The 143,383-nt window shown below is 40.4% G+C and overlaps 9 protein-coding genes across 16 annotated transcripts; 3 read left to right on the forward strand and 6 right to left on the reverse strand.

The window, feature by feature from the left end:
• Nucleotides 1–4,782: 4,782 nt before the first annotated feature.
• Nucleotides 4,783–73,237, reverse strand: LOC126382551 (guanine nucleotide exchange factor VAV3-like). Of its 3 annotated transcripts, none has more exons than XM_050032479.1 (27): nt 72,912–73,237; nt 67,793–67,909; nt 57,353–57,411; nt 56,548–56,613; nt 55,879–55,996; nt 54,067–54,156; nt 53,533–53,601; nt 53,349–53,452; nt 52,634–52,733; nt 52,049–52,144; nt 48,477–48,545; nt 47,478–47,564; nt 45,176–45,261; nt 44,929–45,061; nt 40,360–40,469; nt 35,226–35,327; nt 34,599–34,690; nt 33,754–33,776; nt 32,001–32,025; nt 28,832–28,962; nt 24,330–24,395; nt 24,048–24,082; nt 23,781–23,897; nt 17,472–17,559; nt 16,808–16,937; nt 6,009–6,157; nt 4,783–5,693 (listed from the first exon to the last, which is right to left on the reverse strand). In XM_050032479.1, the coding sequence occupies exons 1-27, from the start codon at nt 73,113–73,115 to the stop codon at nt 5,652–5,654; spliced, it is 2,508 nt and encodes an 835-aa protein (XP_049888436.1). In that variant the 5' UTR covers nt 73,116–73,237; the 3' UTR covers nt 4,783–5,651. The 3 variants fall into 3 exon arrangements, 2 of the variants coding, with proteins under 2 accessions (XP_049888436.1, XP_049888435.1); XM_050032478.1 differs by having other exon boundaries at nt 54,067–54,159; XR_007569070.1 differs by lacking the exons at nt 16,808–16,937; nt 17,472–17,559 and having other exon boundaries at nt 54,067–54,159.
• A 5,861-nt stretch (nt 73,238–79,098) lies between these two features.
• dcaf8 (DDB1 and CUL4 associated factor 8) lies at nt 79,099–88,267 on the forward strand. 2 transcript variants are annotated; one of them, XM_050032592.1, is made up of 13 exons: nt 79,099–79,364; nt 79,882–79,955; nt 80,068–80,163; nt 80,492–81,129; nt 81,260–81,400; nt 81,539–81,633; nt 81,967–82,077; nt 83,002–83,132; nt 83,702–83,809; nt 84,086–84,216; nt 84,533–84,652; nt 84,990–85,106; nt 86,087–88,267. In XM_050032592.1, the coding sequence occupies exons 2-13, from the start codon at nt 79,919–79,921 to the stop codon at nt 86,192–86,194; spliced, it is 1,833 nt and encodes a 610-aa protein (XP_049888549.1). In that variant the 5' UTR covers nt 79,099–79,364; nt 79,882–79,918; the 3' UTR covers nt 86,195–88,267. The 2 variants fall into 2 exon arrangements, with proteins under 2 accessions (XP_049888549.1, XP_049888551.1); XM_050032594.1 differs by lacking the exon at nt 79,099–79,364 and adding an exon at nt 79,405–79,715.
• A 2,009-nt stretch (nt 88,268–90,276) lies between these two features.
• On the reverse strand, nt 90,277–100,387 carry ndc1 (NDC1 transmembrane nucleoporin). Of its 2 annotated transcripts, XM_050074526.1 has the most exons (18): nt 100,227–100,387; nt 98,949–99,069; nt 98,762–98,863; nt 97,870–98,044; nt 97,650–97,785; nt 97,336–97,444; nt 96,653–96,704; nt 96,420–96,552; nt 95,822–95,914; nt 95,654–95,735; nt 95,350–95,511; nt 95,005–95,268; nt 93,949–94,061; nt 93,306–93,356; nt 92,688–92,751; nt 92,494–92,594; nt 91,317–91,477; nt 90,277–91,221 (listed from the first exon to the last, which is right to left on the reverse strand). In XM_050074526.1, the coding sequence occupies exons 1-18, from the start codon at nt 100,263–100,265 to the stop codon at nt 91,158–91,160; spliced, it is 2,022 nt and encodes a 673-aa protein (XP_049930483.1). In that variant the 5' UTR covers nt 100,266–100,387; the 3' UTR covers nt 90,277–91,157. The 2 variants fall into 2 exon arrangements, with proteins under 2 accessions (XP_049930483.1, XP_049930485.1); XM_050074528.1 differs by lacking the exon at nt 93,306–93,356.
• A 131-nt stretch (nt 100,388–100,518) lies between these two features.
• On the reverse strand, nt 100,519–102,721 carry zgc:113691 (uncharacterized protein LOC503529 homolog). The gene has a single exon (XM_050074535.1). It carries the CDS (start codon nt 101,538–101,540, stop codon nt 100,782–100,784), a length of 759 nt encoding a protein of 252 aa, XP_049930492.1. The 5' UTR covers nt 101,541–102,721; the 3' UTR covers nt 100,519–100,781.
• Nucleotides 102,722–102,859: 138 nt separating this feature from the next.
• Nucleotides 102,860–109,349, reverse strand: yipf1 (Yip1 domain family, member 1). 3 transcript variants are annotated; one of them, XM_050074534.1, is made up of 10 exons: nt 109,325–109,349; nt 108,289–108,413; nt 107,923–108,080; nt 107,725–107,805; nt 107,507–107,594; nt 107,214–107,330; nt 106,944–107,110; nt 105,680–105,862; nt 104,876–104,982; nt 102,860–103,577 (listed from the first exon to the last, which is right to left on the reverse strand). In XM_050074534.1, the coding sequence occupies exons 2-9, from the start codon at nt 108,320–108,322 to the stop codon at nt 104,896–104,898; spliced, it is 915 nt and encodes a 304-aa protein (XP_049930491.1). In that variant the 5' UTR covers nt 108,323–108,413; nt 109,325–109,349; the 3' UTR covers nt 102,860–103,577; nt 104,876–104,895. The 3 variants fall into 3 exon arrangements, with proteins under 3 accessions (XP_049930491.1, XP_049930489.1, XP_049930490.1); XM_050074532.1 differs by lacking the exon at nt 109,325–109,349 and adding an exon at nt 108,762–108,811; XM_050074533.1 differs by lacking the exon at nt 109,325–109,349 and adding an exon at nt 108,719–108,805.
• Nucleotides 108,970–114,411, forward strand: lrrc42 (leucine rich repeat containing 42). 2 transcript variants are annotated; one of them, XM_050074530.1, is made up of 7 exons: nt 108,970–109,714; nt 109,797–109,928; nt 110,016–110,134; nt 110,235–110,320; nt 110,401–110,514; nt 110,650–110,734; nt 110,838–114,411. In XM_050074530.1, the coding sequence occupies exons 1-7, from the start codon at nt 109,326–109,328 to the stop codon at nt 111,134–111,136; spliced, it is 1,224 nt and encodes a 407-aa protein (XP_049930487.1). In that variant the 5' UTR covers nt 108,970–109,325; the 3' UTR covers nt 111,137–114,411. The 2 variants fall into 2 exon arrangements, with proteins under 2 accessions (XP_049930487.1, XP_049930486.1); XM_050074529.1 differs by having other exon boundaries at nt 108,973–109,714; nt 110,013–110,134.
• On the reverse strand, nt 114,135–118,665 carry tmem59 (transmembrane protein 59). Its single transcript, XM_050074531.1, has 8 exons — nt 118,432–118,665; nt 118,089–118,194; nt 117,752–117,846; nt 117,516–117,668; nt 117,325–117,397; nt 115,988–116,108; nt 115,740–115,857; nt 114,135–114,872 (listed from the first exon to the last, which is right to left on the reverse strand). Exons 1-8 carry the CDS (start codon nt 118,585–118,587, stop codon nt 114,720–114,722), a joined length of 975 nt encoding a protein of 324 aa, XP_049930488.1. The 5' UTR covers nt 118,588–118,665; the 3' UTR covers nt 114,135–114,719.
• Nucleotides 118,666–119,693: 1,028 nt separating this feature from the next.
• tceanc2 (transcription elongation factor A (SII) N-terminal and central domain containing 2) lies at nt 119,694–123,233 on the forward strand. The gene is made up of 4 exons (XM_050032461.1): nt 119,694–120,117; nt 120,202–120,343; nt 122,280–122,473; nt 122,725–123,233. Exons 1-4 carry the CDS (start codon nt 120,019–120,021, stop codon nt 122,911–122,913), a joined length of 624 nt encoding a protein of 207 aa, XP_049888418.1. The 5' UTR covers nt 119,694–120,018; the 3' UTR covers nt 122,914–123,233.
• Nucleotides 123,234–123,291: 58 nt separating this feature from the next.
• cdcp2 (CUB domain containing protein 2) lies at nt 123,292–129,744 on the reverse strand. Its single transcript, XM_050032460.1, has 6 exons — nt 129,649–129,744; nt 129,034–129,381; nt 127,634–127,975; nt 124,016–124,369; nt 123,740–123,918; nt 123,292–123,597 (listed from the first exon to the last, which is right to left on the reverse strand). Exons 1-6 carry the CDS (start codon nt 129,713–129,715, stop codon nt 123,292–123,294), a joined length of 1,596 nt encoding a protein of 531 aa, XP_049888417.1. The 5' UTR covers nt 129,716–129,744.
• Between the last annotated feature and the right edge of the window lie 13,639 nt (nt 129,745–143,383).

Here is a 143,383-nt window from a genome sequence, read left to right on the forward strand (position 1 = left end):
CTAGTCAGTTTGGCTGAAATAAAATACCTATGTAATTATGGAAATATTCTTATTTGCTTCCTTGACAATTTGATAAGACAAGTGACACCACTCAAATGTCTGTCCGTTAAGTATGGCGCTAAAGCCAGCAGCCGTTTAGTTTAGCTCAGAGATGGAAAAAATACTATCATATATTACTCAAGTACAAATACAATCACTAATGTAAAATTGTAAAGTTAATAGTTGGGCACTTGGACTCTTGAGTAAAAATTGGTGAGGAAAGGGAAAAGGGAGAAAACGAATATAATGATGAAGCACAGACCCATAAAATCAAAGTACATATTTGGTGGGGCTGGGGGTCACCAGAGGTCCCACGATACAATATTATCATGATACTTAAGTCATGATACCCTATTTCTGTCATTTTAAATGTTTTGCAACATACTGAGTATTGCAATAACATCTATTGCAACTTATAACCACTTATTATTTTTTTAACAGCAACTTAAATCCTAAAAGAAAACTTTGTCAACATCTGTTTTATCTAATACGATCATCTCACTTAATTTACTAATTTTTATTGCAGTAAGATGCATCCAATGAACTGAAGGAACAATTATTTTATTATCATAATGGGCTACCAAAAGTTTAATTTGTGTTCGCATATGATTTCAAAAAAAAAAAAAAAAAAAAAGATTGATACTTGGCTTCCCTGTATGGATAAAATATTGCCGCACAAAATATCGCGATACTATGCCATATCAAATTTGTCCCCCACCCCTTATATTTAGGCTATAAAGTGCATTTTTAACAGGTCAACAGTAGAGCCTAAACATTACACCACAGACTTTAGAGCCAAACCAACAATATAGGCCTATTCCTTTCCCATTGACAGCACTCTGCAGCCTGTGCATACAGCTGATTATCAGTTAACAGTAAGAGAGAACAAAAGTCAGACATTTCAACAACAATGAGACAATATGATGACAATAGTAAAAAGCCAAGAACACCGCAGCGGGTTTCACAAACATCATTAAGCCATAGTATAGCCCAAATTAAATAACCTGCCACTGCTTATAGAAACACCAGCAGAATAAAACATCACCCGGGCAGGAACAACAGACAGATACAAACAAACTCCACAGCGGCTGCATTCGCATTCACACACACACACACACACACACACACACACACACACACACAGGCCTACAGCAAAAAGAGAGCTGCAAAGTTTTTTGCACACAGTGTAGTTTGCACACGCGGACGCACGCGCACACGGCGCTTCGTTGCTTGGCAATATTGACCTCTGGAGAGTTACAACATTCACAGCGAGTTTGTTGTTGTACTCGCCTGTTTGAACGGCTTTGCGTGAGTCTTGTGCACCGTCAAGTCCTCCACAATGTGCTCCAGGTTCACCTTCTGTATTCATTCATTCTCATAGCACAGTAGCTATAACCAGTCCACTCAGCCTCTCTGTCCCACGAGCTCCTCAAAGTTTTTACACAGTTTGAGCTAAGTGGGCTAAGGCTCACAGAGAACCTGAAACTGCTGCTGGAGGATCCATTAGCACTTAGCCTGTTAGCTTGGAGGCACCTGTCCTACAGACAACAACTTGGGTGTGTTTGATTTCAGTCACTTAGCGTGCTGGCGGGGTGGAGCATTAAAGCAGTGATTAATTAAAGGAATAGTTCACTACAAAACAAAAACAATTGTATAGTACTCATCTCCTGGTCCCAGAAAAAGTCCTCTAATGAAAGGCATTTAGAAGAGTGGAGCACCCAAAAAATGAAAGCACATGGGCTCATTTATACTCAGTTTATGTACGAAAATAGATATGTCCGATTCAAACATTTTAAACATCACCGCCCTCATACTTCCATGCATGCTTTTTGATGGCATTGACATCCACAAGAGGGCACTATTAGGCAGAGTCAAATGTTTCTGACAACAATCAGGCGATGGTGGAGGAGGTTGTAAATGTACCTTTAAGCCCAGGTCAGATCATAGATTCGCAACGAGATGAGGTAACTACTTGCAATGTGCCATTCCACAACCTGCCAGTTCACACCTATGAAACTAATCAGATGAGACGGTGCATCATCTCTATGCAACAGCTGTCTGTACCTCAGCTGTCTGTACCTCTGTATGTAGGGGGCAGCATAAGCACAGCAAGCAGCAGCAGCAACCCACGACCCACCGTTCAACATTTTGACTTGACCAGCAGACTTCACTACAAGCGGATTGGCTGTAGAAACAGGTGATGTGCTTTACGTGTTAAAACCAGCTGCTGGCAATTGGACCAGCTGAGTCCAGCTCAGGCCGGCCAGTTCTGAAACGTTCTGCAACGTTTTGAAGCGCTTTCGTCTCATTGCAAATATTTGGTCTGAACTGGGCTTTAAAGGAGACGGCATTGTAGACTGTGTGGCCTGAGAGGACATTAAACATCTATTGCATTTGGAAGAATTCTTTTCACTATGTTGCAGATTTGTTCTTCTGTTCCTTGATTAATCATAATTAATGGTCTTATCTCGATTGAATTATACTACACTGCCCCCACGATTTCTGGTAGTACTGCCCCATTTCTTCCATAACCGTAAGCTTTAAGGCAAAGTGCACAAATATGGACAAAATGAATACAGAGTACGGAGACAAGGCTCCGTCCGTCTCCATTTATGTATCTAACATTGAGCATGAATGAGCCATAAGAGTGCAAACAGATTTCACTGGAGGTCAAACAAAAGACAGCAAAAAATCTTATAATATGTTTTAAAAAACCTTGAAAATTCCTGTGCATCATTATCATAGTCCCTTTTTTTCTTTTCGTAGGCTCATGGAAATCCAGCTACGGTTGTATTTCCACTACTGTATTGCTAATCAAAGCATTTCCTGTGAAGGAAGTTGTGCATACAGGATGATAATCCAGAGATGATCAGTAGTTTAGCAAAAATTGTTGCATTTGACAAAATACTTCTGGTACCATAAAGAGCCTAAGGAGGTAAGTCCAATATAAAATCTATTTTGTTTTTGGGTGAACTAGTCCTTTTGACAATGTGCCCAAATGAATTACATGTTAAGTCAATGTAAAGACGTAGTTAGACGCAAAGTCCCACTGGGCAGCTCAATGGATGCGATGGACGTGCCACAAATTACGCAGGTAGCGCAATGTTGCATCATACGCTCTTTCGTGAGGGTTAAAAAATCTGAACGTCAGAGACCAATTCGCGCTGCGAAAGTCAATCAGCACTGAGATCCTCGGGGACGTATGACGTTGAGAACATAGTGGTGGAAGTTCATGTGTATGACTCGAGTTATTTGCGTGTATGATGCAAGTCAACACAAATTATTGTAGCATTCAAACTTGTGCAAGTAACAATGCAAAAATTCACATCAGGTTTGGTGTGAACACAACATTAAGGTAGATGCTACTTCTTTTTTAATCCATGCCGAGGTACAGTAATGATAACCTTGACCCATAATGACCTGATACTTCATTGTTGTAGGCGATTGTTCACAAACTGCTACGCCAAGCCCAGTTACTACTGCATCCCCCACACCCTCTGACAGTCACGTTAACATTCAACATGTATCTGTCACAGAGTGTCAGCAGAGTGCAGAGTGTCACCTCTCTGGAGCTGCACTCCTGAGCTCTGTCCTCACACCAACAGCTCCAGACAGACACCAGCCGCTTCTTCTCTGCTGCAGCTGCTGATTTATATCCTTTATTTTGTTCCATCCTCACACAGTTTATCAGGACTTTTTACGTGACTTTTGTTTTTCAAGTACAATATTTGAGATGAAGAATACTTAAAGTGGCTTTTTTGCTTTAACAATATCATTATGAAGTTAATGTTGATTGCACAAAGTAATGACTATAGCATAATGGCACCATCTGCGTTTAAACTGATTCCCATCAGCTTCGCTTTCATTATACAATTCTGTCTGCTGTTGGGTAGGCTACAATCTCCTGGGAAAATGAAGGCTCAATTTACAACACAAAGGAAGTGCGTCAGCCAATGCACAACCAAAACAGGAAGAGGATAACACGTTTATTTCCCCTAGTAGCTATTGGTACCTATCCCAAGTTACTAAAGAGTGTCAATGTAAAGCCCAGTGCAGACCAAAGATTTACGATGAGACAAAACCGTTTTAGAACCGCTTATATTATTGTGGCGTATTTATTATTATGAATACAGTCCATCTGATGCTCATTTTGTTCATGGTTTTCACCATGTCATCACTACTACAAATGCAGCTGTAGCCAGTATCTCACTATCACTATCCTCATTCATATTTTAAGAAGCTACACATAATATTCAGCCACAAAATAATCCTAAAGAAGTAGTAAATCAGAACGGAAGTACAGAGAGTTGTTGCATAGGGATGATACACCGTCTCATCTAGTTGCACTGGTGTGAACCGGAAACTCATCTGAACTGGGCTGAAGTTCTCAGTTGCTATCTCTAGTAGCGGAAATTGTAGACAGTGGAACAATAGGTTTGTGTGTGTGGATGCTTTTTCCTTCATTTTAATAAGCTTAGCTAACAAGCTGCCGCCCTCAGCTTCATATTGAACAGACAGATATGAGCATGGAATCAATCTTATCATCTAACTTTTGGCAAGAGAACAAATGAGTGTATTATAAATCTCCAACTATTGCTTTACATTTTGGTGGGAATGATGAACCGATGAACTAGTTAATACATTTTGACACCAATCCAATGTCTCATGAAGATCCTACTTGAAGTTGAAATAATAAGTGAATAAGAATCAAAGCTTGGAGACATAACTTTATCAGCGGTGGATTTCAATATTTTCCACAACAACATATTATTTATTATGTTGTGCAACAAAATAATCAACTATTTGGTCTCCAGACCTGTCCTGTAATGATATGACCAAATCACTTCTGGGTCCACAAGACTAATAGTCATCAAGATACCGAACACACTATATGTGAATGTCCTTGACGCTTTACTGAAATCTTTACATCCTTTTACTACAATGCGTCACATCACAATTGAGCGAGTGCATTTCATCATGTACAGTATATCACATTGTTCATTTCAGTCAGGTGATTTAAACTGTTAAATACTAAAGTCTTTGACAGAAAGTTGAGCACAAAAGTCTCAACAGCCAAGAGGGCTACAGTGTTCCAACAACAGTCAAAGCTCCTCAGCTCCTGCATTTCAATTTGGTGCGGTACCTGGGCGGTGCGCTGTCAGCAGGATCTGTGTTCCAGTTGGGTGACTGAGCCTTCCTGGTATCGAAACATGATGACAGTGAAGGCAAGTCTCACACCAGCCAATGGAGTCATCAATAATAAGACAAGGTGAGCAGGAAGGGAGGCGGGGGTGGGGTGGGGGGGGTGGGGGTTATCTGGGTACAGCACATGCACTCCCCGGTGGGCCGCAGGGGCAGACAGGGCCGCAGAGAGGCAAGATATGGCGTGACGCTCCTGGAATCTGTGATTTGACATCTGCACCGTGTGAGAGTCTGTCAGAGGGCAGGAGAAGGTTTTTGAGGGCACCGCCGCTTCCTCTTTAGTCCGAGTCTCTGGGTTTTATCAAAGAGATCTGACTTGCGGGGCAAAGAGAGTGGCTGAGCAGCATGGTGCTCACTGGAGGTGGTCGGCTTTGAATGGACGCTGCTAAGACGTTAGTCCTCCCGCAAAGTCAGTCCTCCTCTTCTACATAGGTGGAGGGGAACCAGCCCATCTGAGAACCAAGAAAGGAGGATATAATTCAGGCAGCAGCACATGTATTTGACAGGATATGTTTTATGCATCAGTATCTTAAATAAACCCTCAAAAAGACTTCTTAAATTTTTTTTACTCCCTTAAAGCTCTGAGTGGGCAGAACGGACATCAGAACATTATGCCACAATACCATATTCAAGACAGAACCACCCAGTCAGTCAGATAGTGTACAGTGTATTAATACTGTAGGGATATGTAAGACAGATGTATAAAGACATTGTACATTAGCTACCACTGTATAGGATAAGAGCACAGATGGCACAAAAACACCTACCCTGCCGTCAACCTCTCCCCTCCACCATCCATTGGACATCTTGGTATAGATCTTGATAATGTCTCCCTGCAGCAGGGAGAGCTCCCGTGTGTCTCTCGAGCAGAAGTCATAGCGTGCCACTGCAATACCCACCACCCTGGGAGAAAACACTGAGACAGAGAGATCTTGCCTTAGTATTGAGAGAAATCTCGTATTTAAGTTCTTAGAGCAGCTATTGGACCACAAATGGACAAGAGCTATATTATGTCTGACGCCGCTCTCTCCCCTCTTTGGTCCACCAATAACAAACGCACTCACTAAATCAGAGAGTCATGCTCCATACAACAATTTAATCAGAATCCAATCTAAAAGTATGGCTTCTAGATGCTCCTCTGGGTAGTTCAACCTAACTATTTTTTTTTTTAACTTTAATTCTCCCTTACTTTGAAGTGCACATTCTTATCTGTAGCACACTGCCATTCAGTGTTTGGAGAACTTCTCACCTGTGTCAGGCTCTTGAAGCTACTTTCTCCAATCCATTCTGAAATCCTAGGCTTTTGAAAAGGTGCTCTCTTAACCTTTACTCTTGTCACCTTGGAAGAATTCTAATAGCCAGGATGCTTGGTGACTAACTTTTATACCTCAAACTGATCTTATTGTTAAATCCTCATAAAACTTTGATGAGAAAATGTTAAATCAAATAACTACTTTCACTGCAAGGACAATCACAACTCAGCTCAACAAATTCAGTCTTTACCTTTAGTAATAGTGGTATGTTGTGATTATATTCCATTTACAATGGTATGAAACAGATTTTCTGACAGGTATTATCCACAGTGAAATTACTATGACTGTCTTGCCATGATGATAAGGCAGCAAAGAGCCCTCATTCTTGTGCCTGAGTCATACTAAGTGTCACAGCACCACAGAGTCACAGAAGAGGGAGTAAACCATGTTTGTTGGTGAGCAAGGGGAAATACATAGCGCTGCCCAGCTCTGCGGTGCCGAACGCACAGTAGAGATGACAGGTCATGGGTTATCATGGTCATGTGTTGATCTCATTAAAAGTTAATGTTCAACGTGGAAACTTATCAGGTTATACAAGGTTATTCCTACATATGCAGCTGCCTGGGTTTGTTTACCTTATCTGTGGAAATACAGGTGACACACATACAGGTGAGGGATGAAAGGAATACATCTATTCCTTCAGGCACACATGAGAACATCATACCAACACAGAAGCCAGAAGCCCAAGCCCACACCTACATGCATGCATGCATGTCGCATATATAAGCAGCGTATACCATAATGCATGTAGCATATATATGCTTATGTACAAAAAAGACAGACACAAATAAAGAAATCTTAATAGACTATTATGCTGTATATATTAATGCCGTGATGGCAGGAGGGGAAAAAATTGAAATACATCCTGCTATTCTGACTTGGGAGCATTTACTCATTATTCCAAGATGGTTACCACAAGTAGTCACACCTAAAAATGAATATTATGTGAATTACCTTATTTTATTGTGTTTCTTATTTGTTGCAGCTCATTAACAAGTGAAAATATACAGACAAAAGTGTATTTTATTGTCGTCTGTTTATTCATTTGAAATTACTGTCTACCAAAAATCTATATTACTTATACTTTTTTATTTCATATATATGTCTGTTAAATTCTATCCCTATATTTTAACTTGCACTTACATCTTAAGTCTTATCTTCTCATTTTGCTTTTATTTGTGTGATTTCATTTTTATTAGGGCTGTCGAAATAACGCATTAATTTCGATTAATTAATCAAAGAATAAATAATGCATTAAAAAAAATTAATGTTGATTAATCACATTAATTGGTGCCCTTAGACACGGTGGGTCATCACATGGTGGAGGCAGACGAAATGACATTGTTTGGCCCCAAAAATGGAGCATTTACATTTAAGAAACACCCAGATGGAGCTGTTGATAGGAGCACCATCCTCTGCAGCTTCTGCAGTAAGGAATTTTCGTACCATTGGAGTACTAAAGGCCTGAAATATCACCTCAACGCAAAGCATTAAGCAGCGAACCCAGAGGTCTGAGCTAGCACAGCCTCTGATGCTAGCGCTAGTAGTTAGACTCATCAAGTCACACTCAACCAGGCGTTCAGACGCAAACTGAGTAAGTCTACATGTGACTGACGAACTCCCCTGCAAAATGGATTGCAATACACTGCAGACCAGTTTCAGTGGGAGAGGACAGGGGGACAATTGTGTCCAAAATCCAGCAGCTTTACTACACACACACATCTGCCAAAATTCAATTGAACTGGATTTTTAAAAAAAAACTTTCACAGCAAAAGTTGATGAATGTGATTAATTAAGATTAATTAATCACAGAGTCATTAATTCAATTTTTTTAATCACTTGACAGCCCTATTGTTTATACATATTTAATTAGTGAAGAGCCTCAGACCAAAGATTGTCAATGCTAACAACTGCGCTTGTAATTGTTGTGCATTAGATAAATAAATACCTTGAGCTTGAACTTGTATGTCTCCTTTTAATTAGCTGAACTGATAATGTTAGTAAAATGTAAATGCCAGAAATGATGGCTTTGCAGCTCTTTGCCACTGGTTTGTTGACAATTCTGCAGTTATTTTCACCTAGTGGGAGATATCAGAGCTGTCAGAAATGGAATTACAGGAGACTGACGTGAATGTTTTTTCCCCACATGACAACTCGGTGCGATCTGTGCAATATGACGTAAAAGCGGCATCATTACATTATTTAACAGAGACAGGGAAAACAAGACAGTTTTGTCTTTGGAAACCTGGAAATGTGGGCATACAGCAAGGGAGAGACAAAGAGAGTAAAAAAGCTGTACCTGTACCTGACCAGAAAGGCGAGGAGGAGGGAGGAACAAAGCTGCAGCCGCCGAGAGGAACTACAGAGAAACGGAGCGAGTGATGGGAAGGGGGGGTTCAGGCCGTAGAGGGAGCAAAGACAGAAGATAAGCAAAGTAAACACAAGTTTGACAGAAAGAGAGTATGAGAGAGGGTAAAGGAGAGAGAGAGAGTGAGGGAAAAGTTGGCAAAGTCACAGAACAAGCAGAAAGCAAGGACGGGTGGGAGAGAAGAGTGAGAGGAGGGCAAAACAGTGAAAGCATCAGAAAATCTGTCATTTCACCTGGCACATGATTTTTGTATAATACTGACCAATAGAAAGTGGGTATTGAGTTTTTAACATATTAACTTACTTATGAACGTGTCCAAAAGTATATGGACATGCCCACTTTGGTAAGGTGAGTCTTAATGCTACATCATGCAATGATATCTCGGACAACAGTGCTTCCAACTTTCTGGTGACAGTTTACAGTTTTCCCAAGTTCAGGTGTGGAAAAACTTACTGCACAGAGCCCTGACCTCAGGCCAATCCAACACCTTTTAGATGATTTGAAACACAGTGACGTATATACTCCCAACCTTGCATTCAAGAAAACACCTTTAAATGAGGCCAGTCCAGCAGTGGGGTTACAAACGCAGAGTGCTTTGGTAAAAAAAAAGACAGGGTCCACCAACAAAAAAAAGCTTAACTAGGCTCAACTTTTGTCGCAGTGAATCAGGATGTTACCCGGCAGGGCTCTGCGGTGGCCAATCAAATGTGAATAGTGTATTTCTGCTGTTTGCCTCGCCATTATTGCCACCGTGATAACTTCTCAGAGTTGTAAAATCCTGTCCCAGAGTACCATAAACATCTGTGCAGTGTTACAGCTTCTGATGAGCCTTCAAACTCATCGATCTGTTACGATCTGTTACTGTCCTGGATCATATTCTTTGAAATCATCCCACTGGTACCAGAGGCAACATGCCCCAACCAAGGCAGCCTCTTTGTGTTAATTGACACATGGCTGTTTTTCGGTCTTAACACCCACTTATCGCCTGACAGCAGCAACTGACCTCACTGATGCTTTTGTGGCTGAATGGTAGAAAATCCCTGCAGCCAGGTTTCAAAATCTTGTGCAGAGCCTTCCTGGATGAGTTGAGGATGCTGTAGCAGCGTAAAGACGCCCATGGTTTTTGAAGATCAGTTGTTCAGCTCTCTACATACCTTTGGCTATGTAGTGTAGCATCTATAATCTTCCCCAGGTCATACTGCATAACACAGCAATAACAACCTTTTGAGCTTCAGACAGGGCACGCCGAAGCAGCAGTATGGGGGTAGGTATACGTCTGGGCACAGCACGGCGCCCTGACAAGGCGATCCATGCCGCAGAGCCGACAACTTCTGCTCCGGTATGAAATCCCATCTGAGCCAGCAGACCCTCACACTGAGAAAACCACCTGCTGTCATCACAACAATATGGTTCCATGCCTTCTTCCGCTTCCCCACAGGGATAAGTAAATGCAGGGCCAATATGTGTCAACTGTTTGTCTGACCAGAGTGCACACAACCCACACTACCACACGACTATGCACAGACCTGCAGGAAATATATACAGTATAAACAAACACAGGCTGTATGTGTAGATACAGAATTAAACTTGTACTGCACATACAGCCATAAACAGCATGAGCATTTTATACTTGAAGCCGTTTCATTTTAGTATGATCAAACTAAATATCCTGTAATATTTTCACTATTTCTCTTATAAATTCTTATTTCATTTTGAGATTTTGCAAATTATTCACTCAGGTGCAATCCCTTGCCCCTTTCACTTAGCCCTACCCCTTCATTTTGCATGTTCACGTCTAGAGGTAGGGTGTCCCAATTCTTGTTGGGATAGAGGGGTAGGGCAAAGTGTAAGGGCTACATGGCCCTCAAAATGAATGTTTTTCAGAGGCACCTCCACCTGGAAATCATCAATCATGGCTGCACAAGCAACAAAAGAAACCCACAAATGCATTTAATTTGTTAATAAAGATTTAAAAATTACGATAACCATCGTATTATCTGTGTTGTTTCAGTTGATTATGATCCTTTTCTTTATAGTAGTATGCTGTTGTCTCAGGAGCTAACTAGCAAGCTAGCTAAAATTACATTGTTATTACTGATTTGTGCATAACAGTCGCACATTTTGACATATTTCCATGTCACTTTCCCCCCCTTTGATTGCATTTGACGCATTAAATTTAACTTAAGTTCAGCAGCAAAGTTGCTGCACTTGTTAAGGCTCCTCTAATATCATTGCAGACCATAGACCATGTAAACAATGGAGGTAGCTACCGTGACATCACCCACTGGTTTATGGACTGCCATTTTGAAGCCTTGAGTTCAGCAACGCATTGCTGTTTAAGCTTTGGATGAGCAAGGGGGTCTGACTCATAGATTGTGGTGACACCTCATGGACAGCCTGTCAGTCAAGCCAACACATTCTTACTCAGACCTTGTCACATATCAACACTTGGTCATGGACTTTCCACCTCCACATATGACGTGCAAGGTACCCTGGGTGGGTTGGTTGTCAAAATACTCTTTTGTTTTTCACATGTCATTTACATACATTTAAAAACAAAAGTCAATTTGCGGTGTTGTACCAAAGCACTATGTTGGTACAACACCGCAAATTGATTTTTGTTTTTCCTTCAACAACACATGCATGTAGTTGGCTTTAGGCAACAAAAGCACGTGGTTAGGTTTGGGAAAAAAAGAACAGGGTTTGGCTTTATAATCTTACGGGACGCAAACACCGCTATCCTGGGTGAAAGTCAGTGTTTCTTGGACCCATCCAACACTCCTCCTGCCCACCCTACTTGGAGTTTCGTCACCTTAACTTTTGTTCTTGTCCTGCCGCGTTTCCCGCTGACACCGCCATGCGACTGGCTGAGTATCATGCCGATGTCACTACCCAAGTGCTGCATTTCGACGGCTTTGGAGTGAGACCGAGTTGGTCAAGCACTTTAACTTTAAGCCTTAATGAAATGTAAACAGGTGAGTTATGAAAAAATTTGCCCCTTATACAGTTGTCATGAATGTTGAAATTAGCTAAAGAGACCAAAACTGCTCGTTACCAAACTGTAAATGTGTTTGTTTCTGCTGTAAAGTTGGGCATTTTAACATGGGGCTCTATGGGGACTGACTTGTTTTGGAGTCAGCCTCAAGTGGCCATTAGAGGAACTGCAGTTTGTGGCACTTCTGCGTTGACTTCCTTTTAAAACTCTGGAGGCTGCAGCTTGGTATAGACTGGCAGGGTATGTGGGAGCACAGATTGCTAATGCCTACAGGGCACTGTCTGTGCTTTTCTATTTCCATCAGCTAAATAGTGTGATGTTGTCATTATTGCCATAGTCTTGTCTGTTAACGTAAATGCCATTTATGACTACTGATGACCTTTCAGGGTCTTGAAGAGTTGTTCCATTTCACAGGGGAAGATTTCAACCACTGTCCCTTGTAACTCTGTTCCGAGGGGCAAAGTGGCACTCAAACACGGGTTATGAGTAAAAATGAGAAATGGGATTGGGCCTTATCATCATTAATTTAAGATATCAGAACTGCATATCCTGATAACACTGGTAGTTAACTAAGAAAATGATTTTAAATTATTTCCCATCCTTAACATTCATGCACATACACAGACGAAAAGCACACAGTCAGACTTAATTAAAGATGCTGGCTGGGGTTTCTCCAAACAAATTACTCCAGAGTTTTGATGGTTTTTCAATAGTTGTGCATCTTGTGATTGTTTGCTCAGCCTTGCATTCTGTTTTCTTTGCTATGAGGTGTCTGTTTTGAGATTCAAACCATTTTGTGTGAGTGTGTGTGTGTTTTTTGTTTTGGCATGACATCTGTCTTTCCATGGAGGCTGTTTACCAGACAGAGAACGCGGTGCCCACACTAAGTCTGTCTATGGGGGTGGACGACTTAAGGCAATAATAATCTATCCCAGAATGCACTGAGGCAACGGCGGGTCTGTCAAGGCTTCCTCACAGAAGGAAGAGCGGTGAATGGCAGCGATGCACAAACACACCTCTTGCAGAGCTGCTTTGAAGCGTGATGCGCTGGGAGACCGACGCTGCCAAAGGAGGCAGAGGGACAAGGATGTAGCAGAATTTTACATCCGAACAGACACAAAGGGCTAACTTTGACTTTGTTCCAGCGTTCGTTTTTCCTTGCCTCTGCTGCTGCTGTTGCGGCGGCTGTGGTTGTTTACACATACACCTCTCTTTAAGTTGAGACAGTTTACCTCCAGCTGCTTTCTGCTCTTTTACATCTGATCATATTTGCAAACTTTTCCCAGTTTTGTGGAAAACAGGCGCAGTCCCTCAGTTGGACCAGGGGTATCCCCCAGGTGTGTGTCAGCAGGCGGCTGTCACACAGTTTTCTCTGCTGCCAGCCCAAGTGAAATGTCATGTCCTGTCAGGAAAATTGTGAAGCCATCTCAGAGCTGAGCAGCGTGCGGAGTGTGACGTTTGAGGTAGCAGGCTCCTGGTGCTTGCCTGGGGCATTAGGCCCTAACTGGGACCTCTCCGCCGAGCCTGGTGAGCTGCCGAGGCTCCTTTCTATTTCTTTCACTCACTGTCTCTCTCACTACTTCCTTTGTCTTTTGCTCTTCCTCTATCTCTCCCACCCCACGCCTTCCCTTTGTAATCTGTGTCTCCTTTTTACCCCATTCACACTCACTATAAGGATATCTTATCTGGGTTAGAAACAATAATAATTCTAGGCACAAATGCATGTGGAATACATTGCAATCTGAAAAGGATTGCATCAGCTGGTGGTCTGGCTTGAACTGAATTTCTCTGAATGTAATGTTTACAATTTGATCACATTTTCAAAGGAATGGCTCAACATTTTAAGAAAAATTCTGATTTGCTTTTTTGCCAATACTGATTGATACCACTCTCATGTCTGTATGCTTAGTCTAAAGCTAGAGCCAGGACGTGCTGAAGGATGAAAGACATGGGTTAGACACACGCAGGACCATTTTTCTGGCCAGGAGTGGAAATTCCCTGAAGTCTCTAGACCTGGCCAAATCATTCAGAACACAACAGCACTTTAAACCACACATTGACCCTTTGGTTTTGGATTAAACAAATGAGATGTAACACATTAATTAGTGAGCTCTGGAGGTGCAGAACCAGGCTGGCTATATCCGTATTGTTTAGTCTTTACACTGAGCTGAGATAGCATAATTAGCTCGATATTTACTGCGCAGACAGAGAGTGGTATCAAATTTCACATCTAACTCTTGTTTAGTTGAAAGATTTAACTCGACTCCAAAGAGCTACAGATTCCTCTTTCCTATATAGGCTCTGTGTCCTTTCATTTTACCTCACTTTCCACTACTTTCCTTCTCTGTACTCTCTCTCAGCCTCCTATTTATCTCACTGTTTCCCTTTCTTACATCAATGTCTGTCTCACCGTCCCATTTTTCTCCCTCCCTCTCGCCTGCCTTCTCTTCCGACACCCTTTTTGCCATTTCCACCTCTTCCTGCTCTCCCTACTCTCCATCTCTCGCTCTCTTCCTCTCTTCCCCATCTCCTGTCCATTTCATTCTATCCACAACATGCTTCGCCTCTCCCACTCGCACTCTCCATTCCTGACCTGTCTCTTTCTCTATTCTCCTTCTTCCTCAAGACCTTTCTCCTCCACATGCCTCCTCAGAGTGAATGAGCATCTAATTCTGTCACCGAGGGCCAGTAATGACGCAGTGGCTGGACTTGTTGAACTTAAGCACAAGATTGCGTTTACCCATGCCTCTTAATGCTGACTGCTTGAAATCAAAGATGCTGCCGCACTTCTTATAGCCAAGATTTACCACACAGTTATGGTATATTAGTAATACGACACCGAGCGCATGTTTCATTGTGACCATAAGAAAGCTTACAGTATTTTTATACAATATCTAATGTTAGTTTGACCCAGATGCACAAGGTCTGCCACATAACATGCACAACATCTGTTAGATTATTAAGTGACTTTTGTGGGGGGAAAAAAATTGTTTTCATGTTCTGTTCACTTGCATATTCAGCAAAAATCCATCTCTACTGAAACAACACCATTCCTGGTTCCAGATCTATTTATATGATCATTTATTTAATTATTTTCATTTTACTTACTCATTTAAGAAGAAAAAAAGATTTAAAAATGAAAATGGAAACTGTGACATACAAATTCATGACAACTGGGCAAAAGGCTGACTCTACATTACCAGTAACGCATCGTTTAATGGTTCAACATCTTTAATTTATCATATTATTTAGCATCAATAAATAGATGCCTGATAGCTTACAATCAGTGACTATGTTAACATGCACAATTATTCCGGGTAGTGCCAAACCTAATTCCAAAAAAGACAATTCCCTGCTAGGTTGTTCGCGTAGCTAATGAAGACGGATATTCCACTAATATTCCTGTTTACATACAGCCGTGCACGTGTTGATTTACGCGCCCAAAACGTATCAAATTTTTTTAAAGCTTTAAAGTGGTGGCAAACTTGTTTGACCATGCGAACACAGCCATCCTCTTCCATTCCTTCAGCATTCTTCTTGAAAAGGTCAGCTAGCGTTATTTGCACAACAAAATAAAAACAAAAACCTGTTGATATCACAGTCTTTTATAATTAAAATTAGTTTAAAAGTAGGTGTGTTTGGCATTCTGACCGGTAATGTGGGCTTTTCCTTGGGGCATGCATCTCTACCCCAGCCTTGCAAACTATTGGCAAGTTGGTTTGTATACAACGTCTCCATGACAACACACAGAGCTGACCGAAAACAGGGAAAAGGCTGGGCATCGTAAACTGTGATAAAAAAACAACAACTGAGATGCACATTCCAAAAGCACGGTATATATACAGCTCCAAAAAATGTTCCTAATACACAAATAATACCAGCATATCCCACATGTCTTAATCAGAAAAAGCTTCATTTGGATATAAGGCCTAATTCAGAGTATCCAGATTGAATATGCTGTTTACATGATTCAAGTCAGAATACTATCACATTTGAAATAATAGTTTGGTACCTGGGAAAAAAAATTAAAACTGGATAATAGGATGTTAAATTTTTATGTTATAATGTGACATCACTTAACTAAATTACATGAAGCACAACCTGCTGGTTAGAGACAAAAATAGGAAACATTTCATATCCACACCCCATCTGACTAAGCTCTAGATCCCATGTCATAAAGAGATAAGGTCGTGTGTATGTGGTCAAATCTAAATGATGTTATACATATGTTAAAATGTTGTGTTTGACTTCATTGTGATGATGCAGAAGAAGATCAACCAGGCACACCTCCCAAGGAACACTGCTGCTGTCTCTCACCCAACACTTTTCCGTAGGGAATTTTGTTAGCTCATTATGCTGTGCTATATATTTCTAGCATGTCTTGCACGTCAAAGATAGTACTGCCTCTGGTATTAGGACACACTTTTAACTTGAGTGACGAATAGCCAAACAAATGCTCTGTCACCATGACTTTGTAATGTAAGGCGGGATGTTTTTGTACAGCTCTTTGAGGTGAGAACATACAGTACATTAGCTGGTCTGTAGTAACAAAATCTATCAGGTGAGAAACCGAATTCAGCAAACTGTTCTGACCCTCAGTTCTGTTGTTTGTATTTGAGACACGGGAAATATGAGTTTTCATTGACTGTTGTGAACATACATAGAGCCTTTACAAGCAGGTAGACTTCCCAGGGAAACACAACACACCTTACTTTATCTGAACTGAACTATTGTAAGAAAACGTACCCCTCCGGTACTCCAACAGGTCAAAACAAATGCTAAGAATTACTTTCAACTGTAACCGGATCAAGATCTGATCTGAACTGGTAGCATTTCCCTCTGTCAGACAGTCTCAGGGAGGGAGAGTGGGTGTTTTTGAGGCAGACTCACCACTGCCAGCCTTGGTAATGGCCTTGGGCATGTTTCCATTGGACAGTTCCCTATAGGGAAACTGCAGAGTGGTGTCAAGACTGCTGAAACCCTCCTTCAGAGAATGCTGCTTGTAGTACTCAACCAAGTCCTGTGTAAAACAAGCACAATAAAACAAAACACAGCCTTAGCAACGATTATCCAGGGTGAATCTAGCTGGTATTTTGTACAAATGTATAGAAATGAAAGCAAAGGCATGTGAGAATGTTGGTTGGGGGGAACCTGCTTGTTTGCTCTTGATAAGACAACAGCAGCCAGTACTGAGGAGGTGTTCCTGAGCAGGGCAGCTAACCGCAATATATCTTTCCATCTCCCCATTTCAAGCACAGCACTGGAAACATGCTAATATTAGCGACTGAGATACAATACCACAGGCAGTTGCTTACAACATGCTCTTGTAGCTTTGTGGGTGCATACACAAACGTAGAAATAAACCACTAGTCGACATATTTTATCACTGTACAACAACAGTAAACCTCTCACTTGCATGCTGGGGTTTATCTCAAGGGAGTGCTGCAAAAGCAGTGTAATGTCAAAATGATTATACTCATTGATGCTACAGTATTTTATAGAGCACAAAAATCTTTAAAAATAAAAATATAAAATACAAAAATCCATCCTTTACCAGCACAGTCTTGAACAGCCGGCTCTCAGCGATGTAAAAGCAGCCATTCTTGGTCAGAATCTTAATGTGCTTGACTTTATCGTTGAACCTGTGGAGGATGAATAAGACATGGGCTGCTAATCAACTATACATGCTTCCACATCACTCCAGTCTCTATGGTGAACCATCACGAAGGTCTGTCTATGCTGACTGTCGGTTACCACACTGAGCTGAGCCAAGCAACTTTGTCTGACAAGAACACCTCTGGTTTTCCCTGCAGTGGAAATCAGGTTCAATTCACTCACATCAGTTAATAATAGAAGCATCACAGGATTACACAGTCTTACTCTGTAGGATGAATTCATACTGTGTATACCAGTGTCTGCTAAGGACCCTTCATCACAGGAAGAGTAATACCTGAAGGTTTGAAGCAGTTATACCAAACAGTGGTTTTTCCTTTTTCAGTTGTTTCATATAGAATATTTTAGCAGCATTAAGAGCAAAAAGGATCAAGTAATTAACAACACAAATACAAGTGAAAAGTAGTTCTTATTTGTTTATGCCTATTATACTGTCTGGACCAAGACAACCTTTGTAGAATCTGCATGGATAATGTATTATTTTGTGTGGTTACAACCTATTCAGCTTTGGAATAAAGCACCTTAAAGCAAAACTATCAAACTATTTAAAAAAGAGTCTCCAACAAAAGAAAAGTAGTCCCAAAAATTAAGTTTAAATAGTTTACATAAAATAACTCAATTTATGAGTTAAATCAGAGTTTTGTGGTTTTATTCCGAACATTTGAGCAGTGTGGACAAACAGTAGTGATAGGCTGATGTACAACAGGTGTGGTTGAGTACTTACCACAGCACTGTTAGACAAACCCACTTTTATAGACCAAATCACGATGCTTGTTTACAATCATTTCTGGGTAAAAAACTCTTGTGTCATGTACATAAAATGAAACGCCGCTGAGCATGCTGCCTCCATTGGTTAGTTTTTCACCTAAAAAAGACCCAACTAAAGTTTTAGCGTACACTATATTTAGTAGCCTATATCTTTTACTCATTTTACTTTGCAGAACACTGGAGTTGCTGGTCTACCACTGCCTCCATCGGATATTGTGTACGGTAAAGCGGTGAAAATATTCCAAACATAGCGTACACCTAAACTAATACTGATTGTTTTGGGTGCTAAAATATGTTTTGCTGTGGCCTCCATCCATAGCCATACATTGTTAAGCTTCCGTGCCGGTAGATTTGGTTCGTCAAAGACAGTAGCAAAGCATTAAATAAGCATGGCAGAAATGTGAGATAGGTTGGATCGCCATTTTTAATGATATATCTTTAAACATTATGGCTAACAGATATTAATTCAGTTTCACATATCTCTGCCATTGAAATCACTTGCCAGTTGTTTGCCCGGAAATAACTGTTGTCATAGTGTGATGTCACAGTCATTCAGTCGATAGCACCATAAGCTATGTGCTAAACCCCAAAGTATGTACTTTCTGCTACAGAATGCTCATTTTTCAGTAACAGGAAATGACACAAAAGCTGCTCCAACAGACAACAACAATGCTAAATGTTTTAATTCATTGCCTTTTTGTTTTGTTTTGTTTATCTGTGATGTTTCTGGAGCTGTCACCACCAATATAATGGGCCCTTTTTTCAAAGCAAACATTTTGACTAATGGCAGGAAAAGCACAGAAGTAATAAATAACATTGAATAAAGCTTTGTTACATTTAAGTATCATTAAGCCTCATTGGTAAGTCAGCATACATCTAAATCTAGCAAAGCTAAATGGAGTGTCGCCCTTATTGTTATTATAAATGTATAACTGTAAAACATAACGTACAGTACCTGAGAGGGTATGCTATAGGCCTGATTAAATAAATAAGTGATACAGGCTACAGTAACTACTTTGTGAAACAGTGATGCTGTTCAACCTTGAAAATACACACATACATACTGCAGGCACCAGCGGGGACGTGCTGTCAAGACAATCGCAAGCACAGTGCAGTATACAGCATGTTTCCCATATGGTAATGTGCAAGTTACACTGGAGGTAGATCTACACTGTAAATCTCCTGATGCAGTGTATAACGGATGAGAAGAATATTGTATGATCATGTTGCAATTTGCAGATACATTATGAATATATGGCAAGTTATATATTATTGATGTGTGTTGAGTTGCACAATATGGTGCATAAAGTAACACATAGAGACAGATGAGCCCTGTTTGGAGAGTCTTTCCTGCCTCCTATAGACAAAGTCTGCACACACACATACACACACAAACATCATTCAACACACCCACACTCACAAACTGTAGTGTTTGACACTAGACAGTTCCAGTTGATTAGTAGCAGCTCTCTGTATAAAGCTCCATTATCTCAAACGGCCATCCTGATAATGATCTTAAGCAGTGAGACAGGCAATTAGGATTGGAGTGTTCAGAAACTGGCCCTGTACATCAAAGCTTTGAATGAGGGATGGTATGAGTCCACCAAACCAAATGGGCTGGAATGGTGTGTCACTGGCTAAATAGTCTTAACATCCAAACACTATTTCAGAGTGCACCCTCAATCGTTATAATCTCTTGGAGCCGTCATGCCAGGTCGTGAGGGCTCGATAGTCCTTTTTTTTTTCGTTTTTTTTAAGACTGAACAAGCTTTGATGTAGCCTGAAAGATATTCGCTAGTTAAATGGCCAGTGTTGTATTTCAAAAGAGGGATACCGAGGCACTCAACTTGCAGATAAAGCAGCCATTTATTGAGGCCTAAAGGGATGTATGCTTTATCTACAATTCAAGTACGTTGCTAGCCTTCTTTTGAAATACATTTCTAAGACTGATAGCCAAAGAGCAGCAAATAATATGATGCAAAGCTATCAGGGTCTCCTTGAACATATGTCTGAGCAGAAGAGACAGACAATGGATAGATGGTAAAATAGATCATCCAATGCCAACTCTTCCCAATGCTGCACTCAGCTGAGAGATGTGCGGACTGTGGCGACCATCAGGATAAAAATGAACTGCAACAATGTTGAGGTATGATGTAAGCAAGGCCGTAGCCAGGGTTTAGAAATGAGTGAGGTCCAGAATTTGAAAAGGAGCGGGGGGATTTGGCCCAGCTGCAGAGAATGTTCACATTAACTGACTAAAAAATATATGCATTTTAACATCAGTTTGGACCACTCTAGCTAGTAGCTACTTTATAGTAGGCTGTACATAATCCTATACAGTGAGGTGATAGTTTTTATATGGCAGGCTACTTTGTACTAGTAGGTTTAATACAACAATAATTCTGCGTTCCGCCGATACAGATAACTTCCTGCGTGTTGTTTCGAAATAAAAGCTGTCTGGTGTGTTAAAATGTTTACCATGCTGTTTTTTTTTTTGTCTTTGNGCGTTCCGCCGATACAGATAACTTCCTGCGTGTTGTTTCAAAAAAAAAGCTGTCGGTGTGTTAAAATGTTTACCATGCTGTTTTTTTTTTTGTCTTTGAAATTTTTACTGAGGTCCAGACCTCGGTGACCTCATACGGCCATGGATGTAAGATTCAGATGAACCTTGTGTCACTGACAACGGAAGGTGCATACTCACATTAGAAAAACATTTTATCAGTTACATCTAGGTATGCAGATGGTTTTGTTTTTCTTTGCTAAGGTTAAAGTATTTCTATCTTTTCTACCTGTACCTTAATTAAATTGAGGCAGAATTTAATGATGATTTAATATCATTCACTCACTATCAATGTTTTTTACAGGGACTATTTCTTCTGTGCTAAGTAGTTCCAATAAAAACTGTTCACAGCAAGGTCTGGGAATTATCCAGTAACTGGAAATAAGTTTTCAAGGGCCATACTGAAAGGTGGAAGCAATGTGTGTCCATAAACAAGAACTGCTGATTCACTGTTTTCTCGTAAATGGGTTATTAAATTTGGTTTGTTTCCTCCCCTCTGACCACTTGTCTCACATACAGAGTTAGAATAATTGAAATACAAGACTCTACTGTCCCTTTACTGATATGTCCACCTCTTGAGTTTAGGTTTAACCAGCACTTTTTCTTAATTAGCAATTACAATACTGCCATGTAAAATAAAGGCATTTTAATCTTGCATAAATCCTACAGTGTGCCATGTTTGAAGGAGACTTGTATTTATAATTTTATTGAGACCATATTCCACCCATGCAAAACAGCCCTTTACCAGATGGAATGAACCCATCGCTCTCTTAATGAGCGATTAGCTAACGTTATGGCAAACATAACATCCTACTTCAGGCTACATATTACTATATGACTTTGGCAACATTGGTCAAATGCACTGCTAAGCACAATCACACTTGAATACAGACCTGTTTGTAGAGAAAAACCTTAACTAATAGGTTATATAATAACTTTGTGAGTAGCCTTCATCTGCTGAGTAGTTCTCAGGCAATGTCTATCGTAAAAAAAAAATGGCATGCAGCAGGGGGCCACAGGCTGGGGTCGAGCCCGGGCCACTGCGGCAACAGCCTTGTACATGGGGCTCCTGCTCTACCACTAAGCCACCAATGCCCCGTCTATAGTTAACTTTAAGAATTATGTAACGTTAAGAAACAGGATTACTGCAAAGCCTTGTTGTTAAACGCACAACAGTGATCCATAATCCATTAATGTTAAATGAATGCTGTATATTTAAATTTCCAAATGTAATAGGATTAGTTCAATAGATTGTTCAGTTTGTAATGTGTGCCGAACAGTTCAGTACAAACACATGTATTGTTAACCCATACTAGGGACCAATGAATATACTGTACCTAAATCTAACATCATTTTTCAACCCAGTTTCACTCTGAAGTCATCAAAATCCAGTGCTTGGGCAGTGACTTGCAGCGTCAGACACCAATGAAAGAGCTGTCCTTTAACGTCAGCCGGTCACTGTTATAGTTTAATGTTGCTCGGAGACATCGGGGGAAAGGCGGCAGGACAAGAACAAAAGTTAAAGCGGCGAAAGTCTTAGCAGGGTGTGGTGGAGGGGTGTTGGATTGGTCCACCAAACAATGACTTTCAGCGGTGTTCATGTCCCGTAAGATTAGAAAGCCAAACCCTGTTATTTTTTCCTGAACCCAACCAAGTGCCTTTGTTGCCTAAACCCAACCACGTGCGTTATTGTTGAAGGAAAAAAACATAAATTTGTGGTGTTGTACCGACGTAGTGCATTTATTTTGAAAGAGACTTTATGTAAACGGTAAATTTCCTGTGAAAATGGAAGTGTATTTTGAAAGAAGACAATGCATGTAACAGGCAGAACTTGGCACGGCATCCCAGAATATCAACAGCCAACGCACCCAGGGTACCTTTCACGTCGTATCTGGATGTGGAAAGTCCATGACCAAACTGTGATATGTGACAAGATCGGAGTGAGAATTTTTAGTCCACACTGATACGTAGCCACGCCAACATACTAGTTTTGCTGGGGTTTTAAGAGGAGAGCGTAGCAAAGTAAAACAACCTACGATGTTCATTAATATTGAGAAAACATGTCAATTTAGAACAGCCTTAATAATTGTGCTGTTGTCACTGCTCCTCACTAGTTCCAGCGCACCGCTTGACAATGCTTGACAATGCTTGACATTGCTTGACGATGGCAGAAGTCCAGCCGATTGCTCTGATTGACTATTTGTTAGTCCCACTGCTGCGCTTATTGGTTGTTTTATTACAACTGAAAAACTGCTGTTTTATGTCACAATGCCAGACGAATCAGTCAACTTGGTGGAGTGGTAGGATTCCAAGGTCTGGACCAAGGTAAGTATTTTTTCTATATGTGCATTTTTAGGGGCTGAAAGCTCTGAGACAAAATTTGGGCAGAACTATTTGCTTGATTCAACTAGAAGGTGAGCGAGAAAATGTGTTTTTTGCAGTTTGGGTGAAACGACCCTTCAAACTTAATTCTGGCCCTCAACTGTGACTCATCAGACCAAGCAAACTCTTTTTCATTCTTCATGATTACATAGTCACTATAACTTTTTGTTTTTCATTGGCATGAGTGGAACACAACATGACCTCCTTCTGCTGCGGCCCATCCACTTTTAACATTTGATGAGCTGCTTGTTTTCAAATACAGCACCGGTGTTGTACAGAGCTGTTATTTGCATGTGGGCATTTTTTTTGCTTGAATGATTCTTGCCACTCACCTCTCACAATAAGGTGTTTTTGCCCATAAGACTGCTGCTGACTGCATGAGTTTTGTTTATACCGGCATTCTTGGACGACTAAAGTGAGTGAAAATTGTAGGAGATTTAGTACAGAAATAAATGGAAAACAAGTCATCATTTCACTTACTTGATACTGATGGCGTACTCAGTGCACTCTTTACTCCTGTGTCGAACCAGATAGGTGCTGTTTCCTCGGTCCAGAAGCTCCACCTCAGCCTGGTACCTCTCCATAGGCCCTGCAAACCTGAACCACCCATGAACAACTACTGCACTTACACTGCAATCAATCATTCTGAACATGAGGATGAGAACTGTCGATACAATCAATAAAATAGAGCAAGAATGATTTGTGGTTATTGTAAGCAATCAACAGCCATTTGTTTTCCTCGCTTACCAGAGTTGGGCAGAGTAATCGACAGGTTTTGGAACCTGGCATGGAAAAGAACTGCGGTTATTTTGTGTTTTAATGGAGTCGATACAGAGGGGTGGAGGTCATTTGTGGTAATGTGATATTCACGCCACATCTAATGACTAAAATCACTCTTCTACAGTGAAAAAGTGCAATTGAAAAGCACTACATTTCTTTGCCAAGACATCAATAGTAGCCATTATCCAGTGAATGCATTGTAATCACACTAAATGTGTCTTATTGATTACGAAAAATATGCACACTTACACACGGGCAAGGCCTCACAGCATCACTTGGAAAGAAGCCAATCTTGCTTGTCGCCAGAATTTTTCCCTGCAATGGCAACTGGCTGTTAATCGCATTATATTTGTCTGGGAGCAACTACACCTCTCTTTCTCTCCCTCTCTTTCTCTCTCTCTCTTCCTTTTTCTCTTCCCCTCCCACACTCGCTTCAATAAATCCTCAGCAATTAGCACACAACAAGCAGTGCATCTAATTTGCAGCCCAAGTTAATTATGGTTCAAACTCTGCCGGCAGTTAGATTTGTACTGCATCAAAACAAGAGCCTCGTTTAACACTAAATAATGGATCTTATTCTGGTCTTTGAATATCCAAACAGCGTGAGCTCTCTGGCTTGCACTAAAGACTAACAATTGCATTTTAGCTAGCCTGCCTCAAGCACAACACAAGTTTTATATGAAAATCATTAATTCCTTCAACAAACATAGTGTAGACAGACTTTTTTCTCCAATTAAATAAACCACTTTGTTTAAACAAATTACCTATTTTTTACACAGACGTGCTCCTCCATAGATGTTTCACTTTATTTCATAACCGTCATTCTCTATCATGTACATCATCTTGTCGATGGTAATAAGTATGTCAGCATTAAGCCCAAGTTAATTTCAGTTTCCAGTTTTGAGTTTGCGGTCAATTTGAAGTCCATTGAGTCAATCTCAGAAAACAGTGAGTGTTGAGGGCATGTGGAGCTCCTCATTCAGCTTCCTACCCTGTTTATGCTTTCCTCCTCACTCCTCTTTATTAGAGTATGAAATGCTTTTTGGGACCGTGCAAGCCCCGGCAGTAACTAGATTGGAAAGCGAATCTTTACCCATCTCTATGATTCATTCTGTGTAATAACATTTCATCAAAGGTTTTTTGAGAGCCCCTCTCTATTTGTTATGCTTTCGATAAGCGTATGATAAAGATTAAACTTATTACTCTGTTGGCATAAACAGGCAGCACCCAAAGGATCAAATGAAATTACAGTGATTGATTGTATTGTTCTGCCAGTGGGATGGGGGATAATTGCCTCCTGGGTAACAGGGGATATGAATTCTCAATGTTCTGTAATTCCATCCTCTGGCGCCACCGGGGACGCTGAAGATTAAAGGTACCCTGTGGAGTTTTCATTGTAAATAAACTGGGTTTTCTTTAGATTCTGTGTTCCTCCAAAACACATTGCGTGTGACCGTAAGACCTAACAAAGTTGTTGAGAACATTTGTAAAGCCTTTTTTCCATGCTTTCTAACTTTAATTGTTTAAAGGGGACCTATTATGCTCTTCCGTATTTTGTTTCTTAGTTGTAGTTGTTACAATGACGGATGTTCATATTAAATGTGGCCAAAGTTTCAAATAATAAAGTAAATGTATGAAGGAGCAAAAACTCTTGAACACCTGTAACAGTTTTTTCTACTTTGGCTACAGCATGACGTCATAGTGTGCTGAAATTCTTTATATGGTCATCTGCTCCAGGCACGCTGCTACAAGTGTTTACATCAAGTAGCCTGCATTGCTACGTCAATCTACGTGCTACTGTTAGGAAAACATGTCAACTTGTTCGTGATGTTGCTTTTTTAGAAGCTTTTACTGGTGATTTTTCACAGTAGAAAGTGGCTTTACTCTCTGTTACAGTCATGTATGTTAGCAGTACACTGCTACATGTAGCTACATGCTAATGCCAGGGAAACATGTAATCTTGGTTGCCAATGTCATAAATTGCTCCCAAGTATTCCCACTGGAACATGCCCAATTGTGTTTAGAAGCTTTCATTGGTGACTTTCCATGGTAAAAAGTGCCGCTAGATATGGAAGAACCAGAAATGCTGACCAATCAGAGCAGACTGGGCTTCTCTGGAGGGGGGCTGGCAGCAGCGTTGCCAGGTGTACGATAATTATCGTATTTGTACGATAATTTGGCCCTCTGTACGATGTACGATCAATAATCCCAAAAAAGGCCAAATGTACGATAATTTGACCATTTCATGAAAGTGTGGTTGTAATCAGTATGCCGGAGTTTTTTTGTGAGCCCTGAAGGCATCTGTTCCCATGTGACATGTTTCCAGCCAATCGCACTTTGCTTAGCATGCGATACGGGTGACGTTTGTCTCTGAACAATGAGCACGATTGGCTGAATGGTCAGCTGTACCCGCCCCACGAGGCGCTAAGACCCATCAGGAAGTCGAGCGAAAATGAGATTCAAAACAGAAGAAGAAGAGGAAAATTAGAAGCAAGGAAAATGGAAAATAAAGTAAACACTAGAGTGACCAGTGATGTTATATCTATATCAGCACTCACGGACGGAATGCCTCTCGTCCAATCAAATTACTCGGTCAAAACTAACTGTTGTATAATTGCCTATAGTGCATCAGTAGGATTGTTATTTTGGTTATGATGGATGTACGATAATTTTCCTCAAAATACAATAATTTTGAGTCTCTGGTACGATAATCCTACATTTCCCACCTGGCTACGCTGGCTGGCAGAGACAGGCACTAAATGGTGCCATCTCAGACAGAGGGTGAGCACAGGTGTTCCAGCACAAACAGTATGAGGAACATAAAGGGTTTTTTTGTCTATTAAAGCATGTAAACATGTTCTTGTAGGAACATTAAATACAACCTGAAAATGAGCATAATAGGTCATCTTTAAATGAGATTGCTGTTGTCTTAATCGCTACTGCACGTGTTTACATTAGCCTACACTGCTACATGAATCTACGTGCTATCATCAGGATAACATGTAAACTTGGTTGCTGATGTTGTTATTGTTTAGAAACTTGTGACTTTTTACAGTAGAAAGTGGTTTTGCCCTCTGTTATGGTCATTTCGTGGCTGCAAATACACTGCTAACATGCATGTAGCTACATGCTAATGCCAGGGAAACATGTAATCTTGGTTGCCAAGGATGTAAATTGCGCCCCGATGTTGGAACATATTCCCTCTGAAACATGTCCCGTTGTGTTGAGAAGCTTTTATTGGTGTTTTTTCATGGTAAAACATGACGCTATTCTCCGTTACAGTCATCCTCTGGCTGCAACGGCAGTGCAGAGAAGCTGAGATATGTTGACTAAACAGAGGAGACTGGGCTAAACAGAGCCCTCTCAGACAGAGGGTGAACACAGATGCTCCAGCACAAACAGTATGAGGAAAGTAAAGTGTTTTTTGATTAAAGCATTGTAAATTAAACCATTAAAGCATGTAAACATGTTCTAGTGAAATGTTAAATACAAGTATGAACCTGAAAATGAGCATAATAGGTCCTCTTTAAATGACATTGTTGTCTTCTTAATCATCTTCTCTTTTATTTTTGCATCATACATTTTCCAGCTCATTACTGCCACCAGCTGTCAATACGCATTATAGCCCTCTGCAGAAAAAGTAAGTATAATTGCGCTCCACTGCAAAACATTGGTTAAATGGAATGTGACGTTTTGGTGGATTGGTTTAAGTGGCGTTGTTGCAGTATCATTATGCACAGGACAGGAAGACACAAATGTGTATTATCATTTAATTCCTTTAATTATCCCCTCCCCGCAAGCATGGTTTCCATGGCAGCAAACAATGCAGTGCCATCAGGTCTGCAGCATGACATTCTGCTAGCCCTTCTATCGGCTTACAAGAAGTCTCCTGGCATTCATGTCCTCACCCTCCACCTTGTGCTCTGTCACAACAGAGAGAAACACGGAGCATAGGAAATCGGGCTACGCGCCAAGTCCCAGCCGTGCCGTTGGCAAAGACTGCAGTCTGATTGGAGCAGCACCAACAGGAGGATGAGGCTTTAATGCCGCCGTAAAGCAGAGTGAGAAACAGCTAGGGAGGCTGCCGGAAGACCCCAGATAAATCGCCCATCCTTTCAAAAATAGATAAGGTCAAACGCTGTCAACCTTTGGCTGACCTCGTGAGATGGTTGCTAAATGTGCCTGTACATGAGGTTGTGCACTAACCATTAAAACATCCACCAGAGGCTCCAGTGTCTGCTGTTTTATTGTCTCACTGTGGCACTCAATTAATCAACTAAAGCCACTAATTGGTTAGATCATCTGATGTAGGCTGTGATTCAATCCGAGGAGTGAAAGAACAGACACATACCCTGTTTTTAATGTAACTGGGGTTCTGTGGAGTTCAAACAGATCTTCGTCTGATATTTCTAATTAACGCTGACCTCATAATAAAGTCTTATTTATGGCTCACCTGACAGGACACACAATGTGATAAAACAACCACAATACCATTTGTGATTTATAAACAATGATGGCTGGAGGGAGATAAATTGTTGATGTCACCCCATTAATATGTTTTTGACAGCTTTTTTCAGATCGCGGAACACCAAGCAGGAGAGAGAGGGGGGTGACACGCAGCACGGAATCAAACCCATGACACTGCAAAGACATTGCGTGCACGGAGCCAACCCGGTGAGCCGTGACATGTTATTTTTTCATAGAGTCACAGATGTTGAGATAAAACGAAGGATGAGCTGAGTGACACGCACCTGCCACCAGGAGCTGTGCAGGTCGGCAAACATCAGTTCAATGACATCCCCCGCATGAATGCTTAGTGGGGGCCCGCACTGGGGACAGGGGATGCCACTGTAGTCTCTGATCACAACCATCCTGGGTAAACCTAGCAGACAGGGAATACAAACACAGTCATACTCAACTTTTTAAACATTTATCAGAGAGTCAGATACAGAGGAACATACAACAGGTGCAAGAGCAGTAATGCCACGTGTAGCCTGAGTCATCATTACTTTTGGGTAATAGATTAAAACTACAGCAGCCATGTACGACAGAGAGACTTTTTGAAAATGATAAAGAAGAAGGCGCTACTGATAAAATCTTGGGGAAAATAGGCATTTGAATCACAGAGTGCTGTGCTGCTGAGACTCTGACTAAAGTGGAAAGATCAGATAGGCCTATTCCAAGTATTCTGTTAGATGTGTAGAGTTACACTAGGTGTTAGTATTTACTGTACTATAACTGAAATTATGATTAATACTTTTACTGTAACTATGCACTGATAGTATAAATGAAAAACACCTGTGGCTTTTGCATTTCCTGTGTGCAGGGTATAGCAGTTTTTCAATTAGGTTTTGTCATTCATGTCTTAAACACATACACACTGGTATCCAAATGTGTAAATAATGGATGTGTATTACAATTATAACAGACTATCAATGCAAATAAAATGCAACAAATACAAATAGAGAAGAAAGTTTCTCAAAATGTTTGCATGCTCTCATCAAACAGCAAAAGTGCACTCGAAGAAAACAAAAAAGAACAGAAAAAATAGGCCTAATCTCACCCCCTCATAAGACTTCATCAACATCTCTCTGTCCAATATTGTCCAAATATTTATCCATGGCGTGTTTATAGTACTCAAGCTCTGATTTGTGAGTAAAATTGGCAAAATAGTGTTTAATTTAGTTTAGTTTGGATTAGTTTAGATCATTGGTTCCCAACTGGTCTAGCTACAGGGTCCAGATTTCTCCATAGTCATTAGTTCAAGGTCTGCACAGTTTAATACATTCAACGTAATTACAGCAGGAAACAGCAATTCAAAATAAAAGTTCTGTGCCAGAAATTCGCTGTACTTAAAAATATTTTGTCATTTACAAATGTAAGGCTTACAAGTTAAGTTAATTCACATTTTAGTAATTTGCTAAAAATACATTTACAATGTTTGCACAGTTAACTATTTACACATATATGTTCACAATTATAATTTACATATTAACATGTTAAAGCATTGTTAAAAACAGTTCAATAATTTGCTGGATCTGCCTCAGTAATCCTCACAGAAACAGTGACAAACCAAAGCAAGTTTTGCTGACCGAAAACGTAAAGGCTGAAATCTTATAATGTTCTCTTTAGATTTATACAGTGCAGTGTGTAGAGACCAATTTTAACAGTTTTGCTGGAAGTGTGTTATTACATAAATTGCAAAGTGAATATAAAGCAGTTAGTTGTGCTTAGTTTTGCATAAAGTGTGTTAGAAACTAAACAGAGTGTAAAGCAGAGTACATACATTCAGTTCAGCACACTTGGTAAATGCACTGGCTACAAGTGCTCATAGTTTCAGATATAGTGCTCTGAGAATCACTGTTAGTTCTAGCGCTCAGAAATAAACTGAAAGTCAAGCACCTCTTATTCTCATTAGGGCCAACTGCAACCTACATACACCACGATATGTTCTCATGCATTTTCTCTTTTCATTTGCTTTTTTTCTTCTTCTTCAAACTGACAACAGCAAAGTACGGGGTACTGATGCACCCTGGAGTACTCTTCTCTATCATTGCAGCAGTGTGTGGTTGGCAAAACCAAGATTTTTGGCTGTTGTTAAGTTGCTCTTTAAATGTATTTTTTTCAATGCTCTAAGCACAATAAACAAAATTTTCCATCACAACTGCTTTGTATTGGGCTGACAGCAGAAATCTCACAGGCAGATGTGTCAAAACATGGGCAAATGATGCCAAAACTATCTGCATGACTAGATATCACGAGAGGTGGGTGAGATTTTTTTTTTGTCTGTTTCAATAATTTTTTGTACATCTTGTGCTAATCATGTACACAAAGCAATTTTCCTAACTGTCATTGTCCTAAAGGTTTCAGCACAATCCATCTCCAGCACCTACATAAACGTGGACGTCCTGACAGTCAGTTTGATTGAGGTCCGTATAAACCATCAGAATGCGCCATCCTAAAAAGCAGCGATTTACTCTTGCAGAAAAATTAATCTCTTTGATTCCTGTACGGTGCTGCTCCAATCTTCCCTCAGCATGGCAGACAAACACAGCCACAAGCATCCGGCTAAGGCTAAGACTAAACACCCCTGCCAACTTAAAAGACACAGCCACTTACTCTCCACAGACTCACACATCTAGCTCTCTCAGACACACCTCCCTTCCACAGCCACGGCTCCCCTGCAAACCAGCCCGAGGAGACTATTAGCTGACGGTGACCTCAAATGAATGGAATATCTCACATTCATGTTTTTAATAAGAACAATAAGCACGGCTGTCTTTCTCATAAAGCCCCTTATGGAAATTGATTTATCACAAAGGCACAGCTCAGCGGTTGAGGCCGAGGCATATAGTGTGCTGGAAGTGCTTTTCTGCCAGCATTTCTCCTGCCATAGTCCTCATAATGATTCCACCCACTCCAATTCATCTCAATGCCATCTTGGGTTTAGGCATCACGGCACGCAGTGAGAAAAAGGCTTTTTTTGTGCATTGGTTAAGGGATCCCTCTGCATCCTATTATTCATTGGTTATTCTTACTCAAATCTATTTGTCAGAAGGAAACTGTTGTTGCTCATTTCCTCCTTTGAACCCTGTATGTGAGCAGGAGAAAATCATGTCAGTGCATTTCTAAGAAAACATCTTCAGGGTTTTTTCAGGGGGTGAAAGTAAAAAAGAAAGAGTTGAGTAACATTTGATCAAAAATGTGAGGGGTGGGTGAGGGCTATGATAACATCTGAGGCTGAGCTTTAAACCACCATCTATCTCCTCCAGGTCTCTCTCTGGCCTCTGACTAACCGTCTCCTTTTCATCCTGCCCGTGTTTGTTGTGTTACAGAAACGAGATGAAAGCGGCTTAAGAGGTACCACGTAAAGCCCTTAGCAGGTTCACAAAAGCGGTGAAATGGTCGTGCCATACTGACCTGGGTCTGGTGGTGTTGTGCTTTCCTGTAGATGGAGAGAGAAAGTAAGCAAGATGGAGAAAAACAAAGAAAACAAGGGAGGAAAAAAGAATTACAGAGAGAGAGAGAAAGGGAATTTGGAGAGGCCGTTGTTAGTCCTTGTGCAGGATCAGCCTGACCTGAAGAATGAGTCATACTCTTAATACAATCGTACTGTGTGTTCTACTCTTTAGATGTGTGGTCTAACCATTTTAAAAGTGAAAGACAGGCAACAAGAGTAAAATTTGGGAGTTCTCTTTCTCAGGATTTTGTCTTTTTGGAGGGAAATTGTAATAAAAAAAATCATAAGTACTGGATCTTTTTATCCTTTTGTCCACAACACACCAGGGTATCATAGAGTGTTCACTTTTTAGATTAGCTGTCACAAATTGCAGAGACAGAAATGTCTGGGAGGCACACTTGAATTTCTTGCATTTGTTGCGAAGTGACTCATTTTGCCCATTTTGGTTTAAAAATTAAAAGTACTCATCATTTTCTGAAAGGTGAATTACATGAAGCTTTAAAGGTCCAGTGTGTGGGATTAAGGGGGATATACTGGCAGAATAACTATGTTTTCTTCAGTGTTTAATCACCTGAAAATAAGGATCGCTGTATTTTTGTTTCCTTAGAATGAGCTGTTTATATCTACAAAGGGAGCGGGTACTCGTCTAAGGAGTCCACCATGTTTCTAAAGCCCCGTTTCCACCAAGCAGTACGGTGCGGTACAGTTCATTTCGGTACACTTTTTTCCGTGTGGATGGTGCCAATGGAACCGTTCTGTACCATCCCCAGTTTTGGTCACCCCTCCGTTGGGTTACCTAGCACACAGATCTGGTACTAAAATGTGGAGCAGTGAACACTGCAGTCTGTTCTGGCTGTCTGGCTGAGTTGATGCTGGTTTATGTAACCATTGGTCATACCGTGGAGAGTTTTACGTATACTAGTAAACTGTGACTATAAAATGAAAGGATGTTTTGCTGCCTCACACAAAAGAGTACTGTTGACTTGGTGGAAACGCTAAGCAGACCTATGTCTAAAAGGTTACTTTTGGTTCCAAAGGTACTGTATCCGAAAGTGCCGAAACCTGGCTTTAACACACTTGGTCTGAAGAGAGCCATTAGACGTTTTGCATCGGCTACTGTAGTGAGCAGCCCCTCGGCAATTAACTGAACAGCATTGGAAAAACGCTGATATCTAATGTGAAACTTCCTTATTCAGTGTTTTTACTGGTTTTAATTACCTGGCCTGGTTGCTCTGGAAAGGAGTAGACTCTGCAGATAATTCGGCTCATGGTAAAAACCTCATGAACAATAAATACTGAAGGAATCCTAAACGGGGTGTCATGCTTGGTACGTGGGAGAAATTTCAGCTGGTTGCAATCTGCAGTCCCCACCACTAGATGCCACTAAATCCTATGAATCCTGCACACTGTTCCTTTAGGTGCACCACAGCAATAAGACTATAAAGACTTTTAAAGTGTCTAAATATAGTTTTATTATGACATATGTTCCATTATCGATTACATCTAAAGAACTGTAAGTAATGCGCCATTAAAGTAAATGATGTCCAACCCACAGAGCAGCAGCAGGACATCTGACTGACCCACTGTTGTGTGTTCACATGAGTCTGGCCAATCAGACCTCCACATGTGCGTCATATTATCTTATCTGCTATGTTATGCTTCACTTATTGTGTCGGTGTCTAAGTTAAAGAAGAGAAATAGTTCAGGTCTTACCTTGGGTTTCGGCTTGGCGGAATCTGCAGTCAGGTGAGAGACAGACACAGTGAGAGGAATACAATATGAGCGTGTGGTGGCTTTCTGACATACAACCTCAACTGTCAACCCCTGCTGGCCCTCATCACGCCTCAGAATGCATAAAGACCACAGCGCTTCTGCTGAGAAGGCTTGTCAAAGGCCCGAGCTGCCTTTAGCTGTCTGTGTATTCAGGATGGGTAATGTACCTGGACTACAGCCCCAGACTGGTGACAAAGAGCTAAAGCTTGACACAGGAGTAAGATGCAACATCTGCTGAATATCTTTAGGACATAATTTATCTTTAACTTCAAAGCATCATGTGTATTTTGATGTTTTCAAATAACGGGATTTTGATTTTATGTAAAGGGGGAATAAAGGTATGTTCAAGTGGAAATCTGAGCCCGAGGGTCGCAAAGTAAGGGAAGGGGTTACACCAGTCAGACAGATTAATCTTTTGAGAACCATAAATATTTATAACAAATTTGATCGTTATACCTGCTGTAAGATATTTTATGTACAAGGTTGGCAATCTGGTATGAGTGTGTGGGGCTGGAGGAAAGCTCATGGAGTGCCCAAAATGTAAAGAGGTCCTCCCTCAGGGAGCACCAATGTGCAGAGTAAATTTCAAGGAAATCTGCCTTTTAAATTTTGATATTTTGTGAGTGTAGGTGGAAAATGTGGCCTGGTGGTGGCGCTAGAGGAAAGGTCACCAAAAAAATTAGGAAATGTTCTCTGAGGGACATAAATATACAAAGAAAATATCATGGAAATGATGCCATTGGTTTTTATGATAAGTTGTAAAGGACCAAAGTGTCCCATCTCACCTGTTCTCCCACAGACTCCCAGTCGGCCCAGACACTCCTTATGAGCCCCCAGCCCACATTTCTGACAGAGATAACCCTGGTTAAAGATGCCCCTGGACACAATAAACCACAGTATATATTTTATGCATAACAGCGTCCTTAAGAGAAATACCTTGACATTTTGAATTTCCAGGCTTCTGTCACAGTCTCATGATAAGAAAAATGACATTGGAAATGTCCTTCAGCTTTCCAGAACCATAAAACTGATCCTGTCTGCTGAAAACTGAGACAGCTAAAAGTCTGTAGTCTCTAGTTCTTTCAATTAAACCCAGTGCTAATAAGCCGTTCAGTGAGAGGCTAATTTCAAAGAAGTGCTTGAGGAAAACTGGCTGAAGACTGAAATGTAAAATGTCATGGTGTTCCTTTCATACCGTCAATATCAAAAAGATTTGAAAGTGTGTTTTTCCAGAGAACAGTGCAATAACACACGATGATTTGCCATCTGAGAACAGTGGGTGAGCTTACAGTTCATGTTCACCCTGTCTCAGTCGTGGGACTGAAGTCTCCTGTAGAAACATCTGCAGGGACTTCATCAGGTCCACATAATAATCCAAAATAGAACAGTCTGTTCATATGACGGGATATTACCTGAGCAAGAGGTGACAGAAACTACAGGAGGTGATCCTTTCAAAGGTGTGCATCTTGAACTGGTGAGAGTTGTGGTTGGCTTTCTCTGGACGGATATTTGATCTGAGACAGGGAGTAAGAGCAAAAGCTGGTTAAATGAAAATAAGAGTCTACAGCCAGGCTGGTGCCTGTGTCATGCTGTACGAAAGCACAGCAGGCTGTTCTAAAGCATTGTTCATATGTTTTCCTTTGAAAAGTACTGCCCCACAATTCCTGTTTAACCCGTGTAATCAGGAAGAGCAATGTACTGATTGGAGTAAAGAGTAAACCTGCCTTAGGGGTCAGGTTGGGGTGGTTGGATGGGTCACAAACAAATGGAACTTTCCCCCAGGAGACTGTTGTTTGGAACCGTGTGAAACTAAGTGAACTTTGAGTTATTTTAAGGTACGTCATCATCATGCTTCTTTTCCCAAACCTAACCCATGTAACTTTACCGTAAGTACATGACGTCATTTGTGGGGTGCTTATTTATTATCATAACCCCTAACCCTAACAAAGATATCATACATACTCAGCAATGCTTTAAGCTATGCTAAAATGCAGATGTTAAGCAAGGACAATGTTTACCATGTTAGCAGTCTTAGTTGAGCATGCCCTGTTAGCATGCTAACATTTGCTAATTAGCACTAAACACAAAGTACATCTGAGGCTGATGGGAATGTAATAAAAGTATTGGACAAACATAAATTTTGACTTGATGATGTCGCTAGAGGAAAAGTCAGAGGACCATCTAAGTTAACATACAGTACATAAACTCAAATTGGTAGCCCGGGCTATAATTCGCTTAAATCGCTAATCTCAAGAGGCTTATATATGGGACAGACGTCTGTATGGGACAGGGCTTTAATTCCTTTTAAAGAAAACTGTTGCTCAATAAAGATGGGAAATACGATGAAATTGTTTATTTTAACCAGTACAATATAATGTATAAAAAATAGGCTTTGAATAACATATCAATGACGAATCATTTGTTTGATCTAGTTTGGACAGACAAGGCATCAGAGAGAGAGGTTTATGACCACTGGTTTTACGGCACTTGAGGATTATGGCACCCAGCATACTGACACAACATGAAAAACCTTTTGATTCTTTTGATCTGAGGACCCTTATGGACTAAAGGATTATGAATATGGTAATCAGGGACTGGACACATATTCTGACTTCATGACAGCTTCAGAGGTAGAGAGTCACCACTTGTTCTTTCGTCATGCCGGTAAATCTGAATGAATTATGGTCTTCTCTGGTGCTCATGGTTCCGGTAAAATGACCTGAACAATTGAACTGTGAAGAATCTAACCAAGCTAACAATGTGTAGCATCTACATATTGACAAAAGTTAAAACATTTATATTTGTATGCATAATCTAAACAGCTAACTAACATTAGCTCAAGTGGGTAGCCAACAACCCGGTTTTATACATCCAAAGAACTTCTATAAAAATGAACTGCTTCGCAACCAGACCAGGCCTGTAATTGAGACAGGCCTTTATTAGTCTAATTGTGTAGCCACACCGCTCTAGTAAAGGGGACTGGGCGTTTAATTGGAGTTTTAAGGTAATTTATCCTGAGATATTGCCATGATCTCTATCAGCCTATCATGTTGCTACTGTCAAACTTCAAATCTGTTCTCGCTCTCTGCTGCTGTCATTTTAGGTTGAATTGCAACACCCTCCATCACTCCATTGACCTATCATATCCAGAGCCCAGATCCAGCTCATAAAATGTCCACTCCATGTCATATCTTCAGCACTTTCTTTATCTCATCACCACCACTACCAGCGTCTAGACTCCATGTGGGAGTTCCCGTTTTGACTACGGCTTCACCACCCCTCTCAAAATATATATATCACAATGTGGTCTAAATGCCAAAGACTATTCATATTTTTCATACTTGTAAGTTTCACTCAGAATGAGTATCTCCTGATTGAAATAGCTGTTAAGACATTTCACCCAAAACCACAAATGGTGGTTGTGCAAGAAGAAAAGTCAGGGGATCACCATAATCATTAGGATTCTTCCTCTACAGACCATGAGTGTTTGCACACAATTTCATAGCAACCCATCTGGTATTTGCAGAAATATTTCAGTCCAGACCAAAGTTCTGTAATGACAGTGCATCTCAGTAGTGGGAACAATTTTCTTTCAATGTGCTTAAAACACAAAACATTCCTAATCATTTCTTTATTAACTCAATGAAACCACTTTGTCGTGACAAAAACAATCTGCAATTTGGTTCCTTCAAAACAGCAATTTTACCTCCGGTAAATATGTTCATGTGAACGACGAGGGCCCAGACAAATACCAATTTTGAGCCGCATGCGTTCAAATGTGAGAGGGGAAACATGAATAGCAGAAATAAGCAGCCTTTCTGGAATGCGCACAAACACGACTGACACAAAAACACGTTTTCGCATTGAACACACCATCCAGAAGCCACTTAGACCGAGTGCTCCCATAAGTGAGTCCTTCATCAGGAGCCCACATCCTCTTTACAGGTACAATTTTCACTTTCTGAATGGACCCCTCCTGGTGTCATTACCCAATGCACAGAGGCACAGAAAGCTGTTTTCAGACACAAACTCGGTATCTGCGGGAAAAAAAATGTTCCAAGAAGGATGAGGTGGGAAACTTCTTCTTTAAATTTGAGAAATTACACATAAGGTTTTCAGAAGGTGTCAAGTGCTTAGTGGTCTTGAAGGGTGTTTTATCTTTTTATAATGTCTTGAGCCTCCTTGTTATTACCATTAGTGTTATTTTGTGTTTATTGCTATTATTGTTTTTATCTCTATCTGTGGTTATCATCAGTCTTCTTCTTTTTAATATGTTTTTATGCTTATCTTTTGTTCAATGTTACCTTAATTTTTGTCTTGCCCTAATTTCTGGCCTCTATTATGATATTGCCTCTGAGGTAGCTTGCTTTGGCTTTGCTTTGTGAAAGCACTGTGTAAACTCTGCTTTTAAAGGTGGCATATAAATACAATTGTTGTTGTCGTTATATTGCATTCCATTAGCACTGTATAATTATTGTTATAAGCACTCAAAAATATTCAAAAAGCATATTATAACATAACACATGTATTGTATTTAGACTTGGTCTTCAAAATAAATGGAAGTAAATGAGGACCCTGAAACCGAGGAGGAATGACGGTGTTGACAGCAGATGACAGAGACGCTAGCGGTTGCTCGCTTACTTGTAGGTGACATTAAATCGAGGTAAGAATTTTTGGCAAATTCTGCTAAAGTGAAATATCCCTTTAAAATTTGAGATATACCAAATGTTAACACCAGTGCATAGTTTGCACCTTTTTATCAAGAAGTTGGTGTTGTTGATAAACTTTTACATAAAAGTAAAATATACAGCTACAGGTAAAGTTTAATTTTATTACCTATTACATACCTAGTTATCATAAAAAAGGTTTGTCAAAGTGGAGTGTTCATCTTCAAATGAATTCCTTTAACAGCATTTCGTGTGTTGTTCTCACATAAATTTAATGATTTTTTTTCCTTTACCTAACACAAACAATGACCACTTACAGTGACGTATAACAAGTCTGTAATGTATTATATTTGCCTGTACCTCTGGGATTTCATTGCTTCACTTAAAGCACCTAATGGATACTTAGAATATCTTAGAATCATATTATTGCAATAGTTTAATGATTTAATATAATAATAATTTTATTTGTATAGCACTTATCCATACAAGGTTACAAAGTGCTTCACAAAGTACATGAAATAAGACAAAAATAACAATTAAAATATTTTTAAAAATGTTAAGAGCAGAGAAAAATAGTGTGTACAGAGGCAAATATAGAGCAAACGGAAATAAAATGTTAAAGTTAAAAATCAAAAAGTACAAATCAGGCTTTAAAAGGGAAAGTTTTCCTATAAGATATGTTTAAAGCTATGATTTAAAAACTGGTAATGTGCTAGCCAGCCTAATATCCTCAGGCAGAGAATTCCAGAGCCTCAGGGCCTTGATGGCAAAGGACTATCTAGGGACGACTAGTGAGGGTAGGTTTGAAGATTTCAGGTCACGACTTGGAGCATAGGTAGTCAGAGGCTCAGCTATATAACTGTGGGCTAAACCATGTTGAGCTGTTATTAAAAGAATCTTAAAATCAATTCTGAGGTTAACAGGCAACCAGTGGAGGGAGGCGAGAATTGCGGTGATGTGTGACCTACGATTTGTCCCAGTTAAATACGAGCTGCAGCATTCTGCGCTAGTTGACTTATTGAGGCATGTAAACAGTGCATTACAGATTATGCAGTACAACAGCGAGTATGATGCATTATAGCTATGAGAAGAAGAATAAACTATGATCCTTGCAAAAAAAGTCAGTGAGCAATATGTTGTGATTCTCTAAGTGTGCTTAACTCTTATTACACAGTTCTATAAGCAGATTATAATGCATTAAAGTATGTTTATAATGCATCATAGACATGTTACAGAAAGTGTATCCCATACATCAAATATAATCTAGTACACTATGAGAGCTGGAAGTTGTACTCGGGAAGGCCAAAGCAGGTAGTCAGCATGCATATCAGGAATGTTGTTTTCATACATATCCACCCAAAACACACAAGCATTTGCTCAGTCAATCAAAGTGTAATGTCAAAACAACACTGTCTACTCCTGAATCAACACAACAAAGGATGCAGACAGGATATCTGCCTGAGAAAAACCTCCCACTGTTACAAAATAATACAAAAGATATACCTCCATAAAGCACTGATTTGAAGAACCATCGAGGCAGAGTGACTTCTTTGTAGTTTTGCAGCGCTTTGGAGCAGTTTATGTGTAATGTGTGGGTTTGTGTGTGTGTGTGTGTGTGTGTGTGTTATCGTACTGTTGTCAGCAGTGTGTGCTTGATTACAGCAAAGACCTGATCAAACAGTGCACATGAAAGAGTCAACACCTCTGTCGGCCTTGGAATAACATGCATGCAAACAAAGGAAAATAAACACCACACACATACAAGCACATGGTTAGCTTTCTCTGTGATACACATACACACACACACACACACACACACACACACTGGTCCTCTGTGTTGGTTACAAACTGTGCGGTGTTCATGTGTCCGTGTACTTACATGGCCATTTCAAACTGATCCAGCCACTTCTTCTTCAGCTCTCTGGTCTTAAAAAAGAGTTCAAAGCCGACGTGTCCCTGCTGGTGAGTCACGTAGAACCCGTAGCACCACTGTGAAGGTCAGAAGGAAGACGGCAATCAAGCTGAATGCATTTTCTCATGAATGCATATGTGCATTTGCATATTAATGTGAATAGAAGGGTAACATGGCTACAGTTGCACTGTAATGATTAACTCACAGAGTGTATACTTTATAAAATGGTGGGTAGCACAGTAACTAAGTGTTACCTCTTTCAGGCTTTGCATTTTTTTCTTTATATTTGTATCATAAATCTCAGACACATATGGCAGGTTGTTATACTGTATTTGTGGGTTTAAGTGTAAACAGTACATGATACTGGAAAGATAAGAAAACTACAAGTAATTGGAGATTGATTCAATGGTCTGATGTACCGCCATTAAGGTGCATTGTGTAAGATCTTTTTTTTTGTTCAAAACATTTAAAAACTGAACATTATCAGCAGGATGGTAAGAAGTAAAGTCCAGTTCAGACCAATGATTCATGACAGGACAAAACCGTTCTAGAACGTTGCAGAGAAAAGTTGCAGCGTCGTGAGCTGTCTGGGCTGAGCTCGACTTAGCTTGATCACACAGAAATGGGATGCTTCAAAGACGCTTGAAACACTGGAAGCACTTATTCAATGCGCTCTAGCTACTGCCGTCTGACGCTCAAAAAAGTTGAAAATATTTTAACTTTTCAGTGTCTACACACGTCTAAAAAGAAGCGTCTACAAAAATGTGCGTCTAAAAAGATGCCGGAAAAACGCCTGTCTAAAAAGGCGCTTGAACGCTAGTCAGACGTGTAGTATCATAGGAAAACAATGGTTTTACTGGCGTCGCGTTTCTAGTGTTTCATCTCGGTGTGATCGCTCCCTTAGTCCGGCTGATGGTGTCAACTGCAACTCAGCTTGTCAAGTCGCTGACTGCTGGTTTTAGAACGTAAAGCTCGTCACCTGTTTCAACAGCCAATCATCTTGTAGTGAAGTCCACTGGTCAAGTCAAAATGACCACAGGCGGCGTGTTTGAATAAAGTTTTAGGATTAGTTAGCGAGGCAATTAAGGCAGTCTAAAGGCTCAGAAAAACCAAACCAACTTCAGAGAAGTCGGACGAAGGCCCCCTGGCTGTGTCGTCTCACGTCACCATGTCTCGTCCAAAAAGTTGTTCATGAACACACCAGCAGACAGCGGTCGTCTTTAAACGTCATTCAAAAAGGGAAACCGGAAGACCAAGCTGATGCTAGTTAGCCGGTTAGCACATTAACAACACAATCCAATGTTAAACGAACAAGGTATTTATACCGTGCACCAGTGAAGAATAACACAAACCATCGCGAAAGGTTTCTGCTAAAGAGCTCAGTGGCTAATAAAAAATTATCTTACTTTATGCAACAAGTTTGTTTTGATCTCACTTCCTCCTGACTTTAGCTCTTTGTTTACTTTCCTCACTTGTGTTTCTCTTGTTGTGCGCTGAGCCGAACTGCCAATCTGAGTGATTTCATTCACAGATGGGCTCTGCCTTCACTGACGCCAATCCAACATGCTAAATTGACCCCCAAAAAGCCAATGGAGGCCAACAAGGGGCAACAGTGCGAGACACACCGCACCGACCAGGGCAACAGACTCTCAGTGACTCAGCAATGACCATCGCCCAACTGTTGACTTGGTGTGTCAGGGCCTTCAGTTCAGTGAAAAAGCGAAACTTGAATTCAGAAGGTATTTTTCTGTTTGATAAGAAAAAAAGGTGTCAAAACATTTCCTGTCTTGACATTTGGTGAGTTTATTTTGTTTATTTATTGAACTAAAAAAGCTAAGAGAGCTTGTATGGTTGGCTTGGAGGTAAAATGCTGCCCCCATCAGTTTGGAGCATGCGGCCAGGCATTACAGATAACAACTTTAATGCCATCATCAATCGTCACTGGCTTTATTTCATGTGTCCTGGTGCCAAGATTGTTGCCACCAGGCTCATTGATCAACCAAGAGTGAGTTGGCTGCTGTTTTTTTTTTCTAACGACGTCAAAAGAGCAGCAGCAATAGAAGTTTAACCAGAGTTCTGGCCAAAGAGGACTATGATGCTGTGATGACAGTGAGGCAGAGTCAGCTAATCTGCTTCAGAGGAACCAAATACGACGTTCGATCTTTATTTTCCAAATGCATCCTAAATTTAGAAACAGCATCAAAACTTGAAAGCACAGTTGCAAAAGTGCTCGGACGTTCTGGGTGTAAACCTAACTATCACTTTCTCTTCAGCAACACATTCACAGCTTGGCACATTCTTCAACCGCTGGCCACTAAATATCCACTGCAGCACTTACACGTTAAATGCCTTGCCTGTGGGCATATTTGGAAACGATTTTCAATCAATTCCCAAACCTCTCAGTTTGTGCCACCCTAATCTGCTCCAGCTTGTTGTGTCATATCTAATAACAGGAAAAGTGGTAGGGTTTACCCGTCAGTGATTGGCCAGCCCTGCAAAGTCCTGAGTGTTTTAGAGCTCGGCTGAGTGTTAAATCATTGATGACTGTGTGGGTGCTCAGTGGCACCACATCCACACTCTGAAGTTTCATTTAGCAGAAAATGATATATAGCTATAAGCAGCCTTGGAGGACCGCGCACATTCATCACCTGATATTAGCATCTCTGTCCTGCAGTGTGTGTGTTTGTGAGTGTGTGTTCAGGTGGGTGTAGGGTACACAGAATCTGTATGTCTGTGAATATTTGTCTTTTTCTGTGTTTCAGTGTCTTGCTGCAAATAATTTCTCACACCAGTCTGCGTCCTTTTGTGCAACATAATGTTGGAAGATAAAAATAATGACGCGCCCGAGCAAAATTACACTGTTTGTGTCAGTACAACATTGTTAATTTCGAAATAATGCTAGATACAAGCTGAAATAATGCCAACCACACACATAATCCCCCAAAAACACGCCAAGACCATGACTGTACTTGTCAAATACCAGTTGCTGCCATACACATGTCCCACACAAGCACACAACACACACTGATCGTGACAGCACAATAGAGTAAATGAGTATGATAATGGAGTCCCTTTGATAATAACCGCACAACCATCCCATTCTGGCAAGCTGTCAGTTTCACATTAGCAATCAGCACCAGAGTGAGAAGACACCATCTGTGGGCATACATCAACAAGACATCAACAAGTCCCCTCACTACAATACGGCCTGCAAACGTTCCCACGAGGCGAAAAATAGCATACTGTATAAACTGTGAGGGGTGACTGACCCTACACCAGAGAGAGGGAAAATATTACTCTAGATTACTAACATTTATTTTAGCTATAAAATCTGCAGCCAAACATGTTGAGTAGCAACATTCCCACATAGAAGTGTAGTTTAATGGTGTGAAGTGATTGGTATGAACGAATATAAACTAAAACAAATCGAAATGTGATGTAGATACAGCTAGAGAGACAATATTCAATGCAGTGTTAAGTGCAGCATCTGTTCATTCATATGTATAGCAGTGGTGCCCCAAGGGGGGGCACAGAGGTAGTGGTATTTTGTGTTATCTTCTGAAACCATACAACCTAACGCCAGGACACGAAAGCACCGCAAAGTGCACCAATTTTGCTTGGAATGCTGCCCACATCATTTGCCCCCATTGCCCAATGAGCAATGGGGCTCTTCACACTGGACATGCTGCTGCCCCAAGCTCCACAGCCAGCTTGCAATCTGCAGCAATAGTTTCAGTGTCTGGTCTACTTTATCCACAAGCTGCGAGCGAATCTGGCAAGACAACACACTGATGATCTATTCCGAACAATATAAATGTTATACTGGATGTGATATAAATGATCTAATTATGATAACGGATAGAATATGCATCCCTTGCTTCCACATATTTGTGTCTCAACAGAGAGCAAGAGGGACAAGAGGGCACATACAGACACACAAGCAAAAGGGGACAGACCTCTATATGTGATTAAAAACAGAGCAGAGGAGCAGAATCGCTTGCTGACCAGCGTGGAAAAATGCATTTCTGGTGTGAAAGGCCAGGCGACTGCTGACGGGCGGCTGCTCGACAATTGACATATCAGGGTGTGAACATGGTGTAAGGCATCCCCTGGTACCTGCCATGTCAGCAAAGCTTGTCGGGGAGGGGGCACAATAACACTCCAAATATAGGTTTAATTTTGGCGAGGGAACAGCTGGCATGGCCATTTTCAAAGGGCTCCCGTGAACTCTCACCTCAAGATAAATGATTGAAAATGTGTGCTATGGGTACCCACGAGTCTCCCGTAAACTTGAGATGGCTTGTTCACAGTAAATGTTTTATTCCTCACAATCAATGTGTGTGTGTTTTCAAGAAAAGGACAATCAGCCTACTTGAGGAACAATGAATCGCCTAGAGTTCCTTAAATTCAGTTATGGCTTTTGGTTTTGGTGTGCCACCCTAAGATTTACAGTGGCTCCATCTGGCCACCCCTGTAAAAATTTCTGGTGTCGCCACTTATGTACGGTACTACTTTGTCTGTATGCAGCCAACTGACCTTTTTACCCTCTCTGTCCGTAGTGGGGTTGTTTGTGATCTTGAAGTAGTTGAGTTCGAGTATGTCCTTCATCTCATAGTTGTCGCCTCTCCTCTTGCACACAATGACAGCCACATCAAATAGAAAGATGTGTCTGTAAAATAAGAAGACGGAGTGTTATATAACACTTTGCTCTTGCACACTGTCGAGACGTATGGTAAATGTGTTACGTTTCAGTAAAGCGACATTCAAGTTAAAGTAGAACAACCTGTCCTGTTTCTTCTTGTCAACACTGGAGACCATGCGCACTTCTCCATCACCCTTTGGTCGACCAAAGCTGTGTAGAGGCTGATTCTGAAAGTAAAAAAAGAGGGGGTTAAAATGAATATGAAATATGGATGAATTATGTATGACATATATGCATTTGAAATAAATGCATTAATAAGTAACCAAGTCCAGTTAAACGCATAATAGTAAAATACTTCTAATGTGTTTAAATGTGTCACTGGGGACACATTTCCAGCATTAACTATCTATTACACAATGTGTGTCTCTCAACAGAGAGACACACATACACTACATACTTAAAATATAACCCAGATATCCAACCTATATATTACTGGTTTTCATTTTTTTTCCCCTCCAAACTGCATATTGAGGTATTCCCAGTAAAACACCATGTAAGTCCTGGCACCATCAGCTCATCAGTGTCGGCAGGCTCTTGTTATCACCAATGACATCCACATCGAGTCGCCAATTCTGTTCAATCAAGACAAGTAGAAGGTCTTCATAACCTGACAAGCTCTCTCCCTCACAGTGTCCTCTGCTGCTGGTTCCAACCTGCTACTGGTTCTGTCAACTGATTTCTTCCTTCACCACCTTATCTCATCCTGTTCCCCTTTCTCATTACCACATTTTGTGATGGCTTCTCTTGCCTTATGTATGAGGTGTGTTCCATATATTTCACCTTACATAAGATATGCTTGTGGTGCGCTCTGCACGGCCCTGGAACAGGATTTTTTACGGTGTTCCACTTTGAAACCCACTCTGTCAGAATGTCTCACATATAACAGCTGTTTAATTTGATATTTTAATTACGGCAATAATTATTAAGATGCAGCTGCTATGAGCAACTTCATCCATTAACTGGTTTAAGGCTGCAGCTAACAATTATTTTAATTACGGATTAATTTGCTGATTATTTTCTAAATAAATTGTTTTCCGTAAAATGTCAGAAAATTACACAAGCCCTGAGAGGAAAGTAAGAAAATAAATACTCTGGTGATCCATTTTCTAAGTTGGGTCTATTTTGCTTTCTTTCCTGTTTTTATAAACAAAGAGCAGGTGAAAAAAAAAGGTTTTACCAAGTTCCTATTAAAATTTCCCACAGCCTCGATGTATTCAATTCTCTTGTCTCTTTGTCTGGCCAGCAGACTAAAGACATTTATTATCACAAACGATTCAAAATAAAAAAGCAAGAAAGAAACAAATCCTCACATTTGAAAAGTTGGAATCAGGGAATATTTATTACACTGAATACTGACACAATTGATTAATAATCAGAATTTCTTTTGAAAGCCCTGATGAAGGCGAAACACATCAGCTCTTCTAATGATTTAGCCACTACAATAAAGGCTTTTTAAAAGTTCCCTCCTCATTTTTCCATATTTTTTCCTCATTTTTCTATATTTTTTCCGGTGTGCCTGGATTGCCTTCCTGTCAATCATCAGAATTGTTGCAGATTAATTTAAACTAATTGATTTCTATGTCTTTCTTTATTATAAAGCAGGTATACATGCTATTTAAATACTGTGAAAGTATATAAAATGCTCAATCCATGGAGAAATGCACACAATCTGTATTCAGAAACCTTTGTCTTTAAACAAGCCGTCAGGACTTCAATGACGTTGTGATGTCACAACTATACCTTATAAAGATAGAAAGTGCCACTACAGTGCTGTTAGTCATTTCCCAGCTGCAATGATAGTACACAGACCCGAGAGTGCAGATGTCTAAGACCCGTTAACACTGACCAATCAGAGCAGACTGGGCTTTTTTGGGAGGGGGGCTTAAAGAGACAGGCACTAAAACGGAGCATTTCAGACAGAGGGTGAATACAGCTACATTCAGGCAGACAGTATGAGAAAAATAATGTGTTTTTTGGACATTAATGTATGTAAATATGTTCTAGTAGAAACCCAAAATATGAGTGTGAACCTGCAAATGAGTATAATATGGGACCTTTAAGGGGAGTTTTTTTTTTTTTTTGATGTAAAGTTTAAGTGTAATTTTATCTTATCATGCTTCAGAAGGAAATTCTTGGAAAAAATAAAAAATGAAACTCGCAGAAATGCACGGTGACATGACATGAACTATAATTAGGTATTCAGGTGTAGTGAGTAAAATGTTAGCTTCAACCTGCATTAACCCCTTAAATCTACACTCAGAGCAGTAAGTTGTTTCCTGAATTACTGGCTGATTCCCTCGGGCTACGGCAAAACTGAACTGCTACAAAAAATGAAACATGATATTCAAGCTGCTTATAGCTGTAGGAAAAGATTTTAATTTACCAGGTTTTCAATAGATCTCTGGTACTGGTCGATCTCCCTTAGAGTCTCGTTATCTCTCTTCACCTCGTTGACAAACTGAGCCAGGTCCTGGGCAACACACACACACACACACAGAAATATACACACATTTTATTGGGTTAGCGAAGTCTGGTGGTAGTGAAAGGGGTTATATGTGTGTACATTTTGGGAAATATAAAAACACTTCTTGTCTTGTTGATTGTCAGATGAGAATATCAATACCACTCTTCTTACTGACGGTTCAATATAAAGCTGTAGCCAAGAGGTGGTTAGGCTTTCTTAGCTCAGCATAAAGCCTGGAAACAATGTTAAGTTGCAGTTTTATGGGAAACAGTCGAGCACATAACCCTTCATAAAAGTGCAACTTGTTGTTTTTACATTTTACTCTGGTAAAGATTTTTTTTATTTTTTTTAACTGTTTTAAATTGTTAATTAGCAAGCTGGTACGTGGGCAGAGCCAAGCTAGCTGTTTCTTTATCTCCAGTCTTTATGCTAAGCTAAGCTAATCAGCTGTTGGCTGTAGCTTCATATCTAACAATCAGGCATAGGAGTGGTATCAATCATCTCATCTAACTCTTGGCAATAAAGTTAATAAACATTGTAAAATGTCTACATATTCCTTTAAGTTTATATATGCATGTTGTAGGGTGTTGTTTGTGCGTTTATGAGCTCTCATGCTATCTAAAGCTTTGCATTTCCTGCATTTCTGTCCTAAAATCAGCTGCCTATCAACCTCAGGTTCCAATCAGGACTGGAAAAGTGAAGTATGCTCACTAATGTAATGTAGCCTAAATTTAAAGTTTTATCAATTCTCATCCATTTGTTGCAGAGAAACATGAATGATTTATGACTTAAATTTTTGTTATCCAATGAAAGTTGATAGTTGAATGGCAGAGACTGTTTCCACTAAATTAGTGTGCTATTGGAAACAAGCTGAAATCGCAGTGATTACAGACCATTTTCTATAAGCACCGCACTTACTTTCATGGCATCAAGAGCAATCTTCAAGTTGCTCTTGTCAGCAGCATCGTGAGTGTGTTTGACTAGCTCCTGTTGGAGGACGACAGAGAGAAAAAGATGGACAATGTTCACATGCATAATTGCACACTCAGGCAAACACAGTTAGGATGAGTAGTTGGGTTACTGACTGAATGAAGATTACTTTTAGATTAATTTCTTGTACTCATGTAATGGGACAACAACCAATTTTCTTAAACTAATCTTATTCTAGGACAAAAAGGTGACTAAAAATAAAGCTGAATAGGAATAGGAATGTAACAAAGAACATTTACTCAAGTATCATACTTAAAGAACAAAATTGAAATCATTATACTTTACTTGGGTACTTCAATTTTATGCTGCTTTACATGCTTTCTCCACTACATTTGCACTCACTGGTCATTCTCGGCCATTTCAAAGCACTGTTGCAGGATTTTTGTACACAATCTTCTATATTTGCCAATGTCATAGCTGGTCCTTGTAATCATGTGTAGGTGCCGTTTTTTTGCGTTTTTATGGTTCATTTCTTTTTGGCTTTTCTTTGTAGTAATCTTATTTTGTGTTTTATACTGCTTCTTTTTAGAGCTTTAAATTTTTATTCTGTATTTTGGTTCTATGTTGTCTGTCTGTAACTTATGTTGCTGCCTGATTCAGCCACGACACTCTTGAAAAAGAGATGTTTAATCTCTAGAGGTTTTTCTGGTTAAATAAATGATAAATAATTAAATAAATAAACATTTCAGAGGGAAAAGAGTATTGTTTTCTGTACTTTTTTGGTAGCTATATTAATTAATTTGCAGGTTAAACTTTAATTTGCATACATATCGTCAGTAGGTAAAATCGGTTTCACCTCAACCAGCTACAACACGAAAATGCAGCTTACACATTGGTGGATTGTGTTGTGATGGTGTTGTCATGATACTGGAAATTTGATAAAAAACCTTGAAAAATATCAATATTTTCAATACTACGAGGAAAATTGACATCTATGGAATTTTTAATTTCTATTAAATTTTATTTTTTTAGAAATATAATAAGCCTATGATATGACAATGACGACTTTTCTTTACTTAGTTAGTAGCAAAGAAGCACAGAATGACTGTAGTGAACATTAACAATAAGAGTGAGAATGAGAAAGCACAGCTGGTACCAGTGTATTGATACTGCTGAAAATGAGCATTGAAACCATTTAAGATATTCAGAATCGATATGTAACACAACAATCCAATCATATAATATATAACAGTAAGACACTTGTACTTGTGATGTTTTTCACAGTTTGGTTTTATACTTTTTCTTTTCAGTAAAGGATCTGAATACTTCTTCCACCACTGAGCTTTCATGTAGTTTTTATAATAATAAAGCTCCATTTATACTCTTGTATTGAGAAGATTTTCTTAAATTAATCTTATGTGAGGGCAGAAAATGGATTTTAGGCAAAGATGTAGCACATGTGCTTCAGCCGTATAATCATTCATTTTTAATGAAGTGAAAGATGAAGCTAAATAGACAGATAAATGGGATTTGTCTGCCGTCTGAATGCACAGAACAATTAATAAAACATGGGTTAGAACATTTTCATGAAGCTGTGCAGCTTTATACAAATACTGTCAAGTGTCATCTTAAAGAAAGTAATGGGAGGAAAAAGGGAAGTTCTGACCACACCATCCTGCCAACACCCACACGTATGTACGTCTGTTTTATTAATCAACACGTGGCAGTTATTTTTGGGTAGTTTAACCTGCACAGAGGCAGTCAAACAGCAAAGTAAACATGAGACAAATAACTTTATACTAGTCCAGACTGAGACACTGCTGACAATATTTGCTGTGCAATGTGCTGTGAATAGTAGAAGATGGTGTTAATTAAATTACAACAATATTTACATCATATCTAATACCTAATACAAAAGGTAGGTGCAGTCACCTTCAGCATGTTTGCCCTTCATTACCTCTCTAATAACATTACCAAATTAAAAGATTAACTTTTCCTCTACAGTTGCTACAGTGCTGCTTCCTTGCTGAGCTGTATCCACTCTCACTTCACTCCACTCCTTCCTCTTCCCTTCCCATCTATTTACCCACTTCCCAAAGTCTCTCCTCAGGGGCGGCTGAGAACACCGAGGATCACCACCATTTACCACGGAGGCCTTTACCCTCCTCAACAATTTAAAACAGCTCTCTGTCCATTGTCCTCGTCTGCCCTGCCATCTACAGTCTGACCTCTTATTCATACTAACCAGGGGAGACGGCGTCACACAGTTATCAGTAGGTAGTGAAATTGAGGGGATTTTAAAAGGCTGCGTCTGGTTTCTAGGAAGCAGACACAGTGCAAGACATGGATACAATCATGTATAATCAATAAGTAATGTAACTATAATTTCACTTTTAAATTTATTTTACAATCAGGTGACAAACAATCCAGGAATAACTTATCTTCCCCCTTTAAAAAAAACATGTTTGAGCTGACTGAAATTATGTAAATTCAGTCATTCATTCACTGTACTTTCTCTTATGAGATGTAAGAAATGAAGAGTATATGCAACACCTAAATGACTTGTCAAAATAGATGGGGTTTGCAGTGTGAATCTGCTGAGATGCTGCGATGGGAGGCAAACATGAAGCAAAGATGTGGAGAATGTCGCCCTCAAGTGGCCGCTTATTTACTGACATAGAGGCATTGTCCAAGCTGAATTAACTAACATGATGTTGATACAACCTCCAAGAGGTCATTTCAGAGGAGAAAAACTCGCTGTAATTTAAAGAATAAAGTAGAAAAATAAAATTGCCATGTATGTGGTATATCTTTATGGATGGCTGCAGGTTGGAATCCCCTCAGAAACAGGTAAAATCTGGGCAATATTTTTACTTTTTCCTGGCTCAACTGTGGTGTCCTGGAGTAAGGTAGTGAGCCCCAAATGTTCCAGATGAGCTGCTAATTAAAGCCATGACATGTATAAAATAAATGTGCTTTGTTGTGGATTGCTAAAAACAAGCATATATCTAAATCGGGCCTGCCAAAACAAGACAACTTTAGGGATTAAAGGGACAATCCATCTCAAAAGTGTAGAAGGAAGCGTGCATCTGTTCATGGACGAGAGGATCATGCTCATGACAGCCAGAATGTAAACATTAATGGCGATCTCAACGACCCAGACAAAGGTCTTGTCTACCTGCTGAGGTCGGGATGAAATTACTGGTTACACCAGGCCAGCACTCAGATCAAGGTCTGTGGATTCTTTTGATTAACCGGGTCATGACTACTGGAAAGATATCCCCACAAGCCAAGAGCCATCTAGTTACATAGTATTTGAGAGAAGGCAGACATCTCTACGTCTGATATCTCCAGCACTCGGAAACTCACACCAAAACACTCTAGACTGATAAATAGCATTACAGGTAAGTTGTATTTTTGATTTTATCGGGAACTGTCCCTTTAACACACCTCAGAGAGGCCTGATGTGAAATAAATTGATCCCTTCTAAAAACAAAGTGACTCTCAGACATGCAGTTTGACACTCTTGATTTACACAAGTGGAGTCAGACCTCCCTAACCTGAAGAAGTAGATGGTACTTGAGGACTCTCTGCATCGGGACAACCAGCAGGTCCCTCAGTGTAAACTTCCCATTGTTGGCTCTCTTTGAGCACTCCTGCAACAAATGCATACACACATTTAGAGCGACATGAGCATCAATGCATCATTACACAGATGACTTTGGTGGTAATGACACTTTTTCACAAGGACGGGTCAACCAACAGACAGAACAATGTGTTTGTCATGGCATGCATCTGTTCTTGTTTGTTTTAAAGTTGTCACAAAACCAAATTGTCATGTGGAACTGGATGTGGGATATTTTTGTATCCTGTTTTAAAGTGCATGCCCTGAGCTCACACCTCATAAAGAAATATCATACCTTATATTACTTTTATTTCAAATATACTACATAAAATAATCTATTTTAATTCATTTATACAAGCACAGCATAGTTTTTCAAATTTGCAAAGGCTGGAGTGAATAAGATACATGCAAATGAAATGCAATGTATGTGTAGTGCACAATATAAACACTAGGGGCCGCTGGAAAACTGGATCTGTGTGTATGGGGGTGAGCATGTATATGTGTTATTCAGGTGTCTCACCTCCAGCTTTAGACGAACATCCTCTTTTTCTTTGCAAATGAGGTCTAAAACAGCGATGGCGATCTCCACCTGACTGCAGTATATTCCATAAATAAGCAGTCTGCAATTCAAAATAAAGACAGTGGAACCACTGGACAGTGGATTGTCGAGAGCCAGACAGTGATAAAGTGCTCACTTAAAATTAGAAAGTGTAACTCGTAATATGGTGCAATCATGTTGCTCGTGACGAAGATGGTATCAAGAGATTCTCTGGCACGGAGTCTGTTGCAAGACAGTCAACTACTAAATAGTAATATGTCTGAGAAGAAAATCCTTCCTCTAATATGTGGAGATCATTTTGTAGATTATATAGAACTGAATTAGAACAAATGCCATAAAATAAGAGCCATTTTCCAACACACATAGCAACATGTAGATGCTTGTCATATTCAATTGCCAGCTTGTGTGCAGGAAGGATCCAAAATTCAAAATCGTCTGATGTAAATTAAGTATTCATGTCTGCTTGTCTGTATGTTTGTGCCAGTGTGTTGATGGCAGATTGCAAGGGGGAAAGTACAGTGACCTAGTCGACCTTAAATTAAACCTTCTATACATGATCACTGAGAGATAACTCAACAAAAGGGAGGGAAATTTAGGGAGATGCCCCTGCAGTTGCAGCTCACATACTTTCGTTGTAACCTAAAGATGAATGCAAATAGATGGTGTTCGTGGATACCTTTCTTTGTAGCTGATGAAAATCTGGTAGAGATTTAAGGCATTTTTGTTTAAGATGGAGTCCTGCACGTCGACCATCAGGCTTTTGTGAAGTTTAACCAGATCCTGCATTAGAGAAAGACGACATTGGTATCTGAACATTTTATTTTAATGTGGGGACAAAAAGGGAAACTTGCGGGACTTACAGGAATGTTGACAAAAACTTTGTCGATTTCAGATGCGGAGAAAAATTTCTTCAGAGGATTCAGAAAATACTGGAGAAAGAAACAAAACCTTAATGTAACATATTAGTGTCTCTCCTCAGTTTCTTTCATCAACTGATCATTTTACTGGAATCTATAAATAATATGATCACACATACCGAAACTGTAAACAGACATTATATATCAGATAAGAGTGATAGCAGGTCAAGTTGAAATGAAATGATAACTGGGAATTTCCCTGAAATCCCCCTTTAAATTACATTTGTCTTATTTTTCTTTATTACTGATTTAATTTAATTTTGTTTTATTTTATTATTTTTTATTTTATCATTTTGACATCTTCTGTTGTGACAAATTAGTCCATGATATCTCTCAATTTTTTCTACTGATCACAGATCAATGATGTACACCAAAACTGTACAGAAATGTATGTGTTTTACCCAAAGAAAACCACTTGTTTGTCATGTGACGATATATCATCTCAGTGCTCTATAGAAAAGTAGGAAGTTTATGTACCTTCTCAATGGACTCCAGGGTTTCTGTGTATTTCTCCTCCGTCTGTTTTATCTCTGTGAGGCAGCAGCTCCGGACATCCACCTCTGCCTGCTTCTAGAAAGACGCACAGCTTAGAAAATGTTGCTCAGCAATCTTTTTCTTTTGTTTATCTGCAGACAGTAAAGTGAGTTTGTGTATTCAGACTATACTCAACGGCATTATCGTAACTATCTGTATTCAGATCATATCACCAACTTTCTAACCTCTGATAAGTTTACTTTTCTTTTTCTAAAACAAATTATTTATGGACGACAGTATTTTTTAAAGCAGCATGTGCACACTTCCTCCTGCGTGTATCTCACACAGCAATAAGGTTCAGCAGGAGGCTGATGAATGGGCGGTCCACATGACTCTGAGATCCCAGCTGAGGTCGACCCCTGCAGGTCTGAGTGATAACAACAAAATCATTTCGAACATAAATCAGGGAATGGGAAGAATTTCCCTCTGGTTTGCATAGCATCTATATTTTTTGTTTAAAAAGACTTACTGTTGTAAACATAAGTGGATGTAGCACTGTCTTAGTTAAGTTATGATTATTTTTTCTTAGATATACAGGTATTACCCATATGTAACATTCTTAGAAGTGTTATTGATCCAAATGGATTATTCTTTCAATTATACAAAACTTTGTAGCATACTTTAATAATATCATCCTCTTTTTGTATCTGTTATCTCATTTTGATTTTGGCTAGTCAATCATAGATAACTATGGAAGAAAATAAGATGGTTTATACATGTCAGTGATTTGGTCTTTCATACTTGTCCCATTCATAACTGTGAATCCTTGCTCATGAAGATTAACAGGGATATTACCCTGACACACAGTAACAACTAATTACTATATTTTGTTTTTCTATTTGTCAGGGATAATGCAAAGGGCTAGTTTCATCTGCAGCCCCTGAGAAGACTGATAACAGTTGAAAACAAAAATGTTAGAATATTTCCATGTACTTACATGACATGCATCATTAGTTTACACTTGCAGCACACTTGACAAGTAACAGCAAATGGGAAAGTGTAAGTAATAATGGGACCAATATAGAGCCATGTGGCACTCCAAGGTAATAAAACAAGTACCTTTACTCAACAACTGTGCATAGCTGTTTTGAGCTACTGGTACTTTACTTGAGTATGTCCACGTTATCAAACTTTATACTTGTACTCCACTGCATATTAATGGATTTTTTCTCTAGTATCTCTAGTGACATCTCTATTTACTAGTTTATTTTCCAGATTTAAATTTGACATACAAACATTGGATGATCTTATAAAATATGATACATTATTACAGATTAAGCTACCATATAAACATTGTTTGTTAAATCCACCTTGATCAGCTACAATTATGCATCTACAATAATTATCCAATAATATAACATTTAAAATAAAACACACTCTAAGCAGAGAGACCTTGCATTGTAGGTTCTTTTACTTTGGATGCGTAAAGTAAAAATTATCATACAAATGCACCTTTATTTGAGTATAATTTTGAATGCAGTTTACTTGTAACCAAGTATTTTTACATTAATGTACTGGTAATTTAATTTTAGTAAAGAGCCTCCATTCTTTAAGATATCCTGATGCAGAGTTACAGAACAGAGTTTCATCCAGTTGTACCAGGTGAGAAGTTCAAGTGTGACATTGTAGCAATTAGGGTATTGTTGGTTATAGTCCAACAACATCCACCCCCTGGAGGGTGCGTGTGTGTGTGTGTGTGTGTGTGTGTGTGTGTGTGTGTGTGTGTGTGTGTGTGTGTGTGACTCATTGCATTACCAATGGGGGAAGCTGCTCAGTCCTCATGAGGTCTTCATAGATCTCTCCACCAGCGTAGTCTTCCTCCACCCCATAGACCGCCGCATACAAGTCGTCCTCATCCTCAGGGACATTCTCACTGTCACACACACATTAACATGTCTTAAATGTGTTGGTTATCGGTCAAAAATTACTTAATCAAGCTGTGAGGCAACAATTTTTGGGTAACGGAGAGAGCAATAGCCTATGTTAAATTAAATGGTAAAAAGTAACACACAAAAAGCAACACACTTTCTGTACATCGTAAGCATGACGTATATGTTTTCTATCATTATAAAAATAATAGTGTGGAGCAATAATGCAAGAAGAATCAAGATTAACCTGTTCAGACTTTGTTCTATACATTTTGATTACTCTTTCATCTTTTACCTATCAATCAAGCTGCCAGCAGCACCCATCCAGAACCTAGATGTGGGTGGTATGCAAGCACTCAGCAAAAACACGCAGAATTACTCATCTGTTCCCTCTGACAGTAACAGAGAAATGGAGCCAAGCCTTTTACCAAAACATGTGGGTGTCCAGACCCCTGGAGAGCCTGGATGATGAGCAGAGCTGGTTCTGCTACTGAGTGAAATAATCATGTTCTATCAACACCAGTAATGGCCCCGTGGAGAGGAGCCTCATACATACTCAATCAAGTCTTCCAGATTATTGTAAATGTCCTCGTCTTTTAGGCTCTCCTCTGTTGGAAATGGCCTGGGAATGACAGCAAAGGAGCATGAGGCTCAGTGTTTAACTGAAAAATCACATAGCAGGAACTACAATCAATGAGTCACTTTGGGCAGGATAGTAACTTTTGATGTGTTGAAATGGATCCAGAAATGCAGAATAGCTCAATATGCTTTTGTACAGTGGAAAATGACACAAGTTGGTTAAAACTAGCTTGGACAAGTCCACTAATTTATCAGTGCAGCTTGATAACAAGCAATTCAGGGCCCGGAGCCACATTTTACTGAGATGGAAATCTGCAGCTCCCTCATTGTCACATTCAGTGGATGCTGAAAAATGATCAAGATGGAAAAACAAAATATACAGAACACATTAAAAGAAAATTCCACATAACACAACTTTAAGCCAGTAGAAAAGTCACAGGTGTGTGTACTCTCATCAATACATTTTTCTCTGATATATTCAAATGTTATAAAAACATATCTTATTTTTTATTTAATATATTTTGCCATTGTTAGTGGGAGTGCTACGTTTACTGAAGTATTTTTTAAAAACAGATTGTTTAAGAATCAGCATTTGGGGAAAACTGGTGTCATTTCACAGAAAACACCTGTTAAAACAGGAAATTAGTGACTGAGCTGTGGCTTAATGTGGCGGCAGTGTGGGTAAAAAGGTTATGAGGTGGCAGTTAAGTGTACTTTTTCTAAAATGTGTAAGCATTTTTTAAGCAGAACTTGGACAACTTTATGAAATGTAACTAACTTACTTGAATCCTCCTTGCTGTGCTATTGATGTGTAGGAGAGCTTGGATAGAGTGTCCATAACCTGGTGAAAAAACAGTTGTGTTAAATCATGTTTTTGATTGGCTCAGAGAGACAGACACATACAGAGAGCAGGAGAGGAGAGACGAAGAGACAGAGTTAGAGAAAGAGAAGAAATACTTGCTATGTTAATGTCATGTTCATCACAAATAGAAGTTATTGCACCAAAGCAAAAACCAAACCCTAGCTGAAACCTTGAAAACCATTTACCGCCACGTAACACCTTAACAAACACTTAACAACCAACTAGCTACCACTTAGCAAACACTTAGGTGACGTTTACCCTGGGGATGCTAGGAACATGTCACCACCACTTTTTGAAATGGCCGATTTTGTCCCCATCGCTTGCACCAAAAAATGTTAAACAACAAATTAACAACATCAACATAAACCACTGTTACTGTGATTTTACTATGCCCGGAGAAGTACAACCCAATTCAAGGGGGGGTAATTTGATCAACCTACTTTTAAGAAAGGAAGCATTTTGGATCCATGCATTGAATACACTTGAGCCATGTGGACTTATTCCCTGTCATTCCCCCTTTCCGTCTGACAGTTTAGAGGGACAGAAGTAGTTCTTTATAAATTCTTCATCTCAGTCATCTACATAATGGGGTGAGGTTAAATCACATATCATTCTTGTAACTCTTGTACTCTTGTACAGTGTGAATGTACTATGCTTTTTGGATGAATTGAAAATCATCTTTTAAAAAATGATTTTGAAGAATGTGAAAGAAAAAATATTGCAAAAGAAAAGTGAAATAACTGTGATAATTAGTCATGTGACCCATGTATATTTAGCACAGCTGTGAGTACTCATGTGATTCTGTTGAGCAAACGTGAAGAAGCTGCGGGTGAAATGTGTTGTTCGCTGTTCTTAAAATCACAGTAATTCAGTTCAGTGTGCCCTGGTTTATGCCAGAGAGATGTTCCTGCAGCCATCTGTGCCGTTGAAGTGAATGGGTGCCACATGCACATTTTAAGGTCTAGTGTGTAGGATTTAGTGGCATCTGGTAGCAGAAATGAAACTTCCACTGTGTGCCAAGAATGTAAGAGAACTACAGTGGCAAAAGCAAAACTACAAAACCATAAATAGCCTTATCTAGAGCCAGTCTTTGGTTTGTCTGTTCTGGGCTACTGTAGAACAACATGGTGGACTCTGTGGGAAAGGACCCTCTCCATATGTAGATACAAAAGGCTCATTCTAAGCTAATGAAAACACAATGTTTCTTATTTTCAGATTATAAAACTAATGAAAACATACTTATGAATACTGTATACCATTTCTGCCAATAGATGTCCCTAAATTCTACACACTGGACCTTTAAAGAGGTTACTAGAAAGGACGGAAAGGTAAATCATGCCTACATGTGTGCTGACTCAGCAGGGATAACAATAACTGAGAAAAGCTGATCTCCAGTACAAAACATATTTCAAAGCAAGACAGAATGCCTGACAGCCTTACTGCATTATACTCCATTATATCTGTATAGTTTGAATTGACACCTGGTGCCTCAATTTTGTGTTTTCCTTTACATAAATAAAAACATTTCCACCATAAATCGGTGCATAAAAATTTCTTTGATGCTCAAAATGTGAAGTTGTAGTAGCTGCAGTGGTGGTGGTGGGTCATGGATGTGAAACAAGCTAGCAACAACACATTCCTTTAACAGAATAAAGCCCAAGTAGGAAGAATTTGACCATAAAATTCAGTATTTGCAATGCTCACAGCAAAATATGTCAGAGTGAATTTAGCCTGAGTGAAAACCAGAAGAACACACGAAACTTTACTGAGCTCCTTCAAAATCTGACTCATCTTTCTCTATCGTTTTTTTGTTCCTTACATTCCAAATTATTATACTTAAATTGTAAATGTTGCACGGTGTGTTCGGCAAACCTTTACTTACCAATAAATAAACTTCAAAGTGACAGTAAGAGACGGCCAGAAGACGAACAGACCGAGAGACAGAGAAAGACATGCATGGTCTGCAGGAAATGGTCACGCTACCTCAGACTCTCACACCTTTGCATCTGACTGTGTGTGCAAGTGTGTGAGAGTGTGTGTGGTGGTGGTGGGGGTGGGGGTGATCGTGTGCAAGATAGAAAGAGAAGAGGAACAAAAAGTGAGACAGGTCTGATAAACAGATCTATACTGCAGCTATGACACCAATGAATCCGTATGTTGAAACCTCTCGTTACTATCAAATAATATCAAAATGAAAATTTCCTCACTTTTGTTAATAGAAAGTCCCTTACAAGTAAAAGTACATTGGGTGTCTATTTATGTGTCTGAAGCCTGCTAACACAAATAAACTGACTGTAATCTGTGCTATAATAATCCATAGTGTTGTTCCTGTCTGCACACTGACCAAACAGATGAACCACAGGATGTTGTAATCAACTTGTCTTGGTCGATTTTGGAGCGTAAACTATTGACAGTTGACACAGTGCAGTCAGTAGATGCTATCGGAGAAACAGTGAAAGGAAGGATGTGTTTGATGAGGATGATAAAGTCCTCAAAGTAAAAATTATGACGACTGCATTTTACGTTTCATTACAAATTTAATCATTTTATGCTTTTATCTCCAAAAGAGATCTCCCAGATTAACTTTGCAATTTTTGTTTAATATGAAGACGTTTCTAGCAATAACACTGCATCTGCTTTCAGCGTTTGGATTTGCCGGCATGGTTAAGAAAGATAGCTAATGAGGTCTGTTAGAACAGCCTCTCTATCTGCAGCTTATCTCTTCTTCCTGTGTGAATGAGTGCTGTGGCTGTGGCTGAACCCAGGTGTTCTTGTCACATGAAAGAGTTCTGTTTGTAGTGTGAGCGACCAGCTTTAAAACTGCAAAATGCCTCTGCATCAAGTTATTTACAGCAACCGAAATCATGTCTTTCCTGCAATAAAACAAATATTTTGCCTTTGAAGTAAGATTATTTCACTTATTTGAAATGTGATGTTTTGTATTTGCAGCTCTAATAATTGGTTGTGTATCGTCATTCCACAACTAGTCACCTGAAACTCACGGTGGTCCTAGAAGTCACGTCAAGTCAGTTGATTTAAGAAACTGAAACGCTGAAAATTTGCATCAGAATCTCTATTGAATTTGTCCTAACAGCATTGTGTTTTAGGAGTACACATTACATGAACGATTTGATTTCTGTGGAATCTTTGTAAAAGGAAGAATTTTTGTCACTATTAAGTTCATCCTGCCGCACACATCACACCCATCACAACTGATTTAACACTGATAGTGATAGCTGACGCTGTGTGAGGTTAATTAGTTTGTTTTTAAAGAAGTATTTCTGAATCGGAAAAACAGCTTTCAGAGGACAAAGTAGACTATCAGTTAAGAACCCGTATAAAATATTTCTTTGCTTTCTTTATTGAACCGTAAATCCCTCTAGGCTGCCTGAAAAACAAATTGTTCTCACACCTGCCGATAGTTTAAGCCACATGAGTCTTGAGAAGCAAAGCCACAAGCTGAGCTCAAGCCCAACCACAGTGGTGAGTGTGGCCTGTTTACAAAGTGTAGCTTTAATTCTTTAAGCACTGAGACAAAAAAAAGATATAATGAAGGACTGACAAACCATAATGTCATAAATCACATAGGCATGTCTGAGTCTGTTATTTTGTTACCCGAAATAAACAAGAGTGTATGAGTGTATTGAAAGAAATATTATACAGAGTGGAAACATGCAGTTGTGGTTATGACCATATGCATGTGAGGAAACATAGGATTATAAATAAAAGTTAATGATTATATGCATTCAAAATTATATCGATTAATTTTTAACGTGATGACCAAGATTTTTTAAATAAATTGTACAATAAATTTCTACAGTCAGGGATCTGCTTATTTACAGTCAAAATTCAGGAATATAATCAACACATTTTTAACAAAGTAATGTAGCTATGTCTCAATGCAGGGGCTACAGCCTTTGAAGGACGCAGCCTTCATGGTCTACGTCAGCCATGTCCTTTGAAGACCGCATCAGCCAAACCGAATGGTCTCCGAAATGATATGGTCTGGTCTGCAGAGGATTTCCTGGTTGCATCCCCAGTTGCTCTCACCCCGACTCCTTGGTGCTCCTGTTACCTAGCAACCAGCTGCACTTGACAAAAGATGGAGTAAGCTAGTAAGCTAGTTAGCCCTTTTTTTAATTCAATATTTTAGAAGATGATTCACCATATGAGACACAGCCGTTTGATATATTTCCGGTTAATGGAGTTTTCAGGAAAACTTATTAAATTAAGACTGTTTAAGCTGTGTGCTTTTAGCTAATAGTAATGTTAACAACAGTTAACCGTTAGCTAGTTAACAACCCCAATATGGTGCCTAATCAGTCCGATGAAATTTGCTTGCCTGGCGTATATAGCGAAAAAAGCTTCTAGCTTCCATTGAAAATTAGCTGATAGACTTTACACTGTGATGATGTCATGGATATTTAAATAGTTTTTCTCGGCTTTAAGCTAGTTTAACAAATTAACAACCTCCATGGATCAAAAAATTCACATATGAAATGTCATAACTGACTTTATCTGCAGGTCAAGGTGTCCCATCAACAGTTATACAGATCTCTCTTATATAATGGTGATCTATGGGGAAAATGCTTTTTGGGTCACGTGATTTTTTTTTTCACTGCAATACCGTGAGTGGCAACTGGGAAAAATTGAAACAAGGCTGAGCTGCTTTCCTGGGCTCCTGGTTAAAATTCAGCCAGAGTGCATCAGAGATGACCTTTTTTTGTTTGTTTTGTTTTTGTTTTTTTGTAGACAGGACGTGAAAATTAGCGTCACCCTGGTTCCCTCCTGGTTCCCCTGAGATTTTGGATTACTACAGAAAATAAGCTCTGTGGCAAACAAACGTTTATGATACTTACAAGTTTTGTTCAGCAAGATAATCTTCACAAACAATCATCACTTTAATGATTTTTGAAGTTTATGTGCAATCACCAGAAGTAAAAAGCTAACGTTAGGCTATAAATGACTACACAGCAGTTGCATGACTAGATGTCGCAACCACAATAAGGCTGTAAAACCATGTTCGCTGTAATGACATTGTGTAGTCTCATTAAGCCACTTATTACCAGCTTTTTTAATACACGTAAAGGCTTCAGAATTCATGAGTGGGACATTTACTGACATATGTCATAGAGCAAAGTGTGAATATCTTTTGAGCTTGTGTTAACCACAGACCTTATTTCAGGCATCTAAACAGAAATCCATTCAAAAAACCCATTGACTTAAAGATGAGGGAACTGAGAGTGAAGAAGTGCTAACTCATTTCTGGGTTTTAGGACTCCTTCTGCACCACTCTATACCTTATAAGTAACATAAATTGTGTGGTCCTTATAAAGACACATCTGTTGATATTAACACATCTATTTATCACACAAATTAAAGGTAGACCTATCTTGTTTAATCTGTACAAACACCGGAGACTCAGAAAGAGAAAAAGAAGATATGTTTTAAGTAGTTAGCTTTAGAGGATAGTTTGATTTTGTTACCTTTGGACAGAGCGATGCTAGCTTGTACAGAAAATGAGAGAGGAATCAATCCTCTTAAGTAAAAGAGCTAATGAGTGCATGTACCAAAACACTGAACTACTCATTAAGAAAGAAACAAAAACCATTCCTCAAACATAAAATGCCCTTCTCTACTCATTTGAATTTAGTAAGCAAACATTTTGCTACAACAGTCAAGGTTGACATCATTATGATGAGGGAAGAAGTAAACGCATTTCTGGCCTCCAGGCTGCTGCATGTAGTCAGCGTGGCTGCCCGGGGTGAAGCCTGTAGTAACTCAGCAGAGGAATGTAGGTTAGAGAGCTCTCATTAGATATGCAGTGGACTAATGCTCTGTCTACGGGCAGAGTTGGCACAACGCAAACCGAGTGGATTAGAGTGGCTGAGATTTGAGATGTTCTCTTTTGGATGTTGTCTGGAAAATAAGGAAGAGATTGAGCATTTGCTTGTTCGGCCGTACAACCCTCCCTGGAGCCAATCCACCCCAGTGGCTGAACCTGCAGACACCCGTATTTTTAACTAATGGGAAAAAAAAAAAAAAGTAATGATGCAGCACAATCTTCTCCCTCCGGAAGCTTGTTTGTTTGATGGACAACTCTTGAACATGACTGAGATTATGCAGCCCGGCTTGGATGTACTGTACATATTTGCAGGCAGCACCTCCCCTGCGGGATTATCAGCCACCAGATTAACTGGAAGCTTCTTTAGAACACAACACACTGAACTGAAAGAAAAGAGAGTCTGTGTGGGAAACTGCATGCAAAGCCCAGCAATCCCTCACACGTATGGAGAGAGCCCCTGACCACTGTCTGTTCTCTGCAGGGAAGTGAATTAAAAATGTTGATACTGTATAATTTGCCTGATTAAAGGACTTCTGATACATTTTGCCTGGAGACCAATTCATGTAATTCAAATTTTCTCACACATAAACAAAGTGGAGTTCTAAAAACACCTGTGATATCATATAAATTATTTAAAATAGATACAATATCTGCTATGACAAAAGAATTGAATTTCCAAGTGCAATGTCTGTTCAAAACAGGCCCATAGCGCGGCCTGTGGTGTTGCTGTTCACAGCTTTCAAGAGAACCACTCATTGGAACAACTTCCTAATCAGCACTGCCCTTCCTTTGGTCATTAAGATGATAAGATATGAAAAATATTGAATTATGTTGCTGTTCATTGTATCTCAAAACTACATAGAAAAGGCCCCTAGAGCACCCAAAGAATATACAACTCAGATACTAACAGCATACATCTACTTCTACTTTAGGGGAAAACGCTGTACAATTACATTTACCTGACAGAGACATGTTACTGGTTACACTGCAGATTCAGTAACTATAACAATTAAAATATGATGCATTATTGTTTAATTCAATTTAATTTAAAAGAAATGTTAATTTAAGGAAATTCTTGTGCTAGAGAATGCTTCAAATTACAATAACACTACGTACAGTAACCACAATTTTAACGATTCACAACCAGTACCAACCAGAACAACCAGTGGGTTCTTCGGGTGAGGGTCACTCACTGGGCCCAGTTTTAGAACAATAGAATATTAAATATCTGGCAAAATATACAAGATAGAAGTGTTTTCAAGGAGTGGAAGCAAAAACCAGTGCCTAACAGAGTAACAATAGAAGTACGATAAGTCCAAGAGTTACTAAAAATGAACTAAAATGGTGGAAAAAACAAACTGATCCTCAATGTTATATTGAATATGATATAACATTTCAAAAGGGTTTAATTTGGGTAAACTGCTCTCGACTAAACTACCACTATAATATGCACAATATGTTCTTTTACTCTATGTATCTAAGAGTAAGTTCTCGAGGTATGTGAAGGGCACACAGACAAAAACAGACAGGTTCCTTGTGTTATAGTTAGATCATCAAGTAAAAGAAAATGTTGTGGATATTATAGTGGTAGTTTAGTAGAGTTTACCCAAATTAAGCTCTTTTAAATTAAATAAAAATCCATTTTGAAATGTATAGTTAGATGAATATTCATTAAACTATCAAGTAATATGCTAGAATTTAATATAAGTATATTACTGATAATGCCTCTCTTTCATTCTGCACTTTCACGAGGAATCTGAACACAGGACTTTTACTGTGTAGTATTAAAACCTGCATTATTTATAGTTACTAGTTTTACTTAATAGAAATAAGTTTGGAGTACTTCTTCTACATATGCAAATAGCCGACCAAAATTCCCACTTTGGGAAAGGGTAAAAAGGAAAGCAAGATGATGCTTGGTTGGGGCCCCCAAATCACTACAATCTGCCCCTGAAGGACACACCTGTTGGGATTCACAGGATCCCAACATATTTGGTGCCTCCGTGTGAAGCCCAAATTTAAATCCCTACATATTTGGTGCCCCATGTGAGGCCTAATATATTGATCCCAACATATTTGGTGCCGCCGTGTGAGACCTAAAATTATGTTCTCAAAATATATATGTTGATCCCAACACACCCAAGTTGCATCTGCTTGTGGTCAGAAACACTGGTGAACTATACTATTCAATAGGCGTAGTAGTTGCATGCTTTGACATTACCATCGTGGTTACCTAGTAGACCATTCATTTAATGAACGTGTGGTGTTTTTGCGGGTGTAACCTAATTATTGTTTTCAGTCAGTAACATTATGGCAAATTTACAGATTGGACATACCTTAAAAACTTCAATGAATAGCCCGGGCTTTTATTTGCTTAAATCACTGAAATCAACAGGCCTATATTTGGGACAGGCCTTTAATTCTTTTCACATAAAACACATGTTCAGCAAAGATGGGAAATACAATCAATTGTATTTATATATATTAGTTACGACACCCAAGGGTTACAGCACCCGGCACACTGACACAACCCCACGATATCCTGTTAAAACAATACTCACAACTTGGATTCATTTTCATGAAAAATCCTTTTGATTCTTTTGATCTGAGGACCCTAAAGGAATATGAATAACTTACAGGGTAATCGAGGAATGGACACATAGTTTGAGGTTGCCAACAACCCACTTTTATTTATCCGAAAAACTTCTATAAAAAGAATGAACTGCCTGGCTACCAGACCAGGCCTCTAATTGAGACAGGCCTTTATTTGTCAAAATTTGTAGCTACACCAGGCTACTAAAAGCGACTAAGTGTTTAATTGGGACTAGGCTTTTAATTGAAGTTTTACGGTAGGTGAAGACATGCTAAACTCAGTTCGCACCACTGCAGTTATAAACATAGACTGTATAAAAATAAGCGATGTAGTTACCATGACGTCACCAATTAGTTCGTGGACTCCCATTTTGAAACATCAAGTTCAACATTTCAGCTGTCGCCATCTCGTTTTTTGGTGAGTCAAATAAAGATTCACCCCCTGTACAGTTGTCATGTTAGCTACAGAAACAAAACAAAAAAAGATTTTAACCAGGCTGTAAACATTTTTATTTGCTGTATAGTCGGATGTTTTATTTATCTAGTCTGTAAAGCCCTGAAGCCCCGCCTCCACTGCTGCACAGACCCACAGAGCGCTGGCTGCTTGTTTATTCAAAGTGATTGCATCCAAATTGCACCACATTAGACTGTGCATGTGTTTGGGTCCCAAGTAATACACCTGCCAGTGTGAAGCAGATTCTATGGTTCTCGAGAATTGCAAAGGACAAACACAGGAAGGTTCCTTATGTAAAAGTTAGATACAGTAAAAGAAAATATTGTGCATATTATAGCGGTAGTTTAGTAGAGAGCAGTTTACCAAAATGAAACCCCTTCGAAATGTTGATAACACTTGTGCAGACATAATCTTCTGTATTTTAGATGTACTAAATTATCAAATACATATACTCAGCACTGACTAAAACCAAGTAAATACATTTCAAAACAAATCATATTATATTTCCCTGTGGATAACCCCATGGACAACCTCAGACAGCTCATACTGCTCCGAGGCAAAGTTATGCACCCGATGCACTGAAGTAAGGAAATGCGGGAATAAGGCTGCTCAGTGTGCTTTCTTCAGCTGAGTTAAATCAGGCTCCTGTGCTGCGAGCGAGAGTCCACTGAGTAGCTAGGAGGAGCGCGCTACAAACCCACTGACCTGGTAACACTGTGTACACACACAGAAACCAGCTCCCACAATAACACAGCAATAAAAAGAAGTTGACCAATCCCTCCAGAAGTGCACCAGAAAAATGCAAGACCAGGCAATGGGTGGACACATGGCATACATTCCTCAAAGTATCCTAAATGTATATCTGGATGTACAGGCAATCACACATGTTACTATTTTTCTACAGTGTTCAGATCACAAATTATGACAGTTTGCTTATTATTTTACTATTTGTAGTGCAGATTTCATGTATTATTATTATGTTTTTTCTCATAAAACAGTCCTTTATATATTGTCATACAGTTGTTTTTATCACCTCTGGGGCATTTCTTCTTACTGCATTGTGTTTTCAGAACCCATTGTGTGATTTATTTTAATGTAAGAAGAGTTGTGGCAATACAATACTCTGTTTTGCAAACTGTAACACAGTTTAAATGTGTCACAATTTTCCCCTTTTTTCTGACTATAAAATCTGAACAAACAACAAGGACTGTAAAATGCACTATCAATAGGACAGACGGCACAAGCATCACCATCGCCATCACTCAGCTGTAATAGATGTCATGAATTTTACAGACAACCTGCTCACTCAAACTAATTTCCTTGTAAACCAGCTTGTGAAGGTGTGATATCCTGAAAAGCTTAAAGACTTTCATATGTCATTGCAACTACAGAAGAAGGCAGCTAAAAGAGGAAAGGAGATCAGAAGAGAGGAAATTCCTGAGAAACAGAGCGATGGATGTGGTTGTTACCTTTCCAAAGTCTCGAACATCGAAGAGATCGAAGGCTTCAAATAAGTCACTTTTCTTCATTCCAAACACCTCATTGCAAGACATTAGGAATGTGCGGATGTTCTTTAAGCACAGGAACTGCAAAGAAAAACATTGAAGGCTATTAATTTAGTATCACTTGTCTGTAGCACTTACGGATATCTGTGCATTCTTTTATTTGCAAGAACCATGATAGGGACAAAAGATTCATTGAATTGTTCATTAATTCAAAAGTAGTATTCTTTGAGTGCCGCCACCTGAGCCTGAAGCAAAATTAAAGGATGTGTTCATCCAAATTACAACAGCCCAGGTTTTGAGAAGGCTGTGTCTCAGATTTCTCATCGCTCACAGCACTGCATTATTGCAAACCTGAAATTTCTTCACAGAAACAGTGTCACACAACAGTTTTCATTTGAAGTAAATAGACCTGCACTTGTATATCACCTCTCTAGTATTCTGACTACACAAAGCGCTTTTTACACTACGAGTCACATTCACTCATTCACACACACACACTCCATGACAATTATTATTATTTATTTATCTAATTTTTAAACATGACAGAACTTATATTATAAGTATTTTTGATTTATTACATTGATTTACATTTTTCTGCATCAAGTTATTTGATTTTAATACTTAAATAAGATGATGAAAGTCTAGTCACTGAAACATTGCAGCATTAAAATCATTATTTTTGCAGGTTAGACAGTATGTGGGAGTCTTTTCTACGAGCTTTATTCTTCTCTTCCTTCTCCTATGCACCTAGTACTTTCACTAACGTAAACGATCTGAAAACGTCCACCACCACTGCAGCTGGCATGTCATTTACAGCATCACACATGTTTGAACATTGCTGTACAGATTTTCCTGTAACACCATAGCAGACACTCTGAAATATCACATTACTTTTCTTAAGTTTATTTAACAGCACGTCAATTTCACTGCTGCTTAAGTTTTTCTTCTTCTTACAGCCTTTTTTGCGGTGACATCTCTTCAAGTCTTGGGGTGCGTTCCAAATTGCATACTTTTTATTTTTATTTTTAGTATCTACTACAGCTGCCCTTCAAAAGTATGTACTGTTGCATCCAGTATGCACACAGTCGGGACATACTACTTTCTCATAACATGCCGTGAACTTTGACCCTCTTGCTTTTATATCTGTTACCTCAGAGATAAAACAAATGCCACTCACCGCGTTTGCCAGAGACAGAGATCAATCCGGAGAACTGTTGATGCTTTGCAATGTAAGTAGTTTAACATTATGTTTAACGTTATTTCCATAGTTGTGTCCTATTGTTGTTTGTAATATTTATTTTGTTCACTTAAACAATCAGTATTCCTAGTATTACTTTTCTACTGGTCATCAGTTACTTGAATACGATGTCATCCATCATAGCGACTTCTGACAGCTGTCAACCTCAGTCAACGTGAGGCATCGTCCACAGTGCAGAAGATTGTGGGTCAGAATTGCCAGAAAAGCGTGCTGGCTTGCATACTGCAAAATCAAACCGGGTGTAGAAGAACATCCTGGTATTGTTGGCTCACTGCATTTCACCTACAATGTATTGGGACATACTAAATCTTTTTCTGGCGTACTATATAGTATGCTAGTATGGGTAATGGAACACGCAGTTGGGCATGTGTCAGAGTCTTTGCACACGGCACAACACTGTGCTTATATAGTGTTTAGGGGGCGTTACCTGTGCCAGTGGGTTGCTCATGATCAGGTGGGATTCATCATTAAGCACACCTGGGTAAGGGCAGGTTTGGAAGGTTAAAAACATTTGGTGCATCTGGAGCTGACTTCTCTTATTTTTCCTCTTAACAGAAAATTAAGATAAAATATAATAATTATAATAATTAATGCTTTGAACACCTGAAAGACCCAAACCTTTAATTGTGTTTGACCTCAATAAACCTATATTAACGCTAAAATGTGAGCACAGAGAAGTTTAAGTTGCATTTATAAAAGTGAAGGTGAACCACTAACAGCAAACTGAAAGTGAAAACGAAAAGTTTCACAGTGCGAAATGAAACCACCACGCATGTGCTCTTTCGGTGTCACTTCCTAGAATCTGTGTCTCGGTGGGAAAAGTACAGTCAAAAACATTCATGAAGACAATGTGCTTATGCTTATGGGTCCCTGCTTTGGCCTGATACAAATCCATCCACACAAATAGCCCTGTAACAAACACCCAGTAAAGCATTCAAATAGTAAAGACGCAGTAAACAAGTGCAACATTATATTTTGCCCCTCTGCACGTTGACTGATGACTGAAGTAGAAACTGCATGTTTGATAGTTTACGGTAAAAACAGAGCAGATTCTTGAGAATAGATAGGCCCCCCCTTATCAGCTCATCATGGAGACGCCTGTAATCGCCCCACCGCCCCCCTGGGGCCCTGTTTGTCTGCGGAGGAAGTGCATGTACATGATGGCTTTGCACCCACCACCAGCCTCATACCTCTGATTACAGTCACAGCCCCGCTGCATATTCACTTTCCTCACATCTATTTAGAGAGTAAACACTGCGTCCTTGGCTTCACTGATGAAAAATATGAAGCCAAAGTGCAGTTCTGCCTTGGTGCAGGATGTTTAAAATGATTGACGGAGGGTTAATACAGTTGCTTGATACTGTGTTTAGTGGTTAGGATCCTGTTTCTGTTGATTTGATAATGCTCTAAATATTGAACTTTTATTTTGTAACTTTTGACACTATTTCTTATCTGGTTTGTGCATATATATGTTGATGTTTAGCAGCCTTGATTTAATGTCTCTCTTGAATGATTTTTAAAATAGCAGTTTCTGTCTCACTTTCGCTATAAAAAAAATGTAATAAATGCAGAGGTGATATCGAGTGCCCATATATTCATGATCCATACATAAAAATTTTACCGTCACACTCCTTGTTTTGCATTTGCACCGAGGCCTAACACACACCACGATAAAAATAGCACCTCTGGGCGCATTTTCACCGACAGCACACTGCACTCCAGTCCTCCAGTCCTCCAGTCCATTACCTTCATGCCCTTGTTTCTGTTTCAAATTCATTGGTCAGCAGGGCACAATGAAAGGGCCATTTAAAATCTGGAACCCACTGACACACATGCCTCTCTCGACCGTATTCAGACGACCTACAGCTGCAGGCTATGGCTACTCCTTGTTCAACACATTATGCCCTGGGTTTGCTTTTACTGTCTCTCAAGAACATAAAAGAGGAGTGGACGTGCACTGACAGAGCACACACACGACACTGGAGTTTATAAGGCAGAGAACAACTCAAGCCCGGCTAAGAAACTGGCTTTTATTTCATATGGGATTTTTGTAGGCAAAATTGGTTATTTTGACTAGATGTTTTCATTTATTTATGGCAGTTTGTGGACGTTAGAATTAAGAACAGTGTCTTAGATTAAATTATGTTTAAGTAACCTGTGATGACGCAGCATTTCAATCATATGTATGACAGCAACATCAAAAATGTTCAAGCTCATCTCTCAAAAACGAAAGAAATGAAGTCTGGTTACACATTATTAGACATACTTATGTTACAACTTTGCGTGTGTGTGTTTCATACCGTTGTCTGTTTTATTAATCGGTCTTTTGATCTTAATAGGTAAAGATTCCAAACAGTGTGGTGGACATTACCTGGAATCAAACGTGTTCAGGGTCTGACTAGAGTATATTTTTCATAAGTATCATACTTTTAAGAAGAATCAGTAAAGATATAATCACCGGAAATATGGCCTGAATGAGTGAGTACAAGTAAGTAGACAGGAAGTCTTGTTCTTATAGTGACACATTATAAAAAGGCATGAAAATCATTAGTGAGTATTTCGTAACCACAGCAGACTCAAGCTGAGTTTGTTTGCACCTAAAGAGATGTGTTGCTACACACATTTGTGTTGGTAATATGAAGTTAAATATGCTTTTTACTACATTATGCTATTTATTAAATCTGCTTTCAGCCTTTGATATTAAAAATTCTGTTCTTCAAAAGTGTGCTGGCACGAAATCACAAAAAAAAAATCAGAGTCTTAATGACAAACTACCATAGACTTTATAAAATAGCTAACTACACACGGCTTTAGACTCAGCTGCGAGCAAACGACCAGCTGCTGCACACATAGTAAAAGTTCCCTGACTAATGGGTGGATCAAAGCCAGGATTTTATCAGGCCTCTCCAGTGGCAGAAGGAAGAATTATGGGCAAAGAGAGGTCAAGCCTTGGACCATCTATTTGGGTTTCACAGGCTGAGGGACATTTAGCACTCCCTCAGTTTATCAAAAAGAGTTTCAATTGCTTAAATTAAGGTTTAAAAGATACAGACTTACAGAAAGGTACGCAATAAACCTGTCTGGATTAATTATCATATTTAGAGGAAGCAGAAGATGAAGACGTGTCCATATCGCATATCTAAATGAGTCAGAGGTCACTCTGTGGCTTTATTTTCTATAATGTTTGCAGAAACACTTGTCAGTGTTGACACAGTGATAGAGGATAAAAGGTTGGGTCTATATGTTCCCAAATTCTGGACTTCAATGTACTGCTGTGTGTGATAGATGGGAAATGATCAAACGCTTGCCTTCTGCTTCAGATCCTGACAATTTACTGGTGTATTTTGAAATCATGGAATAACACTAATGTAAGAAAACACACCCATACCTCTGCATCAGACTTTAAGCACCCTGGACTTAAGTGTCTGTATCCAAAAGTGTTGTTCCCTGCAGGTGTTTTGGCCTGTTGCACTTCTTCTGTGGTGGTGTGTTTAGAGGCCTTATGTGGACTTGCTTAGTCTTATCACGTAGTCTTTTCTTGAAAAGCAGCTGTTATGTTGAAGTCTACCTACTTCATGCATACACCACACATTTTATAGTCAGTGTTCATAAGCAATATGAGTTGGATTCTTTCACTATAGGGTTAAATTGGATTAAATTGGGTCGCCTAATTGTTCAGTAAAGTAACTTACATTGCCATCCAACATCGCAGGCATGCTTTTAAAACTCATTCATCTCTGACGACACTAACTTGGATTTCACAGCAGTTTTGCAGTTCCTCTGCACGCATTACAACCACAAGTTGCTCTGAAAGGATTGGTCTACCTGTGACATCTGCGGCCTGAGATTGATCTCCTTCAGGTTGATGGTGTGACGCCTCAGGTTGTTGAGCAGCTGGCACAGCAGCACCCCGTCCCGCAGGGTTTGCGCCAGGTCGAACACCTGCGCCGTGTCCGCAGTCACCCGGTGGTTCGCGGGCAGCACGTTGCAGCTGATCAGCCACATCGCACATTGCCTCCAGTACTCCATGTTGTCGGACAGCAGGTGAAAACAGCAGGTTATTGCCAAATGTAAAAAAAACTTTGAGTCTATTTTAACCCCGTGCGCGGCATGACAGCTGCGGTCTGCGCCGTCCACTCCTCTCTCCAAACTCCAGCATCGCCTCTGGAGGACAGAGCGAGCTGCTGCAGCTTTTGAGCGCTGCACAGCTGGTGGAGGCTGCCGTGAAACCCCCTCTGTCTGTCTGTCTGTGTGTGTGTGTGTGTGTGTGTGTGAACTTCCCCTTCCTTCTTCTGTGATATTTCCACAGAGGTGGTCGTAAGATAATCGTTAGCCTTCCCCTTACATCCTCTGTGATAGCCCATTTCTACAGAGGGGGCCCTAAAAAAAAAGCTTTTAAATAATTTTTACACTTCCCTTTACTTCGGAAATAAGTTACCAGTATATATGGTGCACCTGCGGGAAAGGCTAAATTTGACACTTCTGTTTTTTTAACATGACAAAAATGTGTTTAATCAACGCAGGTTCTTTCCACCTTTGATAGGCTATGCATGCAAATTATTTCAAGGTTAATGCATATCAAAATGAGGCTATAATATAGTTTTGACATCATTTTTAAACTTGATTTATGACGCTTCAACTGTTGGCAGCAACTATCATAGCTCATTCACATTACTCTATAAACTCTAAACATGCCCATCACATGTTCAGAACCCATCTTCAAATAAGGAAAGACCAACAATCCAAAACCCCAGAATAGGAAATTTAAAGAAATGGGCTATAAGAAGGTAAAAAAAAAGGCTACTAGCAGCAACTGGCCTGTTTTTGGGGAGTTAACCAAATAAAATTTCTAGCACTTATTTAGTGTATCTCTATTTACTCTATGACAAACTGTGTGTGCAGAGTAATCCTTCCCCTTCACAGTCTCCCACTCTCAGCTGACATTCCACATGGATTATAAACAGCTTTGAGTTCTTTGTGGCATGTACGCTGGGAAGCTGTGATCTCTGTGTCAATATAGTCATACAGCGTGTGTATCTAAGTCAGATAGTAAAGAAAAAGATCTGAGAGACAGGGAAAAAGACATCCTCCTGCCATGGGACTTCTACTGTAGATCACTGTCATTAAGCCCATGGAATAAACACAGGAAGGAAGCTGGGGGGATCCCATCTTGTTTTACACTGAGTGAGAGAGCCAGATGTTTCCTCACATATTAGGCTCATAAACTTCGACTTTTATAAGAGTAAGTATGTTAAACAGGGAAACTTACTCTCTTTATAACTTTAATTTAAAAAATCACTCTTATACAAAGCAAATACTCACCTACAGGAAACATCTAATGCTGTCTACAGTATTAGATAATTTCCCTAAAAATAAATGAGGACAACAACAAATATTTAATTGGTCAGCATCTATTGATAGCTAATGAACTCTGAGGTAAAACACATGAGTACTCCTTGCACAAACACTATACAAAGCTGACACCTAATCTAATGTCACCATAGTGTTTGCTGACATTCAATTAGGTGTCAGTTTTGTATGGTGTTGTTAACTGTCACATTGCTGAGGTTAGACAAGAACCAATTTGGCAATATTAGAAGGCAGGAAAAATATAGCAATAAAAGTAAAGAAAAGAAAAGATAAATTAATGTCAACTGTATTTAAAGCTACATTTTTTACTGTTTATATTTTTTCCGGATGAAATTATATATATATATATATATATACAAAGAATGCTTATCTGGATGAGTAGGGCAAGTTTTATATTCTTAAATCACTGTGAACATTGCAACAATGGGAAGAGGGGTCCAGCAGCACATTTTTACCCCCAGGGGGCTACTGAGTCATAACCATAGACAGACAGTCTATGGTTATAACCAAGAAAAATAAATAAAGAAAATAATGTCTAAAATGATACATTAAAAGCATTAAAAAAAAAGTCAGTTACATTCTAAAGTGATACATTGAAAGATGAATTAAAGTAATGTTTTAACTCGTACTCGTACTCGTCTCGTACTCGTCATCCTCCGCTTATCCGGGTCCGGGTCGCGGGGGCAGCAGCCTCAGCAAAGAAGCCCAGACAGTCCTCTCCCCAGCCACTTCCGTCAGCTCTTCCGCGGGAACCCCAAGGCGTTCCCAGGCCAGCCGGGTGATGTAATCCCTCCAGCGTGTTCTGGGGCGGCCCCGAGGTCTCCTCCTGGTTGGACATGCCCGAAACACCTCCCAAGGGAGGCGTCCGGAAGGCATCCTTACCAGATGCCCGAACCACCTCAACTGGCTCCTCTCGATGTGGAGGAGCAGCGGCTCTACTCCGAGTCCCTCCCGGATGTCTGAGCTCCTCACCCTATCCCTAAGGCTGAGCCCAGCCACCCTGCGGAGGAAACTCATTTCGGCCGCTTGCACTCGCGATCTCATTCTTTCGGTCACTACCCAGAGCTCGTGACCATAGGTGAGGATTGGAACGTAGATCGACCGGTAAATCGAGAGCTTCGCTTTCTGGCTAAGCTCCCTCTTCACCACAACGGACCGGTTAAGCGCCTGCATCACTGCTGACGCCGCCCCAATCCGCCTGTCAATCTCCCGCTCCATCCTACCCTCACTCGTGAACAAGATCCCGAGATACTTAAACTCCTCCACCTGAGGAAGGACCTCCCCCCTGACCTGGAGTGGGCAATCCACCCTTTTCCGGCTGAGGACCATGGCCTCAGACTTGGAGGTGCTGATTCTCATCCCAGCCGCTTCACACTCGGCTGCGAACCGCCCCAGCGAGAGCTGGAGGTCACTGTTCGATGGAGCTAGGAAGACCACGTCATCCGCAAAAAGCAGGGACGAGATCCTCCCGTCACCGAACCTGACACCCTCCACCACTCGGCTGCGCCTAGAAATTCTGTCCATAAAAGTTATGAACAGAACCGGTGACAAAGGGCAGCCCTGGCGGAGTCCAACCCTCACCGGGAACAGGTCCGACTTACTGCCAGCCACGCGAACCAGACTCATGCTCCTTTGGTACAGGGACTGGATGGCCCTTAGCAAGGGGCCACCAACCCCATACTCCCGGAGCACCCCCCACAGGATGCCCCTGGGGACACGGTCGTAAGCCTTCTCCAAATCCACAAAACACATGTGGACTGGTTGGGCAAACTCCCATGCCCCCTCCAGCACCCTGGCGAGGGTAAAGAGCTGGTCCACGGTTCCGCGTCCGGGACGAAAACCACATTGCTCCTCCTCAATCCGAGGTTCAACTATCGACCGGACCCTCTTCTCCAGCACCCTGGAGTAAACCTTACCGGGTAGGCTGAGGAGTGTGATCCCCCTGTAGTTGGAACACACCCTCTGGTCCCCTTTCTTGAAAATGGGAACCACCACCCCGGTCTGCCACTCCAGAGGCACTGCCCCCGATGTCCACGCAATGTTGCAGAGGCGTGTCAGCCAGGACAGCCCTACAACATCCAGAGCCTTGAGATATCCAGGACGAATCTCATCCACCCCCGGGGCTCCGCCGCCTCGGAGTTGTTTCACTACCTCAGCAACTTCTGCCCCAGAAATTGGACGACCCGCCCCCGAGACCCCCGTCTCTGTTTCCTCACTGGAATACGTGTTGGTGGGATTGAGGAGCTCCTCAAAGTATTCCTTCCACCGCCCGACAATGTCCTCAGTTGACGTCAGCAGCTCCCCGCCCCCACTGTAAACAGTGTGAGCAAGTTGCCGCCTTCCCCCCCTGAGGCGCCGGACGGTTTGCCAGAACCTCTTTGGAGCCGATCGATAGTCTTCCTCCATGGCCTCACCGAACTCCTCCCACGCCCGAGTTTTTGCCTCAACGACTGCCGCTGCTGCGCTCCGCTTGGCCCGCCGGTACCCGTCAGCTGCTTCCGGAGACCCACAGACCAACCATGCCCTGTAGGCCTCCTTCTTCAGCCTGACGGCTCCCCTCACCTCTGGTGTCCACCAGCGGGTTCGGGGATTACCGCCGCGACTGGCCCCAGCGGCCTTGCGGCCACAGCTCACAACAGCCGCCTCGACAATGGCAGAGCGGAACAAGGCCCATTCGGACTCAATGTCCCCCTCTGCCCTCGGGACGCGGTCGAAGCTCTCCCGGAGGTGGGAGTTGAAGATCATCTGGACAGGTTCTTCCGCCAGGCGTTCCCAGCAGACCCTCACTGTTCGTTTGGGCCTGCCAGGTCTGCGCGGCGTCCTCCCCCACCATCTGATCCAACTCACCACCAGGTGGTGATCAGTTGACAGCTCTGCTCCTCTCTTCACCCGAGTGTCCAGAACATATGGCCGCAGGTCAAATGATACGACTACAAAGTCGATCATTGACCTGCGACCTAGGCTGTCCTGGTGCCACGTGCACCGATGGACATCCTTATGTTTGAACATGGTGTTAGTTATGGCCAAACTGCGACCCGCACAGAAGTCCAATAACTGAACACCACTCGGGTTCAGATCGGGCAGGCCGTTCCTCCCAATCACGCCCCTCCAGGTCCCGCTGTCATTGCCCACGTGAGCGTTGAAGTCCCCCAGCAGAACAATGGAGTCCCCGGTCGGGGCGCTGTCCAGCACCCGTCCCAGGGACTCCAAAAAGGGTGGGTACTCTGAACTGTTGTTCGGTGCATAAGCACAGACAACAGTCAGGACCCGTTCCCCGACCCGAAGGCGCAGGGAAGCAACCCTTTCGTCTACCGGGGTAAACCCCAACGTACAGGCAGAGAGTCTGGGGGCTATCAGGAAGCCCACCCCGGCCCTCCGCCTCTCACCCGGAGCAACTCCAGCGAAGGAGAGAGTCCAACCCCTCTCAAGGACTAGGGTTCCAGACCCGGAACTATGTGTCGAGGTGAGGCCGACTATATCTAGCCGGTAGCGCTCAACCTCTTCCACAAGCTCCGGCTCCTTCCCCGCCAGAGAGGTGACATTCCATGTCCCAAGAGCCAACTTCTGTAACCGAGGATCGGACCGCCAAGGCCCCCGCCTTGGTCTGCTGCCCAATCCACATTGCACCGAACCCTTCTGGATCCCTCTGTGGGTGGTGGGCCCACAGCGGGACGAGCCCATGTAGCCGGTTCGGGCTGGGCCCGGCCGGACCCCATGGGCGAAGGCCCGACCACCAGGCGCTCGCCCACGGGCCCCAACCCCAGGCCTGGCTCCAGGGCNGGTGGTGGGCCCACAGGGGGACGAGCCCATGTAGCCGGTTCGGGCTGGGCCCGGCCGGACCCCATGGGCGAAGGCCCGACCACCAGGCGCTCGCCCACGGGCCCCAACCCCAGGCCTGGCTCCAGGGCGGGGCCCCGGTAACCCTCCGGGCCGGGTACATGTGTCCTTGTTCGTGTCCATCATGAAGGGTCTTTTGAATGATTTGATTGAATAATGTTTTAACCTCCACACTAAATACATATTTAAAAAAAATAGATGATATAAGGATATATTTTTATTATTATTATTATTATTATTATATAATATAGACATATACAATATTTTATAATGTATAATATATTTTTAGTATAATATTTTAATGATAATAATTTATTATTATTATTATGATAATAACAACAATCATAATACAATTTTAGAATATAAATAATATTTTTTAATAAAAATCATTTTTTATTATTATTATTATTATTATTACTATGATAATAACAACGACAATAATATAATTTTATAATATAAATAATCTATTTTTGATAATAATCTTTATTATTATTTTTATTATTGTTATATAATATAGACATAAAATATTTTGTAATGTATAATGTATTTTCATTATAATGTTATTTTAATGATGACAGTAATACATTATCATTATTATTATTATTATTATGATAATAACAATAATAATACAATTTCATAATATAAATAATATATTTTTAATAGTCTTATTATCATTATTGTCATTATTATTGACATTATAATCATTATTATACTGCGTTTCTCCTCCATAGATGTATAATAATATCTCCTCTCTGAACTTCCGGTGAAGAAAAAAACGAAGCAAGCACGACACCGGAAATGGAACTAAAAAAAAAGAAGAAAAAAAAAGAAGCTGAACCGTCAAAACATAAACAGAGCAGTCAACCTTGTGTGAACGCAGTTAGCTTTCTTTACAGTCTATCTTTTACCGAAAGCTTTATGCACGCATTCCTAATGTCGTGTATTTACGGTCAGAGAATTCCTAGTCAAGGCACTTAGCTCAACTGCTAAGTAGTGAGGTGGAGAGAATAAATCTGCAATAAAGATTAGGACTAAACTAAGAAGTACGCCTCGTCGGGCCTTCGAGTAGAGGTAACGTTAACGCAAGCTATGCTAGTTAGCCACTACAAGCAACGCTAGCTGCCTGCTCGCTTTTTGACAACCAGCTGTTTGGTTGTTCAGCCGGACTGACAGCGGTATTTAGTTTCGATATTCGGTAGCCGCACGCAGGCAAGTTAGCATTAGCTCACGGCTGTAACACTGTCAAGTAGTCGAGCACTGCAGAGGACAATGCACTGTAAAGCATCACAAAGCAAAATAGGGTATTAGTCAGGCCTGTGAGCCAGCTACCAGGCGAGTTGGTTTGTTTGTGTGGTCACAGGCAGCAGGAGAGAGGTGGTAAAATTAGCCTGGCTAGTAGTTTGGAAGCTGCGGAGCTAACAGGTAACTTGTGCCCCACGGCACACAGTGTGGCGTCGGGAGTTGACAACACTTTAGCGAGTGCAAACAGTGATGTCTGCTTACTTATGCATACAAGTTATCTGCTGTCTTAATTTGATCCATTGTTATCTTGTAACATTAACAACCTAAATGCTGTGTTTGTTCCAAGGTTCTCCCTCGGGTCGACGCAGGACAAAGGAGACAGGATGGCTGAGGCTGACGGCAAATCCACTGTGCTTAACGGTAAAGGATCACTGCAAGAAAATAACTACCTATTTATACTGACCATAACTGTGCCGGCTGTCATGCTCCTTAGCGCTGACAGATAATCAGAGGACATGTTTGCTTGTGCTAGGTGGCTCTGAGGAAAAAGAACCAGGAGAGGATCAACACAAAGAGGCAGATGCGTCTGGAAGCAAAGAGGGACAGACACAGTCATCTTCTGATGATGGTAACACCATTTTGTAGTTTTAACAACTCCCTAAAAGGTGCATGCTGCTAACATTGTTTGGTATTGTGGAAAATCTGCTTAAATATATTTTTAATTTTGTTCATATTTAAATACACATATCTTTGTTGCTGTGATACTTGATTATGCTGTTCCTGACATTGCTGGAGTTTAAGTTTCTTTAGGTTTTTCCATCCTGATGGGATTTAACATTGATATAGTTTCACAGTGGGTTTTTTGCAGCACTTGCACACCTTTTGTTGAATCTCCCAGTGAGACAGTGATGTCTTAACCCTATCCTCCATGGCTCTGGCTTTCCCTATTTCTGTAGCTCCCAAAGAAACAGGAGAGGCCTCTGGAGACAAGCCCATGCCAGATGTAGAAGTAGAGACAGGTGAAAACAGAGAGGGAGAGGAGGAAGAGGACACTGACAGCATGGATGGCAGTGGTCTCTACTCCCTGACTGAGGATGGTGAAAGAGAGAGCGAGGGAGGAAGACGGGAGAGAGCAAAGGATAAAGACGGTGGGAAAAGGGCAGCAAGAAAGAGGAATAGACCTGGCGGTGGCTCCAACCACTCCACCAGCTCAGATGAAGATGACGATGAGGACGAAGAAGAACAGAAAGATGATGAAGACGATGATGAGGCTATGGAGGCATGGCTGGGAGCAGAGCTCCGTGATCTGCGTGGTCCTATATGGCGGGCGATACCCTCGCTGCGCTCCAGGGAGATTGGCAGGGACTCACACCAGTTTGTGAGGCGCGTGTGTGGAGCCCGTGGTCTCGTGCAGAGGCTGGAGCTCCAGGGTCGACTGGAGAGGCACACAGGCTGCGTCAACACATTGCACTTCAACCCCTCGGGCACACGCCTGGCTTCAGGCAGCGATGACCTGCGAGTGGTGATCTGGGACTGGGCTATCCGTCGTGCTGAGCTGGAGTTTGACAGTGGCCACAAGAGCAATGTCTTTCAGGTAAGGGACAACAAAGATCTTTACCTTTGGGAACAGAGAAGTAAAAACTTGCTCGAAAAATGAGTAGACGCAGATTGAAATGACATCAGAACATTATAATGAGTCTTCTCCCTTTCCGTAATCCACATAGGCAAAGTTCCTGCCTCACAGCGGAGACTCCACCTTGGCCATGTGTGCCCGAGATGGTCAGATCAGAGTTGCTGAGCTCTCTGCCACACAGCGGTGCAAGAACACCAAGCGGGTAGCACAGCACAAAGGGGCAGCACACAAGGCAAGTGTTTGTACTGCATGTGTAGATAGAAATGATAAGGTGTTTGTGCCATGAATTGGGGCTTTGGTAAATAAGACTCCAACTGCCTGATGATAAAGTATGGTCTGTGTGTGTTTCTTCTGCCTATTTTTGTTCCAGCTGGCCCTCGAGCCAGATTCCCCCTGCTCCTTTCTGTCCGCTGGAGAGGATGCTGTGGTGTTTGGTATTGACCTGCGTCTTGACCGTCCTGCCAAGTGAGTGAAAACATATTTAAGTTGACCAAAATGAAAGTCTGTTGAACTTCTAAACTGACTGGCGTGTGCAATAGGACAGCAAAATAACATAACTTACAATATTATACACTGCTAATGACTGATTTCTGTTAAGGCAATCACAACTGTCCGTTTTAGGCTATAGTATCCTAGTATGTAATATCCTGTCAGTGTTGGTAAACGCCCACTATTAAACACGTTCCTCTTTGCCATTGTTTTTCTGTGTTTGCCCCATGTCGTCATGATTTTCAAAACTTCCCCTTGCCAGAGCTAATACCTGTTTTTTCTTTGTGTCCCCTTTAATCTGTGTGGCAGTAAACTGGTGGTTGTGAAGGAGGGCGATAAAAAAGTGGGGCTGTACACCATTTTCGTCAACCCAGCCAAGACACACCACTTTGCTGTGGGCGGAAGAGATCAGTATGTGAGGTATGAAACGGATTGTGATTCTAGTGCTGATTATAGCATGATAATATTTGATATTGTTGCTTACTGTCTCTTTCAGTCAGTGTATTGCATTCAGTAGATGTCAGTCGGCCTGCCTGGTTGGTGTCTGACATGGAGGCTAAGCAGTGTACTGCTGTGGAGGGGTCAACAACAACAACAAAATGTATTTTAGCCACTTAAAAAAATCAATATCAGTTTAAGTGTACACTGTATTTAGACTATGTTTACTACTTTACCTTACTGTTCGACAGCGATTTCCGACAGGGACCCGAAGCAGCTTCAGCGCTCTCCTCAAAGCCAGACTCCATTGAGAAAAACAGTGATTTAACACTGCTGGACACAGGAGCTGCTGGTCTACCGCTGCCTCAATCAGTTTCTTTGTTTATGTTATTGTGTGACTTTGGTGTTTGAAAGGGTTAGTTCAGATTCACCAAAGTCACACAACAACACAAACTAACTAAGTGATCGAGGCAGCAGCTCTGGGGTTCACTTTGCCAAAATTACTGTTTTTGTTTATGGAGTCTGGTGGCTTGACGAGAGCATAGATGAGGAATTGAAGCCGCCAACGGCTTCCCTGTAGAAACGGGCTGTCTGATGAAAAGGTAAAGCATTAAAAATACTGTCAATTTATTATAATCTTAAACTGTTTCAAGCTTTTGTTTTAGGTGGGACCTTTTTATAGGTTGCTAAAATGCGTTTTGAGTTCCCACTGTCCACAGCAGAACATTGCTTAGCTTCTGTGTCAGCATGCCCCCAGTTTGGAGGAGTGGCAGGTGACATCTACTGTATGTAATACACTGAATAGTGATAAGTACCTCATACAACCCCACAAAAAATCGGAATCATCCCTTTTACTTCTTCATTATTTTTTATTTTCTCACTTTCCCCTCTCCTCACCCTTTTTAGGATCTACGACCAGAGGAAAATCAATGAGAATGATAACAACGGTGTCCTGAAAAAGTTCTGTCCTTCACACCTGGTATCCAGTGAATCCAAAACCAACATAACCTGCCTTGTGTACAGTCACGATGGCACAGGTAAAAACAAATGCACAATGAATTCATTTTAAGTGTATAAAAACCATCTTATAATGTCCTATCATAGACAGAGCAAAAATAAAGACATGAAACAGCTTGCATGAAAATTGTTTTATATTTCTATGGTATGATTTAATTTCTTGCAATCCCCATAACCCTTCATCCCATTTATATATGAATGAATTTTGATTATCCTCCCCTAATTTCTTATTCTGTTATGAACATATTTTAGAAATATTGAAAATAATGAGCCCCGCACTTGATGTTTGCTTGACTTCTTAAAATGCCCAAACTTCTGCCCTTCTTCCTGATGCAACCACAATGCAATATCAGTGACATTGGTGAGGTCTATCCTAAAAAGCATTAGTGTGTTCTCATCTGCAGAACATCAGTAAGGTCAGGTTTAGAGCCTGTAACAGGAATTTAATTATGTCCAATTTATATTTATCTTGAAATCAACAACCTCATTGAGCTTGTGTGACTCTCCTCTGTCTGATAGAGCATCTTCTGCCTTTATGGAACTGAAGGGGATTAAACCAAAGTGTCTGTGATCCTTTCTGTCTGTGCAGAGCTCCTGGCCAGTTACAACGACGAGGACATCTACCTGTTTGACTCTAACCACAGTGATGGTGCTGACTATCGCAGGAGATACAAGGGACACCGCAATAATGCTACAGGTGTTAAATTCAGCTCCTAATAACAGCAATGATTTATTACAGTGATAAACTAAGGCCCTTTGTTTTAAAAATCAAACATGTCTGCCATAGCCCAGCTTCACCAGCATTTGCCTGAAGACTGACTGTTATGATTTGGCCGATGAAAGCTCCTTAATACTCTTGTGTATTTATGGGGCACTTATTTTCCTGCACTTTCCTGCAGTGCACTGCACTATAAGGAGACTCTGGTTAGCACACAATAACTCATCCTCTTTCATCTTCACCTCTTTCTCACAGTGAAGGGGGTGAACTTCTATGGGCCATGCAGTGAGTTTGTGGTCAGCGGCAGTGACTGCGGACACATCTACCTGTGGGACAAGCACTCTGCTCGCATCGTCCAGTTTATGGAGGGAGACAGGGGAGGAGTGGTGAGTCAGAGAGAGAGAGAGTAATATAATTTTGTTGGGTTCAAAGATGACTTAGGAAAAGATTTATAAACACAGTGCGTCTGTCATCTCATTGTCTTAGTGTTGATTACCCATAATTTGTATTCAGTTGCAGCAAAATACTATTTTTTAATATTTTATTGTGATAAAAATACACTTGCACTATGTACTGGCTGTGTATTTTCTTTAACAGTAGAGTTAGCTTGTTGCTCATACACCCATACCAAGAAAATTCTCTGTAAAATCTCATCTTCATATTGTTCACCTCAGTCTTTCTTGCTGCCTTTGACAACTACAGGTGAACTGTTTGGAGCCACATCCCCATCTGCCGGGTATGGCCACCAGTGGGCTGGACCACGACATCAAACTGTGGGCCCCCACAGCTGAAAGTCCCACAGGACTCAAGGGTCTAAAAGAGGTATTCTGATTTTCTCTGTTTTATTCCATCCTGCTTTTTATAGTTTCAGCCATCATTCTATTCATTGTGGTTCCTGTTTTTGCATGGCAGTGCAGAGTAAAATGTTGTCATAAGTTAGCTTAAAAGGAATGATCATACTAGTCAAAACTACAAAAAAATGAGATCCAGAATGTAAAACGCATGTAGAATGACAGGCTATGTTAAATAGATTATGGTGAGACAATAAGCCATCCAGCTGCCTCTCTTTAACTTGTAAAGACTTTGTAGTGAGTATCTTTGAGAAGTATTGGCGCGCTCCTGTTCCCCACATTCACACCTGCTTGTTGTGCTTGTCAAGGTGATGAAGAAAAACAAGCGGGAGCGCGATGAGGACAGCGTGCGCCACGGTGACCAGTACGACACCCAGCTGCTGTGGTTCCTGATGAGACACATGAGAAACAGACGGCCTCCGAGGGTGAGCTCGCAAACACAACAACACACCAGATGCAACAGATGTTAATTGGTTTCAGGGTGTGGAGCTTAAAGGACAAGAGCATTTAATAGGCAGGTGGGGCCTCACAAAATTATGTTATTGGTATTCCAGTGAAGATTGATATTACCAGACCAGATCACAAATGTGAGTTAGTGTAGAGCATCTTACTTTATTTTCAATTTCCAAGGGGTGTTTTTAACAGCTGTAGATCAAAATGTCTCTGGACGCAATTTAATAGACCTACAACCCATCAGAGCAACAAAACATAACGTAGCGCTGAACAACGGACACATTTAAACAGACCACAGCATGCAGAGATGTGCTGTGATGGGGTAGCATCAATATCACCCCCTTTAGATCTTGGATTAAAATGCGTTTGGGTGATTGGATTTCAATCGGATAGCACCTGACCGAATGAAAGCACAGGTGCAAATGCATCCAAATGCACTGAGGACAGATTGGGGTGGCTGTTGCTCAGAGATAGAGCGGGTCCTCCACCAATTGAAGATCGAGAGTTTGATCCCCAGCTCCTTCACTCTGCATGTCGGAGCATCCTTGGGCAAGATACTGAACCCCAAATTGGTCCTGATGGTTGTTCCATCGGTGTTTGAGTGTGTGAATGGTTACTGCAACTGTTCCAAACCAGCGAGGTAGCAGCCATTAGCCAGTTAGCGGGCTAAGCTACTAGCAAGAAAGCAACAGGAAAGCTATTCAAGACACTCACGGATAAGGTGAAGGCAAGAGTCTGCTTTTAATTTGGTTTGACGACGATATACAAGCGAAACTTGGCCAATCATATGGAAATGGAACTATAAAACATAAGTTCACAGATTCGTATGGTTCTCAGGCTAATTCCAATGCAGATTCAAATATAAAGGCAAGTTTCCAACATTTAGGACCTGGTCGGCAAGACGGTCTCATTCTCGCGTTTCTCTGTTCTTTTCTTCTTTATCTCAATACAGGCCCGCCGTGAGGGTGCAGACGCAGACACAGATGAGTCCTGGAGCTCTCCAGATTCCTCTGATGAAGAGGAAGGAGGCCCAGACCACGTCCAGTGCATGTCCTCCTGAGCCACGCATTCATACACACACATGCATACATACATACATTACACATACACTTTATTGCCCTTGAATTGATGCACATAGGCAAGCACTATTGACACACTGGCACACCCAAACACTGACGAGCCACAGACTTTTTCTTTTTTTTTTTTTTTTACACACACATACAAACACACAGATAAAAACACACATTTACTCAAACATACATTTGAAGCAGAGTAACAGAGATGCTTAACGCCTGGTTTCCCAGCAGTTTTGAGTGTGAAAAATGACGACTACAGACTGCATACACACTTCCAGAATCCTGATTTTTTTTTTTGAGAAATGTACAAAGAGGTTTAGTGAGTGCTTACATCCCTATAAACCACTTGGAGGCCCCCTGCTTGTCCATACATTATCTATATGCTCTGCATAGCCCCAGAACAATGTACTGTGAGTGTATGGCAACAAGCACCTCCTCTTTAGGTACCCTGTAGGAAGCTATACATCACCAGCACACAATCCCCCCTCTCTTAGTAACACACCTCTTGCTCTCAAGCTCTCTGTGCTGATGAAGGGAGGTTCAGCAGGGAGGAAGGGTGTAAAAATCATACCCTCAAACCATCCCCTAAATGTGACTTCCTTAAAGATTTCTCATAGAGGGAAACCCCAGTGTCCCCTCTCTGCATCGCCCCAGTCTCATACTAATTTCTGGCCCTGAGCTTGTGCAGCTAGTTGCATTTTTTCCACACGTTTTCTCTCCGAGGACTACTAAATCCCTACATGCTGCATCACCCTACATGCTGCCCTCAAGCTACTCCCTTGCCTCCTCTTTCCATCGCCCTCCCTCTCACTGCTGAGTGCACTTTGAATCAGGGACGCTTTAGTTTTGAGACACAGACAAAAACGTGCACTGAGTGTGTGATTTTGGGGAGAAGAGCTGTATCCTTTCATTGGAAAACCCCCACAGTGAAGTTTAGTTTATTTCTATTGATTATTTTGTTCTGAGTGGGGAAATATTTGCACTTACGAGTTTTTCGACTGAGGAAGAGGAGGTTTCTTTTGCTTCCACCAGCCTTTCCTCCTTCTCTTTCCTCTTCTTCCTCCCTCACTCTCCATCCTGACACCCATCGTTGACAGGAAACCTTTGACGTTGAGGTAGATGGTGTTTAGCATGCACAAAGGATGAGGAATCATGTTGGTATCTGTTGGGGAACTGTGTGATTTTTGAAGAGCCAGAACCGACCTGGATCAAATCCCAATTGAAACACTGCCCAAGTGCCAATTGAGATTGGAGTAATAAAGGACTGCACTTCCACATGTGGTTCCTTAAATCCCCCCCTGTGATGCTAACAGTCTCAAATCAATTGTTCAGTGACATTTTTCAGACAAACTTGAACCAGGTCGTGTGTTTGCAGCCAGCGCACCATTTGTGAGGAAACTTGTGTCAGTGCTGGATTAACAACGGCTCAAAGAGGAGGACAGGGGGGACGCGGGCGGCGGGGTAAATATGCTTGCCAGTCATTTGTTGTGTGAGAGCGATAAAATCCAGCTTTTCTCATTTTCTATGAGAACTCTAGTTAGTTGAGTTTATATGTACATATATAAATATATATTAAAACTGTAAAAAAAAAAAATCAACTTTAGCAAATGCTGTTTGACTTCAAAAAAAGCAAAAAAAAAAGATGTCAAAACATTTGATTGGTATTGATGCAGAGGTTTATATTCTATATGAGGATTAAGTACTTTTAAAATCCAGAGAAAAACAAAGTTGACTTGAGGCACCATTTTTCTTCATTTGTTTCCTTTTATGAATGACTTCCCTCTGTTACCAACAGAACAGCTGTCATTTCGAGTATTAAAGTTCTGATTATCTTGTTCAAGAAAAAAAAACAAAACAGTATTTCCTTTCTAGATCTTTAATCCATCATTTGAGACAGTTCTATCCAGATTTTCCCACTGGCTATTTTTGGCATCTTGTATACATAATAAGGCGTTTGATGAACAATTTTTTGTCCACCACTGCCTGATATTGCGTTCTACCAGTTGAGTTGGAAATATGTACGATTCGTGCAATAAACAAAAAGACAGTGCTCTTGATGGTGTTGTTATTTCATTGTCTCACTCTGTGTCATTTTGTTACATACCGTATGTATTTATTGATTGACATAAGAGGCCCTATTTTCTATCTTGGAGACTTCACAGGCTGCCAGAAACATCTACATTAACCTTCTAGAGTTTGAGCAATAGGTTTTCTCACAGCTCACACTAACAGTGATGTCTTTAGATTACAGCGAGTGATCAGTATTCTAGGCCAGTATTTAATTTTTCAATGAGGCACTTGGGTGATCTCATACTGCACCTCCATTAAGTGGTTCCCAACTGGTGGGTCACGATCCAAAAATGGGTTGCAGGCCCATTGTGAATGGACTGCAAATGACTTGCTAACGTGTCAAGTTTGTAAAGAGAACACTTAATTTTGAAAAACTTAAAATTTCAGTGCCATTTTCTTGCTGTAGCACGAGTGACTAAAGGACAGCTACTGAACCAAGACAGAAACTAGCAAGACAACAGGGTCACACAACACAAGAATGATGCTGAACGTCAAGCTGTGTGGACCTTGAACTAATGACTAAAGAGAAATCTGGACCCCAGAGTTAGGGGACTTAACAAGTGAAAGATTAAAAAATTGAATTGAATTGCAGGAACATACAACAGAGTCTTAAAACAGTGATACTCAGCTTATGGCCCATGGGACAAATGGGTCCCAAATGGCCACAATGAAAATGACAATTCACACTAGGATTTTTTTATGTATTATGAATGTAAATAAGGTGCCAGAGTGTAAGATAAAGCATTGAAATAGAGCTTGTTTATACATATATATATATATTTAAAAAAGAGCTAGGGAAGGATCCCCTTGAACCCCAAAAAGCCCCCAAAACACTGGATCCTACATTTCCCATAATGCAGAGAAGTGCTTTGTTTCACTATTCCTGTGTAGTAAAAGCCCATGAGTTTGTTTGTAATGCAGTAACTTTTATTAAAAGATAGTAGATTTACAACAGTCCTACCATTAGGTATTTTGTAAAAGTTTTTTGTAATATTTTACAAAGAGCAATGGATTGTGTTGTAACATCTCCTGTATAACTTTAAAATCATTTAATAATTTGGTCTGAAGGATATAATTTTATCATTACAGGCATATAAAACAAAACAATATGCGTGGCAGGCCATCGTTTAATCAATACATTTTGACGTTGCAGTCAGAAAAGCAAATGTTCAACCAATGTGGAGATATCAGTGTCTAAAATCAAGATAGCTGTCTTGCCCACAAATGTAAGGGAGCAGGTTGTAAGGAGTTTAATATCAATAGGCTGTAAGCTCCAGTCAGGTGATTTCAACATACTGACCCAGGGAAGGAAACACTGAACAAATGCTGAGAACATAAAACCCTTTAAAAGGGTTCTGTAATGAGTCATCTTAAGAGGATATTGAGCTAGGGAACACAGATATATGTGCTCCCGCTTCTCATACTGTGCATGCTGGCTCACTGTCACACTTTAATAAAACATTGCTTTAAAATCATTAGTGGCACCTGTTCCCTTCCCGCAGCAATTGTTGTGGGAAAGGCCCACTGTATTTAATGGATGTTTCAAGCGGACACAGTTCCTTCTTCTTCCTGGCTGTTTCCAGTGTGCAACCTGAGGCATCATTCCAATACTGTTTTCATAGCAGACATTTTGCCTCATAGTATGAACAGCACAGGTGTAATGGGTGATATTAAAAATGGCCACATTCCATTCAGATGAGCTATGGACTCATACAAATGTAATTTTTCTCACTCATCACTTATGACCCACTAGTGTCCAGGATGTTTCTGGGCGTGTACCCTCACAGCACGCAGGTGAGGTTGGGACTTATTTAAAACATAGCAATCAGTTGTCAGTTAAGTCGATGCCCTCCACTTTCTTATCCCCATGACCTCTTGCATTACATTTTTATCCCATTATGTAAAAAGCAACTCAAGAGTAGTAAAACCTCTAGGAGCAGATGCTCATTTCTGATTGGCTGTTTCAGATGAGAAATGACAAATAAAATCTCACAAATGATATTTACATATTGTTTTTATTCAACAGGTCTCTGAGCGGGATTTTAAACTCATCACGTTTTGGCGAACACTTTCCCCACACTTGATACCAGTCTCACCAAATCTCTGTCTTTGATCTGACATGAAAGACAACCTTATTTCACATAATCAATACTGACAAACACAAACAGCTTACATGTACAAACAGAGGTGTCTGATCTGTGTATCTGACTTTAGTGCATTTTCTAGTCAGAGAACCTGAACTGATGCGTACAGGTAACAGTTACCTAGTTCTCTGAACTGGTGTTTGGAGCAAACCCAGATCTAAAAATTGAAGTTCCACAACACATTTCAGACACCTGTGAAACTTAAGAGAACACAACTTCTTTCTCATCACTCTGACACACACTACTTCTCTCACTTCTCACCAAACGCAAAATGTTTTGAAATCAAAGGGTATAGGAATTTCATGAGACAGTCGAAGTGTGAAACCAAAAGAACATGTACATAATTTAGTACAAATGCAGCACACATAGCCCTTTGCAACTCATCCCAGTTTGTTGATGTGATTTTCTTGTAAACAAATAAAATATATCTTCTGGAATAAGTTGCTTATTGATACAGTAGGACAGTATAAATCTCTCAATCACAGGAGGCAACAGTTGGGCAGGAAGCCTGCTTCAGTCTATCAGTTGGGCAGGAAGCCCGCGCCTCAAGCATGGAGGAGATGTGATCTAACCTATCAAATACAATCCGCCATGACACGGTGCAGACATAAATATTAAAAGAGGCACTATCATGGGCTTTCACTTGTTGCCTCACTTATGCTAATGTGCAAACACACACTCACACATCACACTGATAAGAGTCTGAAGACACAAGAGCCAAGTGTCAGGTGTGTTATTCTTTGTACTCCAGAAACTGCTGCAATCTTTTCCGGTGCTCTGCAGACATCTGAACAGCACTGAGGATTTTAAAAAAAAAGATACACATAATAAATTAATATACTCAGCATAATCTTGTGATTTTGAGATGGTCCATTTTCACGACAGGCCTTACTTCAAGTGATTTCCAAAAGTGGTTGTTATCCTGTAGATGGCAGTCTTGAGAGTGGCCCTGAGAGCAAAGCGCAGTGTTTTGTAAGTGGAGTCTCCCATGCTGCTGGCCGACCTGACAGGCTTACTGGAGGCGTGAGGCAGTTTGAAGTGGCGATCTACTGCCTGAAGGCAAGGAGGACAGGACATATCTGCTGTCAGTGTGTGCACAATGATCCTGTGTCTGTACAGTTTCCTCCATTTACCTGATGTCTCTGCTTCTTGTGACAAGTAAAGATAGTAATTTCCTTTTAAACACTTGAGAATTCAGTCTGTTAACTTCAAGTTACATTTCAGTTATATCTGTTTGTTGCACAGACACAGATAAAGTCTTGCCTGCCTGAAACACCTGAGTTTGCCTCTTAACCCCCTTTCCCACTGGACAGTGATGGAAATATGACACCCGGGTGGACATGCTAATTTTAGCCCCTTTTCTAGAATGATGCAGTGATGCCTCACCACAAAATACCGTCTGTCCACATCCAAGCAGCGCTCAAACACTGTTTAAAATCTAGTTGACACTGAGTTTTAAAGAGAGACTGAATAAGTATGAGATACAAAAAAGAAGTAACCACCAGAACATTTTCACTGGCCTCCATGTTGCTTTCTACTGTTTACTGACTTGTTTTCCGGCCTGTCTGTGACATGATAAGTTACACATCAGAAAAAACACAAAGGTACACACATCCACCACAGAGCAGTATGTATATGAATCTGGTCTACTGGCAATGAGAGTCTATGGACTATTTTTAACACCTTTTCCCGCCTTAAAAAACTGCATACACGCACTAATTTTGGCGGGAAGGGGTATTAGAAAAACACTGGAATTCAATTTGTGTTGATTGATAGAGATATTTAATTGAAAAAGTCTACAACAATGGCCCTCCTTCTGGCCCTTTTTTCATGATTTAGATCACCTGGCCCCTTTAACTTTCTCAAATCATATCAAGCACAAAGCACTGCACACGCTCTGTTTGTTTTAAAGGCACAAAGTTCAGTGCAAGGTTTATATTAGCAAAGCCAATTCACACACTCAGTATAATAAAGCTGGGCAATGAAATGTGATAGTAGTCAGGTTTTAATCACAGCTGTCCCACGTGTATGTGCTCTCAGGATAGCTGCAATAAACTACGTCAGCTTACCTCTTGTAAGAACAGCATGCAGCTGAGAATGCTGGGTAATGTAGTCTGTACAACCCCAAACTGGTCCTCTGAGAAGGAGGCTTGAACAAGGTAAGACAGCCCTGGAGGTGGATGTTAGAGGAGATAGTTTTGTAGATGTTGTCTCAACAGGGCATATTCATATTAAATAAAATTGCTGTGCACCGTCTTCCCACCTTCTAAAGCCCAGATATGAGCTTGGCTGTCTGCAAACAGAGCTTGACTGGAGGCTTCTGGAAGCTGTAAGAGACCATGTTAGCTATGTACCAAACAGACATCTGCATATTTACAGTAGACAGATGAATCAGGAAGTTGTTAGATAGATAGGTTTTAGTGAGACTACACTACAACATGCATGGTCCAAGGGAAATATACATAAACCTCAGAAAGCAAAGCCGACTAACCAAACTAGTTTCTACAAACAGGAAATGGTATAAAGCATATATGATATTTAGCTGTGATAAACATAACAGTACCTCACAGTTCTGATAAGATCACAAGGACAAGATTTCTCAACATTTGATTGGTACTTGCATGACACGTGTAACACAACTCCTTAAATCAGTGTTTTAAAGTCATTAGTGAGGCTCTTGTGACAGCTAGGGGGATGGAAAAGAGCTACATTAGTAATGTGTGCACACTTAAGCCCAAAACCAGGAGTTAAATTAGTGATACCAGCAGGGTGGGGGGTGTTAAAATCTGCCAACACTATTGTCAGGTGACTGCATGCAGGGAGCCCCTCACATCATTCAGAAGTCTACAGAAGACACCATGCACATGCCACACATCCTTACCTTGTTAAACAAATACATTATCAGCACCCGCTTTGCCAAGAAATTTTTAACCTGGATGGGACAGTTAAGTATAAAGTTGTTTTGCTTTCAGTATGTTGACACACATGTAGAAATAATGGCTTTTCACACTTAACCCTGGGGCTGAAACCACCCTGATAACTTAAAATCTGGGATAACCTCACTCTTTAGATGGATGTCTACTCCATCAGAACAAAGACATATGGTATGACCTCTACTTTATCATCAGTAAAAGACATCAGTAACCAGGCCACAGATGAGACACATATTCTTAATTCTGTTGGCACTTCCCCTGTCTCATCTCTCTGGTGCCGGCACAGAAGTGATTGGTGTGATTGAACTGCGAATGAGGAAAGTAGAGAAAACAAATGTGGAGCAAATGGAGCTCCTTCCATTTTCACACCTGTGCAAAGCTTTGCCGATCACTGCGTAAAGAACAAGATGACTGTCTGATAGATGATTTGAAAAGTTACAAAAATCACAAGGAGACAGACCTCTCTATATGACTGCTATTGTTAGCCCAAGTTTAGTAACTGTTAAGTATGAAAAGCCTTTTGTCAATGCTGGCAACATAAACATACTAACATCTATATTGTAGTTCTGTATTGTCACAAGACTGAGGTACCTGTTCTTTTCTGTTCTGGAGGAACTGAGCCAGGAGACTTGGTTTGGATGGTTCCTGTTTAGGACTGGGAACTGAAGCAGGGGATGACAGGGGACTGCCGTTGGCCTGTGAATCTGCAAAGAGAGACACTAAATTACAAATAGGAACCAGCAAAAAAGCCTGACACGCAGATGTCTATCAATGATCTACTTATCTACTAATTATCTACTGCTAGACCTATGTAATGATACCCTGACCCACTGACAAGTTGTCATAATGCCAGGCCAGAAGTTTCAACACCTCTGGTAATAGCTGAAGTTTGCTGATTAGTTCAGGCTACGTCCACAATAGGTTTTCAGTAAACTCTGGGATTGCAGTTTAGTCTGGACACTTGGAAAGAGACACCCACATTCAAACTCCTGGTAGGGTCCTATCAATCATGATTTCATCCTTCTTGTGTCGGAAACATTACTCCTTTCCCATCACCACGGCCCCCTCTGGCGATGGATAATGCTCCCAGTACTGCTCTAATATGTTGATGTATTTGCTTTGCAATGACTCCCGATATAAGTTGTCCGCTGCCTTGACCACCTTATACCCCTTAGTTACTTTCAGTAACAGTTCCAACTCATTGTCAGTCCAAGCTAAGAGCTTTCTGAGCTTACTCTTCCTCCGTAGTATTTTCTGTAGCTAAGCAACCAACCACTGAGAAGATAATCTGTTTCCTGCTTACAGAGGCACACGCATGCCAAGTGTGCATGAATGATCACGTGATTTAAGTTTTCAGGAGTTAGTATAAACAGAGATTATTCCTGAAACACTGCAAAAACACTTGTGCACATGGATTTGTTTTCATTATACAATGCTGTTTAAAATGAGCACGTATTAGTGGACGCAGATTCAGTCATCGGAGGTGAACATATATATAAAAGAGTAAAAATATAAAAAAAATTGCCTGAACATACTGACATTAGTTTCAGACCTAAACAGAACAGATCAAACAAGGCGACGCTCGTCACTTACTGGCTAAAATTATAGTTTAAAGTGACCTGATGTCTTCCATTAGTTTCCTCTCACCTGTGGAGGTGGACCAGAGTTTTGGGGCTCTCCTCATGATGTGTGGACTCTGCACTGTGCCGAACCACGGTGAGCACTGGTCCACAGGAGCAGTAAGACGCCGCAGGGCAGGAGAAGCAAAAGGGCTGTCCAGGTCAGGAGTGAACGGTGCTGTCAGGGGGCTCTGTGGTGGGCCGCCAACAATAGAGCGTGCAAAGACCGAAGCTGGAGTTTTCATCAATAAAGTGGGCCTCGGGCTCATCAGATCCTCTGTACCTGAGGTTACTTTAAGACAAAAAGTGCAAGAGGAAGGATAAAGGGGACTGGTCATGAACAATTAAGTTTATTTGTTTTATAGCGACATACCTGATGTCTCAGATGACGTCTTCCGTTCGCTCCCAGTGGACAGTGACTTGGCCCTGCCATTGGTTGCAACAGTGTCATGGTAGGCTATGAGTCGCTGGGTCAGATCAGTCAGCAGAGACAGACACTCCTTACTGATGGCGTTCCAGTTATGAGGATGGCCACCTGGGCAAGACAAGAATGAAAAAATACATACATTTGGCTTTTGTTATAAGCTACTTATAAATACAATCTGGATGTTTGAAGTGCGTCAAGATTTATTTCACACAAGAAAAATCCAAAACAGCTCAAAGACAACATAACACACCTGGCTGACTCAGACTGAAGACCTCACAGCGCCGTGACGGAGAGTGCTGAGACAGCAGAGCCAAGTCCTGCAGAGCTAGAAACTAAAATTTGGGAAAAGACAAGTTACAACACCCAAATCTGATTATCAGTGAGCACAAAGTAGAGAAACATAATCTATTTTATCTACCTTTAATATCACTGGCTGCTTGTCAGTGAGAACTTTAGGAAGACACTGGTGGGCATCCTCAGTAAAAGACGACTGCACAGGAAAACTGTACACCTGCAAATAAAAGGAAATTTATTAGATGACATACTTCCTTAGGGTACCGGTCCTCAAGTGTAACTTTAATTGATCATGAGAGATGACTTCTGGGGTTTTCACCATGAATATTACAATCCAGTTAAGTGCTCAGTGCTCCTCAGATACTTGAACATTCAAAGCAATGACAACATTGCCCCTTAGTGTCTGTAAATAATTTAAAGGCAAACAGAGGTAGTCTGCAACACAGCACTCTACTTTTAAGCTAATTACAGCCACAATCAGATACAATTATCAGAAGAAGGCTGAATCCATGCAACTTTATGGTGGCCACCATGGCCAGCTAGCACTCTCATCTTTGATAAGTTGTAATTTTTGGATGTGCTCAAGTCAAGTAAAAAAATATTGATCAGAAAAAAGAGAAAGCAAAGGAAGGGGAAAAGTGTGGAAATTTCACCTCTGCAGCAGGTTTTGGTTTTGAAACATTAGGGACTGTATTTATTTTGTCATGTATTGCTAATCATACCTCAGTGACAAAGATCCTAAAAAGCAGCAGAGTGATGTGCCATGTGAAGAGGAGGAAGGTGGCACTGATCCACAGGTGGTAGAGCAGGGAGAGGTCCAGCAGCCCAGCTATGCTGTCAAGAGGGTGGGCAGAGCTGGAGGTGGAGATCACAGACAAATACATTATTGTAGTCCAGGAAGCAGCACAGTGTGGCTGCAAGTGAGTTTGTTTAATTATATGTAACACATACTGACCTGTTCAAATGGAGATTCAGAGTCTTACAAATCCATGCTTTTGGAATGTATCCTGTTAAAAATAAAGTGAAATATTTTGTCTATTAATCAGGGTTCTCATGCATTTTCATGGACAAAATTTCAGATCTTTCCCATGACTTTTAAAGGACCCTTGATAAAAAGATGTTCTTGTGCCACTTGCCCAGCGTTTTTAAAACCAGTCAGGTTCAAACTCTATTCAAACATAATTTCAGGAAGCTGACATACATGAAGAGAGACAGAACACGGTGGTAAAATGAAGAAACTCACGTGATCGTACATAAAACGTCACAAACAGAAGCTACGTCACACTGACAGCTACAAAAAATAGATTTGCCATTATGTTACATTTCGTGAAAGGTTAGCCACAAAAGATTTCTGTAACAATTTTATTACACATAACAATATTCCCAGACTTTTCCAGGCTTTCCATGACTGTTGGAACCCTGATCACTTCTCACAACTTGGTGTAGAATAAGAAGAGCAAAATAAAAACAGAGCTCCGGTAGAATCACTAACAATAAATAAAGGCATGCCTGTAAAAGAGACCTAACTGGGGCCTATTTGGGAGAAGATCATTAAAGTTTTAACTCCTCTGGCACTTAGTACTACGATTTACGAACACTGTGTTACTGAAGATTTATGTGTAAATAGAGATAACTTACCCAAAAAGAAATACACAACAATGAAGTTCCTGACAGAGTAAAGTGCTTGAGTAGCGCTGCACTTCACCACCATAGTTAGGGATCCCTTAAAGCGAAGGTATTTGTATTGCTGAAAAAAACAAATGGTTGAACACAGTTACCACAAACAGCTATTGCAAGTTTTTTTTCCTAAAGTTTGGGCCAGCCTGTGTAGATGGAGCTATCAGGGCTTAAGACACCTGCATGTCTGCATGTTGATTGGCAGAAGTGTTACACTAGATTTTTGTCTTTGAATAGTCACCAGTCAGATAAATGCGTAAACTCACAACACATACCTGAACAGGGTGAAAAGAGACAAAGTTCATGTTGTAGATCACACCCAGCAGACTGTGAGAGAATCCAACAAAGGCTCCAGCCAGCAGAAGGATGAGGTGATACTCGTTCAGACACATCTGGGGGGAACTTTCAGTACTGAAATAAAATCATGCAAATTGAACTATGGCTGAAGCATGTACGCAAAGCTCAGCACGATAGTTTTATGTGGTAGCTGCTTACCCATCACTCTGTGTGACAGGGTAGCCGATCGTCTCATATCTGCCCCCGATGGTGACGGCACAACACCAAGCCACAATTATTCCCATGATACAGTGGGCCAGGGAGTTGACACACTGGCGAGGGTGGAGCAGCTGACCCAACAGGGCAATTTTCGAACATGCGATTGTTGGGATGACTGAGGAGAAACAGAAAAAACAACCAAAGACAAACATAAACATATGTGCTAGCTGTCAGATTTCTTGTATTTTGCTATCTAGACACAGTTCCCAACTAACCCTAAATTAAGTAAGTGGGGTATTTTTTAACAGTGCTATCATACAATGCTTTAATTACTCTATTAATGATTAAACTGAACAATGATACAGTGTATCAAATGATTTAGTCCTACTGTATCACATGTAGACACTTAACTTCTTCTCCAGGTAGCTGTCACTTCTGATTAATTCACCCCAGATACTTTTTGTTAGAGATGCACCGATACCTATAACAGTATCGGATATCAGGTCCAATACCATGCGCATGTACTTGTACTCTGCAATTTTACAGCAATGTGACGTTAACCCCTCAGTTGAGCCTTTAAGCTGTAGAGGACGTATAATGTCAGCAGTTTGGAATCTTTTTAAGATAATGAAGGAGATGAAAGTAAAGCAGACTGCAAACTATGCTCTGCTAAACTGTCAAGAGGAGGGGCAAAGTCTAGCTCATTCGACAAAAGCAATCTGATAAAACATCTGATGAACCAACCTGACACCGAGTTCAAGGAGTTTTGTTTGATTCGTCTTGTGCATGTAAACTCTGAACTGATGAGCTGACTTAATGCGGCTTTGCATTCTGAAACTGACCTGTCGTTCCCACAAAAGGTAAACAATTACAACCACCTCCTGCCACTTACCTGTGTAATACTCCAGGTTTAGGAACCCCACCATGATGATCACGCCACACAGCAGGATGAAGGAAAAGATGGCACTTGCACTCGTTAAGAAGAACAGGCATTCTGTGTGTAAAAAGCAGTCCACAGTGAGCATCACACAACTTCTGACAGCTATGATTTAAATCAAACAATGAACATGGTGACTGACCTGATATCGTCTGAATGGGGTGGAGGAGGCTGAACCTGCTGAGGATTACAAAAACTGCAGTGATGGGTGGCAACAACAGGACAGCCCAAGCAATACTGGCCACAGCTCTCCAGCAAACCACCTAAACAGAGCAGTCAATCATTACTATATGTACGACAAACACAATCATCAACTCACCTCAACAGAATGGTAGCTATTATGACACTGACAAAGCATCTGCTTATCTGTCCGTATGTTATGAAAAGGCATATTAGAAGTTTATGCAGACCTACAGTTTGATCTATTTTCTCCTCAAAACCCTGTTGCAACATTGCCTACACTCAAAATCTGTGAAGTATCTTAATGAAAGAAAATGTAGTAAATTATTCATCTGTAAGGACTATAACAAGACATTTAATTTTCACCCTTTCATCTTCTATGGTGTTAATGTATGTGAGTTAAAATGCCCTGTTGTTGAAAAGGTTAGAAAACAAGGACCCAGATTTTTTGTTTATCCAGTGAGTGCTTTTTACAACCAGGATTAAAGTTTAAATTTTGTGTCATCATTTAAAATATTTTCTGACATTTAATCAGCTAAATAAATTGACAAATCAAGAAAATAGTCAGTAGATAAATTTATAATTAAAGCCTTTTATTTTGTCATGTTCTCTTTGTCTGAGGTACTTTGAGTCTGATCTTTCATGTTTACACGCCAGATTTTGTAATCATTTAAAGTTAAAAGATTGAACATCTTGACATATGTAATTGCACATTTACTTTGCATATCCTATTAGATGATCTGTGCGCTTAGCAAATCATATCTATCTATACAATTGGACGTACAGACGCCCTTTTAAAATGTATCACTGCTCGATTTGATCCTTTTTTCAAACTAAAGTCTCTTAATGGTTTCAAAAATTGATTAAAAAATAGACTAACAACTGTAACTTATATTGACATGTCTTGAGAGATCTTTTTTTTAGTTGACGTTTGTATAACGTTACATACAAGTATTTTTGAAACAGGTATTTTGTTAATGAGTCAATTCATTTACTTCGAGTCTTTTTTGCTGAATAACATATGTTTATATATCGTGTCAAATTTCTTAAACTTAGCCGTTCTTTCATTTCTTGCTTAATAACTTTTTTGTGTTTTTATGTCGCTTAATAAATGCTAAAACAAATGTTAGCTGCGCTCACACAAACTAGCATAAACACACAGGCTAATTTAAGTTAGCACGCTAGCTCACGCGATACATTTTTTTGTTTTAAAAATTTAAAAAAAAGTTCACAGACTCACCTTGCGGACAAACCAACAACTTTGCTCTGCAGAAAACATGTTGCTTGGATAAATGGAGAGCCAAACGACGACAGTAATCTCTTCGGCTCTCCTGCTGTCAAACTATTTTCCACTGTTTCTCATATCGCGCCACATGCATTCAAAGGACCTCTGAAGGACCCCCGGCTAAAGGGTGTCCGTGTACTTGCCTGTTGCCAGCGTCAAAGCCACATGAATTCAATTTATTGAAGTTGTTTGGAAAAAAAAAAGTATAAATTCGGACAGTCTGGTCAATGCAAGCTTGGTCAAACGGAATAAGCTCACAAACAATATGTTTTAAAAGCTGCTTCAGTTAAAAGTTACAGCTAACTCATAAAAATAAACTGCATTGTTACAGAATTGAATTACACAAGGCACCAAGACAAGCCATTAATCAGCTTTTCATTGTTTAAATTGTATCAGTTTTTACTTGTTTGTTCATATTTACATGTATATCACACATTAGTCCTGTAATTATTTGCTGTATCTCTGCTTTGTCAGCGCAGAGTGCTACAGGCTGTCAGTCAATGAGGCGAATCAATTCTTAATTCCTTTACTTTCATCATGCATGAAAGCTTTCTTGTCATGATGAAAGCCATTTCCATAAGCTGGAAAACTGTGTTTATCCAAAACAGTCTTTTTATCATTTTCCCGAGAGAATGGTTTGGTCTCAAAAGCATTGACGGGGAGCTTTTGGGACGCACTGACAGACATCTCAGTTTGAACTGCTTTATGGACAAATGGTTTCTGTCCAGGTTTCTGAGCTATCGCAGGGAGGGCAAGCTGCTCCCTCTGGACCTTCTTGTCTTCCCACAGCTTCAGCAAGCGGCGCTGATTATTTGTCATATCCTTGAGATTTTGCTGCAGTGACTGCACTTGATCCTCTAATAGTGTTTTAGAGGTGACTGTATTTGCCAACTCTGAAGTCAAGTCATCAATGGTCAGACTCAGTTTCCCAGCCTTCTCCACCAGGGAAATGCACTCACGGTCCTTTTCATGCAAGTCATTGATTATGTCCTTTGTGGTCTTTCCATTGAACTTGGGGCTGCACTCAAGTCCAATTTCAGTGCGAAGAGTCTTCACTTGTTTCCTCAGCTCTTTGTTGTCCATGGTCAGGGTCTTGAGTTTCTGTTTCAGAGCCTCAGTTGAACGCATTCTCGACTCATACTGTCTGAGCTTCTCTCTGAGGACGTTCTCTCTGTGCAAGGCATCGTCTCTTTCCTTTCTGCATTTCTCCAATAGTTTCAATGTCTCAAATTTGGACACTTTTTCACCTTTTGCATTTGAGGTGGCCATCCTATGGTCAGATTTCCAAATCACAATATAAAAAAGTAACTATTAAAAAGGCATTGTCTTCGAATAGAAATTATTACTCACAAGCTACTCAAATAGTCCGTCAGCATTGTGTTGGTAAATCCACTTCACAAGCACGAGCGGCTGCATGCATGCCTGAGACTGAGGCAGGTGACATTCCTCTAACAGGGTTATCTGTTTGACAGGCAGCTCCTGTGTAACTCAAAGCTGGGGCTAGAATGACCATTAATTAGGGCGCCACCATCCCTTTGACACCGTTTCAAGTGACACAATTCTTTTTCTATTTTGTTAATTAATCTAAAAACTTTGCCCTTGTTAATCAACAGAAATACAAAACAGACTTAACAAAGCCCCCCTGCATGTATGGTGCTGATAACATGCTGTGTGCCTGTAGAAGCAGGCTTTACATACATAAGTAACATTTTCCACTGCGGGTGATCTGTGCATCCAAACAGTGACACCATAGATTCTATCGGTTTGCTCGACCACACGACAGTTGAGATGGATGAGTTGGAAAAAAGAGTAGCAGCAGCCAAACGTCCAATTTTAAGAGTTAGACGCTGTCTTTGAAATGTTGAAGTTATACCAATCAGTTAGGATCTCTCCCTTAAATATTTAAAATGTCCAACTGGTGAAAAGTACTGGCAGCCTTTAACGCTGTCGGGGACAGAGTCACGTTGCCTACACGTGTGGCAGCTGGGGTGATTTAAGGTTGTCATGCCTAAAAAAGATGGTTTATTGACATTTTCAGCTTTTACATGATGCAACTTTCCAGATTCACTGACATTTTTATAAGAATTTTAAAGCAGACACGCTGTTTTTATAGATGACAAATCCAGATGCTCATTATTAGGAAACTAGATGAACACTGCAGATTTAGGGTGTGTTAGATTGTGAGTATGTTTTTCATGTTTTTGATTTAATGGAGGAAAAAAATCAACATAACAATTACAGTGTTATTTAAAGGTACAGTTACACATTTTGGGAAATAGGCCTTTTTACTTTCTTGCTGAGAGTTAGATGAGAAGACTGAGACCACTCTTGTGTCAACTTCATGTGAGGCTACAGCTAGCAGCCGGTTAGCTTAGCTTAGCTTAGCTTAGTTTAGCTTAGCATAACGACTGGAAAAAGGGGGAAACAGCTAGCCTGGCTTTGTGTGAAGGTGACAAAATCCTACCAGCACCTTGAAACTGCAACACTTAATACACACTAAAGTGAAGAGACACATTTCCCAAAATGTCAAACAATCTGTTCATAGAGTTTAATTTGTGCTTGAAAATAGGCTCAAGAATGTCTGTAAATCATTTGTCATCACCTTTATTAATGATAGTTTCATTAATAAAGGTGGGTCCCACAAAGACCACCAAGTCTTATTTTATTTTTTCCCATGAAACATTCATTGAGAACGGATATATTAAATTTCTTACATTTTATCAAATGCATTTTGTCACAATAAAAACAAATGAATCAAAAAATAGTTACACAACTTGCCTTGGACATATATAATGGGTCTTTGGCATTAGTTGAGGGCACTTGTGGTTATATCAGTTAATGCAGGTAACTCTGTACAAGCCTTCAATATCTCACCAACACCTGTAATTGTTGTTCTGCTCATACCAAATATTCTTTACACAAAGTAGACTAGCCAGTACCCATGAACTGAATATAAAAAAATGCATATACAAAAAGCCTTAGATGTCACCACCATTACAGCACAGACTGCTTATCTAAATATATGAACATGAAAATTATAAAGCATAAAACTATTGTACTACAAGAGATCTTCTGTGCTGTGTAACACCATACCCCATTTATCCTTAAGGAAGTTTAGAACCCATCCCATTAGAAATGACATACACGTCACCAGTGTTCATTTTCAGAGGTCACGCGGCTAAACCGAGTATGCACACTGGGTTTTAAGGTCACGAGCCAGAATGTCGGAGTGCAGGTGAAATCCAGACGACCAGTGACTTCAACACCACAGCAACCCGATTCTCTCGAATAAGGCAACAGGAGAACCTGCAATTTAAAAAAGAATAACACTTGCTTTGGGAAGGAGAAATCATGTAGAGGAAGTCCGGTGTCAGATGTTCTGCTCTAGCAGGTCAAAAAAACACACACTCGAGCCAAAGCCACTAAAATAGGTCAACAATGTGGAACTGCTACAGAAGTATGAGGTCATACTTGATACAGTTAAATAAGAGCATAAAAAACAGCAATGAGAAAGTGCAAGGTAGAGAATGATGACATAGGGTTCCCACACTTTTTTAAAAATGAATTTTCAAAACTTTTCCAGGATTTTTCCATAATATTTTACCCCATTTCCATGACTTTTTTTCAGTAGTTTAAAATGGGGAGGCCTATATAATGATACATCCTTACATTTTTAAATGCACACACACACTCTCCTGACATTCGTGCCATCAACTAGCTGCATGTACCAACAGACCAGACCAGCAAATACAGGTACTTCACAAAATGTCCAAACCAGGATAAAGAAACTGGAAGAGATTCTGTAGATGTCACTGCAATTTAAAATGTGTTTGGATTATAATTTTGACAAGGCTGCATACATTTATTTCTCATCAAACAAATGTTTGTTTTATGGACTTAACTAATAACTGGCCGGATATTGCTTATCCAGACATCTTCGCACATGTCTAGGTGTCACAGATCACGATGATACCCAGTGATTTATCAAATATATTAAACTGAATCACCAGGTATCATTAGGCTGAGTGTTGTGTGTGAATAACCAACGAAGGCTGCTATACTGTATGACTCTGACTCAAGCTAACGTTAGCAGTCCATCAACAGTAACTGTCACCAGCATCATTTAGCAATTTAGCACAACAAAAGTGAATATTATGTGTAATGTGTGCCTCAAATCTCAGTGTGAAAGCCTGGTTCACCCACTACACAAAAGCTTCTCAGCATTTTCCTGTTCCCCTCCTTATGTGACAGCATGTATCTTTCACCCATAAAGGAAGGTGCGGCCTTGGCGATGACACAATGCCAGTCTGGTCTATGTGTATAATGTGATACTGGTGACGTTTCAATGTGGTCACGTGGCGCAGCACTTGATTTTAAATTAGTAATACAAGGAACGTATTTCATGTAACTTTAAACATGTTTTCAGATATTTATGAACATATTTTAAGTAATAGCCAAAACAATGTAGATTCATCATAGATTCACTTTTCCAGGAATTTCATGACTGTGGGAAGTTACCCTGTATGGCTTAAACGTATCAGGTTATTAGTGTATTTGTACAGTGGGATCATGGCTTAAAAAGCTTCTGTGTCACTATTGTTTACCTTTAGACAATGAAAGGCTTTCATGACGAAGACGTGGCCTTCACCACCACTGTTGCAGCAGGCGTTTCAGCTGGTAGCGCCGGCTCTGGTTTGCTAAAGAAATAGGCCTGAAAACCCGAACAAGAAAAGGAGAGTGTATCAACCCAGTAAAGAGGCAATTACAGTATTAAGAGAAACTACTGATCAATCATAATCTTAAGCCGGGGTGTCTGTGAGTAAGTGTGCTGCAAATGTCCAGTGTAACAGGAGAGAATATATGCATGGACTCCTGCAATCCATTCATCTTGCTCAGCCTTCAGACACGGCTTACTTGTAGACTAATTACATGAATGTGACCAGACATATGATACCTCTGTGCCCCTGACAGCATTCACATTAAGAAGTGCACTAACGGCCCGTTCTCACACCAGTTAGCCAATGCGGTCACAGTTTCCAATGAAGACAGTCTCCCCAGAGGGAGTGAACTTGACACTGTCAGGTATAGTCATTTCCCAGAAACACACAGGGCGAGACACGCAAAAATGTCCGTGTAGTGTAGTGTCTGTGATTGACACAGACAAGTTGGGTCAAAGCTTGGCCATGCTACTCAGATCATTGAGGACAAATGAGAGTGAGTCAGTCATTGTTGTTATCTACACCAACATGGACAGGCAGCTTGATTCAACTGGATTAATGACGTTGTAGTTTGCCAAAGCAGGACAATGAATGTTGTATCTCATTTCCCCTGACAGATTTATTTTCCATATCGCTCAAATTTGTAATTAACCTTAACAGTAATTTCATAACTATAGTGAGCAACCTTACCTTACAGCCAACAGCGAGCAGGGCGTTGAGCACAACAATAGCTGACATGATTCCTATCATAACTTTGGGGTGGTCATCCCTGACTGCAGGCCAGAAAGTCATCACTAGAACTGAGCCGGAGAGGCAGAGAGCCATGACGATGGAGCACCACCTCAGCCATTCGTATGGGAGAATCCATAGGACCTTAAGTAGGAAACAACAGTGCATTATACAATATGTGTCTCATTTTGTCAGAAATATTACACACAATCAATGACTCTAAATGTATTTATGTACTGAATTTATGTAATGTGTAGCAGCCACATTACATTATGATGAAAGGTAACATTATTTTCTATGATATGCAGTCATTCAATACAGTGTTCTAAAATAAATTTACATGATATATTGAAAAATTAAAGGTCCAGTGTGTAGAATTTAGGGGCAACTATTGTCAGAAATGGTATATAGTATTCCTAACAATGTTTTCAATAGTTTATAATCACCTAAAACAAAGAACTCTTTTGAGTTTCCGTTACCTTAGAATGACCTATTTGTATCTAGATACAGAGCGGGTCCTCTTTCACGGAGTACGCCATGTTGTTCTACACTAGCCCAAAAACGACAAACCAAACACTGGCTCTAGATAGGGCCATTGGCATTTTTTGTGTCAGCCACTGTAGTTCTCCTACATGCTTGGCACATGGGGGAAGTTTCAGTTCTGTAACCTCATGACTTGATGCCAATAATTCCTACACACTAGACCTGTAATCACATGCTGTATTCAAATATTCCATTATTGTCAATGTTATCAAATGTTGAAAGTAAGTCTCCTATACTTTTTCTTGTTGTCAACAAATCCAATGAAAAGACCAAATCCAACTATGAACTGATCCGACTAACAAGTGCGACAGTAAACTCGGGACTTTATACAAAGGTAGCGACCAGCTGCCAGACCGTAAACGGCAGGCATCATAGAGACACAGCGCTGAAAAAAATGCAAATGTAGGGAGGCAAAACGCCAAACAAGTGTGAATCTGGGGTTGGCTTATTACTTTCACGTTCACTGATGAGCGTGAAAGCAAAACGTAACTGGCAATGCTGCATAGCGTACCCTAAAGTGTTCTTAAACAATATATATATATATAGTTATTTATTTAAACTGGTTAGAAAATTACTGAGCCTTTTTGAAAACGATAATGTTGTTACCCAATTTTGAATGATTACATCATCAATAAGACCAAAAGGGCTTGAAGCTGAGTGCCACAGAATTTTGAAGTCTTACCACTGCTGGTATGTAAATCGCAAGGGAATATCCATACACGCAGACGATCTCCATAAAGGAGTATGACACTAAGTTCATGATCTTGTTGTTTCTCCACAGCAGGAACCCCCACAGGGCGAGCGGCACAAACCAAGCATAGCTGAAGATCGCTGTTGCAGCTATGGTCACTAGAAAACACAGACAAGTCAAAAATATAAGACTTTTTAAAGTTTCCTCTTACGTTCAACCTTAACAAGTGAGTCACGAATACCAGAGAATAACAGAACCTACCTTTTTGAAACTCTGGGGTGTACTTATAGTTTGGTTTGCCTAAGTGCACCAGGAAGTTGGAAATGTTTCCACTGATGGCAATTGCAAACACAAGGGTGGTACAGATCCAGAATGGTCCTGAAAGCACAAATATCAAGTATTAGTACATCAGTTTGTGAGCAGCTTTGGTTTCTTTAAACTATACTCTTTATAAATATTACCGAATGTGGACAACAGTTCAGAACATGAATGCAAAATATGTCATCTCTCAACCTCTAGTTAGGACATAAATGTTAAACTGTTTAAATGCTAACCATAAAGATCAGGATTTCTGCGAAGGTAGACATGGATGAAGTTCTTTCCAGGCCATGGCAGCATTGATCCAATGATTCTTTCCCTTACCTGAAAGAAATGTAGATAACCATTACATATGTAAGTTCATAAGACCTACATGTGTTCTGAACTACTCCATATTACAAGACAAAATGTCACAGTGGTTAAAAGTCATTAAAATAAGTTAGAAATATATTACGTGATGGGTCTCGATGTCAAAAAATCTTTGGTAGTACTCAAACGTCCAGAAAGGGACATTTTTCTTCTGCCCGGAGAGAAGCTTCGATTGAAAAGAAGAAAATGGAGAAAAGCAAAATCAGTCAAATAAGTATTTGATGCAACAACATTTAATGTTTCACAGTAATTCATAAAAAAAAAGTGTTAGTGTTTTACAGACCTCTTCCTTGTCATCACTGGCAAGTGGGTCCTCGTCATCACCACCAGGAGTGTACCCAGCAGCTTTGCTCTGCCTCTCAGGTTTGGTATCCTCATCTTCAATGCTAATGGTGATTGCGTCTCTGTTGGCTTCTAACAGATTGCCAGCTTCTTCAAATTCTAATTGCAAGGCATGGATAAATGGAAAATTTTAATCCAACATTTGAACATTTTTTTTAAGTCAACTATCATTGTTGCTACCAATGCAGCACAGGGAGATTTCTGACAGATATGCGTTTCCAGATGCCTGAGAGAAATAACACAATAAACTGCAGCAAAACATCAATGACGCAATTTCATTGAGTAAAAGACTGAGGAGGACTCTCACCTTGAAATTGGAATGGATCATTTGTGGACGCCATTTACACGGATACACTCTCCGTGACGGGGCTCCTCTGATAAACTTGTCGACAACTTAATGTAGCACTCTCACAACAACGTAATTATAGAAAGCTGTGGAGAAGACAAACATGTGACGTTCAAGCTCCTACGCCTTATTATTCCTTCCACGTATGCTAGTTTCAAACGCTGTAAACTATGAGCAATACAGGAACAAAAGTAGCAACGTTTGTTAGCTTAAGTTAGCTAACGTTACCAAGTCCAATCTTGACACATCAACAATTAAATAGCTAACGTTAGCTTCCGTTGCGAACTGCCTATTGTGACTCTACGACTGAGAAAAATCGTAAAAGCCGCGACTTATTTTTAAAAACACACTGCAAATTTTTAGTTATCTTTTTAAAACATCAAATGCTTACCAAATTATCTATTAAAAGTGATAAAATCATCTCACTCTCTCACCTGGATTAGCATCGGTCGGAACAGGATATACTGGTCATGTAAACAAGACTTCTTCCTGTTAGTAAATACTTTCAAAGTAAGGGTTTTAACAGTTTGAATTTTACATATATATGACTATATCATAGTTTATTACATGTTATCTTTTAAGAAGTTTATTTAGGTTACGGTTTTGCCTCTTATTTGGTATTTTGGGGGTTATAAGCGAGTTTCTGATAGCGATAGCCTTTTATTTTGAAGTTAGCTAGCAAAACTACAACTGTGACAACTTGCACGGTAGGCTACAATAAGGAAATGAAAACCCTTGTAAAACCGGGCAAAGTGCGGAATAATTTAGCGTTATAAAACGAATACGATGAGACACGATAGCAGATAATAAGAGAGTCTTGCTCAAGGCTTAGGGTTCGTTTTGGTTTTGATTTTAACTCAGTCAATGACTATGGATTAGCTAGCTAGCAAGCTACATTGAGTTTTTGCAATGCTTCAGGTGTTTAGCCGGCTAGCTTACTAAACTTGTATTTAAAAGTTTTATCATTCTCATGTGAAAAGAGCAAGTGTGACCTTACTATGGACAATAGCACCATTTATGTCCGAGAGAGAGGCAACCTTCGTCGTGTCCGTGGCATAGTCCTGGCACAGCTAAAGCCAGTGTCATCATGCAGAAGGACAAATCGGTTTGTGCTGAGAAAAGAGCACTTCATATTCACCTACAATGCGGAGGGAAGTCTGAGATACACCACAAAATCTCTCTTTGACATCACTCTGTTATTCGTAGCTGACAACATTCAACATGTGGACTCTCTGGTGGGTTTCCCTGAGCAGATAGGTGACAGACTTTTTGCAGCAGCAGAGGAGAATCGTGTATTTTTAAACGCAGACATTTCTCCAAAAGCTTTGCAGTTATTCAGTGATGCATATGGGGAGATGGTGCTGGGATCCCTCTGTCTTAGAAACAGGTAAGTTATATCAGCATATCTCCAGCCTTCCAGTTTCATTTCCCAGAGACAGCAACAGCATCTATTGTCCCTTTCTTTTCAGATTTCCACTCTTGCACGAGAGGATGGATGAGATAAAAACATTTCATAGTTTGAAGTCTCTGGATCTGTTTGGCTGCAGACTGGGGGATGATCATGAGATATTCCAGCATCTAACATCCAGCTCATTGGCAAGGTAATACCTGATTTCTCAGTCCCAAAGACATGATGTGAGAATTTCAGAAGTGGTGTCACTAACACTTCTGCTTTCCTTCTTCAGCAGCCTGATTCAGCTTTTCATTGGTGGCAACAGTCTGTCAGATGCCGGCCTACAAAGATTGACTGCACCTATCCGGATGTTGAGGAAGGGACTGGACTGTCTTCAGTTCCTTGATGTTTCCTGTTAGTATAAAAACCTTCACATTAAAGAAATTGATGAATGAATGAATGAAGTTGATATCCATCATTAACATGTTGGTTGATTACTCTGTTTCTTGCACAGATAACCCTATCTCAGTGAGGGCTCTAAGATATCTCACATGCCTCCCCAAACTTGAAAATCTTGATGTATCTGGGACCAGTTTGAAGGTACGACAGTTACGGTTGTGTGAAACACTTGGCTGCAGCCTATTGTGATGCTGACTTCTAAATGTAATTTATACCTCCAGCTTGGCACAGGGTTGAAGACAGCCATATGGGACCTGTTGGGGCTCATTTATTCCGAGAAACCACTGGACACCTTTGATCACTCAAGATGTAAAACAGCAGGTTGGGCCGAGCAGGTAAATATTTTCAGACGTTGATAAAAGTAAACATATGTCTCTCTAAGGCAAGCAGTGTTCTTTAATTACAGGCTAACTGTTGCAGATGTAGGGCTATTTGACATCTCATTAAGAAATGCAATGATTCATTTTCAGGTTGTGAACCAGTGGGAAACAAACGGCTCACAAATGCCAAAACAGAAGAAAATTGATGAATCCAGAACATCAGCACTTCGCTTTTGTAAGTTCATCGTACAATGCATTCACATTGTAATTAGCTGTGTCTAAAAGTCGAGATTATAACAAATCATCTGAGATAGACTTGAAAGAGTTTTGTTCTCTAGTCGGCAGGCAGAAGTTTGTCAGAGAAGTACTGAACGCAGCACCCTTGGTGTGTGACAACGAGGACAAGGCCAAGAGAGAGATACTGCATTTCTTCAGACCTGCAGCAAACGATCACAAACCAGAAAATCAGACTCCTTCCACAACACATCATCAAGCAGTGCCTTCGTGGCACAATATTAAAAAAAGGCAGCGTCAGTTGGAAAGGCGTGACAGTTCACATCAAAGTCCTCCAGCGAAACGTCTGCCCTCATCATCAGCTCTTACTGCAGAGGACATTGACCTGTTGAACAGCTATTAAAGAGTGCTACTATATAGCATTCCTCAAATAGCAGCTTGCATGGTCGGTTAACCGTTGACCTTTAGGTTCAAGTGAAAAAGAACAGTTTCCAAGATGATTCACACTGGTGAACTGTGAAGTCTGTTTCTTGGATACAGGTGCTGTTTGTATATTTTTATAAATAAAGTTTAGTATTTTGTGTTCACTGCCTTGCCTGACATTTTGCTGATTGGTAACAAAACCTAGCTGATTTTGATGCCTCATTCATGGCTGGAGGCAGTATGTTTTTGGGTTGTTTGTCCATCCCTCTGTCCTATTCTTGTGAATGCAAGAACACCCTGAGATAATTTTTTCAAATTTAGCACAAACGTCCACTTCGGCTCAAGAACTGATTGAATTTTGGTGGTTAAAGGTCACTGTGACCTCACAAAACATGGATTCAGCCCCAACATAAAAATTCATAAGCTAATTATGACATCAGTTCACAGATATATCTAACAAGATAAAATAATGAAGTGATGACATTTTATATCCAAGGGTTAAAGGTCAACTGCACTGTGACATAATGTTCTGCACTTCTGGCCATTACTCAACATCATATCTCAGAAACAGAAGGGAAGACATTAGGTCAGATACTGAATTGGTGACACTAATCTTGAGTGTCCATCTTGAAACTTTGGTGATTGTGTAGGTCTTCTGTGCTGCCGAGGGAAAGATGTATATGAAGCATCCACATTTTCACAGACATGGATGTAAACTGTAACTGCAACTTGACTTGTTAGCAGAGACTTACAACCACAAGGCGGTAATTCTAGTTAGACAAGTGTGCTCATCAGACCATATATGGCAGTGTTGTAGGCAAATTACATCAATACTGAATTACTAACTGGGCACAGCAGACAAGCTGCCATGCTTGCAGTGTGTGATCCAGTTCCATGCTAGTCTGATTGAGAATTTGTTTGGGAATATGCAGCACTGAAACTCAACGCCATGATAAGGACCTTAAAGGAGTTGCTGTATTATTGAATTTTATGGCACCGCTTTGGAGAAGGTCCCTGTGCAAGGTTTATGTTCATGTTTTGTGTATTTGTAAATTATTTTGTTAAAAAAGAATTCAGCACAGATTTATCATCGCACTGGTATGTTGTCAATTCGTGTAGTCTTATTTATTCCACACATTCTTTTTTGTCAGAACTTGATTTCTACATTACCCACAATGCAACTTGAACTCTAACATTCAGTGTGAGAGTCAAGTGTGTTATGCTTGTAGCTGCTAATGTAGTCTCGGCCCGCTGCAGCTGTCTGGTAAACTCATTCCTTTCTCTCTCCATGCCCTCAGATTTTTTTCATTTGCAAAGATTTTATCAGACCCCGCACAGCTCCAACTAAAGCCACAAAAGGCTTTGTACAATTTCTTTTTCACTTCTGCAATAGTACTTCCCAAGTCCTGTAAACAGACTGTGATGTGTAAAATCGGTGCAGTTCCGCTGTAAATCAAATTACCACACAGCAAATCTGGAGGCGAGGTGGTACTCACAGAAAAACTCTACATAGCACAGAGAGTGGGGGAAAAGAGGGAAAGGTTAATAGGGGACCGTCGGCTAATTTTTGACTCTGGGCAAGGTTAATCAGCAGGCTAATTCAGCCATGAATTAAACCTTTTATGTACTGTGTAATTGCTGCATGACATGTCACCTCAGAGCAGTCAACACACAGTCATTTAAATCATCAAATACAAAGAGACAGTTCTGCAGGTATTCACACATATGCAATGATATGCTAGGAAAATGGCTGGGTATGCCTAAAACCTGAGAAGAGGAGCACATACTGCTTAAAATAATATACTAATATAGTAATGTTAGGTTCCAGTAGAAAACAAGTCGTGTGATGATTCATTAATGCACATGCAAGCCCTAAGACTCTTCACCACCTGGTTACTGAAATTTGAGCAGGGGTGTTAAACATACAGCCTGTGGGCCAGAACTGACCCTCCCTGCATCTTTGCTTTCTGCTCTCAAAATGTCAAATTTCACAACTTTTTCTCAATTTTTTTCTAAATCACACTTTTGCAAACTCGTCCCAGACCCTTGATCCAGTCGACCCAAAATTTTGGATTATCCACAGACATCACTGATGCCCAGTAGCTCACCTGGTAGAGCGGGCGACCCATGTACAAGGGGTGTGTGGTTTAAAAGTTGAAATGCTTTATCCTGTGCTACTTGTTGATTGCCAACTATACCTCCCAATCTTCTGTTACTTGTAATGTAAGGCCAGGGTTGAGAGTTCAACTCCTGCTCGTCATCCTGCATCTGACTCTTTGCATTTTCCAGGATAACTTTTGACACTTTACACATAGTACCACTATTTGTGTATAAATAAATTGACGAGATGCATTCCAGATCTTTAACAAAATAAAATTTCAATCGGATTAAGTCAAGCTAAACACATTTTCACTGAACCCAACATATTAAATATTTTGCTTCTTGTCAGTGAAAAAAGAGAAGCAATTAAATGCTTGCAATCTGCTTGGACGTCTTGTAATTGGATCAACATTTTCAGAATGTTCTTTACGCTGAAAGAAAAGGAAAATTTGTGAGATGTTATTTATGGATCATTATGCAATGGATTTACTTGTCCGGCCCAGGAACTGACATGAGGCTGACACCCTTGAATTACAGTGGTGATAAGCCCTGTCACCACAAAGGGAAGTAGAGCTATTCTCTGCAGTCTTGCTTTAACAACTGGCTGCTGAGTGGAGAAAAAAATCACTCTACATCACTAAGTAAATCATTTTCACAGGAAATGGTCACCACAGCTTTTTATGTCCAGCAAAATGTGTTACAAAAAAAAAAGAGGAAGCACTATGCTTCATGTTCATAGCATTGTAACCTGAGAACACTGTGTCGTACTGTGCTGAGTTTGACGTAGACATGTGTACAACCATTTTTTAAATGTTTACCGACAGACCTCAAGTTAGCTGCGGTATATGATTGAAAAAAGTCACACCCACATCAACAACTTCACTCCATTGTATTTAATCTGATCCATCAGTATGAGAACAGTGAAGCAGGAAAGACCTACCGTGTGTACCGTCATTTTTAATTAAGCATAAGAGCAAAGAATTTTATTGTAAAACTCAATATCATCTGTGAATCACGGCAGTAAAAACATGAGAACAAACAGGGAGAGTCTGCGATATTAGCACAATCTATTTTACCAAAAGTTGAGGGGATGGGTTGAAACCTGCATCACTTCAAGTCACAAAAAGATCATTTAGCCATTACTCAATAAAATAAGCACACCAACAGGGATCTAATGCACACATCCAAACTGGAAAAAAAAATATCCCAGAACATATTTTACTTTCACCACCATCACTACACTATAATGCCTCAATTATAACCAATATACAGAAAAAAAAACCTTTTCATCACTCCAATTTTAAAAGCGTCAAAGGGAGACGAGACATTATATCAGTAATACAAAATGTTCTGCGAGTAGTTACTTCTGTTTTAGAGAAGCGCAGGTCTTGTGCAAGAGGATAAAAATCAATTTAAGATTATTCATAAAAGAGGAAATCCCTTCTCTGCTACAGCTTTGGCTTCTAGATGTTGGACTGGCCCAGGTCGACTTTGGAAGGGAGCGGCCCGGCCTCTTCTTCCAGCCCTTTGGAGGTTATGATCAGCAGGGAGGACGCTGGGTATGGGGTCAGCTTCTGTTCCTTTACGTACTCCCTGTCACCATAGATGCTCAATTTCTGAGGGAAAAATAGGGAAACTGTTGAAATACTGTTTTGGCTTGAGACATTTTTGACACTGTCAAAATAAATGGCACTCAAATTAAAGATAATCACAACCTGCAATATAACTGAAACCATATGGAAAGAAGAAAACATTTTGGAAAATACAGTAATATGCCTCTGTGTTTTCTTGTTGAGAGTTGGATGAGAAGATCAATGCTGCTTTCACGTCTGTGCGGGAAATATGAAGCCATATTCAGAAACAGGAAAACAGCTAGCCTGCCTCTGCCTGGAGGTTTTATCTTGTTTATTTGATATGCACAAAAATGGAAGTGTAAAGACGATAGCTGCTATGCAACGCTAGGAGAGTTGCTAATCATGCTAAGAAATAGTCTGATAATTGTTTGTTGTTTTTACACTTCTGTTTTTTGTACAGATTAGACAAGCAACACACACACTGTGTTTATTTGTGAGCTTTAGAGATGCTGGTCAGCAGAGTTTGTTACCTTTGGACAGAGCCAGGGTAACTGTTGTTTCCTCCATTTCCAGTCTTTATGCTAAGCTAAGCTAACCAGCTGCATGCTCCAGCTACATACTCACACTACAGACATTAGAAGGGTATATATGTTCTCATCCAAGTCCCAGCAAGAAAGTGGACATGTGCATTTCCATAAATGTCAAACTAATGTTTTAATCTCTTCAGGCCACAAACATAATCAGCAATTACCTCAAAAAAAAAAAAAAAAGCAATCAATCATAGGGAGCACAGAAACAAAACTACAGCACCCTGTAATTACACAAAACAAACCTTTACCTAGATTGACCTTGTTATGTTAATCCAGGTGACAGGAGTCTTAAAATAAAAAAGGAGAGCACAGAACGTACCTCAGCAGGTACATATTGGTCTACAGCAGTTGCCACGGTGGCACAGCAGATCCAGATCAGCACCAGCACAGACAGGATCAGAGTTGTGGTTAGGATCCACCCTGGTAGCCAAGGGTTCCTGAGGAGAAAAGTACAAACATATTAAGCTTGTGTGTGTGTGTGTCTGCTGCTGTTAATGTTATGCTCTGCGAAGCAGGTTCAACAATTTCAACTCCCTCGACAACTTATACAAATGTTTGCTAACCAACCTTGAAAGACAGCTGAAGAGGTTGTATTCATCGTCGTAGCTGCGGTCTCCAGTCATGTCTCTGTCCCTCTCTTGGATTAAAGTGCGGTGGTATTCTTTGTAAACCGGGCTCAGACCGGGGACTTGAAAAGGATAAATAATAAGTTACTTGACACTGACACAATTTTTTATCTGTGTACTTCCCTCAGGGCTGTAAAAGATTTATGGATTGAGTGTGAAATATAGCCTTGATGTCGGCATTTTTAAGAACACAGAGTGTGAAGGTAAGGCTGGCATTATTCTTTATTTCTTCTTGTCAACAAAAAGACTAAAACCAACAATATGCTGGTTTATCTCTCAATATTGTCCCTTGTACTACTCTGTCTGTGGCACTTACGAGGCCAGTATACTCCCTATGAACTGCTTGTCAGATTGTCGAATCGCTTTTTTCTCAAACAGCTGGACACTGTAGTTCTTTCAGCAAACCTTACTTAAACAAGACTAATGCATGTTTTGAGGACTACTGTCAGCTGTGGATTAATACATATTGTGCGGGGTAGTGAGTATTTATGGCAGCAGGACGATGTACGTGGGATTGTCTGGAGATAACCTATAGTGCCAATGAAGGAACATGTCATTCAGTGCAACTGTGCGGCTCATTTATGTGTTTTGGGGGGCAACAATTGAGGTCTGCAGCACAGAGGTATACACTAAATCAGACTCTGACTATACAGACGGTTCTTAGAAAATAGTAATAAGATATGGAAATATACACAATGTTCTGCAGGAGGAGAACTGAGGGCAGGATACTTCTAAGGAAACAAAGTAGCAGTAAATCTCAAGAGGCGGAAAACGTTGATTATGAAAGTCCCTTTTTTTATCATCTTTGTAAGCGGTACCAGTGAATTAAATTACTATTAGTGTAGTGGTTAGAGCACCGTCTTCCATGCGGAAGGTATAACATTCGAATCCTGCTGGGGTCGACACCAGCAAAAACATTTCGTTTTCGTAAGAGGTTCCTGCCGCTGAATCAAACGGGATCGGATTAAACGAGGGCGTGCCTCAAGCCCATCATAGACCGAAGGTTCCAGATGTGAAAACTGATTATTTATGTTGTATGCTGATTTTGTATCTGATTTTTTTAATAGAACTTGAATATTAAGAGAGAGATCAAATGGGTGTGTGTTTTTGTATATTTAGTTTACATCTGGACAATTAAAAAAAGCAATAAAAACACTGATAAAGAAAAACAGTATTAAGACACTTTCATTGTCATTTTGTTTTGTATTTCATAAGATTTCCTGATCATAAGAAAAGTCGAGCATCCTTTATTTTAAGAAAATTAAACAGTGGACTTACAGCTCTTCTGTGGCTCCTCTTTAACGTCTTTTTCCACTTCAAACTGTGTGAAAAACTTGACCTGTGGTTCAGTCTGTTAAACAGAAGACAAAATTGTGCTCTTCATTATCTTTGCACAGGATGAACTGTGTTGTTTGCATACAGATTATTGAATTAGATCACCTGATATTCCCTCCCGCTCCCTGCAATACCTGGAAAATGACAACTTTGCCATCATCAGCCTGGAGGTAGAACGTCCACGAGGAGGTGATGAAGCTGTGGGCCTGACTCATTACATCCTCCCAGAACCCTCTGACCAGAGTCAGGGGGTACAGCAGGTGAATCCTAGGCATCATGGCCTCCAACTTAAAAGAAGAGTGATACCGAGTGAGTGCACTGTTTGATTTGTGCATCAACAGACCACTAAGTGATTGATGCATACTTATACCTGCTCGTGCCGCTGCTCAGCAAAAGGCAGCTGATTCTGACAGCCCAGGTTGCATGCATACTGCTCATCGGCATGGCTGTAGGCTTCACGACAGGCTGACAGAAGTTTTGAGGTGGTGAGAAGGGAGCAGATGGTAAAACAGGGTTACAATGAGGCGTTCAAAGCATGTCCACTTATTATGAAGCTGGGTGTGTGTAAATATACAGGGCTGACTGTGTGCAGGGACAACTGTTTATAGCTTTACAGAAGGTGATTACACGGATACAGTGATATCATAGAGGCCTGGGCTGTGTGCACTGGTTAATTATATAGGTCAAAAGCTCGGTGCATGGCTTACTCGATTCACAATCAGATTTGGTCTGATTTAGGTCTTCGTTGTCACGAACAAACTGACAAATGGAGAATAGACGGCAGCCTCTCTGACAGGCGTAGAGTTCCTCCTCCTGCAAAACAAACCACAGGACCAGTTGATCTCCTTCTCGACAAATAACAACCCTGAAAGATGACGCATTTTAACTTTCACATTAGTCATAAACTCTCCTTTGCGAACAACATTTCATTAAACAGAAGTCGCTGTGAGTGACAAATTCAACAGTACAGGCCCGTTTTTCCTTCGTCAAGTTCCCAATCGTTAGCTAACGTGAGCAGACATTACTTTCCCCGTCGAGATGAGTACTCACCCGCGGATACGTGTGCAAACTGTATGTCATTTCACATGACTTATGGCAGGATGCTGTGTTCCCCAACACACTGTCGAACACGTCTGAAGATGCCAGTGAGCACGCGAGCAGAACGAACAGTCCCAGCACTTGGACAAAGGAGGAGAAGGTCCCCATTTTGTCTGCGAAAACCTAAACAAACAACACGCTCTTCTTCCTCCTCCTTAATCGGCTTCTTGTCTCGCGGGAACGCTGACTCACGCGAGACTATTCGTAAATGTTTTGAGGCGTTTAGGTGCAACCCGTAAAAGAATTTAAGTAGGCGAGGCCCCTATTGAAATAAGTTATGTTAACACTTTTAGGTTCCTGTGACACATTTTTATGCACAATTTAATGCATACAGGTTTGTGCTACATGTTAATTATAATTTTTTTTTTGATGTCATATGCTTGCTTAATTCTGTTGTCTTTCCCCCTGATTTCGTGTATATTTGGATTTTGTGGGTATGTTGTTTAGAAATAGTTTATGCAGTTGCAAAATGCAGAATATTATTTTACTGAGTTGAGCAGACAATATTTGCACTGTATTGCATATCCATAAAAAATGTAAAGAGTCAATAAAAGTTATACAAAAATCAGAATACTTAATTGAAACGTTGCTCTGATGTCAGGCATGGAGAATTACAGAAAATAGAAATAAGTAGTATAACAGTAATAAGTATGAAAAGATATAAGAATAAAAATATGTGTATTATGCTTAAATGTTCACACCCATGTGTAAAATATTTAAAAAAAAATATGTGCCTTATGTGACATTACAATGTATAAAATTAGAGTGTTAAGTTTAGAAATATAAAAAAAATGTGCTGGTAAAAATACATTAGGATACTGAGGGATATTGCACAGCTGAATAACTGCACAGAGTACTGCTGTATTTATTGTAAAGTTAAAACATTTTTACAAAAAAAAATAGAGATATAAAGTAAGATTTCATTCAATGAGAACTGTTGTACAACTGACATTATGAAATATTGTCACAGGTTACAATTGCTCAGTAAAATGAAGACGGACTTTTGGGGAAAGAACTGGAGAAACTCAAATAAAAAATGAAAATGGAAAAGAATAATGAAATTACATCATAATAATGAAATGCTTATCGCTTTTAGTTTATAATTATTTCTTTTGCTGTATTTATTGATAGATTGTTTAGTTATGCATTTTGTATCGTGTACTTACAGCTTCCATACATTTCCTTATTTCCCACCTTGTTGATTCATTATGTCCGACAGCACCTGAAGGCAACATTAGCCGCTACTGTTTACCACTCATTTAGCCACTCAGCTGCAGCTAGCTTAAATGTTACCTGTCACAGTTAGGGTCATAAAGGCAACTATTGATTAGTGGATAATGAACGAATGAGGTGAATCAAGCTAGCAATGCGTTTAATGTATTGAATTAAAAACGGAAGTTATAGTTAGGTAACGTTAACCGGTTAGCTAACTGCTAACAGCAGTTAGCACTGGTTGTCTCTTGACCCTCCTGACCTGAACTCAGTTATAGGCATCTGCCTTTTTTAGATAAAACGTCTACTACTACATTGTGTTTGAAGATGGACAAGTTTGTAGTGCGTCTTCCAAAGGGGGGAGGACCTACAAAACCTAAAAGCACCGAAAAGGTTTACAAACAAACTACAATTGAATCTTTACGGGTGAGTTGAGTCCTACATGTGAAAGTCAGTGTTACTGTGTAGCAGATATACTGAAGTCAATTATAACCCGTGTGTTTGTTACAGAGGGTGGTTGTGATTGAGGACATCATGCGCTACAAGTCCATGTTGGAGCTGCCAGACCAGAGCAAAGACAACCTGCTGACTGCCCTGACAGAGCTGAGCAAGAAGATCCCATCCAGGGAGGTGCTCAAGTCCACTAAGATAGGTAGACTGAAGAGAACTGCATCTGAAGATGTTATTTCACAGTTTGCTCTTTGATATATAGCTGTGTAGACCACTGACACGTGCACTATTGATGCTGAAAGCATAAACACTTATTGTATAGTTGAAGAAAGTTGTCTTGATTGGGAATCAAATGAATGCAAATAAATTTACTTTACACTTTTCGTGAGTTACAGTTTAGTTTCTTTCTCCGAGTCATTCAGGTCCTGTAAGCTTAAAACTTTTGTTCCCAGTGATAGTAAGGAATATGACCGGTCACAACATGCCAACCTGAGGACCTCCCTGAGACCCAAGCCTTCCACCATGTTGACTGGTCTGCAGTCAGTTGCCACCCATTAAGCAAGCACTGTAGTAAACCTCTTTGATTTAGGGTGTTTTCACACTTGGCTCTTTTCAGCCCTCTCAACAGACTCAGAGCAGTGACTCAGCATTTTTTGCACATATGTGAACACTCAAAGAGAGCTCAGACCTCGCTGAAGCAAACTAAACTCAGACCACCTCCGGAAGGGCCTGAGTACAATTCGCTTCAAGTCCATAGTGCGGCTCACTTAATCTGTGCCTTGTAAACACAAAGCGCTCCCGGTTCGCTTTGCTCTTTGCCATTGTATTTAGCCCTCTAGATCACATGCTGTTGCACTGGGACGCTTGAAAAACAGACAAAACCACGTCAGCCTGTAACAAGGACACAGGATGAGGAGTAGTTTGGTACATGGAAGATACAGCACGTCTGCAGATGTAAAAGGTAGAATACATTACACAGTCTACAGCACAGCAACACATAGCTTTTCCTCCAATTTTAAGTTCACATGACAGTGAGGGGCTTCATTACCGCACTGCAGTGCCATGTCAAAGTAAAAAAAAAATTTTTTTACATTAATATATATTATATATAGGCTGTAGTGTGAACAGAAAGAGGAATGAGGACTCTTAAGAGCAGAAGTTGACCAGAAAGAGAACTGAGTCGCTTTTCTGTTGGTCCATTTTTTGGTGCACTTTGAGAGGGCTGAGTTTGGTTCATTTAAAAAGGACTATATGTGAAAACACAGTTAGTTTCATCCACAGGTCTGTGGCAATTCACACACTCCAAAACAGTGCTTTACCAGCTTTGGCGATGCGGTTGCCCCCTTACAACCGTCTGATTAGCTGCACCTGTATGCTCAGCTCCTGGGTGGTAGCTCAAACTTGAAGTACTTAGATGATATTTTAATTCCATTAGATTTATTTTTAAAGTGAAAGGAGCCAATCCAAAGCACAGTGGAGAGGACCACTGCAGGGTGCATAGAAGGTACAGAAGAAAGGCACACAATTAATGTGATAAAAACAAAAAAACCTGATGTTAGTTCAGACCTTAATTGCATCCTGATTTTACGCATTAATGCAGACAGCCCCAGCTTTGTTGTATTTGTGCTCACGATTTAGCATAGATTGCAACCAACCAATTTAAACACACTTAATGAACAGTTCATAGGTTCAAGGTCCGGAGTAGTCTTTCACAGCATTGTTACAGCAGCATTATTAACTAAAAGCAGTGGCGCCTCCAGAATGAAACCACAGCAATTCTGTTTTAATGAGGTATGTATCAGTAAACATTTGTTAGGAGATTCATTGTTCTTCAAATAGGCTGGTTGTCCTTTTCCTTCCCAAACATACAGCTTAATTTGAAGAGTACATGGATTCAAAGGAGCAAAACACTTCTGGGAACAAGCCAACTTAGGTTTAAACACCACACATTTTGATTATTTTTGTGAGGGGCCCCCAGTGGCAGGGCCAGCGACCCCCTGTTTTGGCAATGCCAATGCTCAAAAGAGCAAACACTTTCAAAATTTTGTTTCCCTCATACATGCCAGGCCCTTTATCAAATCCACTCAACACTAATGAGTTCAACACACAATCAAAAGCTCTCTCTCTCTCTCCCTAAGGTCACACTGTCAACAAAATGCGAAAGCATCTGGACCCTGAGGTGAGCTCAATGGCAGCAAAGGTTTACACTGACTGGAGGACGTTCATTGAGGAGAATTCCAATAAGCCGTCTATTGAAGTGCGCTCTGACAAACAATCTGAAGGACTCAGGAGCAACGCTAGAAGACTAATGTCTGAGGCCCTCGAGGTCAAGGTAAGAAAGAGCCTCTTGGTGAAGTCTAACGAAATGTGTTCTCACTCTGTTTATCCCACTTCTAATTTACATTTTGCATTACATTTACATTACATTTGTTTGGATGTTTTGGTAATATAAATAGATGGTGAGGCTACAGTATGTGGTGCATTTTATGAATGTATAAACCCCAGCATGAGTCATATTTTCATTTGTGTATGTCTGTTTGCTTATGTATGTGTGTTCTTTCTCTTTTCTCATCTGACCTACAGGAGGATTCAGGTCTTATAGACAACATCGACAGAGAAGTGTTTCACCAGAGCTCCCGGTTAGTCAGCAGTTCATACAGACGGACTGTTAGAGCGCTGGTGTTTGCCTTCAAACACAACCCTGATGTTAGAACACAAGTGAAGGACAGCACAATATCAGTCAACCAGCTGGTTTCTAAATACAAGAAGTGACTGATGATGAATTACGCTGAGCTTTCCACTGCATATTGAAGACTTCTGGTTGTTTTACTTGAAATATGTCATGGTTTTATGATGAATACACATTTTGTTTGTATTTTTTTATTTTTCTGTAAAGGAGATACAAAATACTTTTACATTTTTGTGGCACATCAGCAGCCTTACACTGTTTTACAAATGCATGTAAATCATAGTTGAGAATATGTAACTTATTGTTGATGATCATGATAATGAATCAGCATTTTTTATTTGATAGGTGCTGTTTTTATAATGTTGGTGAGAATTTTTATACAAAATACAATTGAAAAACAAGACAGCTGCAGCGTTTGAGTCCTTCCTCTGTTGGATAAGATCATATTTACATATATATAACTAAAGCAGCACCAGCCAAACAATAGCTATCACCATTAGGATAACAGCCAGAACACAGATGCTAATGAAGACGATATCGCTCAGGTCGTGAGGCACAGCTTCTGGACCCCCTGCATCGTCATTACTGTCATTATCAGTTTGCTGGGCCTGCTCCTCCAGACGCCGCTCCTCCGCTGAAATGATGGACACTGATGCTATCTTCCGCAGGGCATCGCACTGCACTTTATATTCCTGCACATTCTGCTGCTTCCCATCAGAGAAATCAATGTAGAGTTTGTTTACCAGCACGGTAATGTTCCGATGTTTCTGTAAGGGATCAGAAGTTATGGTATTAATAGAAGCAGGCCACAAATGTTTGTCTCAAATCGATGCATTTAACAGCTTTAGTGTGGAAAATCACTGCCTCTTATGGTGGAGCAGCAGGTGATGTGAGAGTGTGGATAGTCACCTGGCCTGCAGTGCCACAGTTGACAAACTGAGCGAGTATCTTGTATGAGGTGGCTGTCAGCTGGGCGGCACAGGTGGGGTCTCCCAGGTAGATGCTCTCACGGTCCAGCTGAGGTAAGGACTGCTGGGGTATCAGTATGGTGAACTCTGACCTTGTGCAGCTGACGTTTACAGGCACCACTGGGATTGCAGGGGAATAAGACAGTTGTTCATAGAGATAAATATGATGCACTTTAGGTATTGATAGTCTCTGAAAATGAATCCGATGCCTGCATACCTCCAAGATAAGAAGCAGCAAACCCTCTATGAGCCTCGTTTCTGTCTGTGCTGAGGACCACCAGCAACTTGTTGCCCTTAGAGACGAGAAAGGGAGGTTGCTCCCTGCCACACCAGCGCCCTAGCAGGGTATCTGTCTGACTGGCCCCATCATAAACTGCGACAGAGTCGTAGTCACACTCATCTGACAGACTGTTGCGATCCTCCAAGTCCATGACGGGGAAGAAGAGTTTGATGCGGTACCCAGCTGCTAGAGTGATGCTCCAGTGGCAGTTAATGTTGTTTGGGTAGATGTTTGGGAAATGCGGGCTGCTGAAGTTGCCACTTACAGCTGACAGGACCTGCTGGCATTCACCTGTTAAGAGTTGTTCAGACGATACACATTAGTTCACCACAGTAAGTTTAGTTCAGTATTGACACTGCAGGAGGCTGCATCCACTGTTTGACACAAGCGAGCCATAGAGAAGTCAAGATTTATGTTTACAGCACATATGTCATTGGCAAACAAGAAAACTCCTTCATAGTTTAAAGGAATAGTTCCATATTTTGGGAAAAGTGCTTATTCATTCATTCATTCATTCATTCATTATTTGTGTACAGTAAGTATGAAGCTGTAGCCTGCAGCTGGTTAGCTTAGCATAAACACTTGAAACAAGGATAAAACTAGCCTGTTCACTGCACCACCCATAGAAATTGTGAAATGGCAAATAGTTTTTGTTTTTGTTTTCTTTTTTAAACTTTGATTTTTACAGGGATCCAACAAAAAGAGATGTAATGTAGTAGCGAGCATTAAATGTGGTCGGATTTCATTGCCTTCAAACTGGGCCAGGTTAGCTGTTTCTCTTGGTTCATCGACAAAACAACTGTCTTAAACTTAACGTGTTTTCCAAACAAATACAGCATGCTAACTTTATTAGCACAAGCCTATGGCATTTTACATTGCATAAATTAGCCTAGCAACAAGCGGAGATGCTCATATGAGGCCAGGATAAATCCCAAAGTATAAATCCCTGAAGGATAAATCACACACAAGACTTCATTCATTCATTCATCTTCTAACTGCTTCATCCTCTTGAGGGTCGCAGGGGAGCTGGAGCCTTTCCCAGCTGACATCGGGCGAGAGGCAGGGTACACCCTGGACAGGTCGCCAGACTATCGCAGGGCTGACACATAGAGACAAACAACCATTCACACTCACATTCACACCTACGGACAATTTAGAGTCACCAATTAACCTAGTCCCCAATCTGCATGTTTTTGGACTGTGGGAGGAAGCCGGAGTGCCCGGAGAGAACCCACGCTGACACGGGGAGAACATGCAAACTCCGCACAGAAGGGCTCCCACACCCGGGATCGAACCGGGAACCCTCTTGCTGTGAGGCGACAGTGCTAACCACCACACCACCGTGCCGCCCACACACAAGACTTAAAATGCTATTTTCGGGGAGGCTTTATTGTCTTCATAATTTATTGTTTCTTATCTGTGAAATTAAACTAAATAAAAGTTTTGTTTCCACTGAGGGAAATGGTTTCAGCTTCAAAAATAGACAGGAGGTCTGCGTCGCTGTGACGTGTGGTTACATTTCTATGGAGGTGCACGTCAGGCTACAGCATAGGGCACAGCGTAGGCTATATGTCGACACAGATCCTATGCCGTAGGTACGGTGTTGATTCGAACTATAAATCCTGCATTAGCAAACAAACAAACCAACAACAACGAAAAAACAGCTATTCTTTTAGAGAAACAGTGTAGGATTTAGTGGCATCTGTCAGTGAGGATTGCAACCAGCTAAACCGTCTGCCATGTGCCTAAAGTGAACTCCTGATTACAATACAAACAGACCAGGTGATTCAAACCGGTAAAACACTGAATAAAATAGTTTAGTTTCACATTTAAGATCAGTGTTTCTCTGATGTTGTTCAGCTCGTTGGAGACGATCCGCTAACCCAGCGCCTGCTTATGTGTGCTCACTTTTTTCTCTGATAACATACAGATGTTCAGGAGGTTTATTTTTTTACCAGGAGCTGTAGTATTCACAGAGGTCTCTTTCTCTCCAAAACAAACAAACCAGGTGCTTTCAACCAGTAAAAACACTAAATAAAGCAGTTTCACATTGAAACATATGTGTTTTTGTGATGCTCTCATCTTGACGAGGCTGCCAACTACAGTGGCTGACGCAAAAACACAAATTACCCTCTCTAGAGCCATGTTTGGTTTGTCTGTTCTGGGCCACTGTAGAAACATTGTGGTGCAGATATAAGCGTTTCATTCTCAGGTAACGAAAACATGACAATTCTTATTTTCTTATACCCGAAAGCAACCATACATATCATGTTTCATTTCTGCCAATGCATTCCCGTAAAATATTCACACTGGACCTTTAAATAGAAGTTTAAAAAGTCCTTTAAGTGGTGTCATCTGAATTAAAAATAGATTAAACCATAGTCGACCTCCACTAACTCTCAGACTTGGAAAGACTTCTGCTGGACAAACCCGATTTGCTTTTTCATCACACCCAAACAGAAGTCTAAACAAACTGGCACCCAGCTGTGCTGCTGGAGGGAGTGTGGAGAAATCATGGTTGGCCATGCCCATGTGTTTTGAGTCTTGTCCTTCTATCCAGACTTTCTGGAAAGAAGTAGCAACAATCATTTCAAAAACTTTAGTTTTAGTACAGCAATCACGTCCCTTTGTCTTGGACACCTCCCCAAAGGACTAAGTGAAGATGACCTGTCTACTGAAGATCTTGATGGCAGCAAGTAAAAAGGTCATTACAAAATACTAGCTCTGGAAAAACGGCCCCACTGCTAGTCTCTTTATTAAAGACTTACATCTTCTGGAACAGATGACCTACTCCATACAACTTAAAAAAAGACCTGGAAGAAAATGCTGTTTATTTAGCCAATTTTTACAAATGTTAAATACGTGAAGATTATCGATACAGTAAATTAAAGTGGGCAGTAAGCGATCTGTGGCAGCATCTTTTACAATAGTGTTCTGGGTTTTTTATCTACTTGCCAATTAGTTTATGCTTGACAAGGTCAGATGGGGACAGGCTGTGAACAGCTGTCTAAAAGTTATTCTGCAGAGTTTCAATTGGATTCAAGTCTGGGCTTCGGCCAGAACCCTCAAGGACTTTTACTTTGGGGACTTTTTTCCTTGTTCGTGGCAGAGATGGTGTGAGATGGGCGATGAGCTCTGCTCTGCTCAGAGACAGTGCTTTGCATTGTATCAGAGGTGTTCAATTTTCATTTCATCGGGTGACAGGATCTTTTGTGTCACGTTCTGGGTCTTTCATGTGCCTTGTTTCAAACTTCCACTATGATGTGATGTGTTTTTTTTCCTTCTTCCTTGGATTCTATGATAGCTTTTTTGCTCTCAATAGACAAATGAATAGGATTTCTGCAAATAAGAGTTGCATTATGTAAACCTGACAGTCTGACAGGGTAATAGTATGTCATGTTTATAACTGTCATTTTTTCATTCCCAGTTCCTGCAATTACACCAAAAAAACCCCACACAAAATCAAGGGGGTCAAATACTAAAAACACTTCATATCCCATTCTGTTGTTTACAGTTTATATTTGGAATAAAACTAATCACATCAAACTTTCCTACCTGAGTAATAGTACGCCTTGAACCCACGTCCACCAATGTTGAAATCAGACTTGAAGACTACCAGAAGATGGTTGGAGGTGGTGACAATGTTAGGAGGTTTATCCGCCCCGCAGTATTTGCCCAGGTGGCGGTGGGTGACTGTTGGGCCATCAAACAGGGCAACAAAGTCAAAATTGCATCCCTCGTTGTTTTCCAGCTGAAAGTCCAAGAAGACCAAGGTGACCACACTGGTGTTGGACACGTGGATGGCCCAAGAGCAGTCGGCATTGTTGCTGTACTCCTGAGGGTAGCCTGGACTGGAGATTACACCTGATAGGCCGGTTAGGACTCCGCCACACATATCTAGAAAGGATAGAAAGCAAACTCTAGAGAGGTTTGTAAAGAGGACAGTGTACAGTGACAGTGACAGTTTTAGCCATGCATGTGGCATTACTGGACCATTGGTTGGACCACTACTACAGTCCAGACTAAGATATCATAGTAACTACTGGATGGATTGCCATTATGTTTTGCACAGGCATTTATTGTCTCCAGAGGATGAACCCATGATGACTTTGGTGATTCCCTGACTTTCCACTTGTGCCAACATGAGGTTGACATTTTTGTTTCACAGGAATATCTCAACAAGTGTTGACATGTTGTTGATGGATTGCTTTAAACCTCTCACCTAGCACCATCATCAGGTCAAATTTTCATTGTGTCCAAGACTTTGCTTTATGACTAAAAGCCTGTTTTAAAAAAAAGTAATGACATCATCAGCCTCAGATGTACTTTGTCTTAAGTGCTATTCAGTCTCCAGACCCATCGGCCACTGTCTGACAATTTCCATCTCTGTGCACTGGTCATTTCGGTTAATACAGATAGACATTCTGTAAATCTGCCTATGACTGCAATGAATTTAAGAAAAATAAGGAAAAATGAAGCTAACTCGCCATCAAATAATAGCCGAAACAGTTTGTTCTGCCTCACCTGGACTGTTTACCTGCCATTCAAACGTGAATCATCAATACTATTCGGTCTACAGATGGAAACCAGAACACCTCAAACACCAAAAATCATGTCCCGTGTTTACAGTAAATACACAAATGTGCTCGCACACTAAACTCAGATTATCAACATGGTACATCATCTTAACATTACACCTGCTAGCATTATCATTGTGAGCATGCTGATGTGAGCATTTAGCCCAAAGCAGCACTGTGTCTTAGTACAGCTTCACAGAGCTACAAGCATGTCTGCAGACCCTTTGTCTGAGATTAAATAGCTCTCCTGTGATTTTAAGATCAAGAAAGTCTAGCTGAAAGCCTTGACTTATGGTAGTACCAGAAAAAAAATCAACTCAAATTGTGGGCAGTTAGTCCACTGACCCCTGTCACGTTGCATCAAATATAATGACTTACCTTTTCTGTAGCCAACACTGAAACCCCTGTAGGCCACATGGCGGTCTGAATGGAAGATGATGGACATGACATTCCAAGATGAGGTGAACTGTGGAGGGGAGATGTCACCACAAAATGTCCCAAGGAGGTTCCCCTCATCCTCAGATATGCCATTGTAGATCTTGATGTAGTCGTAAGCACAGTTGGCATGGTACTCCAGCTCAAAGTGGTGAAAGGTGAGGAGGACGGAGGAGCCCTCTGCCACTACAATTAGCCAGGAGCAGTCAATGTTGTAGGGATACAGGCCTGGGAAGTTTGGGCTGGAGATATTGCCTGACGGTGCAGAGAGGATCCCTCCACATTTGACACCTTATAATTACGAAAAAGGACAGTTTAATTTCAGCTCAAGGGAAAAGATACTGAATAAAATAAATGGCTCTTTCCTTGGGCTCCTCTCTCGCTTACTTATTCATTTGACTTTTTGTTTCTAGCAACCTGATACAACCTCTGAAAATGTATTACAAGGTGACACTGAACAATCGAGGCCCAACTTCCTCTGTATATTAGTACCTGCAAGATAAAGCACTTCCATCAAATTTAAGCTTTGCTCCATCAAGATAACATATAGCGACTCACCTTTTTTAGAATCAGCCTTGTCAACAAGCAGTAGTAAATGAATCAGTATAGCCACCCTGAGACTCATGTTGTTATTGTTGATTCGGCTTTTGTCACGCCTTAGCTACAGTACCAGCAGAGACAAACAACAGCAGTGTCAGAGCGCGTAGCCTTGAGACATCAGCAGTAGTGCCTGTGGAGGTAATAGGACTTTGAAAAATTCATCCACAGCCTGAATAAGAAACCTGACACCTACGTAGGCCATGCTTTGGCCTCTTCGCTAAATTTTAATGACCGATATCCAATGAGCATGGGCGGCTTGTCAGGACACTGTTTGGAGAGATGCTATACATTTTTAATGATGGTCTTTTTCTCTCTCTCTCTCTTTCTCTCTCACACACACACACACACACACATTGAACAACAGCTGCAAGCGGAGTTGATAAAAGAGACAGGAAGAAAGAGAGGAGGATGATCACATTTGTCACTAATATAAATGGCTTCATTAGAGCGCCGTGAGGGAGAGAAGATCCCACAACTATTGATGTTGTGGAGTAAGGGGCACTGTGTAGACTTTGGTTTTCTTTTGTAAAAGCAGCTTAAGCACGACACAAAGACATCAACATCTTAACTTTGATTGGGACTGTGAGTCTATAAAGGAATGAACAGGTGTGTTTGATGTGTCTGGGATACGAATAAAATGATAAATATCTCACTTTATTGGATGGTTGCATCGCATGCTTTGCTGCTATGATAATACCTGCTACTATCATGTTTTTTAGCACAGTGACTCAATCTTAGAGTTACAGATGGAGTCAGACTTGAGTTACAATTTTAATGACAAGTCTCAACTTGACAAAATTGACTTCGCTTGGAGTTGAGCCTTTTGACTTTAAAATACCTGATGCCTCGCCCCAAACTCAAAGATGAACAAGTATGCTATGTAAAAAGTGCCACGGATCCTTTGATTTCCCTTTGTGTTCTGATTCAAGTAACATCAATGCAATCCTTTTCGAGTGAGTTGACACTAATTGTTATACCCCTAATCCACTTTCCACTGCTGGAAAGTGTTGCTGGGGAGAGGGGCATCTGGGGTGCTTTGCTTGGCGCGACCTGGCCCCGGATAAGCAGATGAAAATGGATGGATGGATTGCGACTTGTTTGGGACTCTAAACTCAAGGTTTTGGACTTGAGTGCAAAGATTTGATACGTACTTGTGACTTCCAAAACAATGACGTGGTCCTACCTCTGCGAAATACTTGATTACAAAAGAAAAGTTGCCTCAGGTGAGAGAAGACCATGAGATGTGGCTGAAAGTTCCAGAAAATGCTAGGAAGTGGACCTTGAGTTGAGATTTTTTGTCCCAACATGGAATATATCCTCATATCCTTCACGTAAAGGAATAGTTTGACAGTTTGGAAAATATATTCACTCGCTTCCATACCGAATGTTACATACAAAGATCGCTGGGGTGTAAGAAAATTTTGATACACTTGATATGATGTTTTGTGACACTTTGTTAATTATCAAAAACACTGTATTGTTTTTTTTTTTAACTTTTTCAAATTGTTCTTAATATGTTAACTTGAGGAATCCTTCAAACACTTTCATTTTTTTACTGACATAGGCAAATGTTAATTCCTTTGCTCAGACTCTACAGAAGGTAGTGCTGTATGTTACAGATCTCACTGTTACTAATTGCATAAAAAGTGTATGGTGGTGTGTTGACATGTGTGTATAACATTTTTCCTTAAATTTGATTGTAAAAAATCACAATATATCACCTTGCTTACAGTATTTCAATATATCGCAATGTACTGAATCGTAACCCCTACATTGTGATAGGTATATCACCAAATTCCTCCAAATAGTCAGCCATAGAGAATCGATGCCACCCTCACGGTTGTTTACTATATATGAGGCTACATCCAGTAGATGGTTAGCTTAGCTTAGCACAAATCCTGAAAAAAGGGCAAACAGCGAGCCTGGTTCTGCTTTATTGGGAATAAGTCGTCCAACCAGCACCTTTAAAGCTCACAAATAAACATATATGACCATTAGACGTTGTTTGTTTAATGTGGAGGGAAAAAGAGTATAAAGTCTAAAAATTACAGTTTGTGGTTTTAGGGGTGGGGTTATGTCTGTAATAATGTTTTGGGGGAGTAGCAGTTACATTCTCCAGTCTTGTCTTGAGGTCATTTCTTCTGGCCATGTAATAGTTTGGCTAGCTGTCTCTGCTCTTATTGCTCAGCTGAGCCAACTGTCTCCTGACTGTAGCTTCAGACTGCAGCTTCATATTTAACAGCCAAAGTGATATCGACCTTCTCATCTAACTCTCCTACAATGTATCTCCCGCTGTTCCTTGAAGTATCAACACCACTCTAATACTCCATTATCAGCAGTCATCTTGCATTTAAATTTGACCTAAGTAAGAGTCTTCAAGCATTTGCATTTTAACGTAATCAAAAAGAAAAGCGCCCGCTGAGAGAAACGGTTCCTGTCTCTGCTGTTTCTGTTACCGCTGAGGGTCACACCTGCAGCTTGTATTTGGGCGGGAGAAAATTACATCCTACATTCTCGTCTATCTACATTTTTAACGGTGCATCATACTGTGTGCCTAATTAATTCATCATATGTTTTGCAGTAAAACAAAGCTATTTGCAGCTGTCCAGTAAATGTAATTCATTATAAAGTAGAGCTCTATGACATAAAATTGAGTTTACAGAATTGTGCCCAGTATTCTCATAATTAAAAATATTCTTTGAGTCCACCTTTGCTCTATTATTCCATCTAATAGTGTACTTAAATGTTTCATTACAAACTAGCTGAACCATAGACAGAAGTCATTGCATTGTGACTCCTAAGCAAGGTCACCCTCTCAAAGATGCAAGCTTTTTTAAATGCAAATTCTGTTTATACTCTACTTTCTGTCTGTGAGAAAAATGCTGCAATGACTCTCAGACAGAGATTTAGTTGTGTTTGCCAAACGCCAATCACATCCCCTGACTCATTCCTCCTAGTTTGGCAGTCTTATAACCCAACAGTGCAGACACATGTAAGCAACAATAATCCTGACTCAGTGGAGTGTATAACAGACAAGGAGATAAAGCACTCTTAGTAAAAAACCTATTCTGCAAATAAATGCTTGCTATTCCAGCGGTGCTGTGAAGGCCAGGCTTTTAGAGTGAATAGCTAATGACTTCGGAGAGCAAAGCTAATACCTGCAGGGACCTGCTAGATGGTGCTGTTGCACTATGGAAACTCAGTGAAAAATCACCACTGGCTTTTAAAAAGTCATGCTGAGCTCTAAGCTGAAATAAATAAGAATGTGATTAAAATCAGTCAAGTGTTTTTCACACAGCGGTTCCTGGAACTAAAATGAACCGCCTTGCCTTTGAATTTTAATTCTGTCCTCTCTGAAAGCTTGTCATTGTTCAAGGATGTGGGCACTGGGCAGTGCTGAAATGTGTTTCGGGAAGATATCGTTTGTTTAGAGCAATTAAATCACCTATTAGTAAGTAAATACTCGAAAAACAAATGAGGTTGAAACTATTAGAGAATTTCAGCAGAATAAAGGGGAACGTCAGTCAAACAAATGCAGCCTTTTGACCTGGGATAGTTCTTTGAGTTTAACTGAATGATTCTGGTGCAAAAATACATAAAGTGAATGTTTTTGTTTCAGTTATTTATATTCAGCAGTATAACAAAATCCATTATTAACACCCTGAATCATAGGTGGATGGGATTTACTGGTTGGCAGGTGAGAAGAGTGTCTATGTGTGTATGTGTATGTGTGTGATGTTGTGGGCGGGGGTACTTGACAGCTATGGCATCTGGCATCTTTTGATCCAAACAGCAAAAACCCAAATGATGCGAATGTTGATATTTGTCTGGGATTTTTTTTTAATAAAACGTAATCTCCTTACAAAACATCTTTTCCCACATCAAGAAAGATTATGTGAGATTCAGGCAACACAGGGAGTGTTGCCGGTAACTGCTCCCTCTGATGAATGTTCTCCAAAGCTCCTGACAGTCAGGGGGAAATGAGATGAATATATAAGCATATATGTCACAGGACAATAAAAAGTTAGTGTTTCTGACACCGCCTGCAGCTTGGCAGAACATCTCCATGCCATCTTAAAGTGTACTCAGGGTGATGTGGTGTCTTGGTTTGCATGATTTGTCTTTTAATATTTTTAATGCATGGTGTGTCTCTGCAGAGGAGAGCCTAAGGATAACCCTGGAAGAGTTTATGCTGTATGCTGTTTTGATGTACACAACAACACAGTGTTTCATCCATATATTTTGCATTTCAGTTGGTTAGATTTTTGGCTCGACTTTGAGTGCACATTGCACTAAAAGCTCATTTCTAAAAACTGAGCTTTACTTAATGACATTCAGAGAATTCAACATCATAATCGCATTTCTATTAGAAGTGGTGGTATTTTTTTAAACGCAGGAGTGGACCAGCCAAACTGGATGAACACAGAGGAAACATTGCTACAACCTTGCACCTGGTATATTCCCAGGCGGTGCTCACTTACAGCCAGAAATGTTGTTTTCTCTCCCTTGCAGTGAATTTGTGAACATTTTCTCTGCGCCACTTTGTAACATTTCCCACCCTCTCTCTCCACCAAGGACAATATTGATATGTCATTGCACCTCCAATTCAGGGAGCTCACAGATTGGATTATGGGCCATAATGAGCTAAGCCTCCCTCTATAGTTATGAGGGCAATGAAATCCGTTATCTAGGTTAAGCAACAGAAAGGAGAGAGAAACCGACTTCCCTTGACAACTTCTACTTCTGCTACCTTCTCTCCGCTACATTGAACGAGGTGGCATTTCTTATGTTGCTGTTTGTTTTTGTTATTTATACAAATTTAATTGCATACAGAGTGGAGATATACCAAGAGCATCACAGAGAAAATGACCACAGAAACAAAGTAAAATGCAAGTAATGAGATACTGTTAAGTCAGTGCTCGGAGACTTAAATAGAAGATTTAGCTGTTTTAATTGGAACGCCTTTTTTCCCCTGAAATGTATAAAATAATCTTTCTTTTAACACATACTGTATGTAACACTAATTGGTTGTCACAGCTGCAGCAAAGAGAAATTCTCTCAAAGATTGGTGTTGTTTGGACATTTTAATTCAAATTATTACAACTGTTACAAAGAGAAAAAAACATACACTTTTGAGAAATGAATTTGGATTACCTAATACAATACATTTACAAGTAATGATGGACACTCTCAATGGACAGCCCCGGATACAGACAAAAGGCTATTAAAGATTATCAGACTCCATCACTAAATAGTATTATTAAAATGGAACGTAAAACAAATACAGTCGAGCCTTACAGACTTTACCACCAATCAGGAAGCCTTATCTCCAAGAAGTTAAGTTTATTGCAGCGGAGGGCCACAGGCTGGATTTGAGCCCGTGCCACTGTGGCAACAGCCTTGTACATGGGGCACCTGCTCTACCCACTAGCCCACCGACGCCCCATCTTTACCTAAACTTAAACCAAAATTCTTTCTTTACCTGAAACTAACAACAGGACTACCACCATGATGACCTCTGATAATGTTTCTGGTAAAAACCTATTGACAAAGCTAATAAGTAGTTCAACCCTGATTCCAAAAAAGTTGGGATGTTGTGTAGAACGTGAATTAAAAACAGAATGCAACGATTTTCAACCTTTAGTCATTTGAATATGGCTCCATGACAAGATATTAAATGTTTAAATTGATAAACTTTATTATTTTGTGAATATACACTCATTCTGAATGTGATGCCTGCAACGGCTTCCAAAAAAGTCACGACAGGGGCAACAAAAGACTGGGAAAGTTGTGGAATACTCTGTTCAGAACATTTCACAGGTAAATAGGTTCAATCAATGAAGATTAAAGAGAAGATCAACAAAGTCAAACATTCAGAAAATCTGCAGAAATGTCTGCACATTAGGGGTAAGGCTGAAAACCAGCATTTAACGTCCGTGACCTTCGACCCCTCAGGCTGCACTGCATTAAAAACAGACATGACTGTATAAAGGATATCACTACATGGGCTTGGGAACACTTTGGGAAACTATTCTCAGTGAACACAGTTCGCCACTGCATCTACAAATGCAAGTTAAGACTCTACCATGCAGAGTGAAAGCCATAAATCAACAACAACCAGAAACCAACTTCTCTGGGCCCAAGCTCATCTGAGATGGACTGACACAAAGTGGAAAAGTTTGCTGTGGTCTGATGAGTCCACATTTGAGATTGTGTTTGGAAATCATGGACATTGTGTCCTCTAGGCTAAAGAGGATAAGGACCATTCAGCATCTGTGATAGTATGAGGATGTGTGGTGATTTGCACATCTGTGAGGGCACCATGAATACTGAAAGGTACATGCAGGTTTTAGAGCAACATATGCTGCCATCCAGACCATGTCTTTTTCAGGGACGTCCCTATTTATTCCAGCAAGACAAAGCCAAACTACATTCTGCACATGTTACAACAGTGAGGCTTTGTAGTAAAAGAGTGTGGGCACTAGACTGACCTGCCTGCAATCCAGACTTGTCTCCTATTGAAAATGTGTGCTGTGTTATGAAGGGCAGAACACAACAATGGAGACCCCAGACTGTTGGGCAACTGAAGCCATATAACAAGCGGGAATGGGAAATAATTTCACTGTCAAAACTTCAACAATGACTGCCTCAGCTCCCAAATGCTTGCTGAGTGTTACAAAGAAAGTAGTTGTAACACACAACATGCCCTTGTCCCGAACATTTTTGGAAATATAAAAATATATTTGCCGAAAACAATAAAGGTTATCAGCTTGAATGTTAAATATCTTGTCTTAGTACTATTCTAAATTAAATACAAGTAAAAAAGGATTTGCAAACCACTGCATCCTTTTTTAAATTTACATTTTACACAGCTTCCCTTAGTTTTTGGAATCCTGGTTGTGAATAAACATCATTTCTAAAGCAGCAGGTTTAAAAAGAGAAAAGCACAGGTGCAACTGATATTATAAACCATGTTACATCTGAGTGCATCAGTAGCCTTGTAAGTGAGCAGCCCTCACTGATTTATTATTTCCACTCCTCTTGCTACTTTTGATGGCTCATTTTATTTTTCAGCTCCTTTGGCGTTTGTTGCTTTTTGGGCAGTGGAGGCTACCATGGAGGTCAACAAAATAATAATATAGACAGAAATTGGGAGAAGTGAGGTCGCAGTAAGTTCAAACACCTGAGGATGACGTGTTTTAGACGCACCTTTGCAACATGGCGGTCTTTTAAAATTATGATTGACATTTTAATTATCGCCTGAATATGTCGCTCCTCTCTGCTCCACACGGTCTTTACACGTTAGGCGTTCAGGCACAGTATTAAGTGAAGGTCACTCGCTCAGAACAGCACGCGAGAGGAGGCTTGCGCACTAACGGAAGAAATCAAAGCAGCGTCGCTTTCGGTCGTGTTTGCGTGCATATAGCGCGAGTTGAGGAGGTTTTTAAGGTTAGCTGTCCAGCCCACAACTTTACTATTTTGGCTCACTATCACTACTCTGACAGCAGTCGTTGTCTACCGCTGCAGGTAGGTGTTTTTCCCGACTGTTCACTACCTGTCCAGCACTTAACGGCTAAAAGACTCAATTAGCAGCTAGCTAACGTTAGCTGGTAAAAATGGCATTTAGTAGCTAACGAGCTAACGGTTTTCTTAAGGACTTGTTAGAGACCATAAATGGAGATGAATGAATACTGGACTTATCTTATTAAATAAATGTGTCACCACTACACTTAACTGCTGAATATGTAAACAAGCAACTGTTAGCCAAAGTTAGCAAAAGTAAAAGTTAGCCATATCAACTTAAAAGATATCGCTATGTCAATGTTATGTTCACAGCTTGCTTCTGCTGCCCCCAAATGGCCAAAAATAACTTTTCTGACAATCGTAATTGTTGACTAATATTGGCAAACCTACAAACAAGGTTAAACTCTGAAGTACATCTCTCACTGTATGTTCCATGTCCACCTTATCCAGTTATTCCCACCCTGTCTATCTGAATTATGTTGCATGCATACAGTGGTCCAAGGAGTTATGGTGTAGACTTTATAGTTGTGCTATCTTTCAGTCAATGTCCTGTAGTAAAGGTAAATTAAAATATGTCTCTGATGTAATCAGTTAGAACTCGAAATGGTGATGAGGCTTCTTAAAAAAGGTCTTCAAAGGTTTAACTTAGCCTGCCCTGCCTTGCTTCTTTCAAATTTACCAAATAGTTTAAACATTTTGCCCATATCTATAATCTGATGTTTTAATCCTTAATATAACTGATGCAGCTGTTAACTGTAATAGACTCCTTTTCCTTTACTTTCATGTTGAGAGTAGCAAGACTTTGAACATGATGCATAAAAAAATCCCCACAAATTGGTACATAAAAACAGTGTCTGACACCTAAATGGTCCTGGAGGAGGACACCCAGATGCCCCTCTTAATTTGTGTCCCCTGGACATGGGGCCACTAGGAAGGTGTCCCCTATTTTTTCACATTGAAGGTGGCAACCCTGCCCTCATATAACTGTCAATAATAAAGCTAGCCTGCTAACTGTCTGATAATGTTACTTTTAGGATGGCTTAATCAAGAAATCGTTGTTGGTGGTCATCTCCTCAGCTGTCTCAAACATGTGCTTCCAGTGTGGTTTTCCTGTCGTTGCTGTGGGACTCTGAAGTTGACTCTTCAAAAATAAATGCCAAGCTAAGGTAAGTGCTTGATGTTTGTGCTAATACATCTTGAGCCAAAGTCTTGTTTCTGTTCAGTCCAGCCAGCAACACTGCTAACATATAGTGTGTCATGAATTCTTACCATGTTGCTGCTATCTGTGTGCAGTTGTGATCAATAATGATATGCCTAAGCATATTTCTTTTAGTCATCTTTGTTTGGCATGCTTATAATGAAGTCTCATGCTGCTGTTGTATGAGGAGATGAAGAATAACTTGGATAGGTTGTGCAAGTTGTTTTCCATTGCATCATCCTAAAATGTACACCTGGGTCCCTGATACAGACTCAGATTATGCTGCGGTATGGTTGTAAACATGACTGTTGCCTTGCACACAGGCTCTTCACATAATTATTTCACTGTAATGTTGGCTGCGTGTGAAGCTTTTGTAACACAGAGGTGGGATTGTTGTACTGTTGATCAATGCCAAGTAACATTTTATAGCAGAAATTGCCTCCTCTTTATCTATGAATCTCTGTGATTTTTACATGCTCAAGATAACAGCTCTGCTGCATAGCTGAAGTGTCAAGCATTCACACTGAAAACATCATGTTGCTGCAGGTTAGCTGCAAGATGATGAAATACGATCAGGGAAGGCTGGTCTGAGTAAAAGATATGAGTCTGAGGGCTTACCAGATGCCAGAACAGCGCACAGAAGTTTATATCACTACGAGGAAAGATTTTATAACTCTGAAAAATCATCATGGCGACAATCGTTTTATTTTTTCTGTTGCAAAGATTGAAAGGTAAATCGTAGAATTTCCCAAATCAGATTTCAAAGTAATTTACCAGGCTTCCATGTATTTAATTGGCCAGCATTGTGAGTTGCCAGATGACGGCATGTTTTTCTTTTTTGCCAGGCGACACTTTGTTTTCCTGCTGGAGCCCTTTGCATTGGCACACTGCGGTGTGTCAATGCAGTGGTCTCACTGAAAGAAATAATGGGGCTGTGTTTTCCGACAGCCTACTGCTGCATGTGCAACGGATTGATGGGTTTAGAAAAGTTGCTGCCATTCTTTATTCTTGTTTCCCATTTGCTTACTTCAAACCAGATCTCCAGTAGAGTGTAAAATTATACATTGGCTTTAAATGTTTTTTTGTTTTTTTTTCTTGCTCACAGCAAGGCTTCTGTCATACATAAGGCAGGTAGTCAGTAACATTTTGTCCACATGCTTTACGTTAGCAAACTAGTGTAATTAAACTCAGAGCAATAGGTTTATGCAACTGGTAGAAAATTTATCTCACACATTCCTTACAATAGCTGGCTTTGGGCGCAGTATATGATGTATTTTTTGGTGTACATTATCATCACTCCCCCAATCTGTGCTATGGTGGTGTATGTTTGTGGGGAGTAACAAGTTCAACTCTGCCGCCAGACTGTCTGAAATCTATTACTTTTCCTTAGAAGCATAATCTGTTGTAAACAAAATGACAACTGCCCTACTTAAGCCAGAACACAAAGTTGGAACCTGATACCCTTCTCAAACTGATTGATGAGCCTTTTAATGCACAGACACCAGACAAGTTTCTGGTATTGGCTTATGCTGTTTGTTTGCATCAGTGAATTCAGTATTAATCAGTTCAGCTTTGCTAATTGTGCAAATTATTTTTGAAAGGCACAGTTTGAGATGTACTTTCATCTGTGACAAGTGAAGTGTTTCTGTATAATGATAATATATATCTCAGTTTATCATAGAGCTAACACACAAAAGTATAGCATCAGAAGCTGAGCTCTATAAATCAATTCCAACTGAGCTGTCTAGACGGCTGTGTTGTTTTGGGCAAAAATGACAGCATTTTAATTAATCACTCGCATAGTGATGCTGCAGTGTAAATACTCCAGATAGCAGGAAAAGGGGGGTGGGAGCACCCTGCCACATAAACAGAGTACAATTATGGCCCTTAGCAAGAGCACTTGATTAAGCTGTTTTAGTACCCTTTACTCACTGGGTACTAAACATCTGACTCATAATGCATCAACTATATCAGAAGATTGCTCTTGCTATGATCTTGCATGAATATTCACACAAGTAATTAAAGGAATGCAATGATGAAGTGGATGGGGACAGGAATCAGTGATGCAAAAACAGCTCACTTACTTGATGACAAATATGAGGGCAGTGACTTGAAAATGTCAGAATTAGTGTGCTACTTGTGTCACTTTGTTTTGTATATTTGAGGTGGATCCTATAATCTTTCAGTTTAACGTATTGATCCCCAAAACACACAAGTCTATACACAAGTAACAAAATCTTGCAGCTGCATGTTTTATCTCTCTTTTTCACCAGGAGTAAAGGAGGATATAGTATGGCATTGTTATAGAGCCACAAAGTCTGTATACGGAGAACGTTAGGGTGGTTGGATGGGTCAACAAAACAGTGCTGTTCATTGATGTTTCCTGTTGACAGTTAACATTGGTTTCTTTTAACCATGACTGCAATTGTTTCAGAACCAAGTAATGGTGTTGCCCTCAACCTAACCAAGTCATTTTGCACCAAAACATAACCAGACCTCAATGATACAGTTGGTGTCTAGTGATAGACGTGGTCAGAAAGAAGGAAAACAGTCCTTTCCCCCAGCCAGTAAATGCTGCTGGCAATGCAGTTTTTTATGATTACATAAGAGATACTGTAACATTTACCAAAGGTATTATTAATTAAACGTACGCTAATATTAGTCCTCTAGAGCCATTAAGGCTGTGATGTTATTAGAGGTGCAACTGCATGAGATTTTCACGGAACAATAACCGTCTCAGAAGATACTGTGGCTTCATGGTATCATGGTATTACAGGATTTATATTATTGTCAGTCAGAATGACCCTTAGAGGAATGAAAACGGAAGTCTTATTGTTGGTCGAATGTTTTATTACTATACTTGAAACTTAATGAACGTATGTGTAAAAAGTCTCCCCTTTGAAAATAACCAAAATAAAGGGGACATTCTCCGTCCAGTTGCAATTTTTTCAATATCATAGATAAGCAAATGTACATGGTATGATAACCATCAACTTCAATATCATGGTATACCTTGAAACTGGTATATTGCTGCAACCCCAGATAGACGAACATCATGTTTTAGTGACATAGTTAGCCTGTTTATTTAAATGGAGTCTGGTGGGCTTGACTTTAGTGGTCGGGTTTGATCTTACTCTTTAACAAATAGTCTTGTCAGATACTTACAGTAATGATCTGAGCATGTCTGTGGCAAAGCCAAGTACTTTCAGTGGACACAAATTGACGGTACGAACATGCCCTGAGTGTTTACATGGTGGACTGGCTGCTGCTCTCGCTCAATACTGGACCAATTTTTTTTTTTAAAAAAATGTTATTTTCCATTAACTTAGACACAAAAGCATTGGAAAATAGGGTCCATGTTGAAAAATAGAAAGGTTAAAAGGACGTGTGTTCCCACAAATACTGACTGTTTCTATAAGTGCCATTACTAAGGTGTGTACTCAATGCCAATATCCCGCTGACATGCAAGTAGAATACAGCATACCGAGAACCTGTGATACAAGGTCAAAGATTTAAAACCTCTTTGGCTTGTCGACCGGAATGATATCACATTTGGCTCATTTGAGCTCAACCTAAAAGCACAACATGGTCCGCAACATAGTCTTTCAGTGTATTTGTTGTCACCGTCTGAATACGACTAAGCCCTGTCTCTGGCCACAGTTTCCCTCCCTACTGTTGACCCTTTTGGCCTTGGTGGCCTTTTGGGTCTGAATCTGCTCATTGCTTCCTGACAGATGGTCTTGTGTACCAGTCATTTCCTGGTCTGTGGGGGGCACCAGCTGTATGTACAGACTAGGCACATGCAGAATACTTACACTGTTCCCCTCATTCAACATTTACACTATATTTAGTTGCAAATAATGTGAAGTCTTGCATTGCACAACAATATGAAAACCAATTCCACCAGGCACAGTGCTTAAAAAGGCCACGCCGCTGGTGTTCCATCTGAACAGTTTACATAATGTCGCAGTAATCTGACAAAACAAGGTGGTAAAAACACAGAGCAACCTAATTATTCTGTGACATTTCTGGCTTTAATATTAGACGTGGCTTTGTTCAGCAAGAAAAGTGTAATCCACGAGATACTTGCTCGCGTTCACAGCAAAACAAAACGTGTGTGTTTGTATGAGATACCAATTCAAAGTACTCTCAGAATAATCCACCTCGCATGAATAAACAGTTGGAGATAATCAACCCCTTATTGAGAACCAATGAAAATTCTTCCCAGGAGTCATTTGGAAATGATGCCCACCAGTATATTAATAGTTTGGGGGACAACAGCAGCGATAGAGACAGAAGGTTAACAGCTATTGGCCAGTTGCACTCCTGGGATGCGGAATGGCCAATTACTGTGATTAATAGGGGTCTAATTAAATAGTCTCCCTCCTAAAGAATGTTTTCAGTGTAATAAAACAGCAAGACGATGTTGTTTGCTGGTTCTCATATTTTATTACTCCTGTGCTGTTCATATCTACAAATCTCAGTGTTGTGGGTAGATTGTCAGTGCCTCTCATAAGACATTATCATTACTTGCATGCAGACTGATGGAAGTCTGTTTGTGTATTTCTGTGTGTACATGGGGGTGTTTGTGCCGTGTTCCCTCATCTATCAGTAGGCTGCCCTTCTCTGATGGCCGCTGAAGCTCCATTAGTACCCACAGTCCTGATTGATGTTGCACAATACTGAGTTGGAAGGCTAGGATTGTTGTTCTGAACCAGTGACATGCTTATTACAACACCTTTTCACCGCAGAAAAGGGAAATTTCCATGCTGATGTCGTGAGGCTCAGATTTGCATTGATGGTGAGCTCAGCAAATGTCGAAAATCATTTGATTTTCAGATTTGTTTGCAAATGTACCATGTCTCTGAGTAAGAATAATGTTTTTGAAAAGAGGGCAGTTTAGATAATAGGGCGGTTCTTGAATGAATTTGAAGAATAGGTTATTTCATGCGGAACGGTTCTGAACCCTGA

This window comes from Epinephelus moara, chromosome 21 (genome assembly GCF_006386435.1).
Source record: "Epinephelus moara isolate mb chromosome 21, YSFRI_EMoa_1.0, whole genome shotgun sequence".
In the NCBI taxonomy this organism is placed as follows: domain Eukaryota; kingdom Metazoa; phylum Chordata; class Actinopteri; order Perciformes; family Serranidae; genus Epinephelus; species Epinephelus moara.

Coding starts and splice junctions, on each gene's coding strand:
- LOC126382551 (XM_050032478.1), bottom strand. CDS start 73,115: ATGGAGTACTGGAGGCAATGTGCGATGTGGCTGATCAGCTGCAACGTG. Junction 52,145..52,633: donor ATGTTCGTCTAAAGCTGGAG/GTGAGACACCTG, acceptor CATTTGTTGCAG/GAGTGCTCAAAGAGAGCCAA. Junction 45,062..45,175: donor GACAAGAAGAAACAGGACAG/GTTGTTCTACTT, acceptor CTTATTTTACAG/ACACATCTTTCTATTTGATG.
- dcaf8 (XM_050032592.1), top strand. CDS start 79,919: ATGGCTGAGGCTGACGGCAAATCCACTGTGCTTAACG. Junction 79,956..80,067: donor CAAATCCACTGTGCTTAACG/GTAAAGGATCAC, acceptor TGCTTGTGCTAG/GTGGCTCTGAGGAAAAAGAA. Junction 84,653..84,989: donor GACTCAAGGGTCTAAAAGAG/GTATTCTGATTT, acceptor GTGCTTGTCAAG/GTGATGAAGAAAAACAAGCG.
- ndc1 (XM_050074526.1), bottom strand. CDS start 100,265: ATGTTTTCTGCAGAGCAAAGTTGTTGGTTTGTCCGCAAG. Junction 98,864..98,948: donor CCCCATTCAGACGATATCAG/GTCAGTCACCAT, acceptor TTTTACACACAG/AATGCCTGTTCTTCTTAACG. Junction 97,786..97,869: donor CCTGTCACACAGAGTGATGG/GTAAGCAGCTAC, acceptor ATTTTATTTCAG/TACTGAAAGTTCCCCCCAGA.
- zgc:113691 (XM_050074535.1), bottom strand. CDS start 101,540: ATGGCCACCTCAAATGCAAAAGGTGAAAAAGTGTCCAAATTTGAGACA.
- yipf1 (XM_050074534.1), bottom strand. CDS start 108,322: ATGGCGTCCACAAATGATCCATTCCAATTTCAAG. Junction 107,806..107,922: donor CCAGTGATGACAAGGAAGAG/GTCTGTAAAACA, acceptor TTTCAATCGAAG/CTTCTCTCCGGGCAGAAGAA. Junction 105,863..106,943: donor CGATTTACATACCAGCAGTG/GTAAGACTTCAA, acceptor TTCCTACTTAAG/GTCCTATGGATTCTCCCATA.
- lrrc42 (XM_050074529.1), top strand. CDS start 109,326: ATGGACAATAGCACCATTTATGTCCGAGAGAGAGGCAACCTTCGTCGT. Junction 109,715..109,796: donor TCCCTCTGTCTTAGAAACAG/GTAAGTTATATC, acceptor CTTTCTTTTCAG/ATTTCCACTCTTGCACGAGA. Junction 110,515..110,649: donor CAGCAGGTTGGGCCGAGCAG/GTAAATATTTTC, acceptor ATTCATTTTCAG/GTTGTGAACCAGTGGGAAAC.
- tmem59 (XM_050074531.1), bottom strand. CDS start 118,587: ATGGGGACCTTCTCCTCCTTTGTCCAAGTGCTGGGACTGTTCGTTCTG. Junction 117,847..118,088: donor CAAATCTGATTGTGAATCGA/GTAAGCCATGCA, acceptor AACTTCTGTCAG/CCTGTCGTGAAGCCTACAGC. Junction 117,669..117,751: donor CTGAGCAGCGGCACGAGCAG/GTATAAGTATGC, acceptor TCTTCTTTTAAG/TTGGAGGCCATGATGCCTAG.
- tceanc2 (XM_050032461.1), top strand. CDS start 120,019: ATGGACAAGTTTGTAGTGCGTCTTCCAAAGGGGGGAGGACCTACAAAA. Junction 120,118..120,201: donor CTACAATTGAATCTTTACGG/GTGAGTTGAGTC, acceptor TGTTTGTTACAG/AGGGTGGTTGTGATTGAGGA. Junction 122,474..122,724: donor CTGAGGCCCTCGAGGTCAAG/GTAAGAAAGAGC, acceptor TCTGACCTACAG/GAGGATTCAGGTCTTATAGA.
- cdcp2 (XM_050032460.1), bottom strand. CDS start 129,715: ATGAGTCTCAGGGTGGCTATACTGATTCATTTACTACTGCTTGTTGAC. Junction 129,382..129,648: donor CAAGGCTGATTCTAAAAAAG/GTGAGTCGCTAT, acceptor CGTAATTATAAG/GTGTCAAATGTGGAGGGATC. Junction 123,598..123,739: donor ACTGTGGCACTGCAGGCCAG/GTGACTATCCAC, acceptor GATCCCTTACAG/AAACATCGGAACATTACCGT.